We start from the raw sequence: 103,934 nt of genomic DNA on the forward strand, positions 1-103,934 counted from the left end.
CCTCCCACCAGCATGAATTAGTAATGGGATGGACTAAAAATCCATAGTCTGTTGAGGAGCTGAAAATGATACAATAGCTGGTGGACATATTTGATAGTTCTCTCTCTCTCTCCCTCTCACTCGAATGCTTGTTGTCTTCCCAGAAATAAGGAATAGTTCAGCTTCCAAGAGGGGGATGTTTCCAAGAAAGTCCTTAAGTCTTAAGAAGGTGCTGCAGATTTGGTGTCTTTGTTTGAAGGAAAAGAAGATGTGAGTGGGATTGGAACAACACCAGCCTCAGCTTCTTTGTCTGTCTGGAGGGGGGTTGGTTAAAGAAATTGTACGACTGTAACTACCTGAGCGTGCAAGGAAAAGTCCTTGTGTGTGTGTGTGTGTGTGTGTGTGTGTGCACGTGTGTGATGTGACAGAGAAGGTTTGACCCTGCCATCATGTTAAATGAGTCCCCAGGGACCCTTGAAAGAGGGGGTTGGCAGAGGAATAATGCTTTACAGGACAGCTAACAGCATAACATTACTGTGTCAAACTGTTCCAACAGCGTCTTGTAATTGTGCCTATTATAAATGTCTTGAACAGTGTTCACAGCGCCGCTCTCAAAGTCCAAAAAGGTCGCAGTGTGTCGCCTGTGGCTGCGTGTTCAGGATGCGGGACCATTTTACAGGCTTTCAGTCCAATTCAGGACTTAAAGCCTAGATATTGCCATATGTTCTGCTGGGCTCAGCATTTCAAAGGAAAATTGAAAAGCTATAACTGCTAAGAGGATATGGAGTGCTCTTGCCAATAATGGCGCAAAAGCCTGATGAAGTATCGTGGCTGCCGGGGCTCTGACACCGAGCCAAACCCAGGGGGGCCGCAGCTCCCCGGGGAAATTTAGAGGAAAGCCGGGAGGAGGAGGAGGAAAGAAAAGCCTTTGCTCAGGAAATAGCAGTCACTTAAATATCGTGTTCATTTACTCAACCACTAAAGAGCAGAATGTATACACAGCCAGTGTGTGTGTGTGAGTGCATGTGGGTAAAGGGGCAGGTTAATATGCCACTTCATGTGACAAATTACTGTTTCAGAGCTCCATTGGTAACACACCGGTCAGCATAAGATCATATTGTAACCGGAAATCAATTTATTTACACATACAACGCGAGAAACATTTGAAATATACTGCTGCTCTCTACAGACCGATGGACGTGTCAACAAACACATTTAAGTCAATCAAAACATCAAACCCCAACAAAAAGGCATTTTTTTATCGTACTTTTGAATTATTGAATCCTTTCTTTACAGTTTGATATTCAAATTCAACTTATGGTATGACTATGACTTGAAATGTATACTTTCTATAAAAGTGAGAAGCACTCACTGTTTACTCAAAGGCTCACCTAAGGAAAACAGTTAAAAATTAGCAGTTGCTATAAACTCACTAAACCAGTTTCATGTTCTGTATTGGACCTGTCTTAAATTGCATCATTCCAATTAAATAAATATATTTAAATTAAATATCACCACATAAAACAATCAGGGAATATATGGGTTTTGCTGTAATAGAGCCAAACCCTATACTGTAATTTTCTGACCAATCAGTGGACGTCTTATTGATCTGACCTATACTGGGTGAATATTTAAAAAGTCAATAGTTTGGTTGGAATCTAATTAAATACATTTGCTCTAGAACAAGTGGTTCATAATGTTTGTACCATTCAAAGTAATGATATGCTATGTGATGATATTCATGCTATGATATACAATACAAAGTCATATTATATTTTTTCTAAGATATAATTGTGACTTTATTGTAGAAATAGGACAGTGGATAGAATCGGCAATCAGGGGCAGAAAAAGTGGGGATTAACGTGCGAGGAAAGAAGCCACAGGTCGGATTTGAACCCGGGCTGCCCGCTTCGAGGACTACAGCCTTTGTACATGGGGCGTGCGCCCAAACCACTCGGAAACCAGTGCCCCGCAAACTTATTTTTTTATGCTAAGCCATTTAATGTTATGTGAAAACACAATATAACATGTTGAAGTTTTAATGTTATATGATAATGTGACACTCACAGCCAGGTAATGGAACAGGCTGAATAATAACCTTTTAAAAGCATAACCACAGACTGTAGAAAACATGGACATAGTCTCAGTTACATCACCCATTGGTTTCTGCAGCAGAGTTTTGAGGCTCAACGATGGCGGTCATTTTATTGGAGATGATGTCTCACTCTAATTTTGGGTCAAACTATCAACAGGCTAAGAGGTAGACCTGAGGCGGGCCTGCAGCCACGCAAGCTACAACACGCCATCCTCTCAGTCAGATCAGTCACGCCGCTAATTATACATAACTCTTAGGCTTAATAAAATCAAAACGAATGTGATACAAATCAAAATCTGCCCCCTGAACAGTGTGTAGCTATTCAGACCAAAGCTGCTTCTTGAACCAGGCTGTAATTATGTTTACTCCTGCTGTCAAAGCGTATATTTTAATATGGGTGTTAATGGGACTTCTTGGTCTCCTCCTGACAGCCTCAAGTAGACATTTGAGGAACTGCAGTTTTTAGCACTTCTGCACTGGCTTCATTTTTCAACACTGGAGGTTGCCACTTGGGCACAACATGACAGGACCCAATGTGTAACTTTATTATGCTTATGATACATGTGTGTTTTATTTACTGTTGTAAATGGTATGTTATGAACATGTACTACAAGAAAATGCACAAAAAAGAATTCTACTTAATTTTCCTTTTCTGCTTAAATTAAGAAAAAAATGGTGGTCCAATGTTGAAATCAACTTGATTGCTCATTAACTCTACCATAAAAGGACGCATCAATTACCCATCTGCCTTTAGGGTATTCCCATTTAAATTCTACCAAATAATCCTAGAAATACGTAGGATTTTTAACATAGCTAAATGCTAAAATCAACCAAACACAAGTCCAACCACAGCGGTCAGAGGACTCCAGGGGTCAACAACTGGGGAGGTCAGTGGGAATATCCTTTGTGTGTGTGTGTGTGTGTGTGTGTGTGTGTGTGTGTGTGTGTGTGTGTGTGTGTGTGTGTGTGTGTGTGTGTGTGTGTGTGTGTGTGTGTGTACCAAAGGGTTGATTGGATTGTCATTGTTCTGTATTTAGCTCGTACCTTAAACATCTCCCTGGAGAATTACCCTTCAGCTACAGTCCAATGAAGCCAATCGTTAACCATTCTGAGATCCAGCGAGGTTTCAGGTGTCCTTGTTTAGCAGAGAGTCATTATCCTGAATCCTGGTCACCTTTTTACCAATCACTCCAATCACAAATAACGCTTCACTTTCCCCCGATGCGCGCACGCTCACAACGCCGCACACATCACCGTGCACACATCTTTCTTCTCCTGCCTTGCAGCTGAATCCTATTACAGTGTTTCTCAGAGATAAGCCCTGGTGAAATCTATCTATAAATGAAATTTATGCATCATCGTTTAGGCTTGTAATTGCTTAGAGACTCTATTCATTTTATTAGACAGCAGATTGTCTCTAGTGCTGCGGTGAACGTGTGTTAGTGACTGTTATTTTGTCCTCTTTTGGGTTGCTTTGTTACTTTGTGCTTTGTGCTAAGGACAAAGAGTTTAGAGCTCTACATGCAACTCATTCTCAAATCACGCTCTCTCACGCACTCCAAAATACAAACACACACACACACACACACACACACACACACACACACACATGCATTTTGTATTAATGTTCTGGCACTTTCATGCTTTCTTTTCAGGGTGAGGTTCAGGGCTGACTTTCACCACTTCCCCTCCCAGTTACCACATCGGGACTCGAGTTGCGCTAGAAAAACACCAGCGCAACCACAACCACCTCACAACCCCTGCCTCTTCACACACTCACACAAAAAAACACACACACTCACACACACACACACACACACACATACACACACACACACACAACATACACATATGCACTCACACAGTGCAAACCAGCCAGTGTTTGCAGGTACGGCCGGCCCTCCCACACTGCTGGGACAACATGGAGCGGCTCTCAGTCATGACTAGAATAACAAGGAGCTGAACAAAATTCAATTAAATGGTCTGCTCTTTGAAAAGCTACCACCCACCTGCCTGCGCAAACACACACACACACACACACACACACACACACACACTGCACCATGCTGTAAGTAACACACCTCCACCCAACTGCCCACTCTTGTATGCTTTGGTCCTCCCACACCGAAAGAAAAGCATGCATGAACACACACACATACACAAATATCCATTTCTCCTCTCTGCTGTGTGTGTGTGTGTGTGTGTGTGTGTGTGTGTGTGTATGAGTGTGTGTAATGTGTAATCCCATTGTCCCGTCCTCCTCAGAGAGGCCTGGACCTTCAAGTGTAGCTTCTAAAGCTCCCTTCTGATTGGCTGCTGGAGGTCATTGGCTAAGCCCATAAAAAGGCGTGACATCTCTTTACACTCCTTTAAATGTTCACCTTTTTGTCCTTACAGAGTCCGTGTGCTGCAAGGACTGTATCTCAGCGCCTTTGTGTCGCTCACTTAGCGATGCCTGTGAAGCAAATGAGACAAACGGCCTCTCGCCTGCTCCTCCTGGCTGCTCTTATTCCTTCTCAATACAGAGGCGATATCACTCCTTCTGTGGAGTCCTCGTCTGTGACTTCCTCTCGAGTTTCTGGTGAAACTCTCAATACAGCTTCACTTCTTCTTTGCATTCTCAGTCATCTTCCTCCTTTTTTTCTCAAGAATTACTCTGGGGAAGAAATTACTTCCTCAATGTAAAAAAAACAACATTTCTTAAAAATATATTTCAAAAAATATATGTGCGAGCCAAACCATAATAGCTCTGATGAACAAAGAACAAGATGGATTCATGAAAAGGTCGTTTTCTGTTTGGCAGAGTCACGTCTGTCTCAGTAAAAATGCTCCACCACACAGGAAGTCATTTGTTTTATGTAAAGAAGTGAATTAGGGTGACCACAACCATGAATGTACACACAGCAGCAGTAGTCTACAATCAAGGATGTCACCCACGTGAGTGACAGGAACTCTCTAAGAAAAAAGTGTAGGATCTGCCTGGAGTTTTGAGGGTGCACAGATGTTAGTCTGAGGTGATTGGGAGACTTTTCTCCTTTTTATAGAGCTACAAGTAAAGCCCCCAGTTTTTTGTTTTTTTTACAGTGTTCAGATTCAAACCAACATGGATAAAACAATTTCCTTGATATGCAGGGCCACACTGTGATGTTGAGCCAAGTGCAGGTTGGCAACTCTGCAAGTCTTAATGGGTAACTGTGAACTACCTTTGCTCCTTAGCTCAATTTATTTTACATCTTGGCCAAACAATATGTATTTTATTATCAAAACCTACGGATATATTGTTGTTGGCAACACCTACTTTTTAAATCGCTCATCTGCTGACCATCATATTTTATTATTTCAAAATGGGCCGATCCAAGGAGCACATGGACACAGACTCAGTATTTAATTATTATATAGTCAATGTTGGTTTCTTACTGGAGGGGAAACGAACATGCAAAGAGTGTCAGCCTAACATTCAAACTATGGTAACTGTTTGGAGACAGGGGCGGATCAAAAGTGGCGGCAAGTGGGTGACTTGGGCCCCCCTTAAAACCCCTGTGTCCAATCAAATGCATCAGGCAACAAAACTGTGAATATGTAACTGTTTTGTTTTGCTTACAAAAATTATGAAAAATAAGGGATGCCAGTGGCCTGTGGTTAGTTTTGTGCACCACATGTTGAGAGGTTTTAGTCCTCTAAGCTGGCAGCCTAGAGTCATACCCCTCTCTCTCTCTCTCTCTCTCTCTCTCTCTCTCTCGCTCTTCCTGCTATATAACTTTTCGCTGTCCTTTTTCAATAAAGGGAAAGTTCAGTCAATGAAATACGTCAAACTTAAAGAAAATGTGAATTCATAGAAAAATCATTGCGACAGAAGGGCTCTGTAAGAGGAGGATACAGTCATGGAGCAAATATCCAGATGTGTTTTCTAACGTTGAATCACTCAGCACCCGACAGCTGAACTCAGATAATCCCGCTCCCAGCTTCTCATATTCAGGCTGCCTCACCACTGAGAGATTTTCTTTCTGCCAGTCTCTTGTCCACACTTTTTTTTGCAGGCCACCTCCCCATTAGCAGTCCTGCAGTCATATCAGGATTGTGTCCACTGCCTCTGTCCCAGTGTGCCCAACCTTTGCTTCCTCCCCAGGTGAACATGCGGCCGTATGAGGACCTTTAACCTTGGCCTTTGTCCGACTCTGGTGGGAGACGTCGGTGTGTATGTGCATGTTTTATGTGAAACTTTGGTTGTCAAGACACCCCCCCACTTCCCCCACCTTTACCAACACCTAAGTTTCTGCCCTCCACTCATCTCTCTGTACTGTCACACACACAGCTCACTCCTTCACGTACTCCTCCTCACATTTCACCCACAAATATGCATTTCCTGCCTCTCCTCGAGCTTGTACAGCACCTGTCGTTTCATATCCACAGATTATCAACAGTTCTGCTCTACCTCCCCTCTGCTGAGAGACTCTCGGCCCTGTCTGAGCTGCTGTTGAGTCTCAGACAGCAGATCCTGAGGCTTCACGGCTCTTTGTGATATAACAGCATCAAAAAAAGTGCAAACAACGAAATCTAGAAGCTTTGGGTAATTCCAAAAGATATGTGAAGTCCCTGACTTATTTACGACCTGCTGCTGTACTGCTGTGTTTGTGAAGTGAAATATGGAATGTTAAAATGTATTTTCACTTTCCAGTCAAACTCCTTCCACATTAGGCTGTTAGTTCTGAAACCCGACCGATAAATCGGCCAGCCGATAATTTGGCCGATATTAGCTTATCCCATGACTCCATCAACATCGGCTAATTATACCGCAGATATACTTGAATATTACTAGATTTAATGTGTTGTTGTTTTTCATCTATCTCTACAGACTGAACAAAGAGTAGGTGTGTAGATACTTTTCGGATGGCTGAAGATGGCACCAGCGGAGCACCGGACTCCTAAATGAGAAGAAACTTCAGTTGTGAAGAGGAGGTACTACTGCAGGAGGTCAGCTGCAAACAGGTTTTATTCAGGAGTTAGTAATGGTTACACATAAACATAATTATGTATGAATGTGAACTGAAGTGTCATTTGTTTGTTATTTATTTTAAAGACCACTCCCACCGATTTGTGGGTTAGGGTTAAATTAATCCCAGATAAGACAACATTGGTGAATCCCAGAATCTTCTTCAAAAGTCTGTATGTAGGATTTAAGAAAGAAGGTTGGTGGGGGCACCCGTAGCCTGGTGGCCAGTGCGCACGCCCCATGTACGGAGGCCATGGTTCCAGAAGCGGGCGGCTAGGGCTCGAGCCCAACCTGTGGCTCCCCTCCCGCATGCCGCTCCCCATCCTCCCTCCCTCCCCCCCAGACCCCCGACCCCATCCACCCCCCCCCCCATCTCCAGAATAAAGGCATAAAAAAAGGTTGGTGAATGAGGCCCAATGACTCTTTCTTTGTATAAAAGTATCATCAGTGCAGATTTAAAGAACAATATAAAATGGTAAAGGTGATTAACTAGAAGGCATTAAAAAGGAAATACTCAAACTGTATTTCTAATGTACATTAAAATAATGTTAGTAACATCTCAGTGTCTGTTCTGTAAATGCATGTCAGTATTTTTATTTAAAGCATCTTCTGCCTCAGCAACACCTCCCCGACGCCTCGGGCGACTTCAGCCAGTCATATCTCTGAGGGTGTTCAATTTAGAAATAATCTGAAGATTTCCAGTGATGCACGGCACCCTGAAATACATGAACAAAGTCTTACTTGGAGACTTCATCACATCGCCCAAGGGCTGCCAGAGTGGCTCATCCCACCCCCCTTTTTTTCTTAAATATTGAAGAGCCAACATTTCAATATGAGCTTTTCACACGTCAGTAGAGATACGAACTGTCAGTTTGAATAAGAGCTGGCTACATGGATTCTGACAGTGATGTTTTGTGTTCAAACAGGAGCTACATCCTATCATCCGATCACAGTCCCACTCTCATTTGCTTCTCTTATCATAACCTTTAAAATGCCTTTAAAAGAACGATGTCCCCAGTCAGAGGACGGGCGATAGAGGGACATTAAAGGGAGAAGGGGGGAGGAGGGAATAAAGGAGATGATGAGGAGGGGTCCTAATCCATGCGGGCAGCATCCATTCTCTCCTTCTGTCTCTGTCTGTCCCCATTTCCTCCTGATCTTTTCATTAAGACACCACAGGCCTCATTTCGGCGCTGGCGTCCATCAGCACCCCTGACCTTTTGATCCCCCCGCTGAGGCCGGTGTGTGAGGGTTAAGAGATGTGTTTGTTTCCTTTTTCTCTGGCTATGGGGTCCTTCCCTCCGGGCTCTGTCATGCTGTCTGTCCCGGTCATCATACAGTGGGTGGATGCTGGCAGGCATTTTAGGCTCATGAGACAGATTCAGAGCGCTGTACAGGTGTATATGATGGAGATTAAGAAGCAGAGGAAGTCACGAGCAGGTGAGGGAAAAACTAAAAGAAAGGGCACTCGTGTGTGTGTGTGTGTGTGTGTGTGTGTGTGTGTGTGTGTGTGTGTGTGTGTGTGTGTGTGTGTAATCCAACCCGTCTCGCCCATTCCCCCCCCCCCCCTCTCCTCCAACCTCAGGAAGGAGAACAGGTTGGAGCTCCATCTTTCTGTGCCAGATGGCTCCACATTGACAAATCAATTAGACTCCACCTCATCACCGGGGGGACCGGGGCTACAAACCCTTCCCTGTCTCCACCCCCACCACCCCGGGGTCCTAAGTCGACCACACCTCCATCTCCACTTGCCCTTAATCACCCTCCTGATCCCCAGAAAGCTCAGCCTGGGTAAAGAGGGTGAGGAGGCAAGACAAAAAAAAAAAACAGATAAAACAAAGAGGCTGGCAGCACATGAATCAGCTAGCATCAATATGGATGACTTCCATGCTAATGCAGAGGGGGCCGGAGAGGAACAGTGGCAAAAGCTTGATTCTCTGAGTGTGTATGACTGTGTGTGTGTGTGTGTGTGTGTGTGTGTGTGTGTGTGTGTACACAGGCTCAGTCGCAGCAGATTTGCAGTGCATTGAAGAGCCAAGTGTCTCTGGTTGTTTTTCTTTCCCTGTGTGGAGGTGGGAGAGGAGGATGAGGAAGATGAGGAGGAGGAGGAGGATGAGGAGGAGGTGGAGGAGAAGGTGGAGGGTGGACGTTTGGGGAAGTTAATCCAAGGAGAATAAACAGCGCAGCCTGGAGCAGGTATGCATCTGGGTCGCTGAGAAGAGGGTGAATTTGTGTTCTTCACTACACCCTAGTGGGAGAGGAGAGACACTGCAGGGAGAAGTTGGACCACTCTCTGTGTAATGTTGCATCTTCTACAGAAATGATTTCAGTGCAATGGGGAGGCTTATAAATGAAATACCAATCTTTGATCTTTGATGACTCTTTACAATCACCCTAAGATGCTCTGCTTTGTTTCATTAAAAACTCGTCTTGAAATATAAAATAATCACATGTGATAAAATGTTTAAAGTACCATGAAGCATCCACAAATTAACATTACAAACTATTAGAAAACCTTGTAAAAAAAACAGCTGATTTTGCAGTTAATGTAATTTCCAGGATTGAGTGGGCGTGGCAGCTCTTATATGTCAATCCAATTTTGCAGCAGCATATACAGTTTCTCCAAATCCTCTGCAAGACAAACTGTTATCCTCACCGCTGGATGTGCAGCCAGGAACGGTACACACAAGCATGAGGGCTGAGCTGTATGAACAGAGTAGTTTTGTTGCAATTGATTGGAGCGGGACATGCGTGTATGTTTTATTATTGCTTTTAAATTTATTGCGGAATAAATCTCCCCCTAAATCTGCCCACTTTACACACAACGTCCAAAAACGTTCAAAATGACAAAATCTCAAAACCGGTTAGAAGGTAACTTCTAATACTATTAGAGAGTTGATATTATGTAGAACTACATGGGCGGCTCTGGCTCAGTTGGTAAAGTCGTTGCCTCTCAACCGGAAGGTCAAGGGTTCAATCCCCAGCTGAGCAACATGTCCGATGTGTCCTTGGGCAAGACACTTAACTCTGAATTGCTCCTGCTGCTTCAGTGGTGGTGTATGAATGGGATTAGTTACATCTGATGATACTACATAGCGATCACTACCATCAGTGTGTGAATGTGTAGGTGTGACCTGCAGTGTAAAACCACTTTGAGTAAGACTAGAAAAGCACTATATAAGGTCAAGTCCATTTACCGTTTACATAAGATCAAAAATAACATAGTAAGAATCATTTTGTGGATTTGGGTTTCTAGCGACTTTAAAGGCACAGCATGTAGAATCCGCTGCCAGGGGGCTCTCAATCAATACAATGACAAAAGATGAAGTTGAGACTGTCGGGGAATCACGGGATTTCTCTAAATGTTTCTCTGTGAACACATCTGCTACTTGGTCCATGAGCATGGTGAGAGAGTCAATCAAAACAATGGGCTGAAAGACGCAAAAACGACGAGCTATGCAAAACCTCTGAGTGGGATAACAGTTCTCTGAGCTTTCAGGAGACAGGAGAGAGTTTGATTCTGATGATACCATGTTCATCAGGATTGCTGCTGGTTGTGGAGGCCTTTAGCTTGCTGATAATGGAGAAGTGAGGGGAAGGTGGGAGGCACATCTCATGTTGGGAGGGGTGTCAGGGGTGATGGAGAGATGTGTGGGTGCCCTCCTGGCTCCTCTCAGTCTTTGCGTCCCTTTACTCATCTGATCTGGGGGCAGCGGCGAGAGAGAAAGAGAGCGCTGATGCTGGGACCCCTGGGGAGAGATTAGCGTTGACAGCACAACAAAGAAGAATTATGCCAGGGGGCCCTCCGCTCTTCGACAAATTCAAATGTAATGTATGGCTTTAACTGCGCCAAGGAGGATCAACATAATATATGATCGACCCACTTTGCGGTGTGCTCCGCTGGCAGTGATGTAAAAGCGATTTATGCCCGTAAAAATGTGCAGGCTAATTAAGTAAGACGTTGGCACAGAAGCAAATCCAATGAGCTTATGAGAGAGCTGGCAGAGCAGAGTCCCCCCCCCAACCCCCCACCCTCCCCCCCATCGGAAAAAGGTCTACCTGCAGTGAGAGGAAGAAACTTTGACTCAGTCAAGTCATGATGGAGAATCATCTGATCAAATGTAAATGTTCACATGTGAGGCTGTTGATCCTTTAATTAAATTCTTGTTTGTGATTTGTTTAGGGCCCCCTCCTGCAGCATTTTTTTTTGGGGGGGGCAAGGGCCTCTGTAATTACGCAGCGTCTTCTCTCCAATCAGACGGCTGTGTTGGATGAAATGTCCTAATTACAGCCTCAGTGGAGGAAAAAGGCTCCACCAGGGGAATACATGCGCTGTTAGCTAACAGATCTTGGAGCCAACAGTGTTAATGAGACACAGTGAAAAAAACAGAGCCCCCCCCCCCCTTACATTAATCAGATCACCCAGTTCTTCCTGTCTCACTGTCAGTTCTAATCATGGCTAACCTGTAGACTGTATAGACATCGTCACCTTGACGTCACACATGGCTTTTCATTTGCCTTTTTGAAGCCACAATTGGAACAGTTTAATGGCGGCCATCTTTGTTTGGAGCCAGAAGTGACCTTATTTGGTGGAGAGGGTCGAGCTGGAGAGTAGCAAGTATATAAACCAAATATCCAGGTAATTTAAAATAACATGTCACCTATCTAATCACGACAGAACGCCATCTTCTCTGCAATGTACAACAAACTGACTAATCTAACAAATAAGGTATAGCCCAGAAACCTTTTCCGGCTAATTAGTGCCAACAGGCGGATGAACACGTGTGTGGTGTGTCAAAATAGGGCTAATGCAAAGTGGCTCGCTAACAGAAAAGTAAATTGCAGAGAATTTTTCTGAATATTACATTCAATTACCCGTTAGTTTCTGGCTCAGATTTTCGAAAAATTAGCTAATTTAGTGGAGCAAAAAGTCCTGTCTGCATAGCTGTATAGCCTAGCTTCTGTGCAGGCACTAAGTCCGGTCTCCCCTTAAAGGGGCCAAGCTGACCGGCATCTCCTGTGTAAAATAAACGTACTATTGACAGGTACCTCGTACAACCCCACTTCAAAAATACAGCACTATCCCTTTAATGTCTGCCTGTATTGAAAGGTGTGTTGTAAATAAAGTTATGATTGTTATATAATTTCACAAGTGATCACGAGTAGTGCAATGAGCTATAGAAACCAAACCTATAATTTATATTTGACAAATTAATTCTTGAGAAAATCAGGGCATTTTAATAAAGGGCCCAATGGGGGGGTTGACTCACTTTTGAGGTCTGCCTCAAGTGGCCATTCCAGAGAACTGCAGTGTTGTCAGCACACAGTATTCAGCCCCCTGATGTTTCTGCCCGGGCCAACCTCATCCTCACATCTCCATCTAGGTTGCAAGATCCCTGATTCACTTAGTTCTCGTCTTCTTTCCAAAAGTTAGCTGCGATAGCCGTTGGCTGCTTCTTGTCCCCTCCACCAGTCTTACTCTGGGAGCACTCTCTGAGTGTAATCATCACTTAACGGCCCCAAAACCCCCAACATGCCACCAGCACATAATCCAGGGTCTCTGGGGGGAACAGTGTGTTAGTGCAGGGGAATGAGGGGCAGTCAGCCAGCTCAGCCCATTCCTCTAATGAGCTGCTGAACAGGCCGTGTCAGAGAACTGCAGAGGCTAACTACCACCTCAGGTATTCCTCTACATGACAGAGGCAGACAGTGTATTTGATGTTAATATTCCAGCCTGGAGGAAGATCTTCTAACTACCAGTTTACAAAGCCGAGGAAGAAAAGAGGAGAGCACAAAGTTGATTGAAGTCCTCCACCACCTCTGCATACATACAGCATGCCACTATTGTGTCTGTGTTCCCACTCTGATCATACAGTTAATTTCCCCAGACCCCCATAGCAGCCGCTGCAGGTAGACCTCAGAGAGGTGTTACACAGGGCTGCATCTCAATTCTCCAACACAGCCTCCTTTTCTAACAGTTGCAATACTCAATCACAGCAGGAAAAACAGCCCAGAGGTTGTCGGATCTTTAGCAGGTGAGGAGGGAAAAGGAAGTGTGTGTCTGTTAGAACAGTGGCTGTAACTGTGCAGAGGTAAACAAATAGATATTCTGGAGAGCGGCCATTATCTGTCATGGAGCGCTCATACAGGCTTGCCTTGTATTTATTGCCTACTTAATGGACTTGATTGTATTACTGAAGGTAAGAAGGGGAAAAAAATCCATTGCCAGCTCGAAGGTGCTTTCAGCATCCTGCAATTACCTTATGTAAATCCTGGTCTGGAATGTTGATCCACTGCTATTTAAAATGCATTGAATTTCCATGGAAAATGATCCACCCCTGCCGCTTGGAGCTCATTAATAACAACGACGGGCCGGGCCTGACATTTGGAATACTTACACGCTTACTTAACATTGCCATGCATGCAGGAACACAGCCTGGGCTGCCATGTGCTGCAGCTATGACAGCACATTTGGAAAAAAAAGGATGGCTTTGAATTAAAGCGCACCAGCAAATGAGTTATTCTGAGACTGGAACTAGTTCTCCTTCTTGCACATGTTGTTCTGCTTGTAAATGCTCACGCAATCGTTGATCATGCAGAGAGAGAGAGAGAGAGAGAGAGAGAGGTGAAGGAAGTGTGTGCAGGCCTCTTACTGAAAAATGGCTTCACCACTTCCTGGTTTTACAAGTGCATTAACAGGGCCAGTACACTAATAGAATTGATAATAGTAGTTAGTGTAAGAAACAGTCAACACAAAGAATATTAGGACATATTTTCTCACTTGCCTCTGGTAACGTATTGCATGCAGATGGTTGAGGGTTTTATGCATCAAGGTTTCCGATTACTCTCCGCCTCATACAATAGAGATAAATGAAATAACATTTCATGACCATTTTAAGGGCCAATGCATCATTTTTCCACATGAAAAGCTGGCTGCTTCCCACAAGGACTACAACAGAAGACGTAATAACAGTAGCCTATGTCTCCCATAGCTCTGGAGAAGCTTTTTAGTGACGACAAGGACATGACGCTGATGATGTCATGGGGGTTCATTTACATAAGGCTTGACACTTTCATCTTAAAAGTTTAAACCCTGAGTAAAATGGTTAAAGAAATGTAACTATTTTTTGGCGGAGTAAGTCCACACAGTCTTTTCTGATAACTCTCAAAACACAAGACCAACAGTATCTATAGGGACAATGACAACCAAGACGAGCTTTGCAACCAGATGAAAACACATTTCATCTGAATAAAGTTGCTATTTGCAGGTTTCTGAAATGAACTGAAGGCATGAAACACTTAGATTCAAGTTGATCATGTTGCATTTATTGATTCATAACAGCTCATCAGAGCCTCGTGGGCCCTCTGTAAATATATGGCCTGCTAACTGTTGCCTAAATCCTGATGGTATGTCAGCCCTGCTTAGCGTAAAGGGTTCAGACGTTTTTTCTGTAGGAGCTACGGGTGCTCATCTTTGGAGTGATGGTGCTCTGACGCGCAAACACACATTTGCGCACAGACGCACGCGCAAAGGGCAAACACACACTTGTTGTCCCATGACATATGAAAGGTATTCCTATGCTAAAAAGGTGGAATTTTCAGCTGAAGCCAAATGTACACGCCTACATGCACACTTCTGAATGCAAGATTAATCGTAACTGCGCTGGTGACAGGACCTGCGCGCACACACGCAGCAAACTTTACATTTTATTTGATGCGCACATTCACCATTAGATGCAAAAATATCAGACAAACTAAGCCATTCTATTTTAGGTGTGTAAATGAGTAACGCACAAAAATAAGCAGCCTACAAGAATTCAGAATCTGTGCCTCCAAATAGATTAAACCAACACACAGCATGTTGAGGAAAACGCGCACCTACTTTTGATGATAAACAAACCAGTCTGTTGTCATGGTTCAGGGTGAAGTCATCTACGTTTTTCTGCAGTCCAGAGCCCTTTTTTCTTTTGGTGTTGATCTCCAACGGTGCCAGGGTTTACAGGTGGACGGTCTCTGTTGCTGTTCATCAAATAGGTTGTGTAAAAACGCCCTCAAAGTGATGACTGCCTGTATGGATAGCAGGCCTATAATATCCCCAGCAATGCCAAAAATCCTCCGCAAAAGACGCGGGCAGGTCCCCTTCCTCTTCCCAATCCTCCAGCTTTTCTTTTATTGACTCATCATGGTGTTTCTAAATCTTTATCAGCCCAACAAACATCACCTGTACGAGCCTCACAGGTCATTGGGTCTCTGCACGGGGACGGTTATGGAACAAAACGATATTTACAATCTATGTGCCAAACAAGCGAAAGCTTGAAAAATTGCGCTCCAACTGGGAGGAAGTGTGTTAAGGTCAAAGTTCAATGCGTGCTGTTCCATTGGCTGAATTAAATCACTTGATTCGGCTTGGTATTTTTATCTTTAAAAACAACAACACTTTCTCTCTTGTTTTTCAAGTATTCATTACAACTTGAATGTATAGAACTCAGATGTAAAGAAATTGGAATTGGATAAGAAAATAAAATTAAAGCACAGAAATGTCTTTGGCTTTGGCCATCCTAATGGTAGCTTCAATATCCCCAAGCCCCTCCCTGACGCCGCCTAGAGGGTCAGTGCCACACTACAGCCACACCATCCTGCAGGACAGGGCCCCCACCGTGGTGAGATTGATGCACAGGAGGCAAAGGACCATTAGTTCTGTCAGACTGCATGTTTAGATGGAGGTTGGGTGGGAGATATGGGCAGAGGCTCTACAGCTGCTGAAGTTGTATATTAAGCTGTAAAACTAGTTAATGTGTCAAATGAAATATCACACGCATGCGGTGTCTCCCACACATACAACTGCTTTGATAGCATCTCAGGGAGGTAGCAGATTAACCGATGGTTTCTGGGCCCTAAATTAACTGCCTCTGAATGACACCAGTGAAAAATAGAGTAACAAACCTGAGGACGGTTATCCTCCGATTTATAACCCACAGCCTCATGGAGTGCTTAAGTGTCTTTTGGCTTATTATTTTTGCTTTAGAGCCTGCAACTTTTCTGTTTTGGTTCAGTCTTACCACTTATCAACCTTGCAGGCACCACTTAAAGACGTTTCTATATAAAAAAACAACGCTCTGTTACAACGACTGTGAATTCTCTGCTCTGAACCAACAGCAGACAGAAAAGTTAGTCTTTAGCTTGTGAACAGATTTGATCATTTAATGTTGCCCCAAAAATTGCTCCAGCAACTTTTTTGTAACATTTTAAGGATCATCTGATTTTATTTGTTAATAATGATATTTATTATGTTTTGAAAGCGCATCCTAAAAAGCATAGTTCCTCCACCTAAATTGTTCAATATTCACAAACTATGAATGTTAAATGAATGCTTTATAGTGACAAACCTGAAGATACATTTTCACCAAACTTTGCCGTTCCCTTAGATACACAAAGCATTTTAGCGTCTTTTGGCTTACTGTTTTGCCCAGAGTCTGCAACGTGACTGTTTTGGTTCAGTCTCATCACTCTTCTATCTTCTTCGCAGCCACCGCCAGCAGATGTTATCACACGAGAAAGATCTGAGAAGTTATCAAGTAATCGTTCATTTTTTTTACTCTGCAGTGAGGAATGGCGGACACCAGCTGACTCCTGATTTGTGAACATATCAGTTAGCACACAAAATAGAAGTTCTGAGCTGGTGGAGAGCACAGAGAGAGGAGAGTAAATATTAGACTAAGTTTTTATTCATCCCCCGGACAGAAGTACAACTCATGCAAACATTGGCTTTGATTCCTAAGTTTTTATTCTCCCCTAGACAGAAGCACAACTCCAAATGAATAAAATACCTCACTGTTTCTCTCTAAATTTGTAAGTCTGCAAACGTCGGCTTTGATTCCTTGAAGTTTTGATACTTGGGGAGTTTTGACTGTTTTCTAAAAGGAAGTTCCTGTTGTGTTTCATAATCACAAACTTACAGCTTCATCCCTCAGATACGCAGCCATTAGCTCACTGAACTGAGAGTAAAAAGCAGTGGCTAAAGTACAGGAGTCTTTACCACACAGTGGCTAAACCTCCCGATCATGTTGTTCCTCATCCAGCCACTCTGCCGACAGCCCACCTGCAAATGAAGCAGAGGGAAGCACTGAAGCCCCATAAATCTTTTATGCTCCATAATGGCTTGTTCACATTACCTGCCCACACCTCAGCCTCCAGTGAGTGGGTCTGGCCAGCGCTGAGCAGGCCTGGGAAAAGAAAAAAAAAACCCACCAGCATATGGAGCACTTCAAACACTCAGAGCCTCCCCGGGCCTAAGCTGTGGTCGCACCCATGAATTATAGAAATGATCTAATTGTTTTCTCATTTGGAAATAGTGGGGGCCCTCTTTCTCTGCGTCTCAGATTTAACGGCCTGTGGTTTCCAACGGGGCACATGATTCAGTGCTGCCTACCTCTGACACGTTTGTTGAATCCAAGGTGGTCCGTTCTGTCAAAACAGAGCCAGAGCCGAGGTGTAAGTCAAACCTGTTGCAGTAAATTAACACGTAGACGGGAGGGGGGTTTGATTTGTCTTCAAAGAGGAATGGTTGTGATCAGAGGAGGGAGGAGGGCATGTGGTAGTAAGTACACATAAAACAAAGCTGGGGATTGGATGAAAACCTCGACTCTGGGGCGTTAGTGCCAGAAAAATGAAAAAAATAAAAAAGATAGAAAGAAACAGTTTCAAAATGACCAAAGTGAAATACTCATGGGTAGTGGACATTACGAGGTACTTAGTCAACATTATGGGTCATTAAGTCAAATTTAAAAGCAAACCTAACAGAAGTCTAAAACATATTTAATGGAATCAAATCAGATGAAACACTGTTGACAATAGATCTTTTCTTACGGGCGACTGTGGCTCAGTTGGTAGAGTTGGTCGTCTCCCAACTGGAAGGTCGGGGGTTTGATCCCCAGCTCCTACAGCCACATGTCCAATGTGTCCTTAGGCAAGACAGTTAGCCCCATGTTTCTACTGCTGCTTGGTTGGCGGCATATGAATGTGTATCAATGGGATGAGCTACTTTTTAACTTTTTTTTATTTTTGGTCTTTTAATGCCTCTATTGTAGAGATCGGATAGTGGACAGAGTTGGAAATCAGGGAGAGAGAGTGGGGAACGACATGCGGGAAAGGAGTCAGAGGTAGAATCCGAACCTGGGCCGTCCACTTCGAGGACTCCAGCCAGGGATTTGTTACTTCTGATGGTCACTTTACATAATAACCTCTGCTATCAGTGTGTGAATGATGGGAAACAAGCTCAAGTCCATTTACCAGAGCGTTTTATTTCAATCATAGTTCTAAGAACAATCGTAATTCTTTGAATGCTGTAGTGTCAGTTCTGTCCCAGCATGAGATTGGGAGATGAACAGTGTTGGTGGTAAAGTGAAAACTTATTTTTTTACCAAAATCTGTCCAATCTGTTGAGAAGCTTGCAACAGTAACTTAAAAATAATGGAGCTGAACGTTAAGGGTTTAACTTTGGTATCTGCTTATACTCGCCCTGTTGACAGACACAGATGTATTATTATATTGCTAGTTTACCTAACTGCTGATACAGAGAAGTTTTTTTATTGGATAGAATTCCCCCGTTGGACAAACAGATTTATTTTCATGATCAAAAACGTGAAGAGAAACGATGTCAGTGTGGGAGGCTCACTCACCGGTAAGACGTGTTCCAGTGGTGTTTTTATATGGAGGGACTACAAGCAGCAATTTGGGTAAACCTGGAATCAGTGTGACTGACTCTCACAATTTGTGCATGTCTGATTTTAACCAAGAAATTAGACTTTGAGTTTTGTGAGTTCAGCTACAGCAGGATGTTTGAAGTGCAGCTTTGTAGGATCAAACAGACTGTAACTCTGGACAGAAGTCCCAAACAAGTGTAACCATTATCAGACCTCCAAGTCTAAACTATGATATCTTTGTTTCAGTTACTTTCAAAGATAGAAACATCACAACATACATGTAGAAGGTTAGAGACACAAAGTCAAACCTCTGACACACCATCATTATTTTCACTTCAGTCTCAATGTTGTGTTATGATGAACTGGTTTGCTTCTGCAGGTCAAACTTTAGACTGCTAACTTCTTAGGATTGGAGTCAAACTGATATGTTCTTACTTAAAGACACTTACTATGTTACCATAAAAAAATCTCTCGAGTTTGGTTTAAAAACTTGAATTCTCCAAAATTACATCAGAACATTTTTGTGTTAAATTATTTTTATTTTTTGTGACAGAAAGAGGTTTCTTTAAAGAGCTGCCACACACACACACACACACACACACACACAGCTGTAAAAACGAAGTGAAAGCTAAATAGAGGCTTTCGCTCGCTCAGTCCTGCCTGCAGCAAGCCGCTTCGCTCAGCACTCGACTCGCTCTGCCTTGTGCTTCTTAATCAAAACTGGCACCGCGGCAATTACCTAATTAGACATCAATTAATCCGCACCCTTCAGGTCTGCAGCCAAGTTTGACCTGAGGAGTAATGACGAAAAGGCCTTTCGAAGAACGAAGAAATCAGATTAATGGAGGCCGAGCCGCAGAGGTTGTGCTGCATTTGAGAAATCTCTGGAAATATAGTGCAAGTTCATTTCATAATTAACAGGTAGGAATATAATTGATTGAGACATGAAAGCTTAATCACTCAATTCAATAACCGGGATATCAGTTGAGTAGATTAATCCAATTCTGTAATTAAAGCCGAGGGAAAAGGTGAAGCATTAGAGTTGATTGAAGGTTAAACAGCAGACTCACCTTTCAGTCTTTGTCATCTCGAATCACTGTGACTACTTTCACTTCCTGACAAAGAAAAATACACACTTTGGATTCTGGAACATTTAGTTTCTCTTTTTTATTAGACGTAGCATTTTCACAAACAGCAGTTAGCCTGAAAATTACATTCAAAATGTGCAGCTGACCATGCGCAAACACTCCAGATACACCTTCAAACGAAAGTAACAGTCGATCGTGTGGTTGTTGTTTTTTTTCACAATATGTGTATTTCTTTATCTTTTATTTCAAATTTACAAAATCAAAATCAAAGCTTTCACTTGTTCACCATCAAAGCATACATACCTCAGTCACTAGAACACATTTCAACAGCTAGTTTCTGTACATATGCTCTGCAAGGTTGTTTTTTTTTTTTTAAAGGCTCTTCTTTGCATTCTAACACCCAAACGCTCCCAAACATCAAATCTTTGAAACTCTCTTTGTACCGTTTGCCTTCTCCAAATACTCTTTAATGTTAGCTTAGCGGAGAGAAACAAGCCAGGTAACAACTCATGTAAAAACTGGTAACAGTGCAGCTCCCACAAATCCACTTTGTTGTTTTCTTCCAGTTACACCAGGACCTTTGTGACGTTTCCCCACAAACACTGAAGTTCATAAAGGAGCACAGACGATGAACCCCAGCAGCTTAAACGAAGACTTTACCGAAAAGCACGAAGACTACACGACACACACGTTTGTACAAAGTGGCAAGACGAGGGTGCTTCTGCTCAGGTTTTATCCCATTAAGGTAAATTCATTCACACTCGCGCACACACATGCACACACACACACACACACACACACACACACACAGAGGTGTTTGTCCTCCATCATTCATGTCACAGGGTTAATGCTTAACACTGGTTGAAAGAGAGGTTGAGGACAGGGGGGGACGGGGGAGGGGACGGGGGATGAAGAGATGTGGGATTGTGGGAAGTTGGGAACACCATCTGTAACTCCAGTTCATCATCATCATCATCATCATCATCATCATCATGAAGTGCCAAAAGACAGTCTGTTAATATAACACTGATTATTTTCTCCATCTGATCCGACACCACACACGGCTGAAACATCAACAGACAAAAGCTCCACGACGCCGAAAAAAGAAAAAAAAAACCCATACAGTCCAGATTCAGCTCAAGCCTTCCGAGAGGTTGATGAGGTTGCCAGTTTTGACTTTTAATGCCACAAAAAAAAAAAAAAAAAAAAAAAAAAAGTCTGGTCGGCTTCACCAGGAGGCAAAAAAAAACATTGCCGCCGGTTCTGTTTAAGAGTTTGTATTACTGGCCACAGGGATCCAGTGCATGTGAAAACACCTGAATACTCAAAAGCCCACCAAATCACACGGACGTCATCACAGCATCACGTCATCACTCTGAAACAATGTCCACGGTCCGGCCCGCCACGCGCAGCACACATGATGGCTGAAAAAGCGGGTGGAATCTGTACACCTGTTTTAAACTCATCTGTAAGTGCAACATTTTTCCTAAACTGTCCCATCGATGAATGTAAATGTATTGATTTCTTTTTCTCCCCCGACTGCTTGGTCCACAGCAATGTTCAGCTCAGTCAAAGAAAAAGGGGGATAATGGAACAAGAAGCCAGCGTCCTCTTCTGAGCGGGCGCCTCTACCTGCCAAAGATGCTCTCGTACTCGAGCAGTATGAGCTCCACTATCTGGTTCTGGTACACCATGTGGACCGCGATGTTGCCCGTCTCGGTCTCGGGCCGCAGCAGCGTGGGTCCGAACACGATGGCCACGCTCTGGGTGGTCATACGGTTGGCCTCGCCGTGATCGATCACCCTTGAGTTGGGGGGAGAGAGCGAGAGAGCGAGAGAGAGAGAGGGAGAACATGAGGAGATGGAACGTGTCATAAATGCTTTTAGGTGAGTGTGTTTGTTTGACAATCCTTTGATTCAAAGCAGCTTCAGGCTTTCATCTAAAACCAAAATGAACGTCTTTTCACACATCTTCAGGGGGCTGGAGCTGCAGCCTGGCGACACACACTCTGTAACACCACAGAACGCTCCGGGCTAGAGTATAATAGCCTTTTTTTAAAAATAGAATCTACATCCTTGCATGCAGATGCACAAACAATAACATATTCATGGAAGAGAAAAAAAAAGAAGATTAAATCCGCCTGCTGATATACGTAGACCTCCATACACTGAATGTCACGCTATAAATTTCCTCAAGAAACACCACTTCATAGGTACTGAATTACAGCAAACACAGCGTCATATAAATGCAAATTGGAAAGCTCTGCAAATGTCATTGTGAACATATGATATTGCCACTGGCTGCAGTGGGCTAAGAATACGCGTTAAAGCTGGCTGCAGTTTGTGTTTGCCCACAGGCTGAGCGCGATGAGAAAGGTAAACACTCAGAGTCAAACGGCAGCCGGTATGACTACACCAAGACGCTACCATTTGTGATCGGAGTGCATGAAACCCAAGATAGACCATGTAGGGTTTAAGAGTTAATGAGAACACTCCAACCTGTGGTTGAGGTAGAGCCGACACACAGGTGGGTGCATGTACACCAACTCAATGGGTGCGCAATATGCTCAAGGGCTTCGGCACCCATCAAATAAATGTGAGCTGACCACGTCAAAAGAAGTCTGGTGATGATCAAATCAAGCATTGACATGATGGAAGGATTCTTCATTTTAACTGTCAGTGACTGTGACTTCACCAAGTACGTTTTCACAAACAAGGACTCCATTTTTGTGTTTTTGGTAAAAAATTTTAAAAAAAGAACAAAAAAGTTGAATATAAGAGGATGGATGGAGGAAGTGAGTGAGCGCCAGTACTCCTAATGTCGGGGTACGGCTGGGCAATTCATCCAGTTTCAATTTTAATTTCAATTTTGTCTTCCCACGTTCATGAAAATGAGATCATAGTGATTGATTGATTTATTATTGAGAAAGAAGATAGGCCCGCACTTTCTCAATTGCCGCAAAAAAAGGGATTTTAATGATCACATGTTTGGACCAGAGGTCTTCTTCAGGTGATCATTTTCACCTTTTTTAAATTATGTGTGCGGGTCTATCTTCTTTCTCAGTTTTGCTATTTTTGCACTGCCCCACTCCTACATGCTGTGCGTGTAACTATCTCTTTGTCTTTATTTTTTATTACCATATATTGTGATTTTTATATATTTATATTTTTGCCATTTATTTATTTTCATTTATTGATTGTTTTTTTAACGTGTTCAGAGTGTTAAAGTGTTAACGAAACAACGGGGCCATCACACGCATTGCAACCTCAGTAGAACAGGACATCACACATCCACTGAACATCCATGTTATTTAACCTGATGAAGGATTACAAGTAGGCTGAGGTAAGCAGCAGCTCACCTCGCAGCTTTTCTTTTTGTTTTATTTGCAGATATTTAATCTCCTGGAATAAAAAGCTGCCAAAGAAGAATAAAGGAAGCCTGAATTTAAAACAACACTGAGCACCGAGAAAATATCCAGAGGCAGCTCAGCACAACTCAGAGCCCCTCCTGATGTCCTGTGTCCGCCCCAAGAAGAGCGTTTTAAAAACACACTATTTAAATGTGAAACTGCTTCAGTCAGTGTTTTAACAGGTTGTGAAAGTCGGATCTCTTTGTTTCATAACATGGGAGACCTGTGTGCAGAGGTTTCCTCTTGGTTACAACAACAAGTAACACTAAAGGGTCAAGTTGAGACTTCAAAAGGTTTGGAAAGTTAACAGCCTGTCATGCTGTTGCTCCTGTATTATATCTGTGTACAGTAACACAGTAAAAAAGTTTCTAGCCGTCTTGACCTTACTGCTGATTTAGTCAACAGTCTTGTTAAGTTTCGGACCAATCAGAGGTTTCCCACAGTGATGAAATGTTTTTAAACCATAAACATGTCAACCCCATTTTTTTTTTCAATCAACTAAATACTCCAAACTAAATCAGAGCTAATAAAAAAATATCACTCAGGAAATACCAATTTAAAGGGGTCCTCAGGTCATGAATAAAGATATGATTCAAAGCACTCAATGCCTTTCACATTTCAAAGCAACATGTACACTTGAGTCTGTTCTCAGATAAAGAAGAGGGTAGAAATAAATGAAACAGCCATAAGTGCAAGTCAGGGCTACAGCGTTAAAATGTCAGAAATATCTTTCTTCTTAAAGAGTTTTTGATGTCTACGTTACCACGATGTGGTCCTTATATTGTGGGGGAGGGGGGGGGGGGGGGGGGAGTATTTGTTTATGGAAATGTTATCAAAAAGACGTAATAGTAAAGATGATAGATGAGAGTGTGAGTGAGCTGCTCTGGTGCTTCTCTTACCTCCTGAGGTGTTTGAACAGGACCTGCATTGTGTCGTGGTTCGGTTTTGGCAACTTCTTGATCAAATCTTTGATTGAATTCAATCGCTGCTTGTAGTCGGAGCTCTCTGAGGCAGAGGAACAGAGAGCCGGTCAGTGCATGCACATGAGCAGAGCCCCATCTTGTGGCGACATCAGGGAAACGCATGTGTTCAAAACACCTCATCAGGACATTATCTCCTGAGACAATAAATCATGCGGTTACTCACTGATGGCCTCGACGAAGTCATCGAAGGAGCCGTATGTGAAGAGCGGCTCGGGGAGCTCTCTGAAGAACATCTTGAGAGCTCCGGTGGTGACGTGGATGTCCTCCCACTTACTGTCGTTCAGGTCCAATGTCTCATCTGAGGGGATTGAACCCAAAAGACACATGGGTGATGGAGAAATGATGATATTACAAGAGTTCACTAGTATCAATGTATGTGTGTGCAGAATGAATGTGTGCTCCTTTGTGTGTGTGTTCAGCGCTGTTCGAGGTCGGACTCTTACCGTGATTTACAGCAAAGCGGAGCTTCTGGATCACAGCCAGGTTTCCACTCACTCTGTATAAACCGTCAATGCTTAGACCTGCAGGTAGAGGAGAGGCAGAGGGGTGAGCAGTGAGTGAAAGTAAAAGAACCGGAGGTCCTGACGTGCCGACCTGACAGCTGAAAACAACAGCCGAGTGATCAAACATGTTGCTTTTCTCTTTGTAAAAGACGCCAGTGAACAAAGTAAAAGTGTAACAGCCCAGATCGGGCTGAACATCAACATGTGGAAATGTTCTTCATGTGAGAGGAAAAGCTGAAACACTTTGAATCAACAAAGAGGGGATTATGCTTCGGTAATAACTAAGGCTTTGAAGAGGCAAAAACGTGATTACACTAAAGCATTCTTGTAACTTTGGACCTGATGTCCTCGGTGTGTTGTCTTTGAAATCTAATTTGTGTGTTTGGACTGAGACACATCTGCACAAATCTGATTGAAATCGCATTTGAAACAAACTCTGAAAGTGGCTAATCAGTTTAGTAAAAACTATATTTGATTGACTTTTTATTCAATCTGGCCTCAATTTGCAAAACAAAATGAGTCCCAATCAAGAGAAATACATCTGGATATGCCTCATTAAATCGGTTTAGGATGGCAGGTTAAAGATGGTGTGTTGGTTTAAAGTCATTTGGTGGAGCAGGCACTTCATGTGCAGAAGATATAATCTTCATCCCATTGGTCAGAGGATCATCTACAGGTTCTAACGCTACTCAGAACACTGTCTCTCCCCCTTTTCTCATCGCTCTGGTCATCACTGACCTATCACATAAAGGCAAAAAACACCACAAAATAATCTACATTAAAATAGATCACTGTAGATCGATATGGGATTTTGGGGGCTTTTATTATGACCAAAATTAGGGAGAAAACTATTCTGATACCGACATATCGGCCGATTTCTTTCATAGATCTGTCTTCGACCTTGAGAGATGCATAGATATAGATTTACACAGACATTTATTACGTTGATCCTCTAAATGTGTAAAGAAATATAATGAAGACAAGATTTTTTTTTTATACAGTTCAACAAAAATCTTTATTGGCTAGAATAACAACAGTGCACTGAAGAGTCATTTTTACCAAGAAATGAACAATTATAAAAATATATATAAAATGAATTAATCTTAAATGGAATAAACCTTGTCATATCGGCACATAGCAGAGATAAAATGAGCCGATACTGCTGGTCACGTGATGTGCTAATATCGGCCGGCCGATTAATCAGTCGGGCTCTATTATTAAACGGGTACGGGATGTTAAGGATGCAGTTTGATTTGATCAAATCTCGGGAGAACACTAATAAGTCACTATTGAGGTTTTAAAAAATCTTATTAGGAGTTGTTCTACGCAGAATTTAAATTGGCCTCTGACCTTTGATGAGATCTGATGTGACTCTTGGTCTGGATGGAAGTCACAGAGGTATAAATGCTCATGCTGTTGTATTTAATAATCGACTCAGATTAATGAAGTGTTTGTTGAATTCCAGTTCTTACATCAACTCAAGTTTCTCCAAAGAAAGAAACAATTAATGAGACTGGACTAATAAAAGGAACTGGATAAAAATGTTACTGTTACTACAGGATGGTGTTCTCATACCTGTGTTCTCCACGTGGTCGATGCACATTGTGACAAAGTTGGGCACTGATGTGTTCTCCCGCTGGCACAGACTGGTCAGACTGCAGCCAAACACCTGATCTGTGAAACACAGCGCACACACACATGACTTAGTTTCATCTGTCAGGTGGAAGGAGGACTACCTATAAACACACGGGGGAAACAAAGCTGCTGCCTGTGTTCTATTCAGTCTGAGTACCTTTGATGTATCCTTTGTCTCGCACAGCCTGATAGGTGGGTCGACGTGTGAGGAACTTCTTCAGCTTCAACCTGGTCTTCTTCTGGTCTGACGCGTCCATGCTCACAGAGTTCTTCATCACTGAAGAGGGCGGGAAGGATGTCACTGTCAGTGCACTTCTTCACAACTTACAATACACACAGTGTCATCAGATTAAAGAGACATTAACAGGCTTTGTTTGTGTCACCTCTGTTCTTCTTGGAGTCCCGCTGGTCCTTCTCTTTGTCCTGTTTCTCAGCTCCTGGAGACTCAGGCATGTCCTCCTCAATGGCCTCGTCTGACTCCCAGGCCTGGACCGGAGGAGACGCACATAAATGCTGTTAGCATTCAGATTGAAAGGAGATCTATTACACTGACTTTCACCATTAATTATGTCAGTCTGGGACACCTATTGAGTACCACTGTGAGATGTGTAGTTCAAAAACCTCCTTATTTATCTTATACTTGTATGCCAACCACTGTGCTCCATGCTTTGCTCTGATACGTCGGCCAAGTCTCATGGAGTTCACTTAAGAGCAGCAGGAAACTGCATCTGGGGATTGCGCCAACAACGGTGTATCTTGTGTTTAAAAACACTTTGCTGAGGTGTAGTAAGGACATCAGACATCGTAAAATTAAATAGATGTATTTAAAAGGATCAGCATAATGGATCTCCTTTAAATCCGGCCAGACTTAACATACTGTTATACTGTACTTTCAAAAAGAAGTCAAGCATTAGCATCCAGGTCTGGAAATTGAAGCCAAAGAAGAATCAATCTTATTCCTGGCCAGCAGGGGGCAACTCCACAGGTTGCAGGAGGAAGTCAGATTGTGTTGCAGGCGATGACAATTTGAGCCTACCCCTCCCTTGATTTTATGCCTCTATCAACATTTGTGCAAAATTTTAAAAGGTCACATAGTACACCCCTCAACAAGTTGAAATAAATCTCAGAGCTCCCAAAAACATGTCTGTGAAGTTTCTTGCTCAAACTCCACTACAATCCTGCCTATAGACCCCTCTATCTCAGCCCTGCTCAGAACAGAGAACGGTTTCTGTGTCTGTTTTTGAAACGCCCCCTCTCTGGAAGTGGATGTGGTTTCAGGTTTCTGGCATCATTCCCTATTGTTTCTAGTGGAAAGGCAGACGAAGAGGGCAGAACAAACACAAAGGGAAAATCTCACATTTTCTGAAAAGTGGAGCAGGCGAAAGACGGAGAGGATGGACTTTTCTCATAACTGGGGGGGGTTTGTAGACAGGCTAGGAACACATATTTGTTTGAAAAACTTGGTATTTTGCACAATATGTGACCTTTGATGTCTCATTCCCTGGCTCACACCTTCGATACAGAATGATGCTCATTTAGAAAGCTATGGTCCACTTTAGAGTAAAATAGACAATAAACCAGGCTATCCTTTATGGTCATGACTACCTGTGATTGACTGATTGAATAAACATCTATCAACAAGGGTATGGGTGCAACACTTTTGGCTTCAGAAACAAAAATGGCAATACAAAAACACCAGCTCCATGCTTCAAAACTCCCCAACACATTGTCATGGTTGTTGAGTTTATCGCTTTAAAAAAAATCCAACTAAGCATGTACCGGCCTGGGCACACTCCGAAGAGTGTATCCAGTTCCTGTTTTGGCAGGTGTTCATTTAACTCTTGGTGCATTTCATCCAGAAAACACCTGCACAGAATAGTTTTTTCCATCTTGGTCATAATCATCTATTTCAGCTCTGAGTTAAGTTTTCTTCGTGTAATGTGTGATTGAGAGAGAGCAGATGAAAGAAAGATTTATAAATCTAGGACGTCTCCTCACGTGTGTGTTGATGGTCTCTGTGAGGGCGCGGTACCAGTCGTTGATGACGCTGTCGATCTCTGACTGGATCAGGAGCTCTGTCCCCTGACGCGTCTTCAGCTGAGAGAGGGAAAGTCCGGATTACTCTTTAATGTATTCAAAATAAAACAGGTTGATCTACAGTGAAGCGGTGAGAGCAGGCAGGTCCACTGTGTCTGATACCTCGATGACGTGCTTCTTGCTCGACTTGTCCTTTGAGGCCCAGTCCACTGACCCCCCTCGCAGATCAACTGTGAACTCCGGCTTTGACTGGTTGCTGCCGAACTTCTGGAATAAAGGGAACAGTGAGTAACAGGAAAATTAAGAGGTTGTGTTTATGTTAGTTTAATATCAAAATGTTGGGGAACTACTTAGTTTCCAAGTTTTAGCTCGATGGCCTTATGTATCGAAAGCAGAGACAATACAATGCTGTCTGGTTACATCCTTCTACAGTGAGACTGTTATTTTAAAACTCTCCATGTAAACACACACATCTTAAAGGAGCAATATGTAAGATATCTACTGAATTTAATAATAAAATGACCTTACTATATGATCAGACAATAAGGAAACATGCTATGGTGAAGTGCTGGCTTCTCTGACAACAACGCAGCAGCCAGTATGTAGAGCTATTATTGTGGCAAAACTATTTGAAATGCTTACACAGATCCACAAATGTGTAAAGAGATCCACAAATGCTTGTTCTGATCTGCAAATATGTAGACCAATTGCAAAATGTGAAGTTATATAATAATGGCAGAAAAGTGAGCTTTTGCAATCGGTCTACATATTTGCAGATCAGAACGCACATTTGTGGATCTTTTTACACATTTGTGGATCTTTTCACACATTTGCAGATCTGTGTAAGCATTTCAAATAGTTTTGCCATAATAATAGCTCCATCCCAGCATGTCCTCCTTATAAGTTTAAATCCTGGTCCTGAGTGGTCTGTATTTGTTTAAACCAAAGAAGGGAGGCAGTTTTAAGACACCCCCACACGGCCGTTTTGGACGCTACTAGCCAGGCAAACCGCAAACCAACAGGTGTTGCAGCGATGGAAGCGAGCAAGTGGAGCTGGTTCAGATGTTACTGATTCTACCCGACTTAAAAAGCCTCTGCATGTTTCAAATGAGCTCCACGAGCAGAAACGGTGTGAAACTAGGATAAATATTGGAGATGCATTTGAAAAATGGAGAGAGTTTGGAGTAGAAAGGTTTCAAGATCGATGTGGAGCTGTCTAAACATGAAAGCGTCTATGTCTGTGACACTGCAACCGTTTGCACGTCGACTCTAGGGTAAAGACAGCTCTCTTTAATGTTTTGAATTTGGACTGCAGTACACTTTTTAAACGCTAGGTGTCAGAGTGACATATTGCTCCTTTAAATATTGTGTTAAAGAAAAGCAAAAAAACACTGTTAGTTGTTATTTATAGCATATGCACATTAATGAAGATGCTTTCAAGATTTTCAGACCCAAATTCTGCTGTTTAAAGACATCCATGGTCTTGCAGTCATGAACTCGGACTTTAGATAAGTCGCTGATATTGTTCCAGTTTCTCACATAGTTTAACATTTTCCAAATGACCTTGAGGACACGAGTTCACTGACAGAAACATGCATGGTTTGTGTCAAACTGAGGATTGTCTTTGCATCTCTCTCCAACATCAGAGATCATGTTTTCTTTGTTTAAAGGGAAAGCCGTGTGCTGCTGTACTAAAGCAGTTCAGTTGATGCAATTTGTTAATAAAAAAATGAGTGCAGCTTTAACATTTGGGTCCTGTTTCACACACACAAAAAAACAAAAACATTTCAAACGCAGAAGTGAATGAACGAATGACAGAAGAGCAGGAGCAGCAACACATGCAGAGAGAGAACGAGAGAGAGAGAGAGAGGACATACAGCAGCAGCCTGCACAGGCCTACAGTTCACATAGGAGACAGCAGGACGGGGCTTTACTGAACGCTTCCAGTTGCTAAGGAGAGTGAGGAGAAGCTCAGGGATGGAGCCGCTGCGGTAGTAAGACTTCAGGAAGGAAAGGTGAGGAGAGAAAAATGGAGAAAAGCAATAAACTAAGGATGGAGAAATTCCACAATACACGTGATGCCACAATGAAGACAGGAGGAGACTATGCAGAAATAAAGGAGAGAAACGACACATATGAATGAAAAGCTGAAAAAAGCTCAGAAGCTTTGCAGAATTGTTTGCCTCTTGGGGGGTGATGATGAGTGAGTTACATACCCAGCTGGTGCTGCCCCCCTGACCCTTTGCAAAGAGCAGCGAGGATCCCTGCAGCACCGTCCACGAGGAGGTCCAGTTCTTCCTGTTTGTCACATTAAAACACAGATATTAAGGGTCTGGGATCTTTTTTGATATTACTTTTTACACGGGCCGGTCCCATTCTTACCTGACTTTCTTTCCATTCTCTGTGATTTTGGTGACGTTGAGGACTCCACACTTCTCTGAAGGCTGAGGAGGAAGGAAAACACACACACACACACTGATAAGCATGAAAAAAACCACACACATCCAAATAACAAACACTGGGGATGGGTATCATTAGGATTTCATTTATACCTATATGGATATATACACTGATACTCATACTTGTTGATTCAGTTAAGGATACTTAAGTTGGTGCAAAAACGTGGACATGAGAAATGTGAAAAGATCTAACAGTGTTTTTTTGTTTTTATTTTTTTTTATCTGGAACTGTGGTTGATAATCGACCACAGCATCTGCAGGATTATCTGGAAACAAAGAATAGAAATGCTCAAACCCTAAGACCTTTTTTTCAATTTCTCTGTATGTGAAAATCAGACGTTTAGGCTTTAAAGAGATATTAAAATGCAAGTCGTCAAGGTAAAACACGAGTTTAGTTTGCATGAAGTGAAAAGAAATCTGCACTGAGGACAGAGTTACAGCTCAAAAGACATGCCGCACAAATGTTTTATTTGTTTCACAAAGATCTATAAAATGATGGACGCCATTTAAGCTCCCCAAAAGTGATGCCAAAACATTTGTAGCTCCCCCTACTGACTAGCTGCAGTATAGGCCATAAAGCCCGCCTCCTCCATGTCTACAGATAGGACATGGGTCGAACTATAACCTTATAATACACCTCAAATACATCCTCCAAACACATGGTTTCTGTTATTTCTTCTTGTGGTAATTTATGTCTAAGTGTTATTTTTTCTAGTTGGCGTTATAATTACTTATTTGTTGCTTTAAAAGTAGGTATAAAGTGATGATTGACAGATGTGTCAGCTACATTTTCATTTCATTTCATGGTGTAAGCCCAGACTTGAGAACTGTTCGCCCTGTAAGTGATGAAGCCCAGCAGAGTCTGCTGGATATCTTTAAATAAATTAACATCACAGAACCTCTGACGTTCAGTTTTCAGGGAGCTAATCATCATTTCTGTAATGACCAATTAGGAACCAGAACTAACTATTTAAGGGCGCCTATACCCTTCCCTTACAGATGCTACATAAAGAGGATAACGTTGGAGGCTGGAAGTGGCTGTGTAGCTGGATGTTATGTCCAAATATTACCAGCAGAGGGCGACCTAACTCTGCTTAACAATGTCTGCATTGGTGCAGGTGGAAACATGTTGGCATGGCGTTAGATGTGATGCAGTTAAACGTTAGATGTGCCATGCAGAAGAGGAGAGAAACCGAATGCAACACAGACTTGCAGATGAGGAGAAAGATGTGTTTGGATGCAGGTGAACGATGATGATGATGATGATGATGGTAAGTGTGGTGCGATGCAGTGTGAGCTGGGATACTAACTGTTGAGGGGTGCTTAGGAGATGAGGGGCAGGAGTCAGAGTCTGGAGGGCTCTGCTTGGGGGCCGGAGCACACTCCTACCAACAAGAGGCACAACATGATGAGTCGCTAATAGCTACCAGCTAACTACAAGAAACATGAAGTAAGTCAGTCTGAGGTTAGAGAGGAGAAGAAGATGGATCAGCAACCTAGAGAGGACTCATTAGATTGTGTTTGACCTTAGAGTAAGTCTTTGAGATACAATGATGAAGAGTGGGTTAGGATCAAGGCTGGAAAAGACATGCTTTACAGTTTTTAAAGAGTGTGTTAATTCAGGGTTAGAGATTATTTTTCTTTCTGTTTTTTTCTTCTAATCCAAGACAAGAACAGATCAGACATCTTTGATTGTGTGAACACGTGGCTCTAATCGGCATGTGACCACAGCTATTCAACAACTAAGTGTGATTCAAACGGATCTTATCTGCTGATCAGAGAACACAGAGGCTCTGCTTAATACCAACTTTATCGCTGTAAACAGAGAGGCGAAACCTCCTCTTGTGTTGGTCGGAGGTGAAACGCCACAGTTTGAAAGAGAACTGCAACAAAAACTGCCGAAGAGTTAGCTTCCAATATATTTCCCTAACTTGAGAAAACAGTGATCCAAAATAAAAAAATAATGACAGTAAAGCTTGTCAGGTGATGTGTTTTTGAAGAAATTAACGTATCATGTTTGAAGCACACTGGTTTTAACTGTACACAATTATTTAGCTGTTACAGATAGTTACCTCAACTCATGGCAAAAACTGAGAAATGAAGTGATATTTTCAAATTACTTAAAAAACAACTACATGTAGACAGTGCACCCTGAGTTTAGGGGCGTACTCACACTAGGCAATCCATACCGTGCCTAAGCACGCTTCACCCATAAAGTCCAGTTCATTTGACTAATGCGAGTGCTCAAGTGCTCAAGCATGGTACACTTCCTTGGCCCTGGCAGCTTGGAAGAGGTGTGCTTTGGCACGGTGCAGTTCAAGCACAAGCAAGTGGACAGCCTTGATAAGAAAAGAGAGAGTTCTGCTGTATCTGACTAAAATGAATTAAAATAAGCCACAAAGTCATTACAGTAGCTGTCATGCTCTCTGTGTTGTTGTCTGATGTGATGACGCAGACTCCACCGCTCTTCCCTTTTCTTTTTTTTTCCTTTCGAGTCCCCCTGTCTTGTAAGCACACTTCACAATTACATTAAGCCATGCTTATGTTGTATTACAACGTTATATACAGAGGTAACCGTGCTCAGGTCCAGTTAGTCCTGGAGCAGTGTGAGTGCAGGCCAGCGGGGGACAACTTTGTCTAGTGTGAGTGCGTCCTAAGAAAGGCAAGATGTAATCCCTTCAGATGTGGGATTTTTGAGTTCAATACGACATTTAGAGTAGAATTATTCAATAATATTGGAAAAGACAGGGTGAATATTTGAGCTGGAATAATGTAAAAGACCTTTCCTTTGTTGACTTTGCATCAATATGACGATGACCAGTCACGCTGGAACATCTTAGCTGATGGCTCCATTTATTATTTCTACAAGAAACTTTTTTCCAGCACCGTGGTGAATATGACACAGATGTTATTTTAATGAAAGTTCTTATATAGGTGCTTAATGTGCTAAATATTAGCCAAAGCAACTGTGCCCCCTAATTAAATATTTGGTTTTGAATGAACAGAAGGGAGCATGAAAGTCACAGTTCACAGTCTTCAGATGTAGTGTAGTGTAGTATAGTGTTGTTTCAGTAATACTGCTGAGCGTTGGCTGCTCATTGGGACACAAATTCATATATTAGTGTGAAGTCTATGGCAGCTCCGGATAAAGATCTCAGTTGTCAGGTCAAGGCCAATCTAATAGGTGTAAGCGGCTTTAATTTAATGCAGCCCTGTTCTGATTTCATGCAGCGTCAGAAGAATAGTTACATCTGATTTTTTGGCCGGATTACTTAACAGACTCTTCTTTAACGTTTTTTATCGTTTCATTTTGAGAAAAACTATACATAAAATTAAAAAAAAAAAAATTGTTTTCATACATCTGTTTTTTCTTTTAAAACAGCTGATTGGCCACATAGGGAGGCTCTAAAAGTACACCGATAAACACTCCTGCCCTGATAATCACACAGAAGCAGCAAGAGTGAATTCATCCAACCCATCAGACACAGCTGACTGCAGACTTTAAACCGGGCGTCCACACTGTGTCTTACCTTGTCGTTGAGGTCTAACACGTAGGTGCTGTGTCTCCACTTGGTGAGGACGATGGGATCCGGCTGCTTCCTCTCCAGGCTGCGGCTCTTGGGAACCTCTCCGGACTGAGGGGAGAATGTGTACTGCAGAGACAGAGATAGAGAGGAGAGCTACAGTTTAGTCATCACAGAGTTAACCCACTCACCCCTTCAGTGTCCTTACCTCTCCTTTTATTCTCCACAGCACCATTGGACTGATGTACTTCTACTACACACCAGCCATTATTCCCCAGTAACATCTACCAAACAGATCCATGACCACACTCATGTCCATCTACTCTGATGTGACTGCTTGATTCTATTCTGATCAGATATCCAGATTAGCCGTAAGTGAGCCGGTAATAGTCTGTAAACCACAGTTCACACTAACTTGGCTCCTGTGAGCTCCTCAGACTCTTATCCACTTACATTAACAGGACCACTGCAAGCCGAAGGGCGGGTCACACGATATGTGTGCAAGAGACTGCAAATAAACATGGAGGAAGCCTGAGTGACATTACCGGTTGGTTTTTGGAGGGCTGATTTGGGAGCCTATCCATGGCAGCCGCCATGTTGGAAATGTGACTGTCAAACTTTCAGTTAACCTAACGACAGGCAAAGAGCTGGAGCTGAGGCCAGCCTTTAGCCTCCTGATGATCATGCCCCTAATTATTCATAACTTGAATAAAATACCTCCATAAAATCCAAACGTGCAAGAAAAATGCAACCCCGAAAAAGTGCGTGCTGATAAAGACAAAGGCTGTAAGGATGTACATTTCTACTGTCCAAACAGACATTTGAATATGAGATGTTTACAGGACTTCTGACCATTCTTTTGTGCATTGGCTTCTTTTTTCAACACTGGAGGTTGCCGCTTGGCTACGAGGTAGAGGCCTTTGATGATATGATATAGGAAGATTTTCAATTTTCAAGAGATGAGGGTCTCTTCACTGGTATAATTATATTTTAATGGCTCTGCTATAAAACAATCACAATGTGGTTTTATGGTGGAAGTAATTGAACCATAACAATGAAAAGTTTAAGACTAACTGTGAATTCAAACATATTACAGTCTTTAAAAAGTGTGCAAAATAACATGACAATAGCCCACACCTGTGAGCACATTAGAGGAAATGCAATCTGTCTCCTGCAAAACAATGTTTGAGCTACTGAGGCACAATCACATCAGTATCTTATTTTAAATTCCCTGGATATCACAGAACTACATGAAGGTTTTAGCCACCACATGTCTTCATCTTGGGGCGGCTGTGGCTCAATGATCTGGGATTGGGATTTGCTAATACTGATGGACACTTTACATAGCAGCCTCTGCCATCAGTGTGTGGATGGGTACGTGTGACCTGCGGTGTAAAAAGCACTTAGAGTAAACAGAAGACTAGAAAAGCGCTATACAAGTTCAAACCCATTTACCATCCTTAATTATCTGAGAAAAAGGTAATCTTAAATTAGCACGGTTCTTCATGCATCCATTCAAAAACTGCAACAGGGAAGTGGGGAGACATTTCAGTCCAACCTTTTCTTTAAATATTCCAATAATAATCAAGGTATTTGTCTTTTTTTAATCCAGAGCTACACATGTCTGATTTGAGATCAAAGATTAAAGTACATGGACTCATGTCTATTGGATCTTCTTACCTTGGGCAGTTCCCATTCTGACCTGGATCCGTCAGCGCTGTAGTAGTAGGGCCGGCCCTGTTCATCCACATGTTTTATCCACTGCCAAAACAAACACAAGTCAGCATCCAACAGGAGAGGAAGGAAGTGTATTTGGTGCATGTATAATCCATTTATGATAGGGTAGTGAAGTAATGGAATTAAAGCCAGCCATCAGTCTGCAGACTTTACCTTCTCCTGTGTGAATTCAGAGACATAGAGTGTGTGTCCATGTTCATCCAGCTCTTCAGACCAGCCTCTAGGGGGCGACCCGTACTGACTGTCAGACTGACTCGAGTGTGTGCTGTGGCAGTTTTCCTCTGAGGACAGTGGCTGGGAGGACAGGAAATGGGGTTTATGATACAAGTTTAATGATGTTCATTAGAGCGCACAATCTGTCCATGAAAACTTGAATACACTTTGACTTTACTTGAATATAAACAAAAGTCAACAGCAGAATAAGCTGTTTTACATTGGTAGAGAAGGGAACTTTTTCATGGGCGCAACCCACATACTCAGCTCTGCTGTTCATCCCACAAATGCATGTTCCTTACAAATGTGGCACCATTTAAAAGGGAAATAAACAGGCTTTTCAAAGATTCATTGCCAAGAAGCATTGTTACAACAAATAAATAATCTACCAACACAAATTTCCTTACTTTTTGTGCTTTGTTTTATACATAGAGGCTGTCAAGTGATTACAGTTGAAATTAATTATGATTAATTACATTTGTAATCACGACTGAAATTCCATTATCTTTAATTTAATTGTTAGGCTTTTATTTTGAATTTGTGTACTGTCTTAAGCTGAGAGTACTTTACTTGCTGTTTGAATTCAATCCAGCTTTTATTTTGAAATAAAGAAAGGACCTTTTGGTAGATTAAAGGTTACGACATAAACCTAACCACGGAAACAGGAACCTGGATGAAATAAAAACAGCTAAAAAGAACGGTAACAAAGTGAAATGTTTGATGTCATAAGGTGGATATTATTTTGGAATGGTCAGCTGAGCTGTCTGAGAGTTTAAGTGAAATGAGACATGCAGCAGTGCTGTTGTCTTCCATCACAGTGACTACAAAGAGACAATGCAGAAGATTATCTACGGTGCGCCTCAAGGGACAAAATAGCATGAGATTGTTCGCTATACAAAAATATGTAATGCATTCATTTTAGACCTTAATCAATCACCAATCACTAGTTGAAACTGACAGCCCGACTAAATATTTACTCGTTTTCTTTCTTCAATGTAATTTGCTTTGCAGGGTTTTTTCTCTTTGGCAAGAAAGTATAAGAACACGTTTTTCTAAAGCATCACAGCACAAAAATTTAGCATCAGACTTAAAATATAGATAAGAAAGTGATTTTCATCTTCACAACAAAGTTCTCAATAATAGCCAATAAAACCTTTATTTCCAAACTAGACAAATTTCACTGAAAAATCTAAAATAACTAAATAATGCAACTGGATTCATTTTTTTCAATAGTTTGGATTAATAATCTGAGTCATGTTTTTGTTTTTAAATCAAACAACACAGGTAAATTGATCTTCTGTTGATTCAATGATCAATTCAGCACAAATTTTTCACAGCTTGTACCAACATCTTACCACTGTGTATATACTGTATAGCCAGCTGTTCTAAAAATTGTAAACTGCAATTGCATCAACCCACCAGATGGGGGTAGTGTTGGATCGTTAGACAGCATTACATCCTGAGAGGAAACCATAACTTCCCTACATCAAAGACACACAGGTTTCCATACCTTCAGTAACCACAACAACATTTCAAAAGTCATCTGAGGTCCACCACACCTTCACCACAGCACGTTCAAGACCCACTGCCAGAGACTCTATCTGAACGCTGTTTATGTGCTTCAGTTTAGACCTTTCCTTTGCTGAATATTGTGTTTCAGAATATGTTCACATCCATTATGGCTCAAAAAGGTGCAGAGATAAAAGCACATTATTGTGTGCAAATGTAAAAACGAGCATCCCTCACCTCACTCTCCGCCGTGCCCTGGCTGTCTCCTCGGACACTGCTGGAGCTGCCGCTGGTGTCCCTGGTTCGCGGCGGCTTCCAGGTCCGCTCTCCAGTGGCACGGTTGTAGTAGAAATGCCGGCCGCTCAGGTCTTTGTGGGTCTCCCAGTCGCCCAGGATGTGGAGAGGGGAGCCGGAGGGGATGGGGGGCATGCTGGACTGAGAGATCTTCAGCTCCTGGAGGTTGGTGTAGACCGGCGAGTCGGACCGGCCCTGACCTGTGGGTGACGTGGTCTGGTGGAGGGAAGGATAAAAGAGAGAGGAGGTCAGATCATATGCTACTTCATGTGTTCAACTTTCCCCTTTTATTCAGCAAGTATTCCCTCACTTCTCCAGATGTTACGAGTGTCCTGATTTTTCTCTGAACATTTAATGATATTCCAGGAATTCCATAACCAGAAGGATCCCTGAAACTCCTCCAGAGTCTGCAGAGATCTAAGTATCTGCAGGAATGTTGATCCCTTCCAGCCTACAAACCAGCAGTTATCACATCGTGGGCTCGGATATGGACTGTCACAAGCCGAGCTGTAAAGTTTCAGTCACAAACATTCACATTTAGCTGCAGAAACAGACCGGCTGCTGTGCAGAAAGTCTCTAAGATCACAAAGGTGAGGCAGTGAGTTCTAAGAGGCTGATGCTCCGCACGGCAGGATGCAGCTGCTGATCAAATCAGATGCAACATGTGGCTCGCAGATATTTTAGAACCATATCAGACTGCTGCTAATCAGGTCCTCAAAGCAGATGGACTCAGCACACTTACATAATCTCTGATGTGTCTGCTCTGAGCCCACAGACTGAGGTTAGGAACACGAAGAACAGATGCAACAAACAGTTGACGACGCACACAGTCAAGTGTCACAGAGGAAGCTGAAATCTACTCTTCAATGAACTTGATTGGCCAACCCTGTCAGATAACTTTACAGTGTGTTGTTGAAAATCTGAGCCAGGTACGCCTTCTTTTTCTTCCTGGATGACCCTGTTCACAATCAAAAGAAAGAGGAGGCTGTGCTTTTCTGACAAAGGGCTACTGTCAGTGTGAACCCGACCCTTCAGTAGTGGAACCGTGACAGAGTAAAAGGATTTGTGAGTAAAATGATACATTTTAAAGTCCCTTGGTTATCTTAATAGCAAGAAAACGTTTTTTTGGGGGTTTGATTCATTTCCTATTTAATATTCACCATGGAGCTTACACACCCCTCAGGTTATTTGGACACGTTTACTGAATATTTCCAGGATCAAAACCAAACAACAAGCAGCAGCTTTTAGGCTTCACGCTCCCCATCTGTAGAGCAAACTTTCTGAATACCTGAGGGTTTAAAACTTGATCATTTGACAAAGCTTCCCTTTCATTTTATTTTCTCATATGACAATATCCTACCCCTCACCATTCTCCGACATACGCTGTGTGAAGTACTTTGGCTGCATTACCCTTCTTTTCTCCAGATGTTCTGTTGAAGGCAGCCTTCTGTGTTTGCACAAGCAAAAACATAACTGAGATTTCATATGCAGCTCACACTCCATGTTTCCATCAAATATAATCCACAGACTTTTTATTTGACATTCGATTTAACACAGGATAACACTGAATGTATGTGCATCCATACATTATTCTATTTTTAAAAATCCTCTCTAACATCTGACAGATGAGAATATAATCCTGATCCATGAGTTCATTTCTCTGACATAATGATGCAGAGACTTGAGACACAGTAGATTGAATGTTTTGACAGGAAGCATGCTGCAGGATTGAGCTACAATCTGTCACCAAAAAAAAAAAAAAAAAAAAAAAGCAATCTTCTTAGCAACCACATAGCAACAAATACTGTTTGAAACTGCATAAACACAGATGATTACAGAAGAATAGGTGTAGTGCACATGAAGAGGAAGTGAAAGAGGAGATTATGTAATGACTTCCTTATTGAATCACAGGCTGGTGTCAACTTTGGATTAGATAGGGGAGACTAGAGGAGAGTTACCAACTCACAAATGATTTACAAGCATGTTTTGAGTGGAAAACACAGAACAAGATGTACTCATGTTATTCCACATCATAACTCCACGGTTAATAAACTCTGCTGGAGTGATTTTTTTTTCTTCACAGCAGCAAACCTCAGTCAACACAATAAACTTGATCGCACTTCTGGCCCCAGCGTTTCTCTGCAGAAACACTTCAAAGTCCGTTTTAACAGTGGTCTTTGAAAACTTGGCAGCATCCGAAGGTCACTGCACACAAAGCCGGAAAGCTACGTTTCCATGGCTACAGCTCTGGGCATTTAACACGGCTCTGAATGCTTCTGACAAATATTTTTCGTGGTTTTGGAGCCGAGCTGAATTTTGGATGCCAGCTCTGCGTCTCTGTAGAGGAGATCCAGCCCCAAACACTCTGTAAAACAGCGAGCCGATAAATGGCCGAGCAAAAAAACGAATAAGCTATCAGGGGTTGTGCCAGCACTGCACGTCTCCCCCTCTGTTTGATATAGGTGAGGAATGTGTATGTGTGTGTGTGTGTGTGTGTGTGTGTGTGTGTGTGTGTGTGTGTGTGTGTGTGTGTGTGTGTGTGTGAATGCACTTCAGTCAGACCATTTGAACGGCTTTCAGGACACAGATGGGACTTCCTGCCGTTCTTGGAATAACAGGAATATTTTTCACATAAATGATTGTTTAATATCCTGCACACATGCAGGAGCAGAGGAAAGGTGTCCTGCTGTTTTCAGTTAGGTTCACCCGCTGCTCAGTCCAACACGCAGCAAGTGCTCGAGCACGGAGGCAAACCGCCGAGAGATGAGGGTTTGGCTGGACTCGGGTTCAGACTCATCAGTCACAACCAGAACGGAGCCAGTGTGCTGCGGCTTTAATTGGGTTTTTAGGGAATAATGTGGTCGTGATCAAGTCTAACTGCAGATGATGGAGTGCGGCCTGAGAGTGAGGCGGGGGTCAAATCTAATCTGACAAACCAATCTGCATCCGCTGGAGAAGGATTTAACAAGCAGTTATGCCCATTCTGATACAAGTACAAAGGAAACACTTTCCTGCAGTGTCGTCTTTGATTCAGACAATAATTTAACAATCTTAACTGTCAGAGCAGATTGTTCACACATCCTGTCCCTGCACAGAACAACACATGCACACTGTAGACATGCATACCGCACATGTCACATGATCAATAAATGTCATATTATTCATGCTGCATTTTAAGAAAATAGAATTGTACAAAAAGTGACAATTTGGATATTAAATACTGCATATCGATAAAGTCAGAGTATGCATGAATCATAATGAAACACTGATGTTCCAAACTAAAGCAGGTAGGCTGATTAATCCAGACTATATGGATGAAGCCCAATATGCAAATGAACAAAGTTTCATGGATCTCAATGTGTGAAATCTGTCCAAGTCCAAACTGATCAGGGTTTTGATGAGAACACTACCAATACTAATATGAGGGGAAACTAATTCAACCAACAATTACAATGATATGCCGGTCAATGAAAAACCTGTGGACTGTGCAACGATTTTGCATGAATGTGACGGTGGAGGGATGTTTGGATGGCTGCTTTTATGAAAAATACTTCAGATTAAAGAATGAGGAACTTTACAATCTATTCTAGATGGGCCCGTGTTCTAGATGATAAGTATACTCAAAGACAAACAACGTGATGACATGTTGTTGTGTAATAAAGGAACTCATAAAGGCTCATAAATGTATGTTAGTAGTGTGAAAGGGAGTGTGTCATGGAGACCTTTTCCGAAATTATTTCTAACGTCGTGGTCCAGAAGACTTTGTAGAAGTTCAGAGATAAAAGCAGCTAAAAACACTGACCCAGTCAACACATCACTAGGGCTTTAGTACTTCACCTTGAACGACCTCTTTACAGAAGAAAGGATGACTAACAGCTCCCTTGAAACCGAGCAACCGACCAAAAATAGCCGGGATGTCAAGAGACAATAGGCGCCCTCTTTGCAAAAATTGGACTGTTCTGTACCAGACAGAAAAAGCCTTATGCAACGTGCACCATATGCTGAAAGAGGAGTCCAGCACGGGGCTGGAAAGGCAGAACACAGGGGAGGAACTTGTCCAAAGTTAATGTTTAATTGAACTAAAGATCAAGTGTTTCACTGGCAGGCTGTAGTCACATAGTATCTGCGAGGCAAACTCCTATTAGAATATTATTAAGGTTAGCTGGAGTGTCATTTTAACAGTTTTAACAGAACAAAGTGTCTGTGAGTATCTGATGGAGAGTTTCCCAAACTCATAGACATTTAGAAGAAAAAGAAATGAATAGATACAGGACATTGAATCCATCAGTGGGATAAAGAAGACAATTTCTATTCTGTTTTAATCTATAATTAGATGGAGAAAAAAAGATACCTGCATGACAGAAATATCACCTCTCTGACTGTTTTAGACAAACATGTCCAGCGTGCCGTTTCTTTGTGTCACCTTGTATCCAGAGCTGCACACGAACACCTCGTCATCGTCCTCGCTGGCTCTCCTGTAGCCTCTGAATACACTGAATGCACGACGCATGGTGAAGAACGGCGGACAACCAATGTGAAAAGACACAATCGGACCCCTGTGGCTTCAACTCCCTGCAACACACACTTAACTCTCCTTTTTGTCTCTGCTCCCTGCTTCTGTCTGTGTGACGGTCCAGTTAACGGCATGAGGGAATCTGACACTGACTGTGACGGAGGCAAAGGGGGAACAGGATCTCTCAACCTCACAAACCAACAACTCGTAACACAAGAGGAAGTGACAATGAGAAAAAACAGAGCTTCCTCTAAAAGAGCAGGTTTCTCTCTGAGTTAAAAAGGGCACTGACAAACATGTACACAGACAAATGTCTCTATATTTAAACTGGCTGCTACTCTCAACACACCAGGGCAAAATGACTCAGTGCGGGTGAGGTAATATAATACACTCTCTGATAGCTGCCGTGCAGTGGCTGGTCCTGCTCTCGTCTTTCACCTGAACAAACGAGTGCAGAGGAGATGATGCACTGAGCAACAGAGTGCAAAAGGAACACAACTAAGGTGAAGAAAGAGCTGCAGGAGGAGAAAGCAAGAGGAAGGAAGATAGAAAAACAGTGTAATGGGAAGTTAGAGAACATTTACATGAATGGTTTTGGTCTCAAACTGTCAAGCAGCATACTTTCATCAACGGACTTTGATGATCTTGTATTAACTTCCACAGTTCCCCAAAGATTTGCAATGTGTGTCGCAATACTCTTACAAGAACTTGTAGCTTTACAGCCCTTTGCACAACACATGCTTTACAGACTATATATCCTATTCTCGGTTCTAATATTAATCCACGACTGGTGGACATTATATCATCATATCAATATCTGCTTTATTATGAGCTGCAGACAGTAAATGCTTGTTGAAGGATTCCTGCATTAAGCTCCCAGTTGATACTGATTTATTGAGGCAGGCACTGATGGTAAATGGACTTGAGCTTGTAAAGCCCTTTTCTAGTCTTCTGACTACTCAAAGCGCTTTTACACCGCAGGTCACACCTACACATTCACACACTGATGGGCGGTTGCTATGTGAGACCATCAGAAGTAACTAATCCCATCTATACGCATTCATACGCAGCTGATGAAGCAGCAGGTGCACTACAGAGTTAAATGTCTTGCACAAGGGCACATCGGACATGTTGCTGTAGGAGCTGGGGATCGAACCCTCGGCCTTCCGGTTGAGAGACGACTGACTCCACCAACTTTTTTAACAGCTCCGTTTTGACTTTGAAAGCGATACATCCATAGTTGACATGATTGACAGGTGGGCCCAATGTACCTGTTTGTCATAAGGCTTAAACCCCGCTTCAGCTGCAGCTCTAAACCTGTCCTTAGGTTGAGTGAATGTTGGGGTGAGACAGGATTTCCAGCATGGCGGCCGCTGCTGATGAGCGTCCGGAGCACACACCCAAAACAGAAGGGTGACATCACTCAGGCTTCTTACATAAACATCAACAGTCTATGCTTAAATAAATACGTCAGAATAAAATGTTTTGACATATTAATGGCAAATCTATCCGTTTATACAGAAAACTTCACTCAATCTGAAATGTAAGTGTCCTCACCAACAATAACCCAGATGTGCCTCCAAATTTCCTTCACTGAAATCTCACAGGCAGATCTCTGACTAGATTGACATGAATGAGATGTGGCACAGAGCTCAGAGGCAGAGGACTGAGACCCGGGGTCTTTGACAGGTAATTAAAAATAGAACGGACCTGAGGGGGAGGGAGGGATCACTGGTAAAGCTCGGGGGAGAGGGAGAGAGTGTGGGGGTGTTTATGAGGCATGGATCGAGGGGGAGACAGAGGGCAGGACGGAACGGAGAGGCAGAGATGTGCTGTTGCATGCAGAGTAGCCATGATAAATGAGTTTCAGACTACATGCCAGTACAGTATAGAATCCCTATAAACTGCATTAGGATGCATTATGCAGCCCGGAGAGTGTGTAGGCACACCCGGCATGTGAGTGTGTGATTAATTCAGCTCTGAGTTCTAATAGAGTCAGTAAAGGCAGAGGGTGCACACAGAAACGGATAAAGAACTGATGAGACTTTGCTTTCTAATGGAGCCTGATGAGATTACGCTCTGCTGCTGGAACACCGCTTACTGAAGCCCCTGTGTTTATCACCAGAATGGGAATACAAGCCTCCTCTTCCCCCTGCCCTGTCCCACTGTGCTTGTACAATCAACAGAAAATGCCATGCACCATAAATTATCCTGTGTGTAAGGAAGTGTAGGTCAGGGTGAGGGCAGCAGGGGCGTGGGGACGCAGTTACACCCTGAGACCACTGGGTGCCTCTCTTGCGTTGGCAAGGAGAGCAGGAGGAGCAGGGGTGCTTGTGAGTGGGTGGGAGTCTCTGATGCATCAGGCCATGAGGAGAGAAGCATGAGGGGGAGGGATTTCTCTAGGTGCACACATGGCAACACACTCTGCAGCATCTCCATCTCCACATTACTGGTCTCCTTGTGGCCTGATGCACAACGCCATACTTGATAAATTGCACACAACATCAGCTCAAATGTTCTTTTTGTTGTCTTGGATAGAGCTGGAATATCATTCAGTCATCTTGCTGCAGCTGATTCAGAGTCTGCAGCTCATTCACCATCCTGCTGCTGCTGCTTCCAGGATGCTGACTGAGACAAAGAAAGTAGAGCACATGACTCCAGATCCACATTCATTTTTTTCAGCTCTTTTAGTTTCTTACATATTTTTAAATCTTTGGTCCTCTTGGTCTCAGCTCGTGTTGTTGGGTTCTTGCGTTGCCTGGGTTCTTATGATGGTTCTTGTGATGGTCGGGTTATATATGTCTGTTGGGTATCGTGCACTTTGGGTTCTTTTCTGTTGAATTGTATTTAATTATTTTTAGTATTTTGCATTTGTTATATTCTTGCTGTTGTTAATGTTCTTCTGTGTTTGGTTTAGTTTGTTCTTGTTTGTCAAAGCACTTTGTAAACCTGTGTTTTTAAAAGGTGCTATATAAATAAAGTTATTATTATTGTTATTATTATTATTATAATATTGACCTGATGGTACAACATGAAACCACAAAAGCTTTTAAGAGTTCAGTATGCTTCAATGAACGGAGTATTTCTAAAAACCTCTATAGTTCAAAATAGTCAGAATTGAATGTCGTCATGGTCTCCTTTCAAGAACCTCCTGTCTTTTGTGCATCTTTTTAAGATATTTAAGATTCACTGAGCAACTCCTTGTGACAAATTCCACTTCTCTAATGCATAATGCTGTTAAACCTGGTGGTGCACATAAAGAGTAACACATATAAAGTCTAAAAATGTTCTTTTTTTTAATGCTGCCTACTCTATGCTTGAATGGTTGCAAACTAATTTTTGAATTCATTTGAATTAATTTTCTTTTAAAATCTCTGCACACTGGCTCGCTCTCTCTCTCTCTTTGCAAATCGGTGTATGTCTGTAAATCACTTGTAGCTGCCTCAGTATAATGAAATGTGTTGTACAAATACAAATCAGGAATACAGCTTCAGAGTGATGTTCATAAAGTGAGGATTGATGGAATTTATTTCTGAAAAATGTAAAGAGCAAAGGTAAGATTGGCCACCTGAGTCCATCCTCTATTTTCAGACATGGGTAGAAATTCAAACAAGGACACTGACTTAAGATAGGATGCTGACTGCATGAGCAAAGCAGTGAAGCAACGTTTGGTTCTAAAAGGACTGATGGCTTCTTTTCTGCTCCTACAGGAACAACACAAGCAACAACGGAAAGATTGCTGAAGGTTTTGATGATTTGTTTCCATCACAGATAAAAACTCACAGTTACACTAAGGCTTTAAAGAACCGGGACATTAGGGATTGGTTATGCATGTTGGTGAAAATGGTGATTTGCATACACACTCTCACATACACTCTCTGTTGGAACAATAACGTATGTCTTAGTCTTTGAACTGTACAGTGATTTCAATCGTACACAGTTTGAGGTGTGCTGGATAGATAGCTGTTAAATTACATGTAGAAGCATTGATCAGAACTGATCACAGATGAATGTGATATAGGCTGCATTTCATGTTAAATGCTCATGCTAGGAAACTGACAGCTATGCTAAAATCACAAGTCTGTGTTGAGTTTTAAAGGTCTGTCTCTCTCCCATCCCAGATGGCGACTGCATCAATGTCACACCTCAGAGCGGGTGTGCGTTTCCCCTAACTCTTACATAAGTGATTGTGTAATTGAATTATATGACAGCAGGCTTAAGGAAGTGTGGTGTGGCGGCTGGGAGGGGAAGTGGGGTGGCATGGTGACTGACGGAACTGCTGCATCTGTGGCCATGGCGACACCCAGCCAATCGGGCGGTCACGCAGAGGAGTGTTTGAAGATGGACCGTGGGGTTAGAGGGGAGGAGGAAGGGGAGCACCACCTCAGAGAAAACGCATCCGTCCACTCCTCTCCCTCTGTTCTTTTGTCCTCTCATCTTCCCGTGCTGACCTCCACCCCCCTCTTCCTCCTCCTCCTCCTCCTTCATCTCTCTCCTCTGTGTCCACACACACAGCAAACAAACACTCATTGCCTTTTTTTTTTTTTTTCTCCTCCTCTGCTGCATCCTTCGACAATCATGCACCAAACCTCCTGCTTCAATTCCTCTCACCCCCGCTCCCATGCTCGGCCAACGCCCCACTGCACCCCCCTCCCTCCCTACATCACCCCCCTGTCTCCATGTGCTCCAGGATAGATGATGCTGATCATGATGGTTGAATCCATATGACCAGATTAACCTACATTTCCACCTCGCTGGGCGTCAGGCCACATTTGCCCACTCGCCCATCATCGCATTTATGACATTTCGCATCCAGAACCCCCCCCACCCCCCCAACTCCCCACCCGACACACAAGTGTATCAACATGAACACAAGAGCAGACACACACTGCTCCTTACTTTCCATAGCAACCGGGTCCAGCCTTGAACTGCAATTCAGTAGAAAGAAATGTTAATGGACTCCGACTAATGAATTCAATCTGAGTCGTACAGAGGTCAGCAAAACATGAGCAGGTTTTGTGAGTGAAAGCACAAAAAAATAAACTCAGGGATGAGAGTGAGTCAGCATGTTTTCACGATGACGGCAACGACTTTCATTTCACAGATCAGAGGATCGGGCGAGGCTCGCAACCTGTCGGACACGAGAGCAATTAACCTTTGGGCTCGTGAGCTGATAGCGCCGGGGTAAAATGTCAGTTTAGGTGTGTGTGGGCATACAACGTGCTTCTGATGAACTTTTAGCAGTGTCATGGAGAAAAGCTGGTCTAATGGAAGCTGCTGCTGCTGCTGCGGCTTGGATACTGCAGACAAAGAAGCTTCAAGGCTGCAGAGAAAGGGCGCTTTACCAGATGAGAGCAGGAAGTGGCTCTGAAGTTTTTGTCACCATGATCTGTTTTACATCATTGTTGTTGCAGTCGCAGACTCAAACAACATCAAAACAACAGATATGCTGTTTGAACAATCCTGTGTGAACTGACAGAAGGACTGTGCCGCTTTGCCTCTCCAATCACATTTTCCTCTTGAAATGTTAATGAGCGAGGGAGCGGGTGGATTTTAAGAACGAGGGAAGCCTGCAGCCTCCCCGCTCATGTGAAGTCTAATGTGCTTATTGGGAGACACAGTCACTGGCCAAGAACCAGCCCGCCATACCGGCCTGCAGATTCTGCAGAACGAGTGTGCCAGCGAGAGAGCTTAACTAGAACAGGGGAATCAAACAATTCATATCTGGGACAACACATCCGCGGTTATTTTATATGCACCCAATGGATCACAGGGTTTGGCTTCTATTTGGGGATAAACTCGAGTCAGAGCGTGAAAGTGAAGAGACGGGCCAGAGTCAGGCAGACATCTCCTTTTTTGTCCATTTCTTCTCTTTAAAGCATATGGAGACATTCCTGGAGGGTTTAAGAACGTGTGTGTCTGAGTATCTCAAATATCAGCAGGTCTGAGAAGCACAGGAGCATACAGCTGCTGGAGTGTGTGTGTGTGTGTGTGTGTGTGTGTTCTTGGTGTGTGAGGATGCATACTTGCAAGACACAGATTGTGAGAACATGTTTTTGCATATGTTGCTCATTGTTAGGGTGATCCGTGAAACAAGCACTTTGAGGCAGCACCACCTGTGTCCCTGCAGCAGTGTGTGCTTGGTATTGTCATCAGATCTGTGCCGCCTGGGACTCAAAGCTCCTCATGAGCTGGCCACAATACAAAGAGGTACAGCGAAAAGAAATCTGTGCCTCTTGGTTTTTGAAGCTCTGTATATACACTTGACTATTTCCACAGAACTAGTTGGCAAACTCACTGCTAACAGGTTAGCTTGCTGGGCTGAATACTAGAGCCTTACTTCAATGCTACCTCAATGATGGACTGGCCGGGTCTTCATCCCTTTAAAATTCAGCACTTTTGGGGCGCAGATGGCCTAGCAGTCGCCCCTTTTGACACTATAGTCCGCCAGGGGAGCGAGCGGTCAGAGTTCAAGTCCAACTTGTGGCTCCTTTCCTGCATGCCATTCCACACTCTCTCTCTCTCTCTCTCTCTCTCTCTTGTTTTCTACTCTATCCACTGTCCTGTCAAATAAAGGCATAAACAAAGTCCACATTCTGAGACAGCTTCCTTTTGGTAAACGAAGAGTATTTGCAGGTCAAATTTCCCCTTTGTTGACTTTGGTACAAACTGTTTATTTTGACTTTGCGCTCACGAATGTATCTCCTGACCACAGACGTTTAATTTGTTTTGAAGTTTGACCATCCTTAATGCTGCTGTGACAGATCTGTTCCCTGAGAAACATTGAGAGAAACAGAGTGTGTGGGTGAGAGGCTGGGACACAGACAAAGAGACTGCATGTGCACATGTGCATGCTATGAAGCCTCCTACGTTTCTCTACTCTTTAGGGGGGGGTCAAAGGCCATAGAGCCACACAGCAGAAGTGACTCCCAGACCCCCAGCAGTCTGTCGCCTCCTGGCACCCCTTTCTCTTCTCGTCTGACCACCCTGGACTCACATTTCTTCTCAGAAAGCAGCGCAACAATCTGTGCTCTGTGATCAAAGCGTGAGACGGACAGGCAGACTCGTGGGCCAGGATGACAGAGCAGCACTGCAATCTGTTACCCACACAACCATCCAATAAAAAGGCAGAACAGGATGTGATGGATTGTGCATTTGCTCCTGAGAGAGAACACTGAGCGGGAAGGACCCGATAAATGAATTCTGGCTGCAGAAGTCAAACGACCTGCCAGCGCCCTGACAGCATCACTTTGTTCTGTTTAGTCACGGACAGGTTTGCGGGGGGAAAATATTGACGACATGGCGAAAGAAATTTCTATTTCTTTAATGGAAGCGATGCTGCCAAATGTCTCTCTTATTACTCATTTCGAGTGGTCCTAGCCGTACAACAGACTCTCTGTGTGCAAACTTGCCGCCACCGGCTTTTCTCCCACTGCAGAGCCAAAACAAACAGAAGCTCTGTTCTGTGCTGATACCACTTAACATTACACATTTCATGCTCACAGCTGGGACAATGGAAATGTGGTTAATTAGTGCAATTTCAGACCATTATCAAGTCAGTTTTTCCACCATAAATACAGGAAAATAATCTTCAGGACATGAAAAGAGATACATATGCCACAGAGACTTTGAAGACTGATCCCTGCTCCATACCCGCCTGGCTCCCACTGTATTCTAAGAATATTTGGGGTTTTATTTCTCTCAATTTCTGGCAGCGGGGAGTGAGGCGCTGAAGCAGAGACTTAGAAGCATTCCTCAGTGGCCGACAGCTGACAGCTAAGCCCACAGTTAGTGACTAATCCTGCCTCATGCCTTCAGTGTGATTGGTTTAAGATAAGATCCCCCAGGTGCTGAATGGCTGGTCAGACAGGATGGGGCGGGGACAAAATGAACAGTTGACTTGATGGTTAATCAGAAAATGTATTTGGAAATATTTTGATCACTATTGTAAAGTTAATCATTTGATGGTTTTAGCATTTGAAATGTCAAGATTAGCAGTTTCATCTTGTTCAGTTCATCAATGGTTTGTGTTGGTTTGGGTCTCTGTGTCAGACAGAACAAGAAAATTGATTAAGCCTACTAGTGACTGGCAAATTCCAATGGGAATGGTCAGCAGAGCAGACCCACTATCAGACCTTAACCTGAAGCACCATGGTAGAATGTTTTTATTTTATTTTAGACACAAAGGATCATCTGCGGCTCCTCTCTTACTGGAGCTTTGTGGAATCGCCAATGTTGGTGTCCTCAGTCAGGCTGGTTGTGCTTTGTTGAGCTGCACATTGGATCAGGTTATATCATCATCTGAACAAAATCAGAGTTCAGTGAATCTGCACAAGAGATGTCTGACATGAACCGGTCGCTCTGACCCGTTGGAGGCTCCGCTGCTTTATCAGCAGTTTGTGATTATTGTTCCTCTGTTAAGAATAGAAGAAACTTACATGAGACTAAACAAACACGCCCAGAAAGTGAAGAAAGTGAAATCACTTTGCATAAATACAACAAAAACAAAAAAACAAAAACATTGGAGGTTTCAACCCTAACCCTCAGAGCTCAACTGAGCACGCTTCATAATAACATAAAGCATGCATGTGTTGTATTACGATGTTATGTACAAGAGGTAAATGTGCCGGCCAGCGTGGGTATGGCGCAGCGGGGGGCCAATCGTGCTTGAGTACGGCACGGTACGGATGGCCAGTGTGACCGCGCCCTAAGAGATCAAGGCACAGCGTGAGCTCTTCACATAGTCAGACATGAACAACTACTCTGCTCCGCTGATCCCGTCTTACCCCTGTAACGCCTCGGTTACTTCCTCCTAAGCTGGCACAGATGTAAGATCACCTTGTCCCCTCCCCATCACACCTCCATGACATTCATATTGAAGGTGAAACTTCACAGGGACATTAATACCAGCGTGCCTTGAAACACCAGTCTGAACATACTCTTAGTTTCCTGCATATACACATCAACAAAAAAAGCTGAAATATCCACCGTTAACTAACAGGCAGTGACAAAGAACAGGCACCCAAATAAACACAGCTCCCAGTACCAAACATGTTCCAGGCTATGTGGGTCACATTTGAATTGACTGCATGTTTGTTTACTCGTAAAAAGGTTTGTTTAGAAGAGTTATTTTGGAACTGTGGAGGATTTTGTGCAATTTAAGCAGCACTAGTATTGAGACTTGGATAGCTTTACTTTACTCTACATACAACACATTTAATTAACAATACTAAATGACCAGTAAGCACAAACTAGCTCATTAAAGCACCTATTCACTTGAACGTGCAGGAGCGCTCCCTCTTGTCTTTAGCAGTACTCTGGCTCTGGAAGGCGGCTGGCTGTGCTTTATTGTAGGTGATTAATATTCCCCTTAAATCTTGATGCTAATCTGCTCTGTTAATGTTGAAACAGAGATTGTTGAGGGTCTCTGAGAGCCAGAAGAGGCCAGAAGAGGACCAGGGGGGTGGGAGAGCTGATTTCCCCTCTGCTCCGCCACAAAAAACGATCAATCTCCCTTTTAAATGAGATGATAACATCCAGAATAATCATAAGGACAATACTATAAATTGAGTTAAAAGAACTTAATTTATGAAAACTGCAACAAAAAAACTTGAATCAAGTTTAGGGTAAACCACCTGTGCCTAGAAATAAAAACCCAATTCCATTTGAGCAGTATTTTACATGGGGATATTGTTTTGCCTGTAAGACTCACACTGTTATATACTTTTCAGTCATGAAAAGATTCTATTTAGTAAGGTCACTGTTTATATTACCAACCTATTTCAATGAAAGTAAACGGATTATCATTTGTTTGACTTAAAGGATCAATATGTCAGATATCTACTGAATCAAATGATAAAAATGACCTTGCTATATCATCATGACATTAAGGAAACATGTTATGTTGAAGTGCTGGCTTCTCTGACAACAATGCAGCAGCCAGTTAATCCTCCTTCAAAGTTTAGATTCTGGTCCTGAATCGTTTGTTTTTGTTTAGGCCAGAGAAGGGAGGCGGTTTTAAGGAACCCCCACACGGGCATTTTGGACGCCCCTACGTGAGCCAGGCTAACAGCAAACCAAAAGGAGTGGCCGGGATGGAAGCAGGCAAGCAAACTGGTTCAGATATCACTTATTCTACCCAACCTAAAAAGCCTCTGTATTTTTCTAAACCTAAACAGAATAGGTTTCAAGATCGATGCACACCTGGCTAAACACTGAAGCTTCAGTGTCCAAGACATGGCATCCTGCATGCACATCGACTTGGGACGAGGGTGCAGGTGGAGACAGCTCTCTTCAATGTTTTAAGTTAAATTACATAAGTTACATACTGGTACTTTAAAGACAACAGTACACGGAAATTATTGACTCAAAAAATGAATGTTAATCACGGGTCTCCTGGGCTCTAGATGATACATTTAATCAGCAGATTCATCAGTCATAAAAAGCATAGTCACAACCCTCGTCAAATAGAAATTAAGAGGGGAAGGAACCCAAACTGCTGACAGAAGCCGTTTCCATAATGCAGTCCTGAAATTTCCAGATAATTTCTTGAGGACTGCCCTTGAAATCCTCCTGATCTGGTTGTTCACACATGCACCTCGCAACAGGATCCTATCCCTGTCGGACTGGTGGTAGGTCTCCTGAGGCAAGACATGACAGAAAAAAAGAACAACACCAATGGCAGATGAAGCAACACAGTCGGCTGTGAGGCTATTATGAGAATATTTGCCTTAAGTGCTATTCGATGGAATCACAACGTCAACAAAAGAGCAGAGAAGAAAGTGGAGAACAGAAAATATAATGCAGCAGTTTAATAACATGCATGGAGATCTGACTTTCTGCAGAAAAATACTCAGGGGCTGGCAGGAGAAACTTTGGGTAAAGCCCGTGTGAAAAATGTGGCTGTTTGTGTTCACACATGCAGCTCCTCGTGAAAGTATCAGGAGGTTTGGAGGAAGTGAGAAAGCTTAGGCCCAACTGATATCAGATTATTGAGGCCGATATCGATATTAGCAGTAAAAAAAAAAAAATCCTATAATGATGTATTTTCCAAGTTCTATCTTAGATCTATGATCAATCCATAGAGATAGATAGATATAGATAAACACATGTAATGCATTGATCCCTCAAATGCAGTAATCAAACACTGGTGGAAAATATATAAAAAAAAGACAAGACAGTGATAATGCTTGTTATAATCCATATAGCATGATCTGTGGGTGAAAGAGAACTGCTAGTGTAATACAAAGAAACTCAAATTAAATTCTATTTGACTGGTAAATAAATCTAGTAATATCGCTATCTGTGATAAAATTAGTCGATATTGATAGTCACAGCCTCAGCTAATATCGGCCGATATTATCATCTGGCTCATTAATCAGTCAAGCTCTAAGCATTTAAAAAGTTGGAAGACGACTAAAATATGATAACTGTGTAGCACCCTTTGTGGTGTCCACATACTTTTTAACACATAGAACATATTAGACAACACGTCAAACATTATGCCAGCTAACTGGTGACACATAATTCACATTTCATATTTCTAGACACTTTTTTTAATGCCATTATTGTAAAGATAGGATTGGAAATCAGGGTACAGAGAGAGCAGGGAATGACATGCGGGGAAGTATCCACGGGTCAGATTTAACCCCCAAGCTCCCCTTTACAAAGAACCACAGCCTCAGTACATGGGGCGCACGCATTAACAAGGCTACCAGCACCTCTATGTTTATAAACTCTTTATTTTTCCAACCAGACCAACTCCTCTTCAATCATTACAACAGCTGCCATCTTTTCATAATGTGTTTTAATGGGCTAATATGAGCATGTCTAAATGTCTTCATATGCATCACTGTGTTTTTTTAGTGAAACTGACAGGTGCATGTTCAACAGGATACTTCGACTACGCAGCTTACTTTTACAAATAATCTCTTCAAGCCGCCGATTTAGTCAAATCTTTTCTGTCCATAAACATCAATCAGACTTCTGTGAGCCTTTGTGGGGGAGGAGGATTAATACATGTTCATATGCTAGCTTTTACACATGTGCCACATGAGCACACATTCTTCACATGTCTAATAAATCCATGAGAGAACATAAGCCTCGTCATGTTGAGGGAAAATGTCCCTTATTGAGGGAACAAAGACCCTCAGTACTTCCTGTTTTAGTGGATTAAGTGTTAGAAAAAGCAGATTACATGCAGCAGTGAAGTTCCCGAGTTGAACTCTTGGCTTAAAAAGTGCTGCTGTAAACATGCTGCTAATATTATAGCATTTCTTGCAATATTGCCAGCACGCCCTCCTCATCTGCTGATGATAAAATCAGACCAGTTCCTGAATCCTGAACAGCTGAGAGGAAAATAACAGGATGTTTCAGGCACTTCCACTGCCAGAATGATTACATGGCATGTTGAACTAGAGCTGATGTCGCATTTCAGGCTGGAATCAGTTTCAACTTGAATGCATGTACAAAAGAAAAGGGAAATATAGCAATGATCAAAATGAAACAAGAACATCATAGTCATTCTGTGCAAGCATGCATATACACTCCCTCCCTTCCTCCATCCTCATCTCAGAGTCAGGAAACAATCCATATGCAGACGCATCAAACTGAGACCGTGACAAAAACAGATCAAGTTACTGCCGGCACAGAACAAATGTCAAATATATCAAACTGCAGCAGAGCTGAGATATCAACATGTTAGATAACAGGGACGCCTTGGTTACATTTCCTCACTGCTGATAACTGTTTCATAGATTACTGAAGCTTTCATGATCTCGTGTATGCCGTTGCAAGAAGAAAACAAGACAGTGACAAACACTTTAGAGACGAAAAAATAAAGTGTTCTTTTCTCAACAGGGAAGTTAAAGCTCAGAGCCTGTCAGGAGAGACTCTTTGGAACAGTGGACTATTGTTAAATGTGGACTAAAACTTGATGTCTTGCAAGAGTTCTCTTCAATATAGTAATCTGTAACCTGGGTTGCCATTTATTTCAACTGGTTATAACTTTTGAGTTATCTGATTAGAATATTGATCTATGAAAGGAAACATAAGGAAGAAGTCAGCTGATTGTTAGTAAGACAAGAATGAAGGTGAATTGGCACCAAAGTCAGGAGATTTTTTTTTAAATGTGCAATTACATACAAAGTCAATGCAAAAACCCCTAAAGATAAAGATGCACTTTTTATCACTAGAATGCTGTGTCCAGAAAGCAAATCAATGTCGACGTTCAACTGAATGATATCAGAACTGTTCAAGCCAACACTCCTTTTTAGTACTATTAAATGTTTTACTTTCACTAAAGACATTTTCAGAAATTAAGATTTGAGCCAAAGTGTGGGCACTGTTAGCCCAGACTGGGTCTCAGTGACGTTACCCTTATTGGTTTCTGAAAGGCTGTTTGGAGGCCTATCCATGGCGGTTGCATTATTGGAAATGCTGACTCCATCAAACTTTCAGCCAACCTTACAACAAGGTAATTAGCTGGAGCTGACAGACCGCTACAAGGTAGCCGCTTGCAGTTGAGTCTGTTACGCCTGTAATAATGCATAACTCATATCCTTCATTAAATCATAACGGGTGAGGAATACAAAAAAATCATTGTCTGGACAGTGTGTGACGATAAAGACATGAACTTATCAGACTATAATCATTTTAATGCCAGGTTGTAAACATGTTCATTTCTGCTGTAAAAATTGATTACTATGGGTGTGTATGAGACTTCTGTGCCTGTTAACACCAGCCTCAAGTGGACACTCAAGGAACTGTAGGCTTCAATTTTCAACACCAGAGGTTGCCTCTTGGTTAGACCTCAAGAAGCTTGAAGCAACAGTGAAGTAAACTATAGTATGTGTACCTCCAGACAATGTTAATCACCCACACATGTCAGCTTTGGTTTTCCCAAAGTATCTGGAAGAACAAATATCAGCAGGCAGACCAGGAGTTAAAACGAACATGAAGTAAATGCCATGTACTTTACCATAATCATTGGAAAACGCATGAAGAACCCTAAACTGTTGTCAAAACTGCTCAATCATCCCTCTACAGAAGGTGTACTCTGTAGACGTCCAGGTAAGAGGACATGTTTAATTGGACTTTAGGTGAATTGACCTGTTAAACCAGGATTTCATTTATTTGATTCCTGACTGGCCTTCAGATCAGAGAGCGTTAACAGGCACGATGCAGCAGACTCAGGGGGCCTGGTGGCAGGTCTATTGATGCTGTGCCACATGAAGTGCAGAGAGGGCGCAGGACACAAGGGCTCTTGGTACAGAGAGAAACAATGGTCACTACAGCTGACAACAACAGGAGGTTGGGGGGAAAGGTGGAGGAGGGGGGTTAAAGAGAGGAGTAAAGATTCACACGGATGGAAAAAGGCAACAAAAAGAAAGACAAAAAGAATTAGAATAAAGAAGCCACAGTAGGTAGACCTAAACAGCTGTGGTTACCACGGTGATTGAGAGGGAGGAACTACCATGACTTAAACAATTCAGTCTTTACTTTCTGAGGAAGGCAGGTGTGTCACTGCTGAGGAAGAAAGAGCCGGCACCTAGTCTTTATCGAGGAAATCTTTCACTATGAATACAATCACCTGTGTGCACTGACATGTGCACGCACACAGACACACACACACACACACGCACGTACAGACAACCTCGAGCTTCTGTCACTTCCCACAATCTCAGCTCTGTTCACTGACAGACTCCATCCTCATCAGAGGGGCGTTCAAGTTGAACTGCATTTGCCCCGCAGTTAAGTGACGGTTAGATCCTCTTTCTACTCTCTCTCCCTCTCTGAGCTGGTTATGGACTCCTTTTGATGCCGAAAGAGGAGACTCAAAAACAACCATCAACCTCTTTGCTCTTACGTAACCGGAAACCTGAAGAATAGACGACCACAGATTATTTGGACAGTGTGCAGGAGTTTGCCCTGCAAGTTCATTAAAAACTAGAACTCACTCAATGTTGGAACCGTATCTATATGTGTGTCTCTTTAACAGAAACTAGAACAGAAAAGTTAGAGCACTTCTTTAACACAAAGGCAGAACAGGAGCATCATTGCACTACTTGAAATGCAATGGACAGTAACCAATATCAGTCTAAAAAATAAATGTATGGACATGTTAGCTGTTGAGTAAAAAATGATGCAGTGATTTTTGGAATCAGTACAGTGTCACAAAACATAATCACCAGTCTCTTCTCTTTATGACACCCCCTAATAAACATGAAGACTATCTGCAGAAACTAATTCACTGAAACAACCCAAACAATGTGAAATCTAGTCATGAAGACACTTAAAGTATGTCGTAAATATGTGACTATACGCTCCAAACTAAGGGCATGAATCACGTCATCACACTTAAATAATTGCACCTCTCTGTTTTTCCACCACTACCAATAACCAAGTCATAATCAGAGGGCATGCACACAGTTTAATCAGAAACACAGTTTTTCAGTTAAGCTCTGCAGTCACTACCAGAGGCCATGGTAGGAACAAAGACCCACTTACACCTGCTCCACTTTTCCCCTCAGCCAAGCAGCCTAAGCCTTAACACCTCCGGTCACATTCACTCAGCCTGCGTTCAGACGACGACAGCTACTCACAATGTAGTGTGGGGTCCTCAGGTAAGAAAACATGGTCCACAAAAGGAGAGAGAAAAGGTCCAGTCGGGGCTGAGGGGAGGGGGGCGTCCCAAGCAGGTATGTGGCCGTGGCAGGTGGTGGCTACTGTAACTATGACTCACTGCATCTATACTGTACTGTCGTCACACAGAAGAGAAGAGGCCACAGCGGCCGATTAAAGGATCTTAGGAGATCTATTTAGGGCCCTGGTGCTTGCCTTAAATAGGAGCACTCATTAGCTGAATGACCTGAGCGAGAGAGAGGGGGATAGAGAGAGGGAGAGAGAGAGAGAGAGAGAGAGTGACAGAAAATACAGAGCAGATGAAGGTAGTGAAAGAGAATGAGACAGAGTGGATTGCTTGACGGGTGGCCGTACTCAAAGCTCACCCAAAAGGCCATAAAAGGTCAGAGTTTGTGATCCTGAGGTCATAAAGTCTCTGGTTCACACGCTCCAGTTCCACACTGTGAAGACAGCACTGAAATCTGCTCGGATTGAGACAGAAAAATAATCCAGAAAACAACACCAACAGACTAATCTCCACAGTTTCAGAGCAACAAACAAAAACAGCTCCACCAAAGCCATTTGAAGCACCATCCAACATGCTGCAATCATCAAATCTCCACAATCCACTGTGTTCTTTCTCCTTTGTCGCATGTTGGGAAGAAGATTATTGTGATTAGATTTTTTTGGAGATGTGGCGAGTTCGCCACCAGCTGTGTGTGAAAACAAAGTGATCCCAGTGCTTCCTCTCAGTCTGTCAATGGAAAGGTCAGCCAAAATAGATGAGGATGATGACAGATTACAGCCATTATCTGCCTCGTTAGTGGAGTGGCAGATTGGTGGGAGGAGTATTCTGTCATGGGAACGACACGGTTTCATTGTGGTGAGCCAGGTGAGAGTTTGAGCCTGCTGTGCTTCTTTTTTTTTTTTTAAGTTCGCAGAATCAGGAGGGACCTCAGAAACAGCTGGAACCACTGTGCAGAGAGATCCAATTAAATACACAGGGCAGGATATTAAAGAGTAACTGAACCACAAGACCACTTTTGTCATTATTCATTTGGGTAATAAGTAGTGTTGTTGATCAAGTCAGGTCCAAATCTCGAAATCTGAGCACAAGTTCTTTCAATTCTACATAATTGTGTTGGAAAATAGCATAGCTACCGCCCTCTACAGGCATAAACCCGGCTACTGCAATAGACGTTTCTATTGGCTGATCTGGAGGCAGGGGACGTATGTGGTGGCAGCAGGTTTCTTCAACAAACCCGATGAATACTAGCAGACGTTCTCTCCAGGAGAGAGTTTAGTGCAGTGACAAAAAGATTACCTGTTGTAAATAAAGAATATCCAAGTGGTCTGCCGGGAAATATTGTGATTGTAAATTGCACAAACAGGGCTCTTTGTTAAAGTAATAACATTTAAATCTTCCTGGGGGAATCGTCTACCACTTAGAGACGTACCCCATCCTCCCCTACCCCTCCATGTCCTCGGTGATCTGACTCAACACTCGCTGCTGTGCTAACGGTTAAAACTGATCCAGCTCTGGACTGCCGTGGCCGTGGCCTACAGGAGACTCTGGAGGAGAGAAGTCCTCCACTTCAAACCACATTTCTGACACAACAGTGTCATTGCTGCAAGCTGCACCAATGGCTAAATAAACTATGTAAACTTGCTTATCAGTTTCTGTGTGTGTGTGTGTGTGTGTGTGTGTGTGTGTGTGTGTGTGTGTGTGTGTGTGTGTGTGTGTGTGTGTGTGTGTGTGTGTGTGTGTGTGTGTGTGTGTGTGTGTGTGTGTGTGTCACATAGACTGTCTGATGTTGCAGCTGATGGTGACTGTACGAAGGAGTGAGTGGGCATGTCTTATTCTTTGCAAGTGACAGTTGATATTTGCAAAAATAACAAACAAAAACTAGGCTTACTCAAGTTTACCGATACACGAGTGCAGCTCAACTTTAAGTCAGTAATGAATCACTGATTATAGCTTCAGACTGCTTCCATGAGCTGGCAAAAATAATAAAGCAGTCCAGTATGATTATTATGGATGACTCACTATAAACTTCTAAGCACCAAATACATTGTGTCCCCAGCTAAATCTTGATGCAGACACGTGGGAAAATACTTATAATCCTAAAAATGGTAAAATGGAAATGACCTGGTGATTATTCCAAACCTGTCAGTGAAACTAAAGCCACTTTCACAAATGAATTCTGACATTTTCTAGATTACTTCAGGACACTCAGGTACTGATATTTTCAGGAAGTTGCCTTTGACACAAGCACCTCACAGCTGGATACCAAGTGCAGTGGGGGGAGGAGAAGAAGGGTGTTTCTGTGTTAATATCACTACAACGTGTATAAGGACATTTCTGCAACATGTACACAACAGTGGAAACAAATAGACTGACAACTGGGGCAAGCAGTGAACGGTATAAAGAAGAGAAACTGTAAATGTTTTAGACACATCCCTGACTTTTTACATTTTAACAGCAGGCTGGCATTAAAAAGTCTCCATAAAGGCAGAGCAAATGGATTCAGCTGTTTTCTTTTACACATGCACCCCACAAGGACAATGTGGAGAAATGTGACGAGTGCAGTGCATGTGTGAAAGGGGCTTATGTCTACTTGGAATCGAAAGTTAAGTTTTTATCATCTTTGTGCATTAGTTTCCCTCGGCGGAGACAAAGACGATTGTGTCTGCATGCCTCCAACAGATGATGACTCATTTCAGCTAAGAACCGAGTGAGATCGCCTCGGAGCCGCTGAGCAGACTGATTGCTGCGCATCAGGGTATTAACCCCGGAGAATCAGGTTAATTGAAAATCAAACACACAGCGTGGAGTGTTTTTATCGCACAATGTCATATGAGCTACAGGTACAGCACAGGAAGGAAATGGATGATAAACAGTTGTGTGTGAAAGTGTGTGAAACACACCAGTGTTACCGTGTTTGAATCATACATATGCATTAGTGTTTGCTCTCATGTAGCTGATTTCTAACGCTCTAAATTTAATGATCATCCTCTCAGAATGTGACCCAGATAATTGCACCCTGCCGCCCTGGAGGTTCTAGTGGCATATTTTCACACATCTCTCCCTCTTTCTTCCTCTGCTACTATACTCAAACACAACCCCGTAACCCTCTGTGGAATACTTCAGTGTGTGTTTGCAGGAGATATAAGGACAAGAGTTCAAATTAGCATGTGAACACAGGCTGAATTATTCAGGCCATCCTTTGGAATCAAACTCCCCAAAACGCAGATTGAATCTGTGGTGAAACCGAGCGCTGAGGGGCAGTGTGGATCGCTTCAACAGGCGACAAAGCCACCCTCAAGGGAAGTGGAAACTTCCTCCCAGACAAAAACCCTCAAACCAGCAAGCCTTTGTAAAACACAGACACACACAAACACACACACACAACCTGCCTGCCTGCAAACACAGACAGACACAGGAAGTGTGTTCACCTTTCGTTTCTTTAAAAATGGGCCAGAGGGTGACAGATTATTAAAAAAATGATTGCAGCATGCTACGTAAACATGTTCAATTCCTTTCAAGCAAACAAACGTCTGGTTGCCATTTTTTTGATAAAGTAAAGTATAATATAGTGTAAGCATCTCTCCATCAGAAGACAATACAGGAAGTGTGATATGGTACGACTGTATCTGACTCTGAAGCTTTCTGTTAAGTCAGATTCAATAGTGGGGTAGTGCAAGGATAGTTCAGAATCAATTTTCGATTCAAAACGATTCTGGATTCATGATTCAAAGTCTATTTATGATATATTACATACTTCAGTATCTATAGTCATCTGTGAGACTGGATGAATTTCTTGTTGCTCTGTTTGGCATTCTACTGAGTTAGAGAGCTAGCCTTAGCACTTAGCAGGGAGTGACTGATTAGCCCCCCCCAAAAAAAGGTATCAATCAATTTTAAATCTTAGAAGAGAAGAATCTCCATTTTATTTTTCCCCACCTCTAAACATCACTGATTAAGAAAGATGGCTGGGCGCTTTAAACATTGTCAACTCGTACAGTCTCTCTTTGAAGACGTTGTACCTGTAAGAAGAGTCCATAAAATAGTCTCCATGACTACGGTCAGATGAGATGGAACAGTTCCTTCTATATGATGAAAAGTACCATTCCTATAATTCTTTAAATGTTTAATTAGAAAAACTTTTAGTTGTTGCTGCATCCTGTTTGTAATAGGAAGTCAGCAGCACAATACAGCCTTGTGTAGCCTTACATATAGTGCCAACAACAACAATAATACTATTGAATCAGAATTTAATAAAAGTGGATCGGTGCATCTCTACTGGTTTAAATGATCTTAATACTCAAAGAGTTGAAAGACTAGACACTTGTTTTCATTTAAGGAAGGCTCAATTGATTGCAATGGGTTCAGTACTCAGTGAGAGATCAATGGAATGGAGGGAGGAGGGCTTTTGGGAGGGGGGGGGGGGGTGCTGCAGACAGTAAACAGCACATCTGGGCTGAGATATACTGACAGCAGGGACCCCCACTGAGAGGAAAGGCACATTTTCAATGAGGAAATGGAATTACCTGAGCTGAGAGATAAAAACCAAAAGCACAGCAGGGGGGTTTGAACAGCTCGTTCTATTCCTCTGCATCAGAAGCAGCCCAGGAGGAGACTTCAGGGGATCGTTTAAATTAATATTTACAACGAAAATGATTTCCATTCTGGCATCCCGTAAAAAATAATTGATTAACAAATTACCCCTGATTGAGGACTAGCAGAGCAAATCATATGTAATGCAGTTAGCGTTGCTAAAATGTAGATCTTAATTAAATGACAGCACAGAAATCCAGCAGTGTCAGATAAATGGGTCAGAGCAGCTTAGGATCAATGTGTCCGTCTATAATATAATATATTAATCAGACTGATTATTTCATCCAACACTACTGCAAATCACTCGCAAAACACCAGGGTCCCTCTCTGTAGAAACACACTGTTGCATCAGGCTAAGGAACCCAAGTTTACTGACAATTTTCTGTTTCTGTCATACTCACTGACGCTCATTGCTAGGTGACAAATGTTACTTTTGCTTCCCGAAGTAGTGGCGATAAGGTCAGCTTTAATAGGGGGAACGCTATATATTTTTCCTTTATTCAAGGAAATATCACCAAGAAAACATGAAAACAATGTAAGGGAGCTATGTCCTGGCATTTGCAGCTCTACATCCGGAAATTGCACCTTCGAATAGATGCGTCAGATTAATTTCTCCTCTGCCCTTGTTGTTGACAAAGCTGATATCAGAAGTCTGACGACAATGATCTAAAAAAAAAAAATAACAAACCAATGCCTTTGAAGATGAATGCATTTCTGGGCAACACACAAATCCCTAGAATGCTGGAATAAAAAAAAAAGCTTGGCAATTTTGCCTAGAAATGTTATTCAATCAATTTCTTATTAATGGAACTCAAATTGGTAACTCTTCACATTAAGTGACACTATGAAATAAAAACTGCAAACAACACTTGCTGTATTTAATCAATGAGATGAAGGAGTAATTTTTCCTGTGCTGACGTGGTTCCTGACGAGCACTCAAGGCATGCATGTCTCTGTATAAATGAGTCTAATAACAGATCATTGGTTAAACTCTGTGACCTTACTGGTGATGGACCGTCAATCAATTCATTGATGTGCGTATTTGAAAGAAAAGCAACTGGTGAGAATAACACATTAGTCATGTGTCAGGCAAAAACAACAGACTTGACAATATGCTTGTTCCCCCTGTTGTCGCTGGCTATGCTTTGGGCTCTGATTATTGATTAGTCATGTAGGTTAATAAATAATTATGACTATGGCCTTGTGGTGTCAGGGGATACAATGGGAATGCAGGTTTCAAGGCTACGCAAAATTAAAAAGGACATATTTACATGTCCAGCCAAATCAACCCTTTGACCCACATACCATGACTCAGGGTGTTTTGAGTATGTGTGTGTGTGTGTATGTGTGTGTGTGTGTGTCGGTGACGAAGTGGCAGTGACAGAAAGATCCATTGTGTCCTCTTCGTATTGGTCATGGGTGGTTCAGCCCACTACCCCAGAGACTGACAATCCAGCCAGTACGGCCCCTCTCTGTGCCCCTCATCCCTCTCTGTACCCGTCCAGAGAAAAGTTCCAGCAGCCGAGCAGCCACTGTAAAGCCATTGTTGTGCACTGTCCCTGCCAGAGAGAGGGCTGCCTTGTCATCTATACTGCCCAGTCACATGCTCGGCCTCTTTAGAAATATGAACTGCATCATCAGCTGGCCACTGGTCTGCATGTGACGCTGAAAACATGACCACATACTGAACTCCAGACGGCCTGCCACCTCCTGACTTGCATGTAAACATATTATAAGTGCTCTTAAACCTGCTGCAGGACATATTTGGTTATAAGAACTTAAATCTTATAAATAAAATGCTATACTTATCAGTCAAACTTGTAAATCAACATATTGTTGTTGCTAATGCTTATTTAAGTCATATTTCAATATTTTTGGCAAATACTGTTTTAATGTTTCTTGCTGTTTATCTCTTTTTCTCCCTTTCTGTCACTCTTTCTATTCAACTATTGCACCTGACCAGTCAGCAGATGGCTGTTCCCTAATATGCTATATCGATACAAAAAAAGACTGACTGATTTTAAACATTGTGCTTTAGTTCTTCTGGGGTTAAAACAGATCAGAAAGTCCAGGTGAATAATCGCCCTTCTCCACACTTTCCCAGGCTCTTATATCTCTGCCTTGTTCCCTTTCGTCCTCTTAGTGACCCATAAAAGGGTCTTGGTTGGGTAAATTGACCGTCAGAAGGCTGCTTGTGTAGAAAGCAATTCAATTTCCACTGGGCATGACTTGCCACATTAGCGAGAATGGTGCTATTGTTTTCTCGAAAGCGGCAATGGCACGTAAAGGCAACTGGGTTTGCCAAATTGTCCACGGTCCATTGACAGAATGGGCACCAGGCAGGGCAGGAACTGGGGCGCTCGAAACCTTGAGCTGGTCCTCTCCTGCTGAGTAATGCTGACAGGGATCTGGAGCAATGGTGCCTCTGAGTTGGATGATAGTAGCAAACAGGGTCAGTGGGTTTACTTCAGGGTAACAAAGGGACACTGGATCAGCACCTCTATGGGCTCAGAGATGGTTCAGAGCAGCAAGGACGGGACTTAATGAGTTTTGGCAGTTAACATGTAAGAATGGCAATTTATGAAATATGAATATGCTATGCTCGATAATAGAATTGTAGGAAGACTTAATTACGTCAACAATGTTACGTTACTGACAGGTCATAGGTGTCTGGGTCATGGGTCCCTGCACAGCTTGGATGGACATGAAATCATTATGGTTCATTCAAATAGACATGCACGACAGTGTCAGACAATATCTGGAACTTTTCAAGGGTACAAGACCATTAACATAAAGTTGAAGTTGAAGGTCTTAGGACAGAGAGCGATACTGTTCAGATTGTAAAGTCCTTTGAGGCAATTTGCTCAACTTGATTTTTGGCTTTATAAATAAGATTGACTGACACATCATTTTATGCCTTTTATATGCCACTGACTATGAGCGGGACATAATGAATGTGCTTTTTAGAGGACAGATGAAATAGTCTGCAGATTCAATCAATTCTCTTTCAGATTCTGGGTCAATTTTGAAAGGATTTGGCAACTGTGTCCACCGCTCTGTTTAATGCCTCAGACTCTGGGCTGTCTCATAACAATGGCCACAGACGCTGAAGAGAATTACACAATTTCGGAGCTCCAGCCATGTCAAAATGTAGTGAGAAAATTGATTTCCTCCAAACAAGGATACAATTATTCAGTGACGTCTTTGAGATTAACCTTTTGTATCAAGGAAATATTTGGGATGCTTTTTTTTTTTTTTTCATTTAGAGGCCTGCTAGTCTTGCCCTGCTGTCCAGTGATTGGCTAGTACTACTGTGTTGTGATTGGCTAATACTCATTGTTTTGATGATGAAGTCTTTATGTAAACAGACTCTTTCACCTACAGTCCTGCAGATTCTGTTGTATCCAGTGTTAAAGTCAACATTAACTTGTAGTTTTAGCCAAAACCACAACCTTTTCCCAAACCTCTTAACATGACCCTGGTAAGGTTTAATCAACATTCAACTTTTTTTAGAAGGTTTGATGAAAAGACCATGGTGGGGTGGGGGTAAGTTATTAATTTAATATTCACCAATGGTTTTACATAGGACAAGAATAGCAGTCTCGTGTTGAAAGTGTCGTTTCTGACCCAACCCCCCAAGGAAAGTATTACCAGCCAAATTACAGCTTATCAGAGCAAGGTGGCAGAACTCTATTTAGAGCAAAATAGCACAAATTCAGGACTCATATTCATTTATATCTTGAGCAATATTACAGCTTAAACCTACATTAACCTGATAATGTATTCGATAATTAGGTGTCTCTTATAGTGTGCACTTTAGCTCTTGTGCAACTCTACTTGAATGTACATCATTCTAAAGGGGTTCTACTTTGACGAGAAATAATGGTTCCCCTTTTAATCCGCTTTCATTTTTGCCTAATTCAAGCATCCCTGTGTCAAGTAGCTTCTCTGTCTTAGAAGTGATCTTCAAACAGAGCATGCTAAACATATCCGCCACAACCCCAATAGGCACTGGAGTGGCAGCTGTCTCATTTAAATATGTTTCCATGGTTGCAAACACCCTCTCATTCCAGATCAATAAGGGCTCAAAGGCCTGGGGATTGGCTGGCAGATCAACAACAAACCTCTCTAGTGGCTGCTGTGTGGGGGTCCTGGCCTGGGCCACAGAGCAACCACATAACCCTCCAACTCTAAGACAGACTACTCGCCTTTCAATTGCCAACAGGGACTTCAAGCCAGGGATACAACTAAGAATACATTTGTGAATTAAGCAACAATAAAGACATGGAACCAAGCAGCAAATAGACCCTCCTGTTCACCCTGATAGTCTTAGGGAATCGATAGTCTGGCACACTTGCTGCTGTACGAGGACAGTTTTGTTTTCCCCCTCAAACGACAGAGTAAAAAAAAAAACAATAGCACAAAGAAAATGAGCACATTGTTCAACAAGATGAGAACTGTTGGAGCATGTTCCTATGGGATGATCAGGAGTTTGGAGGGTGGATGGAGGGAGGTTTAACCCTGGAATGTACCGTACACAACCCCCTTAATCCAGATATGTAAGACGATTGCATTCTAGTACATGAGCTGAGGCGGGGGGGGGGGGGGGGCAGTCTGTCCAGGCACGGCTGACCTGTAAGCCCCTCACCCCGCTGGTGCGTTAAGCCTACAACACTTTTTAGATCATTATGGCACTCTGGTCTGGTCTGTTTTTCTGTGCTTTAATCTACGATACAATGTTAACGTAGCAGTCATTCCAAGCAAAACATGTACCAAACACTTAAACACCTGTTTCCTGATGCACCAGAACAACAGAGAGAATCATTTTGTTATCAATCAGATCTTCATCAGGTTGTGGTTTGATATGTTTTTCATTGTTTGCATTTAATCTGGAAAATATAATCCTAACTGAAAACTATATTAATTCAGTGTATACCCATGGGTAATGTTTCCTACACTAAGTGAATCTAAGTGGTAACCATGGAAATGGGCTTAATGGCAAAACATGCCAGTCAAACTGAGAGAAACATTAGTGCACTTATAACAAGGAAATGAAGTGAAAAGATATAAACAAGCATTAATTAGTATGTCTGTCTGAGCAGATGGTTAGAAGGCCTGGGGTCAAATGAGCTCAGCTATCTTGTGTCCCTTCACTGTGCAAACATTAGCAGAATGGATTTAGTCTATGTAACCTCCATTAGTGGTAAACAATCACTGTCTGCTCTCCCACAGAGTCAAAACAGAGAAATTCCAGGAGAGGCGAAACAGGCTTGCGCTTATGATGTTACAATCATTTCACTTCATAACTATAACTGTACTGCACCATTAAATGTCGTCTCTGTGTGTATACAGCCCAAAACTTGATTGAATGATTGTCTTTCTGTAAGCAGTTTAAGTGTTAAGTGTTTTATCTGACACCTACCACAAGCTAAAAAGACTCTTCTGAAGTCATTACATGAATGCATCTCTGTGAAATAAGCACTATTAAAACGTGCCACACCATGCAGTGGAACCACTGGATTGGCATTTTTGAATAGTTGTGTTCAAAATCCGGGTTCAACATTTGAAGAAATGATTTTTGAGTGCTTTTAAGTAGGTGAAAGGGACACCAAAGGATTGTGTCAACAAAAACAGGTGTTTGTTTTTTCTCCTATTCAGTCCAGATGGATAACACTGAGCTGACCAATGTCCAAGGTTAAAAAGCAGCAGTGTATGAAGAAATATGAAACCCAGAAGGCTCCTGAAAAACTTCTATATTAGTCAGATTTCCAAGCACATTTTTAAAACGGTACGGCTAAACACACGCTGTTCTTTACATTTATGTGTGAAACTCTGTAATCCTTTGGTGACAGAATAATCAACAAGCTGTCAATCAACTGTACAATGAGGTGATCAAAGCTGCCAATGGTGTCGCAGAGCCAACAGAGCATGAAGGGAACACTGAGACATCCGCTACCTCTGGCATATCCATTTCATTAATGGACACTGGGAGTGCCTCTCTGCCAATCAAAAACAAGGGCACTGAAAGGCTGCCGGCCTTGGAAAGTCTCCTCCATGTGGTAGAGAAGACACTGATCAGCCTCCTGCTTCTGTTTTTATCTCTGAGCCATTTCTGACCAGCTTTGAGGAAATGCACAGAGACATGTACTATGTACCCAAAAGGCAGAGCTCGGTTGGCAGACTCCCTACAGAGCTGAAATCCCATCAGAGTGCAATTACAGGATGTGTGTTGATGCTGTGTTAAAATTGGATTTGCTGTTGAATTGACTGTTTGGGTACAAAGCTGTAAAGCTGGCAGAAGGATCCAGACTGATCCACAGAGGTGTTGTGTGCACTCTGTCTCTCTGTATCCCCTTTGTTTTCCTCTGTAGTATCTCTGTGCAGTCACAGCTGCTAGTGGAAAGTTCTCAGGACAAAAACAGACTTTCTGGAAAGTTGATTCATGGCTGTTAGTGGACTGTTGGAGCGACACATCCTACCTACTACAAGCTGTTCTCTCTGTTTTTACACTAAGGAAAGTAAAGTACTACTCACATTATTATTAAACCCACTTGGTTCAAATGCTTAAATATTATTTGGTAAAGGGATCATTGGTTCGAGTACCATGTGAAACAGAAAGTCAAAGTGAGGTTATAGTAGTTTTTAACCAACACTTGATTTGTGTCCTCGACTTAACACAACTGTTTTCTTGTCTTAAACACCATTTTAAGTCAAGAAAGTGTCAGAAAGGAAGAAAATAAACTACAAAACATAAGTGGACAGGTACCTTGATCTTGCTGCATACGGGTTCATTGAAACAGACCCTATAATGTGACAGAGAGAAGCAGATACAGGGTACCACAAATGTTACACACAACCACCAAGTAGGACATTGAAACAGTCGTTGAAGAGTAACTTGAAACAGACACTTGTACCTTGAGAAAGCCACTAAAGTGTATTTTTAACAGACATCAATGGATACCTTGAAACTCCAGCTTAAGGCACATTTAAACAGATTCTAATGGGATCAAACAATGCAAACTGATAAAGTTTGTATTAAAAACATAGGCTACTTGGTACTTAGAAACAGATGCTACTGGGTACACTGTAACCCTCGCAAAGGGTACCTAAATAAAGCTGCAAAAGACGCTAAATGATATAGGAGTCCTGCCCCTAAAATAGATGCTAACAAACCTTAACACATACTCTGACAGGTACCATAAAACAAGCACAACAGGATACCTTTAAAGGCTACATGATCAATTCAAACTGATGCTGATGTGCACCTATGAGGGTACGCTGAAACAGGGAAGGGTTTGACTGAAGTATTGGTTTGAAGAGCTGGGAAATAATGAACTTTACATTCTTGTGCTATTATGAACGCATTGCATAATTTTTCATTTTCAAACACAACTTCTAGAAAAAAAGACTTATTCAATAGATGACCGAACTCCACTGATAATGATATCAATTAACTGAGCAGCAAAGTGTCATGAGAAGAATGTCAGGGTTAAAATCACATTTACTCCTCTACCTCTTTTCACAACCCACAATATAATTTCCTATCCACAGTGAATGACCTCTGGTGACAGACTATAGTGGTAGTTTCACAGAGCTGTTGGTTTCACAGCTCATCTTTTGTCTCCTAAGCAGCCACACCAATTATTCAGTGACAGCAATGGTTTGTGACAGAGACAATACATGCCCCTGGATGTTCAAAGACGCCTACGCTCCGATGCAATCAACGGGTAGAAATGTGTGCATATATATACCCTATGTGAGAACGGCTTTAGAAATACAAACTGTTGTAGATGCAACTAGGCAATGAGCAGCCAAAAGACAGTGACGAAGAATAGAAAAGATTAACAACTGGCCCCAATGCTAAACTCAGTTATGATTTGATTTCTTCAACAGGAAAACATATTCCATACAGAAACAGCTGCACAGGACCCACTCTATCCTTAATCACATTACCCGTTTTGAGTTCTGTGCTTTAAACAGGAATCATGGGAATCTACACAGTTAAAATATGACAAGCATTTCCACTACATTTTCCTCTTTTTTTTTTTTTTAATTCACGGAACATTCAAATTTCTGTCAGTTCCTAAGCAGTCGAAACACCAGCGTGGGCGGAAACAGGCAGAGGGTTATAAACAGAAAGCGGAGCACTGTAGGGAGTGCCGGTGCTCTACTTTAGCGCTCTGCTGCCTGTCTCTGATCCCCCAAGGTGGATTCAGAGGTAATAGGAGGAATCGGAAATGGGGCACACCACACATAAACAAGCACTGCACAACCCTGCAGAGGCCAAAAACGCTTTTACATCTGGAAAGTGATATCTAAATGGCTTCACTTTACATCAGTAATAGCCACATACATCTAACACAGACACATTTGTAGGTGATACTAAGGGAAAAGGGTCCCCAGACGGTGGTCGCTGTCCTCAGAGGGTTGCGTGTAAGCATAGCCTGACCTGTGTGCTCATCCAGAGCAAGAGGCTGCAGGGGGAAAAATGACTAGCAGCTGTTTAAAAGGTTCTGGATGGAGCCAGCATCGGTTATGTAACTGTGCACTTGGAGCCCAATGCCTCCATCACTTGTATGCAAACAGAGACCTCTTTGGATAACAGTGGGGGGGTGGTCAAGTTACTAGCTAAATAAATCCCACACAAGTACACCCACACGTGCCCTGACACCATATCAGACTCTTAATAGTTCCCTCAACAGTTGGCGCTGTCAGTCTGAAGTGGAAGTGTCACGGGCAGAAGGGTCAAGGAAATCTCACTGGAAGAAAAAACAGCCAGGCCACGGAGAGCTCCAGATATGTTTTTGGCTGCAAGCGAGATAGGGAAGCGAAGGGAGGAAGCGAGAGGAAAATAAATGACTGCGCTATCGGAAAGCAGGCCAGCTTAGGTGTTCTTACCTTTTCTGGGTACATGCTGTCCCAGTCAACCGAGCTACAGCAGAGAGCCAGGCCCAGAGAGAGAGGGACGGGGAGCGACAGGGGAGGGACTGAAAAAAGCACTGGGAGCGGATGGAGTGAGGGAAAGAAGAGGGAGAGAGTGAGAGGGAGCAAATTAAATAGGTGATGTATCCCCGTCATCAGCTCTGTGAATAACCGCCACACAGCGTCACAGGCTGACAGGCAAAGCCGCTCTGGAGAGGAAAGACAGAGAGAGGAGACCTTGAATCACAAAGCTACTCCTCCTCTGTGTTGTTTGTTGTTTGGTGGCTCTTTCATGGAACAGGCAGAGAATAAAATGCTGACTGTTAAAGCTGCAAAAAAACACAAATCATGTGACTGGCTTTTTAGCTGCTTGTGAGTGTTAGGAAGTAAATAAAGTCTTTGCTTAAGGCAAAGGGCAAGATTCTGGGAGTTTGAGGGGTTCTGGTTTCTGTTTGTAGTCCAAGTGATCCCAATCACATGAGAAGACTCTGGTTGGATACGATAAATAAAAAAAAAACAGTCCTTGAGTAGAGCAAAAGAGGCAGAGAGAGAGCATTAGTTAAGATGCAACCAAAGACCCTATAGGCTTCAAATGATCAATTTAATAATTTCTGTAACATTTTACTGCATATGAGTCTGATTTGGATGTCGTTTCTCAACCCCAAAGCCATTATTACATGTCAAGTTTGTTCGGCAGTAAGACTGGAGGAGGAAGCGTTGACCTGCATAACGATTATCTGTTACATGGGCACCTTGAAATCACAGACGTATTGCATTCAAATCCAGCACCTAAATCATTGGCAGTTGAGTCAATGGGTACCCCAATTGGTTCCCCACAAATTATCTGACAATGTGAACATCCCATTCAGTTGTTGCAACAGAAGCTGCAAAAGTTTTGTAACTCAGCCAATGCTTTGTGAAACAATGCAATATTTTGATCTACCAAAAGCTGTAAAGCCGAGCCAACCCATCACAGAAACACAACGTCTGTCTTTTTTTTGCATTTTTCTTTTTTCAATCACACTAGTATCAGAGGTGTTGTCATTATCACCCAATGCTCTAATCTAGGTATTGGTATCAGGAAGGGGTAGCACATCGGAACATCTCGATCCAAATTAAACACACTTGAGTGCAGATGAAAAGTAAACAGGAAGGTGTTGTCTTGCTGACACTGTCGTCCTGACAGAGAGCTTCAGGCTTCTTTAACTTCAAGGGTTCCTACATAGCGTTTGTACTTCAGTGATGAGTAATTCACACTTCACAGAGCTGGCGCAGCATTGTTTGGTCTCCGTCTAAAACCTTCTTCCAGTTTAATAAAAGATCATCATGGGCGAGTATTTTTAGCTACAGCTCCTTTTAACAGGGGAACCCTTTTAAAACAGGCAAAGCCAGTGTGATGCGGTGACGCACGTTATGCAAAGTGAAGCATTTCTATGATAAATGACGCGGATGAGTCACCCCAGCCCCAACGGGAGAAACAGATAATGATCTGTTACAAAAGGGTTGTCCTCCATGTTTCTAAAATTAACAAAGAGGTGAACACTGAATATTTTATGAAATTATTCAAATGGAAATCTTAGCAATCTATGTCTTATACCTCAATATAAAAGCTTTGAAGACTGGAGTATAGCTTATCCATTATCCACCACTTTGGGAAGAATTACAAAGGTGTAATCCTTCACCTTTACACAACAGACATAATTCTGCGAAACCCTGAGCCTGATGTCAACATTAGCTCTTGTGGTCGTCTTGAAGGCTCAGACCCTGGGGGGCTTGTGGTTTCTTAATCCTCTTGTTATATCACAGGAGAATGGATCAGGAGGGATGTGGGGAAAGGAGAAAAAAAATGGTGGTCACAGGTTGGAGTGCAGACCAGAGGCTCTGAGTTTCCTCAGTGAGACCACATCTGACAACACGATTCAGTAGAAAGGTTGAAGGGAGAGACAGGTGAGCAGAGGGGAATACAAGGCTGACAGCAGAAGAGGAAGCGACAGAGACAGAGTGGGGGGGGGGGGGGTAGAAGAGAAACTAAAGAGGCCCAGACACAGGAAAGAGAAGAGAAGTAGAAAGAATGCAGGCAGGAGGACGAGCAGACAGACTCTCACATGAACACAGCGGATGCACTAATGGCTCAGGTTTAATATTAAATTACTGAAAGGTCCAGTGCTTTGCTTTTGAATGGAGAGCAGACCTTCATTGACTTAGCGTGCCTCGATGTGTGTGAGTTTGTGTGTGTACGAGTGTGTGTAGGCACTGAGGCAGGAATGTCAAGCATGCACTGGAAAACAAGCAGGGGCCTCCTTTTCAGCCGGTCAGGGAGTAAGACTCTCGGCGGAGCTCCAGATTACGAGGCACAACCAACAGGAGACGGATACACTTCACAGCTCTGCTTGCACTCGTATGTGCCGGTATTTACTAGCTCATTATGTAATAAAAGCACATATTTGTTGTACTTACTTCAAAAGATTTCATCTGATTTTACAGATTGGCCGTAATGAGAGCTCTGCAACGGATTTTAAACTCTGCAGGCAAAGAATCCGCTAACATGTAATTAGCAGGTTGTTGTGGCGTAGGGATCTTCTGGAACAGGTCATTTCTGTACAGTAAACTGAAAAGCTTCCCAGGATCTTCTAGTGTGTGAGGGAAAGGCTCTGTAATCATCCAGCATGCTGCCCTTTCTGTGAACAATGCACACATTCTGCTTCACACGGGAGAAAACTAGAGCCAGACAGATGCATCAGTTGCCTGTGATTATCAGGTTGATATGGGTGTATTATAGATGTATTAGCATCAAAATAAATGTTTTTTATGTGTGCCAAGAATGAAACAAACAAGTAATGAGAATTATGGCTTTTTGGTATTTAAAATGCTGTCACCACCAAGCAGCAACCATCTGGTGATGGGAGAAAAATGAAGTGCAAAAGAAACTGCAGTTCCTTGAGCGTCCACTTGACGCCAATGGAACCCAATTAAAGTAACAACATGCAACTTTTCCACTTTAAAATTGTAGTTTCAAAGGTCGATTAAATACGATATAACTTTACACAGGGAGAACGACGTCTCTCCCGTGTCCACAAAGCGGCCAGATCATCTGTTAACTGCACTATGCAACTTTGGCAGCAGGCCAAGGCCATTTTGCTGGGAATGGATACAGCTTTAAGGCAAGCGTTCACACGCCAGCCTTCACTTTTAAACAGAAGCCAGGAGTACATATAGGCTTCTAAGTACCTTTATATAGATAAACCAGAGGTCAATTGGTGCACAATCCACTTCTTATTCCAGTTCAAAACATCCCTCTATCAGACTTCACATTTGTTGTCATCATTTCCTCTCTAAAACAGGTATCGGGTAAAGAAAAAAAAAGAGCCATATCTGTTGGGGTTTGAAAGAAACTTGTATCCCTGTATAATAAATATCCACTTTGATGTACTGAAAAAATTGCAGTTAAACGATCAAACCTTTCTAGGAGTGAACAATTTCAAAGTGCACTTACGAGTCCCAACCACCACCCCCCATCTGGTCTATTTCAACGCGCCGCTGAGCCCCTGATACACACTCAGCCTTTGCTCTGTTGCACAAGTCAGCAAACATACGACGAAGCAGAGCCAAGCCACGTTGGAAGAGACAACAGCGCACACAAATGCACTAAACCATCTGCGTTCCCGTTCATCTGAACACACGCTCAGACATTCATGACATCCAGTTTTAATGCTCTCCTCCAACTTTAATGGTGACCTTGTAATGTTGCCTCTTCCAGTCATTCATATAAGAGAAGCAGTCATTCAGAAGTTTAAAGCTCACAGGCTTCAGCTAATCTCCAGATTCACCCAAACATGAAAACATATCCGTCTGGCCTTCTGTCCCCGGGTCTCTGCTGTCACACAGGGGCTATACAGCAAGCTCTGTCAGGGCCTGAGGCGCTCACACTTGGTCCCCGTCCCTCTACGCCCACAATCGCCCGCCTGCCCCCCCCCCCTACTCCTCCTGTAGCCACCGCCAGCTAACAGGAAGACCACACAGCAGGCTCAGACACACTCTGGCCTCCACTCAGCTGTTTCCTTCTGTTTGAAGAGCTTTGCGATTCCGTCCGGATACACTTACAAGCCAGTTATGTCATTGTGGCTATAGGCATCCTGAGAGCTCAGGACAGGAGATTTCTGTCAAACATGACATGCCTTTACTGGAAGACGTCTTATTTCAGGGCTTGTAATCTCAGGGAATTACTGGTTTTGTTATTAACATGGAGCGTTGCCTGTTACAGACTAAGGGGAGTTTCTTGACAGCCTAATGTGACAGAATTGTGAAAGAATAGGGAGGGCCCTTCAGTGTGGTGGTGGATGCCTTGTTTGGAGTGTGTGTGGTATAAAAGCATGGCTGAGGAGGCCTCTCAAGGTCAGTCTAATCAGACAGTGAGTGAGCGCAGGGCAGCCCGCATGGCTCCACGGTGCAAAGCCACAGACACAAACACGTCCAGGGCCACCTCATCTCCACCCCCCACTCCCCAACGTGACACGTCTCTAGAACGGAAAACAACAATCTGGCCTCGCACACAAACCCAGGGCGGAGCTTCCATCCACTCATTAAGTCACTGTGTTTTGGAAAGAAAAGGAGCCGTTTCCCATCAGAAGAACTCTCCTCCTCACTATGAGAAGATAGGAGGAAATGGATTCCAAAACAGCCCAATTTAAAATAGCTTTCTTTGTAAGGATTGAGTCTGTGTGGGCTTGTTTTTACCGGCATGTTGAATTTTAAAAAAAGGTAAAACGTCTCTCAGAAAAACGATAGGCGTAGAGAAACTCAATATGTTTATGTGAAAAACAGGCTTTAAATCATAAGGTTTTCCACATGCTCTTTAGAGAATAAACACTCCATCCCTCTGCCAGCCTCTTGAGAAGTGTGGAAAAGAGGTTTATTTTGCCAATCCCTTAAGAGCATAGGAGCTGTGCTTTAAGGAGGGAGGGGTGTCAACAAGCCCCTGCCACCCCTCATAGTGCTGAGGAGCAGAGGAGGGGAGTGGGCTGCAGCGATCTGCTGCTGCCCGAGTCCCGGAGATAAGCAAATTACATATGGAAAGCATGCAGACACACAGAGGCGTTAATCGTCACCCAGAGATCAAATCTAATCAATTAGAGGTGGCCAGCTGGCACTCGAGCGGAGGCATGACAGCGACAAATCCATCAATCAGGCTGCCCGTCTATTCATCCAGCGGCAGCTTCCATACAGAGTGTGTGCTTAAGAAGGGAGAGAGAAGAAGCTTGTTTGTGGAGGGAGAGTTTGGGTTGAGGAAGCGATCAAGAAACATGAAACGTTCACCTAATTTGATCCAAGTTAGTTTGGTTTATTTGCCACCAAGAATACTGTCATGTACGGGTGTATATTCTCCAAATACACAACTCTCCGACATTTAATAGTTTCAGAGTAAAAATTGGATTTGATTTTTTTATTTAAACATTTTTATTTTGCGTCAAAGGTTATGCATGAGACATACATTTAAATGCACAGTCTGTAAATTCAGCCGCCAGGGGGCTCTCAATCAAAACAATAACAAAAAGATAATGTTGAGGCTGGCGGGGAATCATGGGAGTTCTCTCTGCCCCCCCCCCCCCCAAACAAACTCCGACTAGACCGGAGTCAAGAAGATGTTTAGCCACGTTGTATCCAAGTGCATGAGGTTTTTATCACAGCAGCACATACAGCCAAAGTACGGAAGCTTTCAGTCGCAGCTCCTGCTTCCTTTTGCAGCGGTCTTTGCCGTAAAAAAAAGCATTTCCTGATGATTGTGTAAACTCCTTAGGGAAAGTGGATAATGGAGACATAACTTTAAGTTTTAGTTTAGAGTATGGGAGCAGGTGTGAAGTTCTCAGCCTCATTTCAATCTAAAATTAAGACAATTAAAAGTAATAACCAACTTTCCAAGGACTTCTTTTTTTGTTGCCATTTTATCGAAACAGGTATCGATATGGTTTGACTTCTTCGAGAATCAAGTTGAAGTTTAAAATTCTGGCATTGCAGGGGCACTGGTAGCCTAGTGGTTAGTGCGCGCTTGCCATGTACGGAGGCTATTGTCCTCCAAGCTGGCGGCCCGGGTTCAAATGCGGTCTGTGGCTCCTTTCCCGCATATCATTTCCCAATCATCTCTCGCCTATTTCTGACTCTTTCCACTGTCCTGTCTCTAAAAATAAAGGCATGAAAAGCCCCCCCAAAAAAACTTTTACACAAGTACTTGTATTTGTTGTTGTTTCTAAGAATGACTTCAGTTGACGTCACACTGACACTTGTCAGTGTTGAGTTGGGAGCATCGTCGTGTCAAGCAGAGATGGGGCTGCAGCTTTGCATCATGCCTGTCTGTTGTTTTGCTCCACTGTTCTTTCCCTCACTGTTTCTCCACATAGCCTTTCCGTTATGTTGGACTTTATAACTTGAAGTGTAGGTCGATACTTACAACTATAAAAATGCCCTATGCTGACTTTCTTGTTTGCCACTCTGTATTACAGAAAACAGGGGATCCTTTTCTTTTTCTTAAAAACATCAAGTATCAACTGACAAAATGTAATTTTCCTAACCCAAATATCTGCAAAATCTCATAAATCTAGTGTCAGTCAGTCATTATTCTCAGAAATCAATTTATAAAATACAGCATGTCACAAAATGATCCTCTTGTTTTCTATCTCTCATTCAACCCCAGTCTGTAGCCGAGCATTGACTTGAAGCAGTGGAAGTACACAGGAGTTGAAAGAATTGTTTTTTGCAGGGTCATTCATTTGCCTGGCAGCAGGCCGAACAGGACGTACTAAAACAACACCACAAAAGGCACAAAGAGCGAGGGAGTGCGGTTCCACCTGCCGCAGCGACCACAGGCTTCACCGGGAGGTTTCCCTCAATCCTGTCAGCTGTCTGTTTCTTATCCGCCCCCCCAGCATACTGTAGCCTGACACAAAACAGTGCAAAGAGCAGCCCATGCAAATGTAAATGGCCGAGAGTGAAATGTGTGTTTACTTTGGCCCGTGTGGTTTGACAAGCGTGAAATTAATTCAAAAAGGTTGGTGATGGCAGGCAGTAACACACAAAAACAACCCTTTTTCTCGCCTTGATGGGGGCTTTTGAGGTATGTCAAATCAACCTACAAACCATTTAGCCGTCTGTCTTGTGGGGCTCTGAAGTTGTAAACCGTGTTAGCATGCTTCCATTCTCACTTTCCCTTCCTTCACATGGCGCGCCACACATGGCATTCACACTCCCTCACAGAGCGGTCCCCACTGCGGGGCGACAGGGGGCAACAGACTGATCCTCGGCAGATATGACCTACTTTCTATTCAAGCCCGTCTCTCTTTGTTCGCTCCACGGTGGTGGAGGAGGCTGCTGCAGCCTGTGGAACAAAGAACCCAAGCAGCACTTGGAGCCTTCAAACAAGCTGACCCTGCCTAGATTCAGCCACCCCCAAAAAAAATGGCTCAGAAGAGCAGTGCAGCTCGGACTCCCACTGTCTGGAAATCTCCTCCTTTTCCTGCTTTGATCTGCCTCCGCTGCAGACGAGGGAGGATGCGTCCCAGTTCCTGGTGCCTTCCACTTACTCTCCTGTTCTCCTGGCACACAGGGATGAGACAGATACGATGGAGGTGGGAGAAGGCCGGAGTGATCAATGCTGGGGCTGCAGAGTCAGGGCGACGCAACATCAATACTACTATGCTTTGTTTTAAAGCCCACAACTGTTGCTGAGGTGATGCATGGCATCCACACTAAAACACAGGGAGACGTAAAGGCTCTACTTGTTTCCTTGTTTTAGGTTTAGTCAGAACCCTAATGCATGAATATTTTTGGGATGACAACACAAGGACATCAGCTTTGACTTGCAGCTGTTTACTCAAAATGATAAACTGACATGGTTTAATGTCTTTGTAGTCTATGCTTGCTGCTTTTGCAGAGTTCAATTCTGCATTTTATAAAGCTTCTACTGCCTACAAGGACGGGAGGGGAGCTATTACTCAAACCATTTCTGTGTCCAGCAGAGCTATCAGCCCTTTGACTGGGTCTGCAAAATATTTTTAAAAGTAATTAAAATAGTAGTGTGGATACAACTAGGGAACTTACTTGTGTTTTTGTTGGAAGGCAATCACTTTAGACAGACTCCTTTGAGATCATCTGCATCTAGGCAATCGTTTTTTGCTGTAATACCTAAACAAAAGTACTACAAGGACATCCGCAAGTTTAAAGAGCAAAAGTTGCAGCAGCACAAGAAAAGCACACAACCAATCAGTAGTGTTTGGCATTTGCTCGTATTAAATGTGGCTAATGGCTCTCAATTACAGAACCCTCTATTAAACAGTGAGCTGTGAACGTACCATTTAGTCTTTAATGACCCATTTACAGCAGCCGCCACCCAAAAAAACACACATCTGTACAATCCAGACAAATGACCCTCCTTGGGCAACAGCAGAAGATTTAATAAGCACCTGCAACTGTTGCTGCTTTCTTCGAATCTGGCAAATGAGGCACAAAATTGTTTGAGGTCGAGCGTTGTAGGGGCTGATGGATGAATGTGGCTCTGCAAGAGACGGGGAATGACGAACATGCAATCTCTGAACAGCCAATATCTCAGGATGTGATGGCGACGTGAGGCGGTTATCTGCAGCCAGCCCGGGAGAACAAAATGAGCACAGGGTGGGAAATAAACCGAAGACAGTGGAAGAAAGAGAATGAAAACGAGATTATGAAAAAGGACAGAACCAAGGCTTCTCATGGGAGTCAGTACTTTAAATTTCCTGTTTGCATGGCAGCAGAGACCGACCAAACGGAGCTATGGAGCCTATACTGACTTTGGTATTGTGAATGAGTTTTGCACATTTAAAAAACCTCATCAACACGTCAAAGATTCAAAACCTATGCCATTTCTCAAAAGAGTACAGTAGCATCTTACCTGCATTTGTTCTGTTGAGCTGCTGCTCAGCTCGTCCCCAGACTCGGAGTCGTTATGGAGCTTGTTAAGCCCCTCTCCCGGCGGCTCGCTCGGTGGGGACGTCTTATCACTGTCTGGACTTCTGTTGTGGTTGTCCCCCACTTTGAGCGGAGGGGAGTCCGCCCTTGTCCTTGGCAATGTGGAATTGTTAGCGTGGTGATGGTTATTGTTGTTGTGAAGAAGTACCAGTTCCGCCACCACCTTGCAGTGAAGGGGACTCCCCAGGTTCTGGTTAGAATCCTTAGACAGAGCTGGCGGAGTGACCCGATCAGAGGATGGAGACGGGGTGGAGGAAGGTGATGGCCGCCCGAAGCTGGACATCTCCGGCTGGGGTCTGTTGAGGTTCTCATTAGATGCTCGACAGATATCCAATACAGTAGGCTTTGCCCTCAAAGTGGGCTTCTGGGGGGGCATGAGGGCCCGACGCACCTCCCTGACATACTGCGCCGGCACGTAAAAAGCCTTTGTGCCCTCGTCCTTCCTCACCTGCCACCAATCCTCGTTGGTCTTCTTCACCAGCATGTACCACTCTCCCTGGCGGATGCTCACCATCTTGTCTTTGGCTTTGTACTCGTAGTCGTACTCCACCTCGATGTAGACCTGGCCCGGAGCAACGGGCAGCCCCTCTCTGTCAGCCATGGCTGCCGGAACAAGCGCTTGATCTCTGACCTCAGCTGCTCAGCAACCAGGGCCTGGAGGGCTCCTCATGTCTGACTGCAGGAACTGCTGACCTGCAGGAGAAAAGACACAGAAAGAATTCTTCAGTTAAATGTCACAAGGTACACTTTAAGACACAGGACCTTAGGCCAGTTCAAACTGCGACTTATCAATACAATCTTCATCGCTAGTTAGGGGATTGTGATTGTGAAATTAACATCAATAGCAATGATAAACTTAATACAGATAAATCTAACGGCCAATCTCAGAGCAGAAATAATGACGACAATCACTTTGCTGTTTTTGCTTGCTTTTGAGATACACAGTAGAGTACACGCCCACTTTACACTGCAGAGCCTTGTTTAAGCTGCCAGTGAGGAAAGTGAGTGTCATCTGTGAATAAGAAAAAGTAAAATGAGAGTTACCAAGGAGCATTAAAACAACAGTTAGAGTGAACTGGTATAACCTCCAAGAATTTTAAATTGTTCATTAAAAAAATGTTGAATACACGTCCGTTCTTTTTGAGAATAGTGATAGCTCTCCTACAGTTTTGAGGGACTGTTTTTTTAAACGTGAAATTGCTGTATTGAGGTTTTTTTTTACTCTTTGGTAAAAACTTTTGAATGAAGGAATCCAAAGACGCAGAGCTCTTAGAAACAAGCAGATATCATGTAAGCAGCAGCATGGCTTGTAGCCTCTTTATATATTATGTACTGTGTTAAAGAGCATTGAAGAGACACTTATTTTACCCCTACAACTGTGTTTGTCTTTTTTATCATAGTAGAAAAAATCCTTGAAAATTAGCAGGAGACAACTTTAGCACATGTTGGGGAACTTCATGCTAATCGTCAACTACTGTAACATCTGTTTTTTTTTTTTGCAAGACCCTCTGCAGCATTTAAAATGATACTTCATGTCATGAATATTGTTATTCATCAAACAGCCAGAAAACCACCCAAACATGCTCCATTTCATTGTAAAAACCTCACAGCTTGTCACAACCTGCCTTATTACTCACCATAACCACAAAGTGCTACCACTAGCTGCACACTCACACTATGACAGCGTGTTCTCCCAGAACGGACATACTCCGTCGGTGAGTGGAGTAAATAACACCGCAGGCCATCTCCTCTCTCTGATCATCCAAAACCACAACAGACAGTCTACACTGATTGCTCTGCTAACCGACACCACGGCTCAGGATATCCAGCCTGGTAACCCGACCGGCCTCTGCAGAGCTCAGGGTGATGACAACATGACCCCACACACTCATCCTGCATGCGATCCAGTGACTACAACAACTCCCCGGAGCTCATGTTCCCTCAGAGACTGCAGCCAAAAATAAAGTGCGATGTTTTAAATAGTCCCGCTCTGCACTTTGAAATGATCACACATTAATACAGTTACAAGACGCAGTCAGAAAAGGGGCTAGCATGTTGTTCTTAAGACTGTTTTTTTTTTCACTACATCAATGCTGCTACATAATGCTGCCAGTTCGAGGAAGTTTCTCATATGACAGTAGGATAGGATTTGTGGAGCATAACTCACCATACAATACGATATGATACACACAATATGTGGCCCGTGATAACTTTAATATCAGGATACAGCAATTGAAGAACATAAAATGCCCCTAAAAAGGTTAAGTGCAGGATTCATTAATTCACTAATAAGATGTCACTTTCAACTCTTATGCTTCATCTCTTTTCTCATTTTCACTGCTGTACAACATCATCCTGCGGCACACATGGTTAGCTCATCTCACATTTGTCATGATCGCCAGCGCCATTTTCAACATTTTATCAGACATAATTCTCGATTAGAAGTACCTATAATACGAGTGGTGAGCGACAGCGGTGAGAAATCATAACAACGGTTTATTTATCCGTGTTCTTCCTCTTTTGGTTTCCTCTTTTTGGAATGACGATCACAGACTATCGGCGCCTGCTGGAGAGTTATAGCCTCTCACGCATGTGAGTGAAGAACGTACATGGTGGTTGGCCGTCGGCTGTAGTCTTTGCGGTGCGTTCAAGTGCAACTTTTTGGCCAAGACAAAAGGCGACGTGAGGGGATACCACAGGCGGCCTTGGTCGCCACTAGTTCTTTGCCGCCTGCTTGGTGTGTCAGGGCCTTTACAGATGGCTGAGGTCACTCAGGCTTCTTCCATTACAGTCTATGTTAAAGACACAACTTTTCATAAATGAAACTTTTAAATATAGTACATTTTCATGGAGGCGTAAGCTGTCTATCACTCAATTCTACGACTTCATTCCATTTAACAAGGTTGAAACACCAAATAAATCAGAGAGATGTTTCACAACAACGTATTCTGATTCCCTTTAGCCGACAAAGGACATCCTGAGGGGCTGCTAGTTGAGCTGCCGTCACCGTCTCTAATTTTAGATTTGGATTATTTCTTCAAAACCTTTATTTTAACTCGAAAGACACTGAGGTTCCCCTCATATAGCCTACAGTGACGTTGATTATCTGAATCAGAAATACTTTATTAATCCCAAGGGGAAATTCGAATTGTGTTGGAGTTCACAAGGCATTTCGCAGTATAGCTTAAACAATCTGCGGAGGTCTCTTTCTTTCTAACACGAACAGATCCAGTGATTTAAAATAATACAGTGAGTATACAGGTAACACTGAATGTAGCATCTACACACACAAATATCAGCGTTTCTCTGGCTCTTTAGAGGGGCGTCAGGGGCTGCAAACAGAGCTGCTGCTAACCTTAGCTCAGCCTGTTTTTCTCTCTTCACATTCAGATTTTTTGATGGCAATTAGTAACCCTACATTTGAATTATGTAGTCAAAATCAACCAGAATCAAAAGGAGTGATGTTGACACCAAACAGAAAGAGTCTGTTCATGTCCAGCTTTTCAAGATAATAACTCTGCTGTGCCTGTCTGTTGTTGCTTTTATTTACGCTGTTAGTTCAAACTATAAAACCTTAAATAATGCCCAAAGTGTCAGTTAATGCAGTTACAACACACAGTCTGAAATCTTCTAAAAAACCTCACGGGGATGTTCCAGATATATCAAACACAGTCAGAGTGTGAGCCAGAGGACAGCTGGGACCTCTCCACTCCTGCACGGTTTGTTTTGGGATGAGGCATGTCATTGATCCGTCCGTCAGAGAGTCTCCCTGCATCGGTCAACCTAAATAAATAACGGGAGCGGTCCCACAGCAGAGGAGATGCTACAGAGCCGCCGCTCCCCTCATATCCAATTCTCCTTCTTCCCCCCTAAAATAGCAATCGCCTCGCTCTGACATCCTGGTAGCGCCGTCGCCAGAGGCAGGTGCTTTTAGTGAGGCATGAGAACACGAGGCTAAAAGGGGCCCGTCCTTATGTAAAGGAATATGTACACAGACTGTGACGCTCAGACCGACAGCTACGCACCCAGAATAGATTTACGGTGGTGAGAGCTGTCTGTGTCGGAGTGGAGGCCCATGAGAGATGGGGCGCATGATCATAATGAGCTGAAATAGTTTCTGTTTTCTCCATTTCAATACGATGATGCACACACACACGATTACATCACACAAGGGCTTTTAGTGTGTTTGTGTCTGACAGCAGCAGCCTAGTCCGTGCCTGTCCCAGTACAAGCTCCAGCCATGATGTCATCATGTCACACAGCCATATCCTATATGACTGTCTCTCGAGGAACACACACTTTCTTTGTACTTTTCTGTTGTGGATTTATCACAATCCTCATGTAACCCAACCTCTAACGCCACTCACACACTATCTACAGTTCGCACCATCAGCTGAGGTGCCAGAGATGTAGTCGGGCGTCTGTCAGAGCATCGAGTCATGCACATGATAAGGGCACTATCAGGGATGTTGCATGACAGGGATCGTCCCAACCTCCTCACACTGACTTTATAGTGTGTGTGTGTGTGTGTTTCATTAGTTAAACGATAAAGACTAGAAGATGAGAATGTCATGGTGTGAGTTTGTCCAAAGTTACCTTTATATGTGTCTTATTCATGGAGATATTAATCCTGAACATTAAAGCTCAAAACAATATGCCCACCATAACAACATCAATTTAAAGGGCCGATTTCTCAAGCCCAAACGATATAGAATATTTCAAACCTGCACTGATTTCAACAAAATGTTAGGCAAAGTCATTAAGCTTATCTTAATAGTTTGTGTTTGAATTAATTTGAACTTTTTGGTGGATCTAGCACCTATGTTGTACTGATACGACCATGCAAATAAAAAAAAAAAAATATATATATATGGCAATTTAAGCATATTTACAATATAATACATCGTCAGCCAATACTAGAGCGGACTAAACATCTGCCCAGCTGTGATGCTCTACTATATACTCTGCAGACAGTGTTAAGAGTAATAAATCTAGAGCACTTTTCACACATGCACTCCGCAGATTTCCTTGCATTTTCACACATGTACCTCGTAGCAGGAGATTTTCCCTGTCGAAAAGACGCCACAAAAAACACAGTATCGTGTTTACAACATATCCCGGATGGCAGTCGACACAAGAGAGTCTGACGCTACTTAGACAGTTTTAACCTTTCTACTTGTAACGGGACGTTTTCACATTATAAACAAAGAGTGGAAAAGAAAATCCAGACAAGCAGAAGAGTATAAAGCAGCTTCATTCGTTTTTAACCAACCTTCCACTCTGTCTACACACTTATCATGTGAAGATCTTGCAGTCCACTTCATAAGTAAAATAGATTTCATTAGATCAAATCTGTCCCACTATCAGCCTACAAATTTTAAAACTCAAGAATCCTTGTTTTTGAATGAGGAAACACTGGAGACATTTGTCTTGGTTGATGCTGAAACGCTTGGAAAGGTTATTTCTCAACTTAGACCAGTAACCTGCCTTTTAGATCCCATCCCAACATCATTTTTTTTTTTACTTTTATGGCTTTTTTAATTCCGAACTTCTTAACATTTTTAACTATTCTCTTCAGATGGGTGTTTTCCCCACTGCTTTTAAAACTGCCATAGTCAAACCTCTTCTGAAAAGAAATCATTTAGATGTAACTGTACAAGATAACTACAGACCAGTATCTAACCTGCCATTGTTAAGTAAAAGTTTTTAAGTTTTTAAGTAAAACTTGTTTTTAATCAGTTAAATGATTTTATGAACTCCAGAAGCACGTGTGAAATGTTTCAATCTGGGTTTAGAAAGAATCACAGCACAGAGACAGTGCTAGTTAAAATTGTGAATGACCTCAGGTCTAACATTGATAAAAAAAATTTAAAAAGCCCTCTGTTTTAGTTCTACTTGACCTGAGTGCAGCCTTTGATACGGTAGACCACACAATTCTTTTTAAACAGACTCCGTAACGTCGTTGGCATCTCTGGTACTGTTTTTAACTGGTTTGAATCATATCTCACTGAAAGAAAATTTTACGTAAGTATGGGTGAATGCCCATCTGGAGTTTATAAAATGAAATGTGGTGTTCCCCAGGGTTCAATTTTAGGTCCTACACTTTTTAACCTTTATATGTTACCACTAGGAAATGTCATCAGGAAGCACGGCATCAATTTTCATAGTTATGCTGATGACACACAGCTCTAGATTGCCGTGTCTCCTGATGACACAGGGCCAATTGATGCCCTTTATAAATGTATTTTAGATATTACATTATTACGTCAACTTTTTACAGCTCAACCAGGACAAAACTCAGGTTTTAGTTATTGGTACAGGAGTCCAGAGAGAGAAACTGAATGACAAACTCAAAGAACTGTCTTTTAATCCCTGTGAGCAGGTCAAAAACCTAGGTGTCATATTTGACGAAGACCTCAGCTTCCTACCTCATATCAGGGATGTTACAAAAAAGGCATTTTATCACCTCAAGAACATTGCCAGTGTCCGACAGTTTCTCTCTCAAGCCAATGCAGAGACACTTATTCATGCTTTTATCACCTGTAGAATTGATTACTGACTCTTTCTGGTCATCCCATATCAGTCAGGCCTGTATGATAAAAGTCAAACTTTGTCATTACCTGGCAGGGCAGAAAAAACATTAAAATAAGCCTAAATTAAAGCATTAAATGTGGAGTAACAGGAGGCATATCAAACCTCTGACTAACCTCAAAGCCCAGCTGGTTTGCAGGGCCCCACGACTAAGTCACCACCACAAAACTTACTGTTCACCATAAATTCAAACTGACTTTTCGGTCACAATACAGCAAAAATTTACAACTCCACTCCCCCCCGTCTCTCTTCAAACTGCTCCTGTGTCTTGGAGCGTTTTGGCCGAGGACCAGACTGAGTAAATTTCACTGGAACTGAATCCCAGTCACTGCATGGTGTCAGTGCAAAGTGAAGTCTCAGGGGGAGTGCGCTGGCCAACTTGTTGCTCTGTGCCCAAACGATGCTGCTGATTTTTTTAGAAACATGTTGGCACAGCAGCAGTGATTTAACAACTGGAGTCTGTGTAAAAGAACCAAAGCACCACTGTTCTTTGGCTGTTTAGGGGTTTGATCTTGGGTTTTCAAAGTGAGGCTACTGTGTGCAAAACTGTGTGTTTTTTCTATTGTATGTGCTCCTTTAATTGATAAAACAACTGACTCTAACCAATTAACTTCACCAGATTGGTCATCACACTGATCACGTGGATTTTGTTGCTTCTTTCCTGATTTGACAGCGCAGCAAATTTGACTTTATGGTATCTGTAAACAGATATCTAAATCTATACAAAGCCTTGTTCCCTGAGAAAAACTTTAATAATTTGATACTCTAAGATAAACGTGGATCATTTCAGATTTTTCAGGTGGAAAATTGTAAGATATCTGAACCCCTTGCAGGCAAAGCTCTTTGGTGCGCTGCTCCTGTTGTGTAACAGGAATATGAAGATATCCAGAGCCTTTTAAACATGCACTTTTATAAAAACATGACTAAAAAAACAGGGTTGCAGCTGCCTGAAAATCAAGGTATGCGCCAATCGGAGAGATCACGACCTGTGCTCCTGTCTGCATACATCTGCAGACCAGCCACATAGCAGCAAAACACCCTGAGACTAGAACTGCCTTTGTCCCTGTGCTTCATTCAAAACAGATGTGGCCAAGCAAGCAGCATCCACTCCAACATGTGCTGCTGCTGCTACTGCTGCTGCTTTATTTCACTCTATCTCTGCGAGGTATATGCTGCATGTGTGGATGTGCAGAGCATGAAAACAGTGTTCTTTTGTAATTATGCAGCCAATACAAGCAGCCTGGGACTATAAACTGTGGGCACATGAGCGGCCAAAGCATGCCTGGGGCGGGTGGTGGTGATGGGGGGGGGGGGGACATAGGTGGGGGGCAGGGTCCCTTCCAGTCCTCCACAGACTGCAGAAAAACAACACAAAGGAGTTTAATCCATGTGTATTCATGACAAAGGACTCTGAGTCGGTACCATCAAGAATTCCGAGGACTGAGGGAAGGGGCAGGGACGTGACTGCCGGAGAAAGCCCCCCCTTTGACGGGGACAAATAGCCAAACACACCGCGAGGAAATAAGCTCCACAAATCTGTAGGTGCGTGCCACACAAGCTGATGCTATCACATGGACTGTTAAATCACCAACACGTTAGCCTGTCTTAAAACAAAAACAAGGCTCGTGTTTATATTAAATTACCAGTTGGAGACATGTTTGTGACATTTTGCAGCTTCTCCGTGCCTGGACAAAAGCACTGCAGGTTCACAAACCCTCCGCTCTGCAACAGCGTGCATAGCAACAAAGTAACTCCCGACAGAAGCCAATCGCCTTGCGCTGACCAGGAGAGGAGAAAGCCTCGCACAAACATAAAAGATACTCACCTTGAAAAGCTCCAGCGCTGCCTCTCTGTGCTCCGTTTGAAACGTGAAGGTAGTTAGCACGAACTTTTCCCACCTATTTTACTGTCTGCAGCTCCAACTGAGTCCGCAGCAGACCTCCAGTCAGTCGGTCTGTTCGCAATCCCCCGCCTCTCTGTGGGCTGTCATGCTACTTTCTGGAACCTACGGCACATCCGGTCTAAAATTTCGAAGTAAAACTTTATATAAAAAAAACAGGCTTATTTTTTTGTTATTTTGACTGTTTACATTTTTTTAAAGCTAGATGTATTTTCTTCAAGTGCCCTTTTTATTTTTACATTAGCCTATTTTATTTTTTAACTTAACACATCATTTCGAATCGATATTTTATTTAATTTTGTTTTAATTTACATATATTTCTAATTATTTTATTGCTTGGTCTTTTATTTCTCGTCGTTATTTTTATCATCAATTTATTTAATTGTTATTTTATTGAATCCTTCTGGTCTCTAAATAGTTTTTAACAATCTGCCTTTTGTCAATCACTTTCCCGCTCCCCTGTAAAACACTTTGAGCTGCAATTGAATTTATCTGAAAGGCTGTATAAAAATAAACTTGGCTTGACTGATATATACAATATATGTTTATAACTAATTTCTGGAAGAGGGGGACTTTGTCTGTGTAAAGTGGGCTGAAGTACTTGCTCCAAATCATTTAATGTTTAATGTTTATTTTATGTATCAAAATAATGACCACTGAGTGAATGTTATGTTTGTTCTTTGTTTGTTTTTATTTTGAAGTATTTTCTTAATACGATGCTTTGCAAGCTCACTTAAAATGATAAAATTAAAAACAAAAAATTAGTTGTGTCCTAATATAAATACACACATGTAAACCTAAATAGTCATGCATTGTTATTTAAGAAGAGTCTACTTCTCTCGATCTTTATATATTTTAATAATATCACAGTTTTGGGGATATACGCAGGCTATATACATATATATATATATATATATGATTAAAAGCACTTCTAACCATTTTGAGTCAACAAGTATGATAACTGATAGTATAATAAATACTAAATTATTGCCTTCATTCCAGATTGAATGTTTGTGTGTTCAATAGTCTGTACTGTTTATCTTTTTTAATCAATAGTATTATTTTATTTTGATGGTGAATGTTATTTCAAATCCGGTTCCAGTCAGTGTGTATCTACGCAGCTTGACGCCGTTTTGGTCTTTAACCCAGCAGACGCTTGTCTGTCTCTCCCACCCCACCCGTCTGTCAGCGCTGATAGACGGCGTCCAGAGCCCCGAGGCCGGTCCGCCCCTTCCAGGTTCAACACCTCACTGTCCGGTGCTTCCCAACATGTGGTCCGCGGACAGTCGGGGGTCTTACATGGAGTTTCTGGAAATCCCCTTTTAAATCTTGAATAGTTTTATTTTTGATATCTCCTCAATCAAAATGATAATTGCACATATAGCCTACTGATTCTAATCAAAACTATATGACTTCTGTTCTCTCAAAGCCATATACGAGCATCAGAAAATGTTAAACAAAGAATGATCCCTCCCAACTCAGCAGAGCTGTATCTGGCAATCACAGCAGGGAGTTTAACCATGCAGGTTCATGAATGATTTAGTGCTCAGATTATCCAGGAACATGGCAAATCTTCAATGGGGAACACTCAGACTATAGGGGGACTGAAATACGCCTCAGGCAATGAAATGCATTGTTTGCATTATTTTAGAATAATGTATGAACGTCTCAACATTAATCTAACCGTACCACTTCTCATTGTGAATTTGTATTTGTGCTAAAGCGCTCCCTGTTGGTGTGAGAAGGGAAGTGACGGGAGACACATGATTTCAGCAGCTTCCAGTATTGTTTGGTAAAAATGTAAGGCCTGTCATGAGGATATTATGGGATGTGGAAATACTAATAAAATAAATTAAATCTCATATACTTGTGACTGTAATAGAATGACATTGGCATTATATTTCCTATTGTTTAAAATAGTTTTTCATTGATAGTTCATATTTTTTTATATTTATCTACAGACCCTTTAACCCATTGTACTCACTCTTGTGTGTTACAATGACAAACATCCTCTGGATCACTACCTCTGTACATTTTACATTCTTTCAGTGTTAACATTGTAAACTCTTGCAAGTATAGCTTAATTTTTTTTGCAAAAACCATGCATGCATTGGACAACACTTTTATTCCACTTTCAAACCACAAATATGAAAAATGACTCAAACAACATTTCTATTCATACCCATATTGCTTATTTTAGTTTATTGGCGTATCTTGACTGGACAGCTGCTGTCAACATCCAGTTTTTAAATTCCAATCTGTTAGTTATTATACAACCAAACATTAAGATGAATTCCTTTATAAAAACCCGTACTTGGTGATTCACCTCCTTCTGTAGCAACCGTAAAATCTCAATGCCTACTTTAGAAACCTGAATGTAATTTCAATTCACACCAGCAGTTGAATGCAAATAAATGAACCACAGCAGGATTTCCAATTTGAATTTATTATCTCTAGAGTAAAAAGTTGACTTGAGTCACAAGTCTACAAAAATCCATGGTGGAAACACACTGCAGCATTTGGTCTGCAACAAATGTGAACAGGCACTTGCACAGTCTTCTTGATGACTCATCATCTTTAAGACAATGACGATACCTCCAGTGATTCAATAAAGTTTAAAAGAATAATTTAAAATTGCTGAGAACATTTACTTTAAAATATTAAACAAGTTTAGGTAAGTTCATCTTAATAATTTAGAAATGTTAACTCTAAATGTAAGATGCCTTTGCATGTGTTGAGTGTAAATCAGGAGTGCGTTTAATGAGAGGAATGTCAGTCAACCACTTCCATCCAAATCTGGATACAATAAACACAAAACAAATGTTTAACGGTCTTAGTGAATGCAAGTGATCACTCGTCTGCAGCTAAGAGGCATAAATAAGGTCAAAATAACTTTCATGTCTCCTGACTTTTCTTGCCCTGAGCCAAAGACGGATTTCTGTTCTGTTGACGTATAATCTCTAGGAAGGAGTGAGGAGTTCATGGCTTTTTGAAACCATGAATATTTATAGATGGGAAGAACAGGTCAGGATGAAAGGCAGGAGGTGCAAACACTTGCTCTACTTGTGTGTTAAAGAGGAACGTTTGGCTAAATATCATCTCTCTCAGCTCTCACTCACCTGGATCAAATAGTGACACATCATCATTTTAACCACATGGCTCTGGTTAAATGTACTTTTGATTGGTCAAGACAGGCTATCATAATAATAATCACGATAATGATGCACAGGCAAAAAGAGTGTCACAAAGAGATCTCTGGATTTTATCCACAGCAGGGCATGCAGAGGGACGGAACAGGTGCAGTAATGCATATATGAAAATGTCATGTATTTATTGGCCTACTGTAGACGAGAGAACAGTTATAAGTCCTTCCCTATATTTATCAGAGAGAGAGTCTACATGTAGGAAGGAGCCACAGGTCAGACCTGAACCCGGTGTCGTCCGCTCTGGAGGGCCCACACACTAATCGCTAGGCTACCAGCGCCCCAGTCCTTCCCCATAGATCTCTCATTCAATTCCTGGTAACAGATCAACTTGTGCTGTGATGTGTTCGTTTTGAAATGCAGCAATGGTTATTCGGTTTCATGTCGCGCCAAGGCTTGAAGGACTCTACAGTACAGGTCAGACTTATATACAGTATATACAGACTTTGATGGGTTCTCTGAAGAATGGTGCATGAATGGTTAAAGTTTTGGGATAAGTGCTTTGGCTTCTTCTTTGGTTGACTGTCTTCTGTCTTCAGCTGCTGCAGGAAGAAAAAACAGAAGAGAAAAAGAAGTTAGTCTATAAGTCAACTTGCATCGACATGTCATCTCTTTGGATGTCTTACTTGGATAAGGAAAACACAAAATACAAAATCTCAAATTGTCTACTTGCTCTGTGCCACTGGAGTGAACTCTAGTATTTTGAAATGCTTCATATCACTATACTGAGACCTGGACCAATTTGATTGATGAAATAACTGAAATTGTTTGAAACTTCAGAACTTTTTAAATAAAGAACAAAGTCAAACATATTTGAGCTATTCAAGGCATGATATTAACGACACCTGTGACGTTTTAACTTCACAAAACATCACAGGCGTAATCGTGATCCCACCTCTGTGCCGGCTTCAGAGGTAATAAAAGAGGCACTGCAGGGGTGAGACGGGATCTGTGGAGCCAGTGGGGGACAGCAGCACTGTGTGTGTGTGTGTGTGTTCATGTCTGATTGTCTGTGTATGTAAAGCTCCCTCAGCCTTTCGCAAATCTGGAATGCACAGACTTGAATACCAATATCACGCCGTCGTCGCATAAGGATGGCTGAGCTCTGTTACGGTGCTCTTGCGAAATTGCAATCTGAAACGGGCTATTGAAACATAGAATAAATGCAGAAACACAAACAAAATATTTAGAAATAATTTGAGACTTTAAAGGCTTTATATGACATTTTTTGATCCAGTAGATGTCGCCCTTGAGCACCAGCATGAAACCAAAACAACTCGCGCTGCATTGTTGTGTTAGCATGCTAATGCTAGCGTATCTTCACACTGCATGTAAATTTACCTGAAATGAGCGTGATCTAGAAACACAGTTAAGCAGTGAGTACAGTATGTTATTCTTCTTTTCTCTAGTCCCTCAATTAAACAACTTTTATACGTGAGGGGAGGAGTCAGCCGGCCGTCCGGGCGATGTAAACAAACTGAAGATAGGACTCTGAAAACTCTGAAAACATCACAGACAGTGGGACTCGGGTGTTACACCCATTGTAGACAGTCATGACTCACAGAGTTATTTTCAGAGGATATACTTGATTTCTATTACATTTTAAGTGTGAAAAATCACATTTTTAACACAGGCAAAAAGCCTTTAAGTGATGTTGATTCAAACAAGCAGTGTCATTCATCCTATTTAATCTACATTAGAAAGAAAGTCATGTCTTTCATTGTTTTTATTTTGATCACTTTAAAACCTCTCTTTGCTGATCTTGTCCTTTTCATGTGTAAGTTGTGTTTTCTAAAATCATCCTGATTTCAATCAAATATCAATTATTGGGAATAGTTGCTCAGGAAAAATGTAAACAGTGAGTGTTTCTGCAGCATGCTGTAACACTTCTTCTGACACCGGCTAAAGGCACATGAAATAACTGCATAGAAATGGCAAAATGTGTCACTCATGGTATATGCTTTTGTAGGTCACACGGAGGCATCAGTATTAGTTACAGTCTGTTTTGTTACCAGCTTAAAACTACTCACAGGAGCTTTTAACAGGATATGGAGAACACCATATGATTCATTGGGTTAATCGTTAATGTGAATAAAGTAGACTAATCAGACAATATCAAGCAGACAGATATCAAAGAAAGGCTCTGAAGATTGTGTGTTCTTCCCTTACCTGTCGTTGCCCCCTTCCTTGATGCCAGGAGGCAGGTTGTTCTGGATGAGGTTGGATCTGTTGAGGCCGGGGATCAGAGGGCCTCCCGGCAGCTGGCCTGGTCTGATGGGCTTGGCTGGGTTGAACAAAGACAGATTACATGAGTCTCTCACACACACAGACATCATGTAGAGTATAAGCACACATCTCATGTCTTTGTTTTGATTAAGTTTGTCTTATTTGGAAAAACTTTTTTTTTCTTGTTTCTGAGAGTTTGAGGTGAAGATTGATAGCACCTGCAGATTTGTGTGTTAAACTCTGGCTTAGCGTAAGGGTGTAAATAGCCTAGCTTAGCATAAGGACTGGCAGTTAGTCTGGCTCTATCCAAAGTTAACAAAATATACCAACAACTTAAAAACAAATCATGAAACTGGTATATCAGCTTTCTTTAGTCTGTACACAAGCCTCACATCACCTCACTCAAGATTTCAAGCTGCAAACATTTTAGGGGGCTGTCAGGGAAAATGCAGGATAAAGTCAGAGTGAAAAAATTCAAGAGCTCTTCAGGAATTTTGTGCAAGTGTGAAAGCAGGAATAGATATTGAACATGCTATAAAGCACATATTGATCTGCTAACATTTCTTTTTGTGTATGGATAAAACAAAGAACGAAGAGCATGTTAATGAATGAGCATACAATGTGTTGGTAGCCAAATATTTGAACCTGAGCAGGAGCCAGGCTAGCTGTTTCCCACTGGTCCTAGTCTTAATGCTAAACTAAGCTAAGCTAATCGCCTCCTGACCCTAGATCCATTCAGATTGCACAGACATGAGAGTGGAACTTGATTTGGTAGAGCTAGCTGAAAATGTAAAGCTTCTACTTTGCATATAGAGTATTGATTATTGCACCTATCTGTGCTGAGGCTCTCCGGCCCATGTTTTTGGGCCTGGCGGTGTCCTTAATGCGCTCCATCTCCTCCTGGTAGCGCTTTCGTTCACTGGCTGCGTTCTCTTTGGCCTCTTTCAAAGCTGATTCGAGAGCTTTGACCCGCTCAGCCGTGGCCCGGAGACGCCTTTCTATTTTAGGGATCGCTCCCCGAAGGTCGGCGTTGTCCCGTAGCAGCTACAGAAGACACAACAGATCTTTTAAAGAGTAACTGGAGAGGGACAAAATACATTTTGAACCCAAAAAGGTTGGAGGGAAGTGTTGTGTGTTTTGTTACATTTTTACCTGTTTGTGAACTTGTGTGAGCTGCTCGAGGTTGTTCTCCAGGAAGCTGATCTTCTGTTTGTAGGCAGCGCTGCATTCTGTGTCATCCGAGTCTGATTTTGCATTCTGCCCAAGCAAAGCACAGGACTTTAATCACTCCATGTTTTATCTTTAAATTCAGTCATTATTTACCTTCCTAAAGAATATTCATCAAATTCATTTGTTCACGCCCAAAATCTAGAGCATGCTTTTTGCTGCTAAATCAGATGATGAATGGCAGATTCTGAATGAGAACTACACCATGACAGATTGTGTGCCTTCCAGGAAGGAAAGCACGCTTTTCCTCTGTTTGTATCTTCCAGCCTCAGCCTGAGGGCTGCAGATGAGCGGCAACACCGACGGCCTGGATCCCTAATTTACAGCTGCTACCTTTGAAGAATCAGATGGCCTACTTTTTTTTCCCAGAGACTTTCTGTTGTGTTCCCTAGATGCATTAAAATTTCATCATGGTGCAAATTAAATAGAGTGCAGCCGGCGCACGAGCAAATATATGGATCTGTGTGTCTCATTCCAGGTAAATGTTGTGATGTTAGTCTATCAAAACCAGATCAGATTGAACAGGACAGGAGTTTTACCTTTTTGACTCTAGTGGACATGTCTTGGACAAAGAGCCTCCTCAGGTTGTGGAGTGTCTGCAGCTCTCGGGCCTGTGTGAAGAGAAGGAAAAAAGGTTTGGGGATATTTAAGTTTTTAATTCACAACACGAGAAACCCTCTCCTTCCCTTTTTCTGCCTTCATCCCAATAAAAGTGTGCTGAACACAATTTAACTTGTGGTGCTCACAGCTTCACACATTAATGAAGAGGATTCATCTCTAATCACTCAGAACATAACCATGGCCATCAGACAGTGTAATATTAGCTGCTCCACATTTTAGAGGAAGCGGTCATTTTGTACCCATCATTTTGTCAGAAGCCCCATCAGGCTGCAGTTTCAAGCCGTTTTGCAGTCTGAATGTATCCCAGAGGTGTAATGAGGGGACGAAGTGATTCCCCCCCTCTGTACAGCTTCAGAGGTAGTAACAGAGGCGAGGTGGTTATCTGAATATGTGTCCATGTGGACACATAGCATGCTAAATGATTGGCTTTTCCATGACATTAAACGTTATATTCTCAGGTAGCTTGCAGTTTAATTACAAGCAATTTAATTCAATTCAATTCAAACAACTTTATTAATCCCTCTTGGGGCAATTGGTGTAGCAGTAAAGGTACACGCTAACCCTGCCGTGGACGTGTTCTTCTCGCAGAGATGAGCCCAGGAGGAGGAGCCCGATTTGAATGTTCTGTTTACAAGTTGCCTACTACCTCAGATTTTTAAAAAAGGGTTAAGTTAACAGAAATTCCCTCCATCTTGATTGTATTTAAAACAAATTAAGCTCTTTTTCAGATGAACTCAATAGAACATGCAATAACTGACCACAGTCTCCTCCAGTCCCTTCAGGTCCTGTTTGGCCTGCTCCCTTCTGTCCTGCTGCACCCTGCACATTGTAAAATCTTTGTTACTTACAGCCTATAGTGTAATAAGACACAAGCAGTTTTAGATTATATGAAGAGACATTACGTGAGCTCCTGCAGCTGGCGGTTCTTCTCCTGGTCAGCAGCCTTCAGCTTCTCGTGCTCCACCCTCAGCCTCTCCTGCTCCAGGATGATCTTCTGGTTCAGACTAAACACATGTCAGAAACAGAGTAAGTACACCCGCTGTGGGTCACTGGAATGGAGGGAGAAGCGTTGGCTGATGTTGTGTCTTACTCCTGCAGCTCTGTGATGCATTTCTCCTTGTTGTCCAGCTCGTCTCTCAGGCTGCTGATCTGTTTCTGATGGGCCTCTCTGTGAGACAGGATCTGCTTCTCCACAGCGTCCTGAAGAAACACAAACATACAACTGGAGAATTAGAAGTGTATGAGAGAATAAAGCCATCCTTGTAAGGGAAGGCCTTATTTCATCCAAAAAGCCTAGCAAGGGACAGGGGTTTCAAATAAGCCATGGCTAGAAAACTGTGTGTTTGGCATCTGCAGTGTTATTAACATTATGACGCAATGTTCATTGCCTGTGTCCCTGTTTAACAAATGAATAAAATAGAGTACAGAACTGTACCTTGACTTCATTAGCAGACTGGATTTCACTGTCCTTCTCCATGGTATTTACTTTCTCTGATAGAAAACAAAAATCACAAATGTGAAGTTTTAGTCTAACATGTGTCAACTGACTGCTCCAGGGGGCTCAGTCAGGTTTTGTTAGTGATGTTACAGAGACTGGACAGCACGGTTTGTTTTCTTATCATCCTGATTGTAAAATTGGTATCTAGAGTCCTGAAAAATTTTCAGCCACCAAATACTTTAAAGATCACATATGCAAAATACACTTTACCATGTTTTTAGAATACTGATATATGTCTCTTATCAGGAGAAAGTCCATCATCTCCAACTTTTGCCTGCTCCACTTTTCAGAAAATGTTTCCTCAACCGGGACATCTGGAGATGTTCCCGTCATGACATCACAAAGGGCAGTAACCCCCTCCCCCAGGTGTCGACTCTCCCACAGCTAGGTGTTAGTTCTGCAGTCTGAGTCTGCCTTCTCACCGTAAACGATTGTGCGTGGTGCGAGAAAGCCCGAGCCACGCAAGCCCTTCCAGAGAGGGGGCGTGGTCAGACACAGCTCATTTGCATTTAAAGCTACAGACACAGAAACAGCCTGTTCTGAGCATGGCTGAAAGGGGGTTATAAGCATGATCAAATACAGGATCAGAGTAGATTATTAACAAGAAACGTTACAGACATGTTTTGGGGAGCTCTTATTTAAACTGGTTGAAAAAGAGTAACAAATGTGACCTTTAAAGGGTTAATGCTGCAGACTAAAATGTGCTCACCTTGGGCTTTGATCCTGACTACTTCCTCGTTGAGAGAGTCCAGGTTTTCCTCCAGAAGTCTTTTCTTCTGCTCCACATTCTGCAGGGAGTCTGTCAGGGACTTGATCTTAGCTTCGTACTGCACAACAACAGCAACAAAAAAACTGTGATTCAAAGGCACAAAAAACTCCATGACAGTTCTTTTTAAAACCGAGAACAAAAAGTGAAGCACATGCAGAACAACCTGCCAGCGTATTACCCTGCTGTTTGATTGATAAGCTCATGTTCTGCCAGTTTAATTAACCGCCACGTTCGTCACTATGGTGACAGGATCCATGATCACAGCGGCGGCGGTGCTAAGCAGCAGTTACCTGGGAGATGCGGAGCTGGCAGGCAGTCAGCTCAATCTCCGTCTGCTCCATCTTCTGGCTGCTCTCGGCCTTTGTGCTCTCCAGCTGTTTGCTGCGCTTCACCATCGTCTTCACCTCCGACTTCATCTTACTGATGTAGAGACGAGCCGCAGTGAACTCCTCGTCGATGAGGCCGCTGCCCTCTTGTTGCTGAGAGGTCAGAAAAACAGCCTTAGACGTATGAAGATGTGCTTTGTGATCATCATTTAAATATTGTGTCTTAAAAGCTACAAGAAACATTAACATGTTCTGTCAAATTAAAGTCTACTCTATGACCGTAGCAGCTCAATATACTAAAACTGCAATAAGAAGTCCAATTGTATGAAAGTCTAAACAAAAATATCCTTAATTCTCAATTGAAGTAAATCATCAGTGCATTGTAATTATCAGTTTATGGTCTCAAGTTGAAAGTTTAAATTCTTCATCAATCCAGCATGCTAAGATTTTGTAAATGATGGTCTCATTTAGAGAGAATAAACGACGAAGCAGCACATGCTCTGGGACCAGGCTACCTGTGATTGACCAGTCTCCACAAAGATGACCTGACAACCAGGACAAAGAGGACCACCCTCTTGTCCAAATAGCACCACTTCTGCCTCAAAAGATGATGACATAAAAAACGCAAAACTCTCTCCTTCCAACGATAATAATAATATCCGAAATGTATTTAGCGCCTTTCAAGGGACCCAAGGACGCTTTACATAAGAATACACAAACAAAAGAACACAATGAACTAAGTCCATAAGCTATGTTGAACACATGGGTGTTTAAAAGTTTTTTGAATATGTCCTATGATGTAACATTCTGGGTAATTGTCTGGAGAGAGTTCCAGAGGTTGGGTGGCTGCCACACTGGAGGCTCTGCTCCCTAAAAGTCTGCAGGTTGGTGTGGGGAATGGAGAGCAAACAAGTGTCAGAGGATCTGAGGTTCCATAGTGGTAGTCTATAAATCTTCATAGCAGCCATGTACAGGTAATCTATACATCCTATGGATGCACTTAGCTATAATCCTTAACAGTCATTAATTTGGAGGTAAATGATTTGATCAACTGATTCATTATTTAGTCTGTAAAGTGAAACAAAGGAGATGGCATCTTTAAATTGGATGTTGTGTTTGGTTAAACTATTACACTGATATGAAACAGCAAAGTTTGAGACATGAGAAGGATCAAACTTTTGGCTTTTATCTCGATTAATGACTGAAGATTATTCAGCTGTTAAACACTGTTGCCAGTATGGGACTTTTTCTTGACTGTTTTATTCACTTTCTGGCCTCTCCGTTTGTCTGACGTGATCTCTGAGATGTGCAGCGCGAGACTCTGAAGATCTGCAGTTCAAAAGCGTAGGATGTAGCTCTGGCACAGGACAGGTTAAATTTCCACTTCAGTGATGTTAGGCTCGATTGACATAAACAAACCAGCAGAATTGTAGGTTTCCACAAGAGACACTTGACCTTCTCTTTTGGAGAAGAGTGCAGTTTGAAATAGATCAGGCAGGAACTGAACTTAAGAGTTCAAAATAATGTAACTGTGTTCAGCCTGCTGTAGAACACACGTACTCACATAAAGTGTGTGTTTGTGATAACACTGCACAGAGGATGGGAACGAAGGAGACAAAAACTCCAAAGTTTCAGGATCCCTCTCTTAAATAACAGAAAATCTCAGGTTTTAAATGAGTGAAATGAGAGGAAGTTCATCCACATTCGTTTTAACACTTACCAAGTAAAAATGCTAAATCTGCTGACTGTAGATTTCCAAATGTTCTGCGTTTCTCTTTTTTATCTTTGTAAACTGAATCTCTTTTTTTTTTTTACTTTCTTGTTGAACAGAAAAGGGAAATCCGAAAATACCACTTCTTGAATGTAAGATGTAGTTTACTGACACTTTATGGTGTATTTCGTAATTGTACATCACCAAGTTTCAGCTTTTTATATTTTGAGGATTTGCTGGTTTTTTGAGTGTTTGTGAGCCTTTTTAGATTGTTACAAGACAAAATGGGCAATTTCAGCGGACAAATGGTTCATTGTATACCCTGTATTTCAAAAGGTTGTTATGAAAATGAATGTACTGTTTGAAACAAAAGAAGGGATGAACTGACAATAGAAAGAATTGTCAGCTGCCGCCCACACAAATCCATCTCTAATGAGAGTTGAGTATCGCCTGGATACTTGGTGATGATGAATGGATACAAACGAGCAGAACCAAAGGGCTTGACACGTGTTACACGGTGAAAACAAAGACGAACAATTAGAGGCATATCCTGAAGAACACGTGTTATTCAGGCAGCAGGTGATGAAATGAGAGATATGTATCATTCTCGTTTCAACTTGTTGCTCTGTCACCGTGTAATTATAGTTAACCTTAATGTCGTTGCTTCCCATGGAGATGCCAATTTCAGCCAAATCTTTGAGTAATGATGACATCATCTCATTGACCCTCTTCTTCTGGTGGTTGGTCATCTCCTTCAGCTTCTGGAGTTCAGTGTCTATGGAGGCCAGGGAGCTCTGGTGGTGGATGAAAACAAACAGTAAGTACACAAGTTGTACAGTCATTGGATTTTAAATTGTCCGATTGATTTCGATCAAAAGAAAAAAGCACCGATTTCTGGTTGAGCTCCTCACTCAGAGCCTCAAACTCTCTTGCTCTGTCCTCTACTTCCTGAGTCTTCTGGTCGTAGTTGACCGCCAGCTCCTCCAGGGCCTGCAGCACCTCCTTCACCTCATCCTTGGACGCGTCGTTCTCCGCCAGCAGCCGGTTGAGTTCAGTTTGCAGCGTGTCGTGATCTCGTCGGGAGGACGATAAGAGCTACGGGTGAGAAAAGGGAGTGAAGAGAGAAAAGAACAAGGGTGAAAGGGGAGTAAAGTCAGAAATTCATAACAGGATCTACTAACTACTTTTCTGTTGAGCTAATGTGTTCAATCTGTGAGGCCGAGGCGCTGCCCGCTGAGGGTGAGTTACAGTCTGACCCCTCCTGCAGGGAGACTAATGGTCTGCTATCAGCTGTCAGACTGGGTTTGTGCTAACAGGAAGGGCTAGAGGGAAAAGACAGCGTGAGGGAGTTGGGAAGTGATGGGAGGAGAGGGAAGAGGGAAGAGGGGGTATTGGGTCACCTCCTCCTGGTCCATCATCTGTTGTTTCAGTTCCTCCACCAACTGAGACTGCTGGTTAATCTCATCATCCTGCAGGAAGGAGGGGATGGAGGAGAGCAGAGAGGAAAAAGAGAAAATTAATACATCACTTATTAAATTTGTTCTAAAACCTCATGTGATACTGAACAGCAGCCAATCACGCCACCTGCTGGCCACAAGAAGTACTGTTATGTTCCTTGGTTTGTCTTGCTTAGTCTGAAATAGTGTATTTTGATTATTTTCATAATCGTAACAGCCAGACATTGATTGAAAAAAAAAATTGTGGGAAAAACAGTGAATTTTCAGCTGCAGTCTATTAAACACGGCGGGTGATCTAATACCCTGCTGTGCCTGACTAATCAGCCCCGAAGTCCCTAGACCTTCAGAAGTACAACCCCCCTAGCAGGGTCTTTTTTAGGGGTAGATCTTTTACCCCACAACTAAATTTAGAGCCGGTTCCTGTGGTTGAAATGCATATAGTTCCTCAAAAGGTCCCTCGTCCCGGGGGAAAGTTCCTCTGGTCTAAAAGAGGCTTTAATGGCCTCAAACATGACGTACAAAACATGACATTTTTGAAAACAAGAATTAACAGGAAACTGAAAACATGAAGAGACTTCTATTTCTGTTGCTGTGGTGTCAAAAATGTATCAATATTGTTGCTGTTTCTTCTTGTAGCGTATCAAAGTTTCAAATCGTGGTATTGAGACAAATCCTACTTGAAACAAGAAGTAAACATCCAATTAACAAGAATAAATTATGAAATGTTTTTCTATCTATATCATCCGGTTATTATAACCACTAAGTGTCCAAATACACTACAGCAATCATCATTGCTGTTTGTACACCAGCATGTGCATTTGTGACTTTCCTAGAAGCTGTAGCAAGCTGTGAACATTCAGCAAATGTAACACAGACATTCTCAGTAAACTGACAGCTTATTGTGAACAAGTGTTTTGTGGTGGATCCGTCCTCACCTTGTCATCCAGTTCCTTGTAGAGTTTGGCCATTTCTGCCCCATTCTGTGCATCTGTGAGTTTGACTCCAGGCAGGCTGCTGAGTGCAGGCGGGGCTGCTGGCTTGTCGTTGTTTAACGCACCATCCAGGGCCTGGACCTCCGCTTTGGCCTTTTCTTTATCGAACTGTTCTTCTGCTGGCACATTTTCTCCTGTAGGGGGCAGCAGACAGGAACATCAGTCTCTGTGTTGGGTCTAACATGTCCCCTTCCTTCCTCCTCCTCTTCTCCTTCAACCTAAGCTTGTATTTGTAAAAGGTTTAGCTTTAAACACGGGCCCCTCTTTGTTCAAACTCCAAGTGGTCACAAAGTTAAACCAAAAAGTTGTGGAAGTGCTCCAGCAGGTTTTCCATCCAGCATCTGTCACCGGGTTTTAACTGTTTGCATCTTGTAGACAAAATCTCCCCCTCGTGGAAGTTAGTGTTAGGCTCTGATTTTTACATAACTTTACGACAATTATAAAATCTCTTCAGGTGCAGCCCCGTTGGTTATGGTAAGATTACTGTTTCTATCTCTACACAGTAGACACACGGCTCTCTTTAAAGCCACCAGACTGGATGAACAGAAACATCAATTTGACCGTGCGGGACCCAGGAGCTGCTGGACTGCT

The 103,934-nt window shown here is 42.5% G+C and overlaps 2 protein-coding genes across 7 annotated transcripts in view; both read right to left on the bottom strand.

Moving 5' to 3' along the window:
* Nucleotides 1-19,910: 19,910 nt before the first annotated feature.
* arhgap12b (Rho GTPase activating protein 12b) lies at nucleotides 19,911-89,395 on the bottom strand. Of its 6 annotated transcripts, none has more exons than XM_061064635.1 (19): nucleotides 89,239-89,395; nucleotides 80,746-81,515; nucleotides 38,101-38,373; nucleotides 36,295-36,435; nucleotides 36,085-36,165; nucleotides 34,411-34,533; nucleotides 32,191-32,265; nucleotides 30,804-30,865; nucleotides 30,638-30,719; nucleotides 30,299-30,421; nucleotides 28,584-28,685; nucleotides 28,383-28,481; nucleotides 26,768-26,870; nucleotides 26,542-26,661; nucleotides 26,325-26,423; nucleotides 24,690-24,767; nucleotides 24,410-24,544; nucleotides 24,163-24,268; nucleotides 19,911-21,657 (listed from the first exon to the last, which is right to left on the bottom strand). In XM_061064635.1, exons 2-19 carry the CDS (start codon nucleotides 81,421-81,423, stop codon nucleotides 21,483-21,485), a joined length of 2,655 nt encoding a protein of 884 aa, XP_060920618.1. In that variant the 5' UTR covers nucleotides 81,424-81,515; nucleotides 89,239-89,395; the 3' UTR covers nucleotides 19,911-21,482. The 6 variants fall into 6 exon arrangements, with proteins under 6 accessions (XP_060920618.1, XP_060920617.1, XP_060920619.1 ...); XM_061064634.1 differs by having other exon boundaries at nucleotides 28,584-28,688; XM_061064636.1 differs by lacking the exon at nucleotides 32,191-32,265 and having other exon boundaries at nucleotides 28,584-28,688.
* Nucleotides 89,396-91,743: 2,348 nt separating this feature from the next.
* Nucleotides 91,744-103,934, bottom strand: part of LOC132994354 (kinesin-1 heavy chain-like) — a 24,259-nt gene continuing 12,068 nt past the window's right edge. Inside the window, exons 12-26 of the mRNA XM_061064667.1 lie at nucleotides 103,287-103,477; nucleotides 102,295-102,363; nucleotides 101,783-101,989; nucleotides 101,545-101,688; nucleotides 99,148-99,336; nucleotides 98,798-98,915; nucleotides 98,026-98,081; nucleotides 97,681-97,790; nucleotides 97,493-97,594; nucleotides 97,349-97,409; nucleotides 96,509-96,580; nucleotides 95,895-95,999; nucleotides 95,573-95,786; nucleotides 94,686-94,800; nucleotides 91,744-93,058 (exon numbers count right to left, since the gene is read on the bottom strand). Coding sequence (XP_060920650.1) covers nucleotides 93,052-93,058; nucleotides 94,686-94,800; nucleotides 95,573-95,786; nucleotides 95,895-95,999; nucleotides 96,509-96,580; nucleotides 97,349-97,409; nucleotides 97,493-97,594; nucleotides 97,681-97,790; nucleotides 98,026-98,081; nucleotides 98,798-98,915; nucleotides 99,148-99,336; nucleotides 101,545-101,688; nucleotides 101,783-101,989; nucleotides 102,295-102,363; nucleotides 103,287-103,477 — 1,760 coding nt within the window. The 3' untranslated portion in view covers nucleotides 91,744-93,051. The remainder of the gene's footprint in view (nucleotides 93,059-94,685; nucleotides 94,801-95,572; nucleotides 95,787-95,894; nucleotides 96,000-96,508; nucleotides 96,581-97,348; nucleotides 97,410-97,492; nucleotides 97,595-97,680; nucleotides 97,791-98,025; nucleotides 98,082-98,797; nucleotides 98,916-99,147; nucleotides 99,337-101,544; nucleotides 101,689-101,782; nucleotides 101,990-102,294; nucleotides 102,364-103,286; nucleotides 103,478-103,934) is intronic.

Source organism: Labrus mixtus, chromosome 19 (genome assembly GCF_963584025.1).
Source record: "Labrus mixtus chromosome 19, fLabMix1.1, whole genome shotgun sequence".
In the NCBI taxonomy this organism is placed as follows: Eukaryota; Metazoa; Chordata; class Actinopteri; order Labriformes; family Labridae; genus Labrus; species Labrus mixtus.

Bases quoted from the DNA above. Each gene is read 5' to 3' on its own strand.
- arhgap12b (XM_061064634.1), bottom strand. From the start codon at position 81,423: ATGGCTGACAGAGAGGGGCTGCCCGTTGCTCCGGGCCAGGTCTACATC. The intron at 36,436-38,100 runs GTGAGGGATGCT...CTGTCCTCCCAG, and splicing joins AGGGCACGGCGGAGAGTGAG to CCACTGTCCTCAGAGGAAAA. The intron at 30,422-30,637 runs GTATGTAACTCA...TCCTTCCTGAAG, and splicing joins AGGGGGGCAGCACCAGCTGG to TCTTACTACCGCAGCGGCTC.